General features: G+C 40.4%; 4 protein-coding genes and 1 non-coding gene across 7 annotated transcripts; 2 read left to right on the top strand and 3 right to left on the bottom strand.

The window, feature by feature from the left end:
- Positions 1 to 8,900: 8,900 nt before the first annotated feature.
- On the bottom strand, positions 8,901 to 18,437 carry KICS2 (KICSTOR subunit 2). Of its 2 annotated transcripts, XM_063155142.1 has the most exons (4): positions 18,166 to 18,437; positions 16,092 to 16,165; positions 15,877 to 16,013; positions 8,901 to 11,604 (listed from the first exon to the last, which is right to left on the bottom strand). In XM_063155142.1, exons 1-4 carry the CDS (start codon positions 18,398 to 18,400, stop codon positions 10,788 to 10,790), a joined length of 1,263 nt encoding a protein of 420 aa, XP_063011212.1. In that variant the 5' UTR covers positions 18,401 to 18,437; the 3' UTR covers positions 8,901 to 10,787. The 2 variants fall into 2 exon arrangements, with proteins under 2 accessions (XP_063011212.1, XP_063011211.1); XM_063155141.1 differs by having other exon boundaries at positions 15,877 to 16,165.
- Positions 18,438 to 19,855: 1,418 nt separating this feature from the next.
- Positions 19,856 to 23,402, bottom strand: RPL18A (ribosomal protein L18a). The gene is made up of 5 exons (XM_063155140.1): positions 23,314 to 23,402; positions 22,766 to 22,945; positions 22,021 to 22,150; positions 20,423 to 20,532; positions 19,856 to 20,005 (listed from the first exon to the last, which is right to left on the bottom strand). Exons 1-5 carry the CDS (start codon positions 23,329 to 23,331, stop codon positions 19,913 to 19,915), a joined length of 531 nt encoding a protein of 176 aa, XP_063011210.1. The 5' UTR covers positions 23,332 to 23,402; the 3' UTR covers positions 19,856 to 19,912.
- Positions 21,298 to 21,429, bottom strand: LOC134418133 (small nucleolar RNA SNORA68). The gene has a single exon (XR_010027720.1). It is a non-coding gene; the product is annotated as a small nucleolar RNA SNORA68 (small nucleolar RNA).
- A 1,566-nt stretch (positions 23,403 to 24,968) lies between the features above and the next one.
- On the top strand, positions 24,969 to 51,248 carry XPOT (exportin for tRNA). Its single transcript, XM_063155136.1, has 25 exons — positions 24,969 to 25,096; positions 28,554 to 28,687; positions 30,493 to 30,575; positions 31,649 to 31,705; positions 33,161 to 33,230; positions 34,394 to 34,612; positions 35,191 to 35,375; positions 35,723 to 35,891; positions 37,147 to 37,383; positions 37,679 to 37,717; positions 40,242 to 40,304; positions 41,273 to 41,397; positions 42,273 to 42,417; positions 42,563 to 42,682; positions 42,864 to 42,958; positions 43,718 to 43,787; positions 44,072 to 44,310; positions 44,792 to 45,077; positions 46,296 to 46,485; positions 47,669 to 47,785; positions 47,871 to 47,986; positions 48,489 to 48,536; positions 49,447 to 49,518; positions 50,087 to 50,143; positions 50,615 to 51,248. Exons 2-25 carry the CDS (start codon positions 28,628 to 28,630, stop codon positions 50,639 to 50,641), a joined length of 2,889 nt encoding a protein of 962 aa, XP_063011206.1. The 5' UTR covers positions 24,969 to 25,096; positions 28,554 to 28,627; the 3' UTR covers positions 50,642 to 51,248.
- Positions 51,249 to 54,869: 3,621 nt separating this feature from the next.
- Positions 54,870 to 82,917, top strand: TBK1 (TANK binding kinase 1). Of its 2 annotated transcripts, none has more exons than XM_063155137.1 (21): positions 54,870 to 54,926; positions 58,817 to 58,937; positions 60,638 to 60,778; positions 61,611 to 61,740; positions 62,294 to 62,475; positions 63,283 to 63,443; positions 65,318 to 65,428; positions 67,184 to 67,363; positions 68,682 to 68,878; positions 70,067 to 70,125; positions 71,258 to 71,349; positions 71,787 to 71,888; positions 73,851 to 73,929; positions 74,781 to 74,902; positions 75,028 to 75,104; positions 75,447 to 75,486; positions 77,807 to 77,908; positions 77,998 to 78,094; positions 79,101 to 79,207; positions 79,517 to 79,588; positions 80,425 to 82,917. In XM_063155137.1, exons 2-21 carry the CDS (start codon positions 58,851 to 58,853, stop codon positions 80,474 to 80,476), a joined length of 2,190 nt encoding a protein of 729 aa, XP_063011207.1. In that variant the 5' UTR covers positions 54,870 to 54,926; positions 58,817 to 58,850; the 3' UTR covers positions 80,477 to 82,917. The 2 variants fall into 2 exon arrangements, with proteins under 2 accessions (XP_063011207.1, XP_063011208.1); XM_063155138.1 differs by lacking the exon at positions 54,870 to 54,926 and adding an exon at positions 57,715 to 57,902.
- The last annotated feature ends 43,405 nt before the right edge of the window (positions 82,918 to 126,322 follow it).

Genomic DNA, 126,322 nt, shown 5'->3' with positions numbered 1-126,322 from the left:
TACCTGCAAAAAAGCACAGGACAAAATGAAATTGGAGACATTTAGGAAATATTTGTGCTATTAGGCTGAACATCCCAAATTGAGGTTTTCCCATTCCCGGACTTCCTGGTGCCTATAAATCAGCATTTATAAGAGCAATATGTAAGCCCTGATGTGAAACACCACTACTGCCATTTATGAGGCTTCATTTTGAAGTGTATGGTATAGCACAGAAACTAACATGTGAAGGGTTTAGGGATTTTTAAAAGTAGCTGATGAACAGAATATTATGCTCTTTTAAAACAGCCATCACCCTGCATCAAGTTGAATGGATTTCTGTCCTCACAGAACCGGATTGCTGGATGTGCTCTGCAGTTAAGGAGGTTGTTTTCTTGCACAGCTGCAGAGAAATAGCTGATAAGAATGCTCTTGGTCCCTACAGGGGTAAATAGGCATTACACCCCATCTCCTAAAGAAAGAACCATTGAAAGCAATATCATTTACATACAGGGCCCTGGTCCTGTGGATGACCTATACGAAAAAGGCCCTGACAAGGAGGAATTAATGCCTAGCTCATGAGTAAGGAAAGACAGTGTATTGTTCTTAAAGCCCAAGGAATAAGAGAAAGCAAAGGCAATTTAAACAAAACTGAAAAAAAAAGATGCATTTTCAAAGCAGAACATACATTTTTTTTTCTGTATTAAATGGGAGCATTTGAAGCAAAACAGCTTAAAATTACTTTTTGCAAATGGGCACCTAATGTCCCATTGAGTTGTGTCATTGGCAGATACAGAGGTGAAGAGCACACACAAAGTGTTTGGGAACAGCCCCAGTGCCAAAACAATGGGTTTTTAACACACCTTATATAATAATAGTGCACATAATTAGGTTTGGCTTAGCAATTTATGGCTGATCAGTGTTCTTAACTTTATAAATATGAAAGAAAAATTTAGGATGAGGACATGGAATACCAGGTAATGACACTGGAAGGGCATGTTCACTGACTGCAGCAGGTGCAAGTGTTTCTGTGCATACGAGGCAAATGGTTCAGAGCCTCCCAGCACGGCATCCATCACCCTCCTGAAGGAACGTGATGAAAATTCTGCTCCATCACCATGACAACTCGTGCCACACCATTGCTATAGTAACTGCCTGAACATTATTAGTTTTTAACCACACACTCAATGGCCAGCGTGCAAATGAGGAGGAGTCACTCAGCTCTGCCCTGCTGCTGCTCCCACCCCAGCCTGTGTTTTTGCAGTGTAATCTAAGCTCCTTCCATGTTCCCCCAGCCCCACACTGTCAGCCAAGCTCCCCACCACTGCCAGCTCTCCAAACCCAAGTCTGTCTCATCATGGGAGCACTAATTGCACCTATATTACTGTTACATTTGTCGTTCCCTCCCTCTCCTCAAGTGATTTATCAGGCTAAGATTAAGTGCAAGTAGAAAATTTCATCTTCCCAATGATTCATTGAAAATCTGTTCTATTAATCCAGTGCACCACAGGGTGGCTTTGCATGCTGCATTAGCATCCTACGCACGCAGTCACACTGTCAGTTCAAAGGCACCGTCCTGTCCCCTGAAGAGCCAGGATTTCAACATTGTCATGGTGCAGGAATGCATTTACTGCACCACCAAACCCCATGTGATCATCATTTTAATACTCCAGCTCAGCCTGCAATGCTGCCCCCAGCAGCATAGCTGTTGTGTGCAGTGATGTAAAACAGCAGCAGGGAAACACACACTAATGCTTCTCAGATCACATCAAAGCCCAAAAGGCTGTGGCTAGATAGTGCCTTACATCCAGCTACCAAAGAAGGGAAAATAAATACAATTATTACTGGGGTTTGACCCAGGCTGGGGGCAGAGGGTGAAGCACAAGCTTGGCGGTCATCACAAAAGGTTGCAAGAGGTTGGGAGGAGTTTGTCACTCTCTGGGGACACCATCCCCACCTGACTCCCGGCGCAGCAAGCCCACACCCCAAGGTCAGGCGGGTTCATCAACCATGCTGAAAGGGCCATGAAATTGGCTTGCTCTCCTCTTGGAGGACAGATGGGAGAAGAGAAGGTCCTGCTGGCTTCTCCTTTGACCCTTGTGTTCTTTCCACTTTCCCTCCTCCTGTGCCTCCTGCAGATTCTCTCTGGGGCTGGTGCAGGCTGCAGCATTGGCAAAGCTCCCCCACCTCCATGCCAAGTGCAGCAGTGGGGTGGCACAGGCTCTTGCCCGCAGCCCTCGTGCCCAAACACAAACTCAGCAGCATCTTGTGGGGCTTGTGAGAGGTGTCTCTGCCCATGGAAGAGGGTTGGAACCAGATGATCTTTCATGTCCCTCCCAACCCAAAATCCCAAACCATTCTGTGATTCTACCACAACCCAAAGCAGCACAAGGACATCAGCCCCAGGGCCTGAGCCACCAGCCCCTGCAGTGCCCTGTTCCTGTCCCTGCCCCTCAGCCCCCAGTGCCCAATGGTCTGGCTGTACTTTGGCTGGTACAGTACAACCATTTATCAGGGTTACATGGTGAGACCATGGTGACATACATGGTGTGCATCATGTGCATTTGAGTGACCACACTCCATACACACACACACACATACACACACTGTTATGCTAGATATATTTATACTTATACACCACAGTAACTCTTCCCACTATCAAAAGACTATCAAAAGATTATCCCACTATGAAGACTATAAAAATCTTGTTATTACTTTGCATTAGGCTTAAACCCTAGCCTGATGTTCCCTATGAGATCTTTAACAGGTCATACTGCATAGCCTTGGTAAACAATATTGTTTTCATTTTCTCACTGTTTAATAAGAAAAAAAAAAAAGGAAAGAAAAACCCACTCCATCTTTTCTAAACTGGAATGCAAATTTAAGTGAATGGGTAGTTTTCAAGAGAAAAAAAGTCATAGAAGTTCTTTTACAGATTTTTTTTTGGCAATCAATAAAAAAGTTTCCTGCAGAGAAGATGAAACAACATCATTTTAGTATTCCTAAATACATTAAGATATGAAACTAGATACCTGCTATTGCTGTTTACAGCTAAAACAGAACTACAAATCATCCTATGGGGAAAAAAGCCAGCAAGACTCAAACAAATCTGACTAGAGCAGTAAAATCTATCTCATGTTTATAAATGTGTAGGAGAGTATTATTTTATTCTGGAAAGAGATTCCTAATTACTTTTTTCTTTTTGTTATAATACCACCCTCTAGTGGCACTTCTTCTGCCTTACTGAAGCAAAAATGTGGTTTAACATATCAATCACATACATTAAGAAATGGTACAAAAATTGAAAATAGGAATCTGTTGACCTGCACTGAATTTAAGCCAACATTCTGCAGTCTCTGTATCTCTGCAGCTTTAGAAAAAGCTGTATCTGGCTCAATTCAAACATAACAAACTAACTCAAGAAAGTGCTACCATGAAAAGCATAAATAAAGTCCCTTTAATGCACATTTGCAGAATAACATTCCAGATAGATGAATTCCTCAGTGTTTGGTGAGTAAATCACGCTCTGAAGTATGAGCCTTATAGTTTCAATTATTATCTTAGTCTCTTGAAGATATTTTCCTTGACAGCTTTAAAGCTAGATGTAGCAAGAGCTTGTGACTGCTCCTTCTCTCGTTTTGCATTTCCTTTTTGAACATACTAAAAATTCATCAATAAGGTGGTAGTGGGATTTTTTAACTGTTCTCTGACAATTTCAGATAGAAACAACTAGAATGGGCCATTCCTAACTTACAAGCCGTATTTTAACAAAACAGTCCTAAGCAGAGGTGAGCCTGAGGCACCCACAGCATATTTAGATATTGAGAGCCTTACATTTTCTGGGGTAAGGATTTGGGATATCATTTCAGTCTACAGGGACAGCAGGAAAAATCAGATAGTGCCACAGATCCTACTAGGTTGGAGCAAGATTTATACCCATTTATTTTTATGCTTGATAGAGAGTGAGTAACACACAACTTCAGAAATTTGCCTCCTGCTTTTCTCTCTGTAAGGTACAGTCAGGTCAACCAGCTTGAGGCAACTCCTGTGCTGGGAAAATTCAGTGTACAAAATTTTGAAGTCCTCCAAGCAAAGCCAGCCTGAGCACACACAGTAAGTTCATAGTAGCTGATGGGCTACATCCAATTCTATTGAATTTGCAGGCAAAACTGTAGATAAATTGTGTAGGAGGGTGAGGTGGAGACTTGATTCATTGCACTCATTCCCCATTTCTGTAACAATAAATGAGTAACAGTTTTTTCCCAAAAAGCTATTATCTATTATTATCTAATGACACTTGAAAGTAACTTGCTCTTGCTCTTTCTAGAGAGGGATGCATGATGAGAAAGAAAAGGCAGCTTTTATTTGGCTTACACATCTTGCTTTCAGCAGAGCTCCAGGCACTTTACTCAGAGATGAGCTCTACATCTAGAATGGGACTTAATCTGTCAACTTTTCAAAATAGTTTGGACAGATTTGCATCATGGGATTAAAAGCAGAAAGCTAAACCTGTTAGTACTCCCAATCTCTCACCCCATCCCCCTGAAGTGCTGGCATCCCTCAGACTGAGGACAGGAGCCAGCTGTACTGCTGGAGGCAAAAGCACCTTTCCCACTGCAAATCTTACACAGAGCCCTCACATGAATGGTATTATAGCCCAAGTTTTCACTGTTTACGTGTTGCCTTCCTAGAGTTTTACCTCTAGGTGATATGGAGGTCTCAGGCAGTCACAGACAGTCCTTGGTGGAGCCTCACTCCCAGTCCCTGAAGAGCACTGGGAGAACCTTTGGCATCAGGCTGCAGCAGCCACCACAGATCCTGCTGAAAGCAGGGTGGCCCTTTGGCCACTGCTCACAGTGATGACTGTGAACCAGTTCTGGGCTGCATCCACCCAGAAAGCAGATGAGCTTCTCCTCTTCAGACAATTGAACCTCTCCTCCCTCATCTGCCAAGAGAATTAGCCAGGGCCAGGGAGAGGAAGCTTATTCCTTACCTGTGAAAGCAGAGGAAATACCTGGAGGCTCTGCTGAACATCCGCGTAACCACACAGAAGAGGGAGAGGTTGACTTGGATTCCCCTGGTCAAAGCCAATGTTGATATTGGGCATGACATTTTACTAAACAAATGTTTAAGAGACCATCAGGCTATTCCTACTGTGGGAAGCAATTCCCTCTACCTGGGTTCCCTGAGAGAACTAACTCCAAGACAAAATCAAAGCTTGGGAATTCACTTGAATAGGGACACCCCCAGCCTGACCTCAGCATCTCTCACTGGTCCTCATTTTGCCAAGGATCACATCATCCTTCCCACAGGAACCTGACAATTCTTGGTTCAAGGTTGTGCATCCCAGTACAGGACCATGGTGACATTGGCTCCTCATGGCTCTGGTCTGAGGAATTCAACTTGCACACACTAAAGAGCCTCTCAATACCTTTACAGCAAATGATGCATATATCAGAGCCAAAAACTTAGTGCCACTAAATATTTTATCAGCAGTGAGCTGCACAAATGAAGCACAGCATTTCACTGCTCTGAAGCTTCAGATGTTAGCTTGTAGCATTGTAGCAGCATATTCCAGCAAATAACAGGATACCACAAAGTTTGTCTTAATCATCTGCCCAAAACCAGCTGCTTTGCCAAGGCTGATGATACCTAAAGATGGAACATCACCCTCATGGAAAGAGTATAGTTATTTTAAAGTAGTCACATAAAACAAGCAGCTGCAACTACAGGTAGGGTCTAGCCCAGCTTTTTCAGCACATAAAATTTATATAGATTCCTGTGAAATTAGGCCAGCAATGCAGAGAGGCCAACAAAATCTTCTGCTCACAGTCCATCTGCAATGCAGCCCTTCTGCATCTCTTTTCTCCCTGCCTGTCTTCCCCAGAGCTTCCATCTGCCCAAGCCCATCTTGTAGTGACTTGTCTCCCCTTCTTCTGCATTTTGCTCTTGCCACTGCCCTGTGCAGCTGGGGCAGAGCCAGGTCCCCGTTGCAAGGTGGAGAACTCTGTTACCCTACCACAAACCCAGTGGCTGCAACACCAGGTTGGAAGTTAAGAGAGAACTGTACTGAAACAGGCAAACTCCCCCAGAAAAGCTCCATAGCAGTGATCAGAATAAGTCAGGCTGTGTGTTGAGTGCATGCAAGCACCAGAGAGGGAAAGAAGCAGTTCCTGGAAAAAATGATTGAGCACTTAAAGCAATTTTGGTACAAAAACCTTTTACCTCTATCCTCCAAAGGAGACTTCCTGTTTAAATCAGTCCTTTGCTAACATGAAATCAGAGTCCAGTTCCATCTTGCATTTGACCTGTATATTGCTTTTGTCAGATTTGCAAAGCTGTGCTTTGTCAGCATTCTCATTTCCAGAGCCTCTTCTGCTTTTCCCAATAAACAGCTCCCACCTTTGCACAGTTGCAGCCCAAAGGCCATCCCTGCTGGGCCATTCAATGGCTGTTCTCAGGGGCACAACACTGACCTACTGCTCCTGAGGCTCAGGCAGAGCCCAAGCAAATGAGCAGTGCTTGGCCTCCGCTGCATCCACCCAGGCATGGCTGGCTGACACCCCTGAGAGTCTGAAAACAGGACTTCTGGAGCAAACAGGGCAGAAACACCAAACTTTTCAGCCAACTAAGTCAGCTTAGTGCCAGCACTTCTGAAAGTAAGCACAGAGCTCAGCAGAAGCCCAGGACCAGCCACGGTGTGTGATGTCCGGCTTTCTGCAAGATGAGCGGTTGTAGGCAGTGGGCCAAAACACGGGACTTGAGGAATGAAGTATGGCACACTGCTGATTTTCTCAAGAAAAGCTTGGTTATGAGAAGGCTGGGACACAGTACAGTCAAAGGCAGCAGCAGGCTGAAGCACATACACAAAGAAGCCTCAGAAAAATGATGTCAAAGAACCACCACTAGAATGATCACAAATGTCTCAAAAGGCTCATATATGAAGATGAGTGGACCAGAGCATTGATTAACTGTGTGAGTGCCATAAAATTACTTTCTGCTACAGTGCAAATATTTTTTTTAAAGTGGATTAGATGAACACTAGGTGTTAGCATTCAAACAGATACCAAGAGTTACTTTTAGATCATTAAAGCCTCAATATTGTATGCATTATGCAGATGTTGCAGTCCTTCGCAGCATAATACAAAATATATTAGTTTCCATTCCCTGCACTGTCTTTATGCAAAGGGAGGAGAAATAAAAAAAAATGTCTTATTCAAGAAAAAACCTGAATGCCACATGCAAAAGAAAGCAGCTTACAAGACATAAATATAAAATATGTCAGACTTAGAATACATTTGCTGTCAAAATCACACTGCAGGCAAAGGATACTAAATTAAATATTCCCCCAGTATCCTCATGGACTCAAGCAAGTGATGAGGTACATGAAATTTGCTACAAGATAAGCTCCAACACAGCTATTCTAAGCAATCTGAATGGCACTGGGAATATCAAATCTCAGTACCTGTTTTAAAAATGTTTAAATATGTCTGGAAGCAATGGCTTTCAGTATGCTATCATAAATATATTTACATCTTGTATTTAAAGCACTCATTTACACATTACTTTCAAAGATATAATCTTAGCTAAATTGGTGTAGAGGAAAAGCTGGCAGATGGGCTCTCACCCAGTTCAGCAAAAGTCTATTTGTTTTCCAGTTCTTATAGTAAAGACACTGATCAACCTTTCCAGTGTTGGAGTTAGTAATGAATCCATTTTTTTCCAGTTACTGAGTTTCTGGTCACCTTTACTTACTCCACAGATATGTTCCCCCCCCTTGCTTAATTATGCAGGTTTTCATTTCTGGCCTAGCCAGTTTTACATCACAGATACAGAATCACAGAATGGTTGGGGCTCACAGGGATCTTAAAAGACCATCTGCATTCAAGCCCCTGCCATGGCTGGAGACACATTCCACTAGACCAGGTTGCTCCAAGCCCCATCCAACCTGGCCAGGGATGGGGCAACCACAGCTTCTCTGGACAGCCTGTTCCAATGTCTCACCATGCTCATAACAAAGAATTTCTTCCACATATCTAATCTTCCAGTTTGAACCTAATGCAGTCTCCCCATCACCTCATTAGTAATTTAAAACATAAACTCCATAAAGCATCAAATAAGAAACTGTGCCATGAGTGTTCATGGATCTGACAAATCAATAAATATTCATTGATTCCACACACTCACACCCCCCACACTTTGTTTTTGGTCACAGCACACCTCAACTCTGCAACACTGTTTCATATTGATTGTATGTCACCTCTCTCTTCAGCTTCACCTGTCTTCATCCAATGGCCTTCCTATGGCCTGAGTTTTCTGCTCCCAATGTTACATTAATTTAAGGCTGAGATCTTGCAAGGAGAGCACCAGGGACAGGACCCAGAGACAGCCCCACAAGTCTCTCCAGAACCCAATTCTTTCTGCCCTTTGTCTGCAAATCTCTCCCACTCCCTCCTTTCACACACCACAGAGTAATGGTTATGGTTCCCTTTGGTTCTTCATCAACTGAAATATTCATAAATTCTTACCCACAAGTCACAAGGCTCCTGTGATTGCTTCACCAAGATCCTCTGAAGAAAAAAACTGCAGCAAACCACCCTCTTCTGCACAAAAACATCACCCAGCATACTTTCTCTTCTGAGACACCGTTTGCCAAGAACAATGACAGGAGTGTGATGTGACCTACCAAGTCTGCTGAACAGTCACCCCCTTTTCTTCTCCCCATAAAAAACACTGGGAACAGCCTCTAGACATTTCAGCAACTGGCAAAAGCTGCTGGTCTGCTTCAAAGGGCAGAAGATTTCTCTTCCCCCTTTTCTAACTCAGAAATGAACATGTCTGTACCACACAGAGTTTCTTCCTCCAGTTTTCTCTCCCCTTTCCCACAGACACTATGACAGGGAAGTACTGTACAGGCAGACAGATTTTGTACAATATTTTATTTGCACTGCTGAAGACTGGGAATCAGTTCCGGTGACAGTTTCTTTTGTGTTACTCAGGCTGAGGAAGTCAAAACTACACGTTATTACAAGGTCACTGTCCCACAGAGGGAAGCACACAAACTCTCTGAGTATTGTCATTTGCAACTTTGTCCTGTTAAAATGTAATTCAAGATGCAAAGGGTAACACTCTTACAAAAAACAGGCACCCCCCAACTGCTGGTAAATCTGCAACTCCTGTTATTTTCTAGTGGCAATGAGTAGAGCTTTTTCAAGTGGTGCTGCAGTCAGACCAAGACTTCGGGTAAAAGGCAGTACCACAGATACTCAAAACAGGCTACACACAGTTACAGCAAAGCAAGGAAGGTTCCATTGGGCACAGAGTGGAAAGTCAGAGTTGTATTTCAAGAATAGAACGTGCTCATGTGATTGTAAAATGTCAGCATTTGCAGAGAGGCAAGACAAGTTACCACAACCTTCTGTGGGAGAGAAAGGGAATCATTAAAAGACACATTTGAAAAAGTATCTTTTAGAGTTCAATCTTAACAGAAACCAACATTTTGACTTAAACTCCCTTTTAAAACCAACCTGATGATGCTATTATACATTACACAGTATATGACCTTACTTTACTGCACTTATATATACATCAGTTCTCCTGAACCCCTGTCAAAGTGCGTGCACAACTGCATAGCTAACAGTCAGAAGAATCCTGCAATGTAAGGCTAGAGGCACAGCCAAATTGACCCCTTTATTGTATTTGGAAACCCTCATTTCCAAATTAAAGCACTTTCAGGGTAACTAGAAAACATACTTATTCCAACCCTGCAGCCTAGAAGTGGTGAAAGAATGAGGTAAACATACTGCATAGGCTATATATTTAAATCCAAATCCCCAAAGTGTTTTGGCTTAATTGTGTAATTATTTAAAACTGAATAGAGAGAAAAAATAGTTATAAAAATCTGAAAACAAATCTAGGTCAATATTAACAGCGTATTAGACAATAAATCATTCAGAAAGGGCATTTTCTACTACCTTTTTTAAGTTAGCCAGACAAAAAGCACAAATTGAAAAGAGCCTTGGTGCTTTTCCCATGGAGCTGCTGCTTCTAGAACACCTGCTCAAATTCACCTTGTCTGCTTCAGTTAGCCTGAGCCAAGACTGGCCCCACACTGTCACACACCAGCCTTCCAGGCCATGCTGCAGCTTTTCTTGGCCCAGCCCAAGTCCTGGAGCAGTGACCAAGCTTTATGACACAGGGCCTTTAGAACAGATTACCAGTGCTTAACAGAGTGTCAGAGACCTCAATTATCATTTTAAACAATTTGGAAACTAAATTATAATTAACAGTAGTGACTTTTCTGATTCTCATCTTCTTATTTAAAATGTGTCTTTGCAGGTTCACTTTTTTAAAATATTCCCTTGCATCAGTGTTTAGTTCCCAGAAATCATTTCTGTCACGCAATGCAGTTTTCTGAAAAGATACTATCTTCCATCCTCACCACATTTTCAATAAACTTTGTAGAAGACAGTCAATGATCAGACTATGATAAAGTGCATATATTCCTTTCTGATAGGCAACAAAACTGTGGACTAAAAAAATAAATCATACTGGAAATTGAAAACCACACCAAAAAACCCCATGGTGGCCCTTTACCACCCCACAATGAAGTTGCCCCACAACGTACTGCCCAAAAATACTTTTCTTCAAGTGTCTGTTAGCTTAAAAAAAAAAAAAACAAACTTATAACATTTTAAAAAAATGGTTCCTTTTCAATTAGACTCTGAGAATCACTAATTTATGTAACTTTGAAAGCTACAGCTCCCTCAAGGCTAGCATAGCGCCTTGACAACTTTTAAGTAGTTTGTACTTCACCCTTTGGATCCAGGTTTCAAACTTGCAAAAGCTTTGGAGTTCTTAAGGGAATGTGAAATTTCATTGAGAAAAGAAATAAAATGATAGTCCCTTTCTGACTTCTTGGACTCAAAAATAACTACAATGGTAAAGTGAGGTTCGGGGCGAGTCAGAAAGTAGGTGCTTTGGACTTTGTCATCGTAGAAGTGAACAACCTTCTCCAAACTGTTGAGGTCAGAGGTTCTATCAGTCATAATCATGATGACATTGGGCCAGTGCATAACAGGCCTGTCACTGGGCAGAGACACCACTGCAGGATACTGATCCACGCCCTTGGGGGCTTCCCTGTATGAATGGGGATGATGATAACCGTGTCCCTGAAAACTCTCTGATCCACGATTGTCAAAAATTAAGGAAACGTTGACAGCATCGTACTTCCGGATGAAGCTGGAAATTTTCCCAAAGTAATCAGGATTTGTTTTAGCAGTCAAAGTTTTCATTTCAGATGCTGTTGTCTGTCGACTAAGAGCCTCATGAAAGTAAAAGCTAAACTTGGCAAGGAGAATGTTTTTGAGCTTCATGAGCCAGAGGAAGAGGTGTGGAGGCTGCACAGCCTTCTGAGACTGCCCTCCAAACAGGTGCTTCTTGGTCTCCCGCTGTTTCTCAAAAATTTGGCCCCAGGTTTGTAGCTTTGTGTGAGCACTGTGCAAGTTGACCAGGGATGGAAGGAACTTCCACTCTGAGATCTGAGCCTGAGCCTTTAAGAGGTGTGCAAGCACATCTACCTCCAGCTGGAAACTGCTTTCAAGAGGACTGAGGATTGGATGATGAAATCTAGAAAACATAACATTAGTCAAGACATGAGAACTGCTGTACACAATGGTGAAATAATCAGAAAATATTTGCCAGTTAACAGACAAAAGATCAAACATCAAAGCAAAGCAAAGCAAAGTGTAAATCAAAAAATAATACTCTCAATTTAAAGAACAGTTCTTTTTACATAATTAGGGTAAATAATTCTACAAACAAACAGTGTTTCACATCTGACAAAACCACCTGTCAGATATTTCTCTACCAAAGTAAGGGAGTTATATTTCATCGGTTCAACAATCACAGTTTATCTTAATCTGTGAACTACTATAACACCATTTCTTTTTAAATTCAGATGATCTTGTTCCAATTTAAAATCTCTTCTGGCAGTCATATATGTCTTGATGGTTCTGGAGCAGCAGTAAGACATTAAGTTAAATCAAAGGAATTATGTTATAGATCTATTGTTCACATAGGGGAGCTATGAGGAAGTCAGGCTGAGTTTGGTTTTGCTGTCTGGAACCATAATTAACTCCTTCTCTTCTCACTTTTCCCCCGACATTTAGAAAAAATACAGATGCAGTGTTTTCTACCTCTCTTTCCATGATACTCAAATTATTTGCAATTTATAACATCAGTAATAACTTGATTGAAACAGTGAAAAACTAATGTAAAATATATAACTTTAGAAAGAAGTGGTCTTTTTAGTAAGTTCTCCCATTGGCATTAAGGATTCAAAGAGGTCTCTAATAAAGAACAATGAACAGTTCAAAGACAAGACTTGATGAGGTTTCCATTTAAGTAAAGACAAATTTATCATCTCACTTCAGAAAAATATCTTGGGTCTTGTTATTGGTTTAAAACATTAAATACAGAATTTTTCCAGCTTTTAAAACTAAAGCAATGTCATTATTCCTGTCAGCTTCTAGGACACAACAAATACAACCTGTTTTGGAAATAGCTGGTTCAAGATCAAAACACTTCATTTTGTTGTAGACCAGAAGAGAGAATAAAAATGTTAGGCTTTTCATCCCCTCTCCACTACTTTTCCTTTGGCTCGTGAGAAATGTCTGACTATTTGATCACTGATCTGTAAGCATCTCTTTTTTTTGGAAGCCAAAATTTGCAAGTATCTGTTATTAAGATTCAAGTCCAAACTTATTTGAAGAAAATGAAATTAAGAGTATCATAAATCAGCTGATGCACCACATTGGGCAAAGCAGGCTGGCTGGTGACCAGGCACCTTCTGCACCCAGCACATATCAGCAACCCCCAGTGTTTGCTGGCCACTCTGGTGGGCTGAGAAGTCCACAGCATATTTATATTTCTCTGAACAAACAAGAGCTTAAACAAGAGTCAATAAAAAATAATTTCTAACAGTCAACATTAAATCTTTCCAATGGTTTTGGTATTCACCAGAAAAACAGTTTTGTTGCTCTGTATTTTAGGAGGGTACAAAAAACATTATGCAACATTATTTGCTGCAGTCCCATCAAATGACACACAGCACAGTGATTTAAATACATTTGCAGTCAGATCAAGAAAGTTTTCTTCCATTTTAAAATCAATTTAAAAATCCTTATCAAGGCAGCACTGCCAAAGTCTCCTGGATTAACATTCTGATGTACAGCTTTCCACTTCTACTTTACTTCATGGCTTTCCTAATGTTGCACTGTCTAGCAGGATTTGCTAAACTGTTTTAATCAAAAAATACACACCTCAGCTACAGCTGAGAAGCCTGATATGGTTACAGAGAAAATGATGAGTTATGCACTAAGTCTAACTGCTGTAATTGGGTTTTATAATGCAGAAGCATCCAACTGAGCTCAGTATCACGTAAAACAGACGAGTTTTTGCAATATTTCATAAGCCAGAGTGTCAAAAACTTAAGAACACATTGAAAATTTGATTTTTTTTCCTCCTAATCATTCCTGAAAGCAGAGGGATGCTAGTTTTGTTTTGCAGATTGTGAAGAAGCCACATTTTCTTTTTATTTCCTTCCAGAGATCACACATACATGTACATATAACACAATGCTGACTAGATAAAATAAATTAAACATTTTAAAATTATTACATTAAAATAGGTGTTATAGTAACTTATTCATTTTATACTAAGCTTTTAAAGGATCTTGCTTCTGATGCTGCTTTGATTATTTAAGATCCCACCCAAACCAACAGCTAAAAACTTCAGGAGAAGTTACTCCTCCAGATGTATTCTATAGAAAAATGGAAAGGAAAATGTAGAGTACTGGCAATGAACAAGTCAGCAATAAGTAGTAATAACACAGTAACAAAATAGCTTTAAACTGTTTGAGAATTAATGATATTTCAGATACAAACAATATGTCTTGTTAACTGACAATTCTGCTGTTCCTTTCCCAGCTATTTCCTCTATGTTATCTGCCCAGCTACTTTCACACATAAAGGAAAGAAACCAAGGCCAGAAGCTATCTAAAAACAAATGCCCTGTCTGGCCTTAGCACAGCTGGCTGAAATAATGGCACACATCCTCAGCTACAAGTGAGGACAGAGGGAAGAAGCTGGGTAAGGATGAGTTTATTTGATCTTTCACCTGTAAAGCAGAAATGTCTAGCAGCCAGTACATATCCACATAACACACCCCAGAAACTGATTTGAGATACAAAGAAACTAAAAGGAAGGACTAAAGGAATATATTCTTATTCCCACTTTTTCCAGAAATGTTCTGCATGTCACTGGGGAGGAGCACACTGCAGCTACTGAATTAGATCTGACAGCACCTTAGATTGTCTCCATCTTAAAGACTGCTTGTTAACCCAAAGCAAGATCATCAGTATTTTTTCCAGAGAGACATTGGTTTTTTTTTTAAAGATGTTATGATATATATAGTTATATAATACATATTATATAAACATATTATGCAACAGATAATGCCTTAGAAGTACAAATGTACCAATGAAATTTATTTAAAAAGCTTAGTAAAACGTGTCATATGCAGGTATAGTCTCCAATCTCTTCAGCAAAGTAAGAATTTCGGTTCTCAGATTTTTAACAGTGCTGTTGATTCAGCACATCCTCAGAACAGATGGCAGTTGTTAGTGTGCAAGAGAAATCAACTTTAAAAAAAAACCAAACAAAACATGCCAACAACAAACCCATCCAAAACCCTAAACTTACTTCCCTTTACTCATTAAAGTTTATCACACCGAGGAAAAAATATCTAAATTTCAGGTTTTTACTAGACTAACAGCCCTGATATTTTAAGTGATCACAAGCCAAAAATTGAAAAACATCACTACTAAGATCATACAGACTAGTTTTGATTTTCAAATTGCAAAATTACATAGCAATTTGCCAAAGGTATCCCTAAAAAATAAGGGAATCGGCTGCAGTGCTTCTATTTGGAATATCAGAAAGCAGCACTGAATTATCTTCATTTTTCCTAGGTGAACACTATAAAAATCATAACTGAAAAAATTAAGACCTATGAATATTCTCCCCAAAAGTCTTAGACATTATTTCACTAACAATAATTTTAAAAAATTCAACCACATCTGACAGTTAACTTCCTTCAATGGCTACCTTTTTTGGTTTAAAATGAAGAGGCTGACATTGAGCGTGTTGAGAAGCATTCAAAAATTCTCTTTTAAACTGCTATCACTTTCAAGGCACATAACTTAGATGTGAAATACCCAACCTACCCTCATTTAGAAACATCCCAGGATATTTGCAACAGGATCTATTAAATCTTAACTTCAAGAAACCACAGTGGCAAGGATCAAAGTCTCAGAGGTGCTCCTCCTACTGGCTCCAAGACCTCTGGAGAAAAGTAGTAACAGAGCACCATAAAGCCCTCCCAGCTAGGAGAGTTGTGGTGTAGCTTCTAGATCTAAGCAGACATATATGTTTAAAAAGTAAGACTGTCACAAAAGTATTTGCTTTATTTATGCCACCTTTACTGAAGTCCATACAAAATTAAGGCTTGTTTCCTCTCCCCTACCAAAGAAAAAAGTTCAATAAGCCTTGCATCTTATAAAAGGAAAATCACTCCTGTTCTCTCCTGGAAATGAACATGCATAGGGAGGAAGGCTCCTAGTACACCATGAGCAGACTCCCTTTGTTATTTTTCTTCTTTGGAAGAAACTTCATGCATCTGATGCTGCAGGCCAACACAGACTTCACACATGAATTTGGGAAGGGACTGTGCTGCTCAGCAGTCAAAGGACAGCAAAGTCTTTGGGTTTGCTTTGAACTTCAACATCAGGTATGACAGATCACGAGCCTGAGTATGTATTGCCAGCAAAGAAACACTGACCTTGAACTGTATTTCTTTAAGATGGATTCCAAAATGTTTACCAGTTCCTCAGAGTTAATGAACTTTTGGGTGCTGAGCGTGTACATTTTTTCATAGAAGTCAGCAATTTCCATCCGAGCCTGAACAAAAAAACAGAGCTGTTCAGACAGGTGAGAAAGCAGCTCTTCCAAGTGAGGAGCTGTTCCTCCTAGTGCATTGTGACCCGTCGCCACCACCTTCTTCAGCTCATTGTGCAGAGATGTGTAGATGGTTCGGATGGAGTCCTTGCGGCTGAAGAATGACTGACCACCTGTTCAGATAAATATGGAGGTATTACCAAAATCCAGGGACAGCAAAGATAGACAGCAAAACTGGAAAATGCTTGTAATTATAGATCTAGTTGTTTGTAATCATTGTTTAATTACAGTACTTCTTTTAACAAAGAAACAAAAGTCAGTATTTTATTCTGCACGTAACTGAATTACAGAGCATATGCTCAGAAGCACTTTATGTAATTTCATGCAAGCTACACTTGTCCCACTTCATGTCTCAGCAGTCAATGGCTGCTGCAAAACAGTAACTCCTTCACAGCTGCCTCAGCTATGACGTGACTTTTACGAAACCCAGGGTTCAGTTAAATTTGCTACTATGATACATAACCTGGAAATACTGTTATCTGTGGAAGTCAGAAGAATTAAGTCATCATGACTTGACTGATCAAATTTTAATAGCCTCTGCTCCTATTTATAACTCTAGATGTTTTCCAGAGAATTCACTTAACAATCCCTCTTCCATCATGAAGCACTCAAATTCACAAAGCAACATTTAAATGGGAGCCATGTGACATCTGTGTGTACAAATCAAATGTTACCAGTCCCTATACAATCTAAATATAAACCAGAACTCAAAGGGAAAATAATCACACTTTATCCCAGTGAGAACACAGTGCAGGTTAATCCATAACTAAAACTGGGAGGGCAGGAGGGAGGACAAGAAGTCCTCTGCGCTCCTTTCTACCTCCTCAACACTATGAGGAATTTAAAATAGAAGAGATGAGTAAAGGGTAAAGATATTTAACTTAGACATTACAAAAAGACTGTACAAATGTACTAGCCTTATTTCATAGCTTCTATTTACAGAAGACCTAATGTGCCATTCTGGCAGTCAACAGCTGCAGCAGAGCAAAGACCACAGAGATTGAATCTGAGTCTTTTAAAGATTCCAAATTTAGGCGCCTCTTTGAAACCGCTTATAAATTTTGTAATGCTGGATAGCTCTTTCCACATTCCTTTTACACATATAATGTTCAAAGGTGACCACTGACATTTGAGGTAGAAAGGTAGAGAATTGGCTATCATAGTGAAACAGCTCCCATTGTAACACAGGAGTAGCCCCCCAGCCATGGGCAGGAGGAAGAATCATCTATTTCAGTTGTTCATGAAGTAAATAAATAAACAAAACTTTGCCCCTTCTGTTGTCACCTTTCTGCAAGCACAAAATTCACTCTTTAAAGTCAGCCTTACAGTCAGAGTTTTGGCTGTAAAGATCTTATAATAGTTCCAAGTCATCACTTAAATAAAAAAGCTGAATTTTCTTGATGGCTTAATGTGCTATACATCAGACTCATATCCTTTGATCCATTTTCCATACCCATCTGCACTTCAAAAAGAAAATAAGCAGCTTTGTCCAGAGTGTAGCATCATGAAAGCTCATCCTGTGCCAGTTTCGAATTTTCTATTCATGTACTGATAAAACACGAAGCAGCTGCTATCATGGCCAAAGCTTCCTGAGATCCTGCAGTATCTGCATGGGTAACAACTCCTAGGATGCTATCTATCTCCAGCCCCGAGTACTTGCACACATACACCTCTGATGCAAGGTGGAAAAGCTTTAACGCTTTGGTCACCCCAGGAAGGTCACGTTTGCCTATATCTCAGCCAGAGCATCTCAGCACAGAAACACCTCTGGCTAATTCTTGGGAAGGGCGGGCAGGTGCCCTGCTGGCCAGGGAGATGCAGCGATGCAGCGACTGGCACAGCAGCCAGCGTGCCACCTGCACAGCACCTCTGTCCCCTCGTCCGTTCCTTAGTGGCAGCGGGCTCACGGACTCTCACTAAGCCAGCACAGGCACGGACCCGCCGAGGCAGGGCCCCCGGGACCGCGGGTCCCAGCGCCTGCAATCGCCGGCTGCCCGGTGAGCTCCCGGCCGCCCGCTCCGCACCCGCGGAGCCCAGCGCGGGGCAGGCCCCCCGGCTGAGGCGGGCGCGGCTCGGGCCGGGAGAGCCGGTCCCTCCCTCCCCGGAGCGGTACCTAGCTTCTGTCCCAGGAAGGTCATGCTGTGATAGGCCTTCTCGGCCGCCGCCAGGTGCGCCAGCCCGGCCAGCAGCGCCAGCCAGCTGGAGCCCGCGCTCTTGTTGGCCTCCCGCTCCTTCTCCACATTGTCCTTGGCCTTGTCGTAGGAGAAGATGCCCAGGTGGGAGAAGAAGGTCTCCAGCACGGCCTGCTCCACGGGCACCGGCGCTCCCAGCGGGATCGACTCCCCCATCCCGCCCGGCGCCTCCGCAGCGGCCGCCACTTCCGGGTCCGGCGCCCGCCCGCCCGCGCGGGGGAACACGTGACCGGCGGAGAGGGGAGCGGCCGGCTCGGGGTCACGTGACGGGCGGGGGCTCGCGCGGCCGGCGGGCGGGGCAGCGGCAGCGCGCGGGAGCGCCGGGCCCCGGTTTGCGCGTGCCCGTGCGGGGCCCCTGCTGGCCGCGCGCTCCCGCCCGCCGCCCTGCGCTTCACGGGGTACGCGGAACGGAAACGCTCTCCTGCTAAATTTTATGTTCAGCTAAAATTTACCTTCTACAGCTGCAGGTCCTTCTGAGGCCCTTCCTCCCGCCTCTTTCACTCCCACAGGGCCCTCCAGCTACTTTGGCTTCAGTTTCCCCCTCCCTTGCGGCTGGGGATACTGTGGATTGCCCACGTTTATCCCACTTCCTTCAGTTCATGTTTCACACAGACCAGCTGCCTGAACGCATTCTCCGTGCGGGCGATGAGGAGCACAAGGCTGAGCCGCGGAATGGGAGCTCTCTGGCCACGCTGACTGGACCCAGTTCGGCAGAACTTATCCACCCTTGCACTGACAGCACCGCTCCAGACTGAGTGGCAGCTCTCCAGTCAACCCAGAAAGGACACATTCCCAGCTTCCTCTCTGCACAGTATTTCCCTGCACTCTGACAGCACCTGCAGCTGTTTTTAAGCTGAAATCTGGACAAGACACAGCATCAGTTCTTTTACACTGGCATGACCCACGTACTTATTTAAGCGGCTGACTGCCTCAGGAAACACCACCACTGAAAATGGGCATCAGATGCAAGCACCACCTTTAGGTATGAAGCAGCCTTTTAAATAAACCTCAACTACAGTGTCTGCAAGCTTCTTACTGTGAACAAAGCAGCCTAAGGATTCAGATTTGGATCTAGAAATTGCCATCATTTTCATTCATTGGTCTAATAGAAAAGGATAAATCTGCCAAGCGATTCATCACTTTTCTTTTCTAGGCACAGGCACCTCCGTACACATCTCTTATTCAGAGTGGTGTGAAACGTCCCTGAAAAGGTTCTGGTTAGAACTAGAATTTTGGCTTCAAGTGCTTAAAATTTGAAGTAGCTTAACTGAAGTTATGAGGCCTCTTTTTCTTACAGCTAAGTCTGAGTTCTGTATGCACCAGAAGCCGCCTTCTTCCTGAACTCAACTGTTCACTTAGTGTGCCAAAGGGACAAAATGGAAGCAGGATTTTACAGCAGCTCAACAGCAGACGTCTCTGACCTGGAAAGTTGGTTATTAAAACTTGATTTATTGATGGAATAGTTCAGTAATTTAAGTCAGCACCTGAAACACTGACCTGTTCAAGGGAATCACAGCTGTGAATAGTAGGCTGCCAATAGTTTACAGAAAAGAGAACAGGAATGGGGACTCCTAGATAACCAGGACAGAGTCTCCAATAGACAACTGGGAGTGAAAGCTTCCAATAAGACCTTTATTGCAACACAGAGTTGACAACATGTTTTTGTATTTAATAGAAAGTATTTGGTCTCTTGGTGGTGAAGCGTGGTTTGTGCTGGCGACGCAGAACTCTGTGCGGCAGCGGGAACTTGATTTTAGAATCCTGCAAGAAAAACGTTTCTATGTTAATTGAGGTATCAGATGAACAACAGAAAATAGTTTGGAATAAATGGCCAAGCTGTATTCAGTGACTACCTTATGCTTAGAAAAGTAATCCATTCACAACTTAAGATATACTTCACAGGACTTAATTAATTTTGCATTCTTTTTTTTCAAAGTAATGCCAGTCAGAGGCATGTCTTCTGTACCATAACATGTATTTACTTTATTGTGACTTTCTTCCAAATACTTGTAGCAGCAGAAGTCTTGATCATAATATACCATAATCATGAACATATGCACCCAGGTTTGGTTCCTGCACTATTTCTGGTTGCAAAGCAAACCTGTACCACACAAGAGAGATCCCCTCTTCCAATCCAATGCAGGCCCAGGACCCACCAGCCAGTGCTGGCTCACTTACATGGAACTGCTTGACTGCAGGTCTGCGGCACTTGCTGGCAGCAATTTCCTCAACCTTCATGATCTGGATAGAGTGAGCACGGGCACGATGACGGGCTCCCATATCACGGTCTAGAACAACAGAACTCATTAAAAAGGAATTTTATTACGTGTTCAGTTCAACCCCTTGGTTCAAGAAATGTTCATCGTGTCATCTACAACTTTTAAAATTTCTGATCAGCTGTAATTAAAAGCTGTTTCTATTATTTAAAGTGATACCACAAACATCACGAAATCAACAAGCAGCAGCAAACTCCTCCTGTAAGTTCTAAGAAAGCTCCACAACAGGAAGAGCCATTTGAATCTTCTTGTCAAATTTCAAGGTACACATGGACACAGGTAATATACCTAGGACTGCTTACTCTCTTGCAAGACAAAAAAATCCTGTGGTTCAGATTCAACACTGAAATATTACTGGAAAGACACATGAACATCAAAACACTTTCCCTTCCAAAAGGAAGGTGCAAATAACAGTAGGACCTGAGGATACCTTTACTTTTATTGAAATTGACCAGCAATAGAAGCATGAATTGATGTTCATCCCACATAATCAGGCTTTTTGAATAGGAAGAAGTATCTGAACTTAGGCTATCTGAAAATTCCTCTATTCAGCAGTGCAAATCACTGGCTTCAAATCATATCCATAGCTAGCTCCACAAGGTATGACTGTTGAAATACTACTGTGTTTCCCATGATGATCTAACACACCTATTAAAAACTTACCTGTCACAACTAGTCTTGAACATAGAAGTACCAGTCATTGTATCATGAAAAATAAGGTTTTTGGGTCTCTTAAGCAATCCTTCAGTATGTTCATTAAAAGGGATTATTGAACATTAATGTAGAACCTTAAATTTCACTTTCAACAGCACTTCAGCTTTTGAAAGGCGACAAGATACATTTAATATCTGCACACATGACAAGAATATCATTATTGAGAACAATATTCTTTGGGTTTTTATGTGCAATCTGTAGTGCTTATAACATTCTGGAGTCTCAACAGCTACAGCTATACAAATGGTCTATCCCTCAAGTACTTCACAAAACAGTCTGAATTTAGGACAACTATTACTTCTCAATGAGATGAGGTGATGAGATGTTGGAGTTACAGTATTGGCTTTTTCCCTGCGTTTTTTTTTTCCTACTTGCTCAATAAAGGACAAATTCCCCATGATCTCTGAAATATCCTTTTCACAAGACCTGAGAAGATATATGCAATTATCTTAAAACAGCACAGGAAATACACAGAGCACCTGGAAAGTCATTAAATTATCAGTTTGTATAGCAACACTCATTACTAGAATTGTAGAAAGACACACCAAAAAGAAGAGTATCTTCCAGTCAGAGAAAACTGTATAAAGAGAGGTAACAAGTCACCTACCACATGTATAATAGATAAAAATCTATGGAATAGCTGGCAACCCCCTCCTGTAATTTTCCAGTGTTTCAGTTATTTTATCAAGGGTTAAGATAGCATGCTTTATGCCTAATTTGAGACTTAATCTTCTGCTTGTATACTGCTTCTATTATTTTGCACCTCAAACAGCTACATATACTTACAGCACTGAGTGACAGCACCCGCAGTGGTCAAATCTCTGTACTCCCTGTACATGTTGTGGGTCCCACTACGAGAATCATAGCGCAACCAAATACCAAAGTTTTTTACCCGCAGAGGGGACTTCTCATACACCTGGAATTACACAAGAACATGGAAGTGGTTAGAGATTATGTACTCTCACCATTTTACAATTTTAAGAATAAATATTTCAGAGCTCTAACAAAACCCCTGGTTTAAGTCTTACTGTCAAAAAACAACTCGTTGCTCTCTTTCCCCTTACCAAGATGGCTGGATATGTCTTGTTAATTCAGAGTAGAGAGCTTTAGTAATTCAAAGAAAAACACAAGATTTCAGCTCTAAAGAGTGTTCATGAAGTATCAAGGAAGAGGAATGTAAGCATACAAACGTCTACTTTCCCAGGGCTACAAATGTGCAAATGCCTCTTAAAAGGTATATTGTACAATGAACCTAAGTCTAAGATGCAACACATGACTCATCATTTTGAAGCAGTAAGTAAATTTGTATTTCGTTTACAAGACATATACCACTACTTTCAAAAAGCAAACTTGTCACTCCTTTTCACAGCAACTGAAAGACAATGGATTTCAACTTCACACCCCATAACTGCAATTCCTGTAAAATCCCTCCACAAGGAGGATTTGGAACTGGAACTGCAAATCCTGTAAAATCCCTCCACATACACCTGCTGGAACTCCATAAGAAGCCTTTAGGTTTACAATTCTTCACCTGTCCGCAGTACACAATCTCTCCAGAAGACTTCTTCATCTTCTTCAGCTGAGAGACGAAGTACCAGAATCGGGACTTGGCGACGACATGGTTCGGAGCGAAGATGCGCATGCGGTACAGAGGAGGGGTCGTGCATTTCGGCGTGGGCAAGCAGCGCCCGACCACCTTGTACTCCCGCAGCTGGAGGGACGCGAAAACAGGCGGACCTCAGTGAGTGAGCCGCGGAGCCACCGCCACGCCCGCCCCGAGCCCTTTGAGGCGGCTCCTCAAAGGAACAACGCGACGAAAGGAGCTCAATCCTCCAGGGGAGGGAGCCCCTTGCGCCGGGCGGGTCGATCCGCGGCAGCCCACGCCGATCTGGGTCCGCGCCTGGCGGGAGCGGCGCCGCCGCCATGTTGGCCGCTGGCCGCCCCACGGGCCAGGCGGCGCCGTTCGGGCACGCACGGGCCACTCTCGAGCTACAACCCGCCACCGCCGCCCTCCCGAAGGCCAGCCCTGCCGCACTGCCCGGCCCCGGCTGCGCCCGCCGGGCCCCGGTCCGTACTCACAGTGCCCGACGCCTTCATGGCGCTCCGCCGCCGTCGCTCTCAGGGAAGGAAAGGGATGGGCAACGTGCGCCGCCGCCTGACGTCATCACCCCGCCCCGCCCCCGGAGGCCCGCGCGGCGATTGGTTGCGAGAAGAGCGCGATTGGAGCACGCAGCTGTCAGTCTCCGCGCGCGGCCCTGGCTTCCGGGCTGGCGGCACCGCGTGGCCCGGCCTGGCTCGCAGGCAGCGCGGCCCCGGCCCAGCCCCCTGCTGCCGGCACCGGGGCCGCGGGCCCGCATGGGCCTGATAGAAGGTAGACCTGTCTGTGCGTGACTCCGTCTCCAGCCCGCCCTGCTGGCGTTAGCGTGAAGGATGTGGCAGGGAGGCTCCAGGCGGAGACACCGAAATTCCCTCGGGGCGGTAGCCGGCAGCGTAGGGGTATCGGGGGAACCTTTCTCACTCGTCGTCCTCCGGGATAGCGAGGTCACTGGCTACCGTGAGGCTGCCCCCGAAGATCGCCCCAATGCACTCAGTTCCAGGGGATGCGTCTTGCGGCTGTGGTCCCGCCGGGCGCTCGTTCCCCCGTGCCCTGGGAGCGGACAGTGGCTCTGCGGGCAGAACAAACAAGTTTCTCTCGAGCTTTGGGCCCCTCACGCCTTTTGAGAGCCGCGCTGCCGTGGCCATGGGACAAGCGTGGGTTTTGCCTCGGAGATACTGTAACAGCCCCGGGGCTGGCTCGGGTTTGTAACGCAGTTGCTCGCGTTTGGGTCGGTTTTCCGTCCGGCCGAGCGGCCCCGCAGGCGTGTGGCGAGGCAAAGCCCCGAACACTGCGCTGCGCTGCAGAGCTCTTTGCGCAGGAGCCCAGTGCCACATGTGCAGACACAGCTGTGTGAGAAACGACGCTCACTTTTAAAGTTTCAAAGGTTTATTAAACCTTAACAGAATACAAGAAGAGACTGAATAAGGAAAAATGCAGCGCCCAGAGTACGCCCCCATACGCCCATGTGCTCGGCTACAAAATGGATACTCTGTTTTTTACATCCTCGGCCCCCTCCAAAGTCTTGACAGTTTACTCCTTCTCTGTCGTCCATTGGTGGAGATCACTTTCCTACACCTCGATTGGAGGCCAGGTGTTGCCATGCCGCGCCTCCTACTAACAAGCCTACCTTTCCTAAATGCCCTGGCTAGTGACAGCAATACCCGGGAAAGGGAAGAGGACTGTGGGGAGAGCATACCAAAATAACATAACTATACATCTATAAAACGTCTCTTAACGTACACATAATGCCCATCTCTTAATTCTGAGAGCCAACCATCGCATTAGCTATCTACAGCAGCTGGATTCCTCCTCACGGACAAGAGCACGCCAGCCCGGGCCCTGCCCTGTGCACGTCCGCAAGACGGTCGCTCCGGCCGCTACTGCAGAACTCGCACCGGCGGCCGAGCCCCGCCCCGCCGCCGCTGACACGGCACTATTTCCAGACACTGCAGGCAGTTCGGTGGCGGCACGGGACAACCCTGGTTTATTTCACCGCTTCGGCCGGTTTTACAGCGGTGCTGGCCGTACTGAGGGGGGGGTGGGACTACGACTCCCAGGCTGCCTCGCGGCCGGCGTACATCCCGGCGTGCCTCGCGGCCGGCCGGCTTGGCGGAGAGGGGTGGTCCTGCTTGGTCTTCTCCTCCTCCTCCTCCCGCCGCCAGCCGAGGCGGCGCAGCCTGGCCCGGCCTGCTCCCTGTGCTCGTGGCGGTTGCGGAGCTGTGGGGGTGGGCAGGAGCCGGCGGCGATGGAGCACTGACCGGGAAGGTACCGGCGGGGGGACGCGGGCAGGACGCGACACGCGGAGCGGGTGACTCAGCCCGGGGGGGAAGGGGCAGTGTGGGCTGAGCTGGCGGCGCCTGCGGGCTCCTGCGAGTCCCCCGGCCGGTTTCCTCAGCCCGGGGCCGCCTCCCCACCAGCCGAGAGGCTCCGGGAAAGGGGGGGAGGCACCGTCGCGTCCGCCTGGCCCAGCTGCTGGGGAACAGCGGGGGCTGCAGCCGACCGGGCCCCGCCGGTCCCGCCCTGCGGGTGCCACGAAAAATATCTGTGCTTTTTTTCTGCTAATGCACGCTGTAGTCTGTGGTGCGGTTCTGTTCGCGGGAGCTGCCGCCTCGGTGGCTGTCCATCCGCTATGGTTCTGGTGGGGGAAGGAAGAAATCGTAGGACGGCAGCGTGAGGGGACGGAGGGAGGGACCTCGCCGCACTTCCATATTCCGCTGGTCGCGGCGTGGTCGGAGCGGCCGTTCCCCGGTGCGGGTGCTGGGTCCCTGCCTGCGGCCCGGGACGGCGCCGGGCCGGTTTAAGGCCAGGCCGGTTTAAGGCCAGGCCGGTTTAAGGCCAGGCCGGTGGCTGTGCCGCGGAGCTGAACGCGGTGAATGCCCGAGCGCCCGGGCCGGCTGCGCTGCCGAGCGCTGCTGGCTCTCCCCGGCCACCGGAGACCGGGCTCTGACCGCGCCTGGGGAGGGGGCAAGGAGACCTCGATCCTTACCGGAGTTCCTGCCGGTAAAATTGTGCCTGAAACTAAGACCTAATGTCACTTCCAGAGAGAAAAACTTTTCTAGTCCAGTTGAAAAGTTGTCGAAGTAGCAGTAGTTACACAGTTGTTGGCTTTAACCGCCTGTTAGGTCAGTGTAAAGGGTCTTGAGCCCAAAGAGGCTGTAAATATGCCCAAGGTTTGCGGCAAGCAAAACCGCAAAAAAGACTATAAAGGATGAATTTTAAAGTCTTTGTTTTATTAGAGAGAAAACTTGAGGAAATTCAAATGAGGCGCACCACTGGCTCCCCCTGTGTTACCGCATCTTGTAAATACTTAAAATGACTGGTGAACATGAAGCTTTTTATAATTGCTGATTGTTCCCGTGGTTAGCATCTGTAGTTAAAATGCTTTGAATGCTTCCATTATTGGGGTATATCTGGATTGAAGTTACACACTTTGGCCACGTCTGTGTTGCTCATTGGGGAGTCTTGCCCAATTGAAGTGGGTTGAATTTTTTTGTTTTTCTGCCTCCTTTACACTATGAAAACAGTCTTTACTGTCAAATGTGCTTTTAAGTATTTAGTAGGGGAAAAGGAGTAAATTATTTTGATGTGACATACCTGTATGACTTTGCTGGTAAGGAACTGCAGCCTTCTAATTACTGTAAGATGAGCTTGCCACCTGTCATGCTGTACTGCTCAACAAAAAATAATGTCTAAGTAAGTAAGACAATACTTTCTGCACAGCTGCATATTAACTATTAACATTATCTATTGTTTTTTATAAATAAAACTTGCTTTAATGACATATTTGATGTTATAGCCAAGTGAATTTTGTGAATTCTTAGTACTACTAAAATCACAGTTCAGTTTTGCTTTTGAAGTGTAACTGGCTGGTTAAGTAGACGCGTGGCAGAAGAGCTACCTGCTTAAGTAAAACCATGAGGCAAGAAAAGCTATTTTATTAGTTTTCTCAAGAGGCTCATTCGAATATTTTATCTCATTAATTGTCTTTTAGAGCTGGCTAGTCAAGATGAATCTGAGAAGTCTGTATGATAGAAGTTGAAATTTTAAATGCACTCATGAGGCATTTAGAAAATCAGGAGAACAGTTTGGTATTGCTGTTAGCAATAACGAAGGAAGGGAATACATGTTTGAGTCACGTTATTTTAATTAGTGAAATTTGTCACCGAGGTATAAATCATCTGCCCAAAAGATAAAAATGTACTGATACCAGCAGGTAAATATGCAAAAACAGTCTCTGTATATTAAATAGTTGTGTAACTCTGGACCAGACCCCAATCACAGGATGCAATACAAAAATTCATTTCCCCCTACAGTATTTTACCTTTTTTCAGTCTGTCTTTTCTAGGTGTTGATTGTGGGGAAAACAGATTGGGGGCTGGGGCTGCAGAGGGAGAAGTCTGAGCACAGCAGTTTAATCCCCAAAGGTTCTGCCCCTGAGGGGGATCACAGTGACTAAGGCAGTCTGTGAGGCCTCCTTTGCCAGGAGTCATCACTTTGTTCCAGACTTTCTGGTTTCTGTACTGCCAAAACCTGCAAATTTTTTTGTATGAACTCAGTTTTACTTATTAAATTGCTTTTCATTATGCATAGTGTATTCTGTCTTGACTTTTCTATAAAAGTCTGTTACCACGTTAAATTTTGGGCTCTCCTTTTCAGTTCTGCTTGCTGTTGCTTGTCACTGTGCCACCTTTCTTCCCGTGGGGGAGGGTGAACAGTAGAGCTTGCACGAGACACAATACTAAGAAATTAGAAGTTCTACCTATGGGTATGTAGGCAGCTTGGAACCACAGCTCCTTTGTATTTTATCTCTTCCTCTTGTCTCTTCCTTTCCCCTGCCTCCTACATGCTTACATAACCAGGCCTGATTTCAGGCCTAATTAACTATGTTACCATGGGTGGGGGACGTGGGGCAGAGAACTGAAGGACAGATGGATTTTTGTCCCCTCTTGTTATTTTACAGCACCCTGTGATTTGACAGAGAAGTTTTAATTTTTTAAATTCTCTGTGTTTTACTCGAGCAGTGCAGAACAGCCCATAGCAGCATGCCATCTTTAGAACGTTTTTCTAGCTCAATTGTTAATTTTACACTGAGTTTTCTGAATAAAAATCATTGCTAGTGAATAAGCACCCATTGGTAGGAACAGAAAACTTTTGTTAACAACTTAGTATGGTGTGTTTTGTGCTTAATTTCTAAGACACTTGCATGTGCTTGCTGTAGAAGAAAGACCTCCTAATGACTTTGCCCCCACCACTGGAAATACTTCATAAGTGGGTGTATGAAGCATCTTATCTATATTGGAGTTGAGTAGAGATTCTTTTTTGGGTTTTTTTGTAGTTAGGTTTGGGGTAGGGAAAAAAACAGTGGCCTTTCATTTAAGGAGTAGATTTGGGCTTATGTTGTGTCTTGCTGAAACTTCTGCATGCTTGAAATTTGTATTTAGGCCTTTCAGCTGAATACTATACATAATGCCATCTTCCTGTTAACCAAGTTCTCTTTTCAAGAGCACTGAAATATATGGAGACTTTAAAGTTCCCTTATTCAGTACTAAATACACTACTGTGAAAAGTTGATTAAAGGACTTAGAATTTGTACTGTAGCATTCATGTTTAGTTGGAGTACATTCTTTGAGGTTTGTGGGCCACCTTGTGTGATTGTTGCTGTCCAGGTTTTAATTTTACTTGTTCTGCTGAGCAAATAAAATTTCTCTTTCTGTATTTGCAGATGATGGTATTTTGCCCTCCAGAAGCAGTGGGCAAAGCAGTTAGGAGCAGGAAACAACGAATATAGCAATAGACATGGATGAACAAGCCCTTTTAGGGCTCAACCCAAATGCTGATGCAGACTTCAGACAAAGAGTATGTAATTAATTTCCTCTTCTCTCTGATAACTGGAGATGGTATTGCAGTGCAAAAAATCAAATGTTTTCATGGGCTGCTGGGGGTTTGTTGAGTTTGTTCTTTGAGCCAAATGCGTAGGATTTGTGGTGGCGAGTACAAAGCCAAGTCATGTTGCAAACATGTAAGCTGAGGGATATGTATTATCAATTCTCTTACATTTCAGTTTGATTTCATTTAACATGCATAGAATTTAATTTTCTGGACTCTGACTGTTTTAGTTTTTTTCAGTTCTTTGTACTTGTTGCTCAACTCCTTACATAGATTCTCATAGAATGAAAATCAGCCACAAAAAACAGTTTGCTTGAAATTAGCCTGTTGATTCTTAGATGTTTTTAACTATCATCTTAATAGGTTTAGTGTCATTTTAATGAAATATGTGGATTTAATTGTAGTGAAGCTTGTGTAATTGTAAAGTAGGTTAAGAAAGTAATCATGATATGTGGGTAACATTTACTGCATAAGAGATGATCCTATGAAAAGACATAATTATTTATATAGCTATTTATTGAGTAATTATCTCTGCTAAATGATTACCATGTTGATTTAACCGTCTACAAGATAACTTCTAGTAAAATCTTCCAGGAATGAGGATGTTAATACCATGGTTTTGTGTTGGTAAAACAGATCCTGGAATGTTTAGAACAGTTACAGGTTTGCTAAGTAGCCTGTTAAATATGTTGGTTCTGGGGATTTGTCCTTTTTAAAGGATGGATATAGCTAATCTTTAGTGATCTGTCAATAAAATATCACTAAAATTGGAAGCTTTTAAATTTGACCTTTTGACTATGCAGTCTGCTGAGTTTTTAAATATTTCATAGCAGAAGGGGACCTGCCTTTTCCACAGTCATGTCAAATGTGACATAAGGGTAGTATCAAACCATTTCTAGTAAAATCATGCATTAAGAATAAGGAAATCACTAGTACTAACTACAGGAAGTGAATTCTTATTTTAGGACTTAGTTCTGAATAAATACTTTGGAAGATGACTATGGTTAATGGAAATCTTTATGAACTAATGCAAAAAGCAGCCCCTAAAAATATACAACAGCCAAACCCCCTTTTAAATACATGCATTCATAGAATTGAAATAATGTTGTTAATCTAATTTCTGCTTCAAAACTTGCTTTACTGTTCTGTATTACAGGCCACACTGAGCCTTAAAGCAAGTAAGTGAAATTAACTGTTGTCAAAAGCTGCTTAGGAGTCCTGATAAGTAACATGATTATTTAACATTTGGTAGAGGTTTTCTCAATTTCTGTAGAACATTCATATACTGACAGTTGTCCAGGTGGTTAGTTTTTGAATGTTTTTTGAGCTTGGAGCCTTGAATACAAGCAAAGTGGTGCAACAAAACAGGGAAATGTTTTCAGTGAAAAATCTAAACTACCACTTCTTTAGAATGTGTGGAAGGAATTGTAACTTGGATGTGAACTTCCCCCTAAATGGAAAGGCCCTGAGCAAGCTGCCCTGCTCTAAATGTGTCTCTGGAGTTCCATCTAACCTCAACACTTCTGATTCTATGACTTCCATATTCAAGTTACAAAAGTCTTTGTGTTGAATGTGAAGTGGAAATGGGTACCTATGATACTAGCATTTGGAAAAAAGCCTGCTCAGTGTTAAGGTGATTAGGGAGCTACTGGAGTGTATCCAAATAGTGTTGGTGTTTTGAAGAACAGTTGTTTAAATACAAGGGAAAGTGTGAATGAGATGTATTGCTATGTGCTTTGTTCTTTTTAAAGTGTAACTTACTTTGATTTTTGCAGGCACTAGCCTACTTTGAGCAGCTCAAGATATCTCAGGATGCTTGGCAAGTCTGTGCAGAAGCCTTAGCTCAGAGCATATACAGGTAATGTAACTAATAATTTCTTATTGTCGTTAGTAATATGTGTGGGTCTGATTTAGCTGAGCAGCATAATAGGCAAACTAAATTGTTGAATGTTAATATGTCTTTGTACTAGTTTTAGTATCATAGTGATCTGTGGCCTCTGTATAATGCCTTTCAACCAGGAGCAATGTATAAATCAAACTCCATAGTAATTTAGGAGCCCAAAGACTGCTAGGTTTTGAAATTCTGAGGAAAAGTGCTGAGAATTGCCCCCTGTGAGACTATAGACTTTATATGCTGTAATATCATAAGTAGTTCCTTGCCCCAGTTCTATGGACTAGGCCATCCCATTTTTCAACATGCATAGAGTGTGTAATCACCACTATTTTTGCACATAGTTGTGTATTTACATCAAAAATACTAGGTTGTCACTGCTTTATGGAATAATTCAATTTGGAAAGAAATTGAGGGGTGCATATCTCCTGAATAATAGCAGTAGTTTATAGGAATGCTTTTTTGTAAATGATTTATCAAAACTACTGACTCCATCAGAATGTGCAGTAATTAAAACCACATAAGATTAGAAATTATAATCTTTAAAATATTCATTATGGTTGTTGCAAGTTTTAGATAATAAGATGAAAAAGCAGTGTGGATAACAGAGTGTGTGGAATGTCTATGCTTAATCTACACCCCAGTTTGTCTTTACCTTTGATTTTTAAGATGCAGAGTACAATTTGCACTTAGCGTAGTAGTGGGCCTCAAACATACTATTGAAGCCTGACAGATTTTTGTAAGGGCAGGATACTGTAGGCATTGTAGTTTTGTTTATTCAATACTGAAATCAAACCATAACAAACCGGTGGCTGTAGAAAAAAAGACTAGTATCAAACATAAATATTAGCTTAACAGTTGCTTGTTTCTACTAGATTGACTGCTCCACTATTTGTCATTTTTACTTTGAAGTAACAATAGCAGCAGGTTTGGTTTTTGTCTGGTGGCAAAGGGGCAATCTGATTGTAATATTTGAGGAACTTTTTTCTTCACAGAAATGTGAACTTTATTGCTTCCAGTAACAGAATTTTCTTTTCTAGTGATGATCACATAAAGTTCTTCTGCTTTCAAGTTCTAGAACATCAAGTTAAGTTCAAGTGAGTAATTTTACTTGACACCATCCATATACATCTGTTTAATTGTCCCTTTTTATTCTGCTTGCTAATGAAACAGTATTTGTTCCCTAGTTGTGATTGATGAGGTGTCTGTAGTCTGGTGCAGAGAGCTGTCTTGTATTTCTTTCCCTTTTCCTTGGAGAGGTTTTGAGCAGCATGCTGTGCTCTCAGCTAGTCTAACACATCTGTGGCCCAATGCAGACCCAGTGAGCAAGGACTGCTTGAAACTTAGCTATCCCTGTCTGGAGATTTGGGCCTTACTCTGTACTCTCACTGATTTTTGCAGCTGTGCTCTGTACTGAGTCCTGGACTTCAGACAGAGCCCTATTCATTCAATGGCCATGGCAGAGATGTTGAGAAAGTAGTCTTTTCACTGAGTGGTGGTTTCATAGAACCATGACTCTAGGGAAAAATACTTTTAATAATATGAATGTCATTGCACAGAACTGTATTTTTTCTCACTTTGGGCTCCCTTGATCTGGAATTGAGCATCATGGAATCTTTGAATATCATTGCTTGTGATACACTGAACTGGTCAGGAACTTAGATAGGATATAGATGTATTTTGTGACTGATTTTTACAGTTTGATATGAGTGCAAATGTTAAACACTTTATTTACCCAATTTTACCTCACTGTCTAGTTTTCTCTGCTTGTTTCATTCCTGTGACCTGCTTCCTGCACTATGCTTGCTCTTGTTTCCTGGTGCTTATTTTCTTTCAACATTTTCAGTGGGGTGTTTTTTTTCTTCTCTTTAATGAATAGTTGGCTGTGACTGGAACACTGGAGTCCCATTCAGCAGTCATTCCTATTAAAGACTCTACAAGCCAATAGCTAACTCTGTTTGCAGTAGAGTATTCTCAGCCTCACTAGTCCTAGCAGGGATATGACTGGTTTTTGAGGTGGGCTGGATATAATGTGACAGTTTGCCAGGACTCTATGTACGACATAAGGCAGAATTACTTCCTTGGGTTTTTTGACATAAGGCTGATAGTAAATGTAGTGTAGGTCAGATCAGTGAAGGACCTCTTGTACTCAATAGTGATAGTCTTCAATGTGTAGTGAACAAGTTCAGGCATATACAGATGTCTCTTCCTTCTCCCTTTGGCCTGTGCTGAAATGTTTATTTTTATCAGGGTCATATGTCCTGCCCCTAATAGAGCAGCCTTCCTGCAAAATTTCAAGCTTCTACTCCAATATAGGACGCAGTAATGCCTCAAAATGTGATGCATTACTATGGGTAAAATGTTTTTTATTATCTTTGCCTTTGAGTCAGAATTTTAACATGCAAATAGCTTTGTAAATTGCTGTCCTAGAAACTTTTCATTTACATTCATGTGGAGCATTACATACCATATAAAAGAGTTTTTGCTTTGCTGAGTGTTGGTGCTTGCCATGAAGCACAGTTGTATTTTGACCTCAGTATTTTTTGTTTCAGATACTCTGAACTTACTGAAGTCCAGCAGCAGCTAATTAGGGAAACACTCATAACATGGCTGCAAGCACAGGTATGTGTGTTCTTCACTGCAGTCTTACATGTTAGGCTTTTAGACTAACATAGGGCATCGAGTGTGGACTAAATGTTTAATCTGTTGTTTGAGTATAAAGATGGCTTCCTGAAGATAATTGGTATCTGATTGTTAAAGGTTTGTGAGAAACTTTTAAATCGAGTGTTGTAAAGAAGTCCATACCTGAATTTAGTATTGAATAGATAATTCTTGCATCAGATAATGATTGTGGTTTAATTTATTATGTGTGAAATAAGGTGTATTAAAAGTTCCCCTTTAGAGAGGCTTAATACAGATTCCTGATGTTCTTGAGTGTCTGGAGGAAAACCAGGCCTGCAAATTATTTTTCTAAGACCCTGCTGAGTGAACTCCTGTCTGCTTGGAGTGCTGGCAGATGTTTATCACTCCTCTGTGATAAACCATGTTAGTACTGTGGCAGAGTATGAACTATTCTTTCTTGTGGATTAGTTACTGTAGCCAAACTTGTAGTATCGGCCCCACCCAGGAGTTTGCAGTCAGCAGAAGTATCCACTGGTTTGCCCACAGCTGCCATTATATAGCGTCCATTGCACTTCTGCACCAAAGATTAACATAGTTGCCGTGAAGAAAACTTAACAGTAGGAAATTGAGTGTAATACAACTTTAAAAACAACAGATGATTTTCAAGTGGATTAAATTGCTCTTCTCTTTGTGGCAAACTGTTCTGTTTAGGAGTTTCTGAAAGGAAAAGGAGAGGAGATTGGTAGTGGCGGATTTTTTTTTCCCCCTTAGAGTTAGGAACTTCCCTTTCTGTTTGTAGGAACACTAACTTTCTATTGCACTAACATCTAACACAGGCACAAGCTAGCTACAGGAGCACTGTAGCTTTCACCAAAGTGGCAAATGATCATTTAGTCTTTGAGTAGTTGTGGTGGTTTTGCATGGGAGGCATTTATGGAAGACACTTTGTCTTGGTACTGAATGAAAGTCTTAGGAGTGTATTCCCTATTGCAGGACACTTTGCCCAATTTTCCTTCAAATTCCTTGGAAATGTAAGGGTTTATTTATTGGTCTAGGCCAGGAAGAGAGGTAGTATATTAACTACTACAGAGAGATCAACAAACCTGTAGGATTCTTCTCTAATTTATTGAGAATTTACAAATGAAATGTCTTGTTTCTACCAGATGCTGAATCCCCAGCCTGAGAAGACTTTTATTCGCAACAAAGCAGCACAAGTCTTTGCATTGCTTTTTGTTACTGAATATCTCACAAAATGGCCCAAGTTTTTTTTTGACATTCTGTCAGTAGTTGACCTTAATCCACGAGGTGTGGATATGTACCTCAGAATCCTGATGGCTGTTGATGCTGAGCTGGTGGACCGGGATGTTGTTCATACATCAGAGGCAAGTTATTATTTTGCATGAACACTTGTTTTAAAATTTAAAGTTCTCTTACTTTAGTTAGAGCAGAAGGTTTTTAGATATGCTTTTTTCCTGTGGCAGCTCTGCCTTAGACATATTAGGTGGTTTAAATTCAAAATATTATGTTTAGCTTTGTTGTTTAATGCTTTTGATGATTTCATACTTTTCAGCTAATTTTTTTTTGCTTGGAAGCTTGCAAACAAAAATTGATCAACCAGGTTTGCCAGTGTAATGCTAGACTGACTCATTTTTAAATGTTAATGTTTTCTAGTGCATGTTTTTAGGGGTCCTAACCCCTTAGAAAAGTCCATTTAATGATTTAGAAGACCGCTCTTCTTTTTCTGACTTTTCTTTCAATTTTCAGGCACTGTGGATAATAAAAGGGAAAACTTAGGCTATTTTGGTTTTATTTGTTGGAAAGGAAAGAAACATTCTCTTTGGGTTTCTGATTTATCTTTCTATGACACAAGATGTCTGGCATCTGGATACAAAAATGCTACTCATTTGACAAGATGCTGATCTGTGACAGGACTGATTTTATCCTTTTTCTGTATTGATAGGAGGCTCGTAGGAACACCTTATTAAAAGATACCATGAGGGAACAGTGCATTCCAAGTTTGGTGGAGTCGTGGTACCAAATCTTACAAAATTATCAATATAATAACTCAGAGTTGACATGCCAGTGCCTTGAAGTAGTTGGAGCTTATGTATCCTGGATAGATTTGAGCCTGATAGCCAATGAAAGGTAAGAAGGTTTTTATGGAAAGGGTTTGCAAAAATCACTTTGGCAGTGTGCTGACTGTACAGAATGAAATATATAAAAGTCCTTCAAAGATGACTTTTAAGTCATCTTTGGAGTTTTGGGAGTTTTAGGAGAGTGATTGTTTTTGCAAGCCAAGCTGATATAATGGCCAAACTAAACACTACCCTGTTTGCTGTGTTCTCTTTAAAATGCATAAAATATTGGGTTTTGCCAGTACAATAGAAAAAGAATTGTAAAAAGAGATCATTGTAAATATGCACACCAATAATATAAAGCTTCTATACAATGTTACTTTGTATATATAAAGCTGAACTATTTTTTCTCTGAAGGTTTATAAATATGCTGCTAGGTCACATGTCTGTGGAAGTTCTTCGGGAAGAAGCCTGTGATTGTTTGTTTGAAATTGTAAATAAGGGAATGGACCCAATTGATAAAACAAAGCTGGTTGAGTCTTTATGTCAAGTATTGCAGTCTGCTGGCCTCTTCAGTATTGATCAGGTTTGTGTACTGATTTTTAACAATAGGAATGAGTCATAGGTTTCTGACAGTTTTTAAGTAAGTTGATGCACAGAAAATTATAGAACAGTCCATAAATTAGAGGGAAGTACTTGTGCTTCTGCATCAAAACTGACCACTTCTTACAGTTTTCTCATGCTTAAATTGAAGAGCTTGTTATTAATGTTCATTATTAATTTGAACACACAGGGTTTGGTTCTAGAAGCAGGGTATTATGTGACTCCCCTGTTCTGTTCCTCTCCTAAAGCTTGTTGTGCTTACTGTTAATTTGGCTTCTGTGTTTCCTTGTCTTGAATCTTCCCTCCTGAATGATTCTGTAATAGGTATTGTAGGCAATATAGCTGATCTAATGTCTCACCCTAAAAAAATCTGTGCATAATTAAGTAGGGCAAAAAGCTTTCTTAAGGACACGTATGCTGTTTTGCACGTGTGCACCATCAGACGTGAAGCTTGAAATGCTTATCTGTAAGCTGGAAAAGTGTACCTACTAACTAAACACACATTTTCTGGCAGTTGCCATGTTTAAGGAACAACTGTTCGCTCCCTGCTGTGGAGAAAGAGCAGCCAGTCCTTATGAAGCTGTAGTTCTTAGATTGCAAGGCTTTTAACTCTTTTGAAACCTTTGTCAAATTTGTCTTCCTATTAATATAAATTTTGCCTCGGTCTTTCTTAGATAAACTTGTTATTCTTTCACTTTTGTCTAGTTATGGCAGAGACCAAAATGTCCTCTTGAGGTGGCTGCTTTAGGGGTATTTCTCGATTCTGATCAATGTATTTCTGCAAAGCAAGCCAGGAATACTTAATATTAATTCACTCTAACAGGCAGTACTGAAAGGTACTTGTTATCAGTATTTCTGAAGTGAACTGCAGCTGGTAACTCTTTGAAGTTTTTCCATAGAAAGATTTTCCTCTTATACAGCCTAGAATTTATGGTAGGCATGTGCTGCTGCTTTTATTTTGAACCTTATTGCTGTAAAGAGAGAAACAAACAAATCTGAAGAGATGAAGCAAGCTACTGTTGTGTAATGGAGGGCACACAAATCTGGCATTACTTTAACTTTTTTCTCTCTCCATTCCCAGGGGGAAAACAACCAATTGTCTCCTAGCTGGAAACTACCAATTGCCTACAAGTGTTGGTTTAATTCTATATAGTAGACATGGGTGGTACAGTCTGTAATCTTGTATTACTTAAACATAAGCTCTGTTAGTATTTTTAATCAGGTGTCTTTTCTTGCAGGAAGATGATGTGGATTTTCTGGCCAGATTTTCTAAGCTGGTCAATGGGATGGGGCAAGCATTGATAGCTAGTTGGACTAAACTGATAAAAAATGGTGATATGAAGAGTGCTCAAGACACTCTACAAGCTATTGAAGCAAAAGTGGCCCTGATGTTGCAACTTCTAATTCATGAAGATGATGACATCTCTTCTAACATCATTGGCTTTTGTTACGACTACCTTCACATCCTGAAACAAGTAAATACATCTGGCTTCAATTTAACACCAATTCTGACATAATTTCATTTTATTTTTGTGGGAATGTCTCATATTGACTTGCAAAATGGTTTTTTAACTAATTAGCATTCTGTTTCTTCACTGCCTGTGGTTATGCTATTTCTGTGGTGTTGTTTAGAGATCTGAAGGAGTTGAGTTAAATCTTGTGTTAAGGGGGAAGGCAGATCATATGGCTGTTAAAAAAGCAAGTCTTTCTCTTAGACAGTAATGAAGGAGTAAGAATGCAAAAAAATAATGCTTGAATTTTATTTTCCAGCTTTCTGCACTTTCAGACCAACAAAAAGCTAATGTAGAGGTAGGTATTTTTTGCTACAGATTCTATACTTCAAGGACACATTAGATCAGAATGTTTCATTTTGCTGAAACAAATAATATTTAATTTTCATGCCTCGGTGTGTATGTGACAGTAATTAAAAGTAAGGACAGTGTGTTCCATCTTTTGCTAAGTCACTGCAGTTGTTTCTTTAAATAGTAAGCCTATATTGAATTGTGTATGAGGATGAAAGCTATTCTAGAGCTGGTCTTCCCAAACAATCCTTAAGCATATGCTTGGCAAGCTCCTCTGCAGGCTATACTGTTCAAAGAATATTCTTAAATCAAACTTGTTTCTTCAAGTTTTTATTTTTATTAAAACTTGCCCTTATTCCAAAGGATTGGAAGAAGTCTAGGAAGGATTGTCATAAATATAACTCTTAATAATATAAGTTAAACTTAAGAAAGAAGCAACAATTGAGAGATAACAATTGTAATTATCAGCAGCCATATGTTAAACATTACATCAAATATACATTAGCTCAAGTCAATAATCTCAAATTTATATATAAAACATGAAGTTCTTGTCCAGTTTTGGAGGTAGTAAGCTTATATGGATTTTTCAGTCCTGTCTGCACCAGTGTAGATGTACTGATTTGGATGTTGAACTGGTTAGATTGGTGTAGTTATTTCGTAAGTTCATACAGCTAACAGGTTTGATTCCTTTACAAAGAAAATGAAATTCTGTACCTGTTCTAACATGACAAGTTGAATCTGGATAACTGCAGTGTAGAGTATCTTGATTTCCTTTTGTCTAATGTCTGTTTAATTTGGCTTAGGTAACACAAAAAGCAAATTTTGATAATCTTTTTATTTTTGTGACTGTCTTTTGTTGTTACAGCTAGATCAAATAATGTTACTACTGCAGTATACTTAAGACACTGAAAGCTGGAATATATTCCTACCCTGAAATATGTTGGTTTAAGTTTCTTTCATACTGGAGATTTTCTTGTTGCAAATATTTCTCAATTTTACTGAGCACTTCTTGAGGATTTGTGTTAAACGGGGAAACAATTGTAACAAATATTTTTCTTTGATCCACCTCATAATAAGAAAGTAATAGGAAATAGTCTAAATCTTATTGTTATTTGCCTTAAGCTTTAAATGTTGTGCTTAGCAGCATTCCTTTAAAGTTTTGCATTTTAAAGTATACACTTTCAACTTGTTCATTATTTGAACAGGAAAAAAAGGAGGCTTGTTTCTTGTGCCTCTGAAGTTCCAAAGTTTTTTCTCATCAGCAGGATCACATTTTTAGTTCTTAGAATGACAGATCTTTCTAAACATTTTTGGCTACAAGTGTATTGCATTAAGGTTTTGCAGTTATTTTAATTCTTAAATATCACTTCTTACAGAGAAGCAGACACTTCTCACAGGTCATGGTGACACTTAGTGTCAAGGTGTCTATTTCTGCAAGACGACCAAGAATTTCACCCCAGTAACTTATGTTTAATCCATTGGTCTGTTTTGGTGTTGATGAATTTCAGGTTTTGCAGTTAAACTGAAAGATAGTAATCATGGTTTATTTGTCAGAAGGTTTTTTGTTTCATTTTGTATCATTCAGACTTAAATAGAGCTAAGGTCAAGCCTTTATAGCTGCTTTAAGATGTACCAGCAGTCCCTACTAAGGTTATATTGCACTTTATTGCTCTAATTGTCCGACAGCTTGCTGCTGCAAGTTATGGACAAAGTGTAGAGAGACCTTCCCATTGAGTGACAAGGTGCAGAAGGGGGCCCCTTGCTTTCTAAACTCCTCTAGAGAGAAGTCTAGGTGCAGCTGGATCCAGTCTATCTCCCAGACTTGACAATGGTTTATGTATAAAGGATTGCGTAGGTGAAGTTTTTTGCAACTTGGTTCTGCAGGATTAAGGATGGCAAACCAAATCTATAAATGATTGATTTTATTGATGTTGATGATAATGATTAGACTAAAAGACTCAAATCAGAAGTATTTACCACATGCAATGGATAGTAGTTACAGGTGCTACAATATAGTGACTGTTTCTTGAAGCAATGTTGAAACAGCTGTGTTAAAGATGACAAAACAATCATTGAATAGAGATGGATTTTACACACACCAATTACTATGAACTATTAGAGAAGTTGATGTTATACCTAAGCTGACTTATCCCTTTAAAATAGTATTTTGAAACTGAAACCTTTTCAGTTTCCTCTGCCTAGTTCAGTCATCTTGATTGTTTTCCATGTGAACTGAGCAGCACAAATTACAAGCAGGAAGTAAAGCTTGATAATACTGTCAGAGACTGAGAGCTCCAAAAGGTCTTTGCTGTCTGTCTGGAATAGCATCTGTGTATTGTTTGGATAGAATACATCTATTTTGATTTGGACTGTTAACTTTTGTTAAACCTCTGAAAAGAATAGTTTAAAAGAATTAAAAATATTTGTAAATGTATAACACTAGCTACAATGTTTTCTTTACTGTAGTATTTTTCACTATTGTTTCTTATAACTTGTCTACTTCTATGCTTAATGTTCTGTTTTTATCCTAGGCAATCATGTTGGCTGTTATGAAGAAGTTGACATATGATGAAGAATATAATTTTGAAAATGAGGTATTGTGTTGTGGTAATAAACAGACATATGCAACTTAATTATATGTAGTAAAACTTGCTCACACTTACAATACGTATTTTTCATAGACTAAAGATTTAAAGGCAGGAAGTAAGGTTCCATAGGCTGAGGCTTTTTCCTATATGGAAAGCTTCTAGACATGTCTGCATAGGACAAAACAATATAGTAAAAGTATATCCAAGCCAACTGAGTTTACAATATTTGTGGCTGTGTTTGCACAGAGCTATTCCAAGCCAAGTACAGCTGTGCTGATAACTAAACATAGCTGTTGAGGTTCAGTGCAAATTTGCATGTTTCTGCATGTCACTTCTGTCTTGCAAAAATACTTGAGAAATACTGTGCAATGAAACTCAAAAGAAGTGCCACTTGTGCTACTGGAGACTGTCAAACCTCTGCAAAAATGAGCTAAGGGTGGCGTAAGGTCTTTGATTTCCTTTTCCTTCCATGCTTAACATCTCTATCAGCCAACAGTAAGGATTGAGTATGTGGGACAGACTTCGTCCCAGGCTGTTGAGAGAGCAATAGTCTTAAAAGGGTTAACTTAAGCTGTATCCAGTCCATCATAAATGTTGTCAGTCCAATTCAAAAACTAAGCTAGATGCTAAGAAAGAATGTCTTTGAGGACTGAGTCAATTTTTAAGAATTGCATTAATAAGGCTTTGCCAAAGGCATTTTCTTTCTTGTACTTTTGGCTGGTTTTCATTTTGGAAAGTCTTTTTAGTATGTTTCTAGACAGAATGCAGTGATTCTCAACATACTATATCCAGCCATAAAAGAAGCCTGCTGTTATGCTGCAAGAGCCCTGGATGAGCATTATTGCATTCTCTAAGTGTGCTATACTGGTTTTGTATGTACGTGTTTTTGCTTTAGGTGTATTTGTCTAAAATAGTTGTGGGTGAATTTAAACATGAAAATAAAGACTTTACTGATGTGAATTTTTTTTTGGTAGGGTGAAGATGAAGCAATGTTTGTGGAGTACAGAAAACAGTTGAAACTGCTGCTGGACAGACTTGCTCAGGTTTCGCCAGAATTACTGTTGGCATCTGTCCGCAGAGTTTTTAACACTACACTTCAGTAAGTTGGGGTTTATAACTTGATTTGTATGAAGCCTTTTGGGCTTAGGTTTAATTTTCCTTTTGTAAACCATCAGTATGTAGTGAAATGTGTGATGCAGCAAGGTGAAGTCAGTTGACAGAATGAGCTCATTACAACTTAAAGATAAATACGGCTTTGTATCATCTGTTACTCAGCCCTCAGAAAGAGAAAACTTCCTTTTTGTAACCTTAAATGGCAGCTTTTCTTTCCTAGAGATGTTTCTGGATCTTTGTCACTTACCTACACAGCACCAGCTGTTTGCAGAGGTGTTCACTTTGCCACATCTCATAACAGTGTCCTTGAGGTGTAAATATTATGTGTTACTTTTATCAGAAAAACAAAGTTGGATGAGGGGGAAAAAATCTAATGAAGTATTTTTGTAAAAAAAAAAAAAGCTATATCTAATCCTGGAAACTGCACCCAAGTAAAGAAACATTACTAGTTCCCTGGCTAGGAGGAGAGTTTTGTGTATACAAACAGAAATCCAGTATTGTTGGTGGCTACCTTGTACCTTAACTGAGTCTCTTCTTATGTGAAGCTGAATGGATTGCCCTTGTGTCATAGTAGGTGTGTTTTGTATCTAAATAAGCACAACAGAAATCTGTAGCTTTCAAGTGGAAACTGGCAAAAGAAAGCTGGTGGTGATCTGATGAGAAGGTGGTATTTTCGAGGATAAAGTCTCTCAGAAGCATCTTGAATAACTGTCTGAGCCTTCCAGTGTTTTACTTAGTTTAAATCTGTTCTTTTTATGCTGTGCATCTGAAGAAGGTTTAAAAGAAAATATTACCATGGTATAATCGTGATTATTTCATAAAGTACTAAAGACTAACACGATCTTCATATTCTTGCCCTAGGAACTGGCAGACTACACGATTTATGGAAGTAGAAGTGGCAATAAGGCTGCTGTATATGTTGGCTGAGGCTCTTCCTGTATCTCATGGTGCTCATTTCTCTGGTGATGTTACTAAAGCTACAGCTTTACAAGACATGATGAGAACGGTAAGCATGTCTTGAGAGCTTTTAAAAAGCACCACTAAAGCCTAGAATGTTTCAGTTCTCATGGCTCATTGTAATGACCAGCATATGCTGCAGTTAGGTTTTCTAAACAGCTAAGATACTAACTTGCTAATGCTTTTATTTGTAGCTGGTGACTTCTGGTGTTAGTGCCTATCAACACACATCAGTGACCCTGGAATTTTTTGAAACAGTGGTTAGATATGAAAAATTCTTTGCTGTTGAACCTCAGCACATTCCAACTGTACTAGTAAGTTTCGTCTCATTTACATTTTTAACTAGGTGAAAACTAGTAAGTTCTTTAGACTTAAGAAATTTTCCTGTTCTCTGAAGGTTCCTAAGGAAGCTGGGTTTCTTAACTTGTTGAATGATTACATTTTTCCCCTGCTTTGTTTAGACACTGTAAGACTGAGATGCTTTATTGATTACAGATGGCATTTTTAGATCACCGTGGTCTTCGTCATACAAGTCCCAAAGTACGGAGTCGAACAGCTTACCTCTTTTCCAGATTTGTCAAGTCTCTGAAGTGAGTAAATAAATGTATCCCAATGGCACTGAAATGACTACATACAACACTTCTGTGTGTCCCAGTTGTCATTGGAACAGCCTAGGTTTCAGATGGACTGTAATGAAGTAAAATACCAAAGCAGTGCTCTAGCAGCATTGTTCCACGGTGTAGCAGTGGAAATATTTGTCTCAGAACAAAGAAGTGGAATACATATGCCTGGTTTATTTTGATCAGACGTTAAAGCTGATCAACAACATAAATGCCTTTTCTACTTTTTCTCAGTAAGCAGAGCTGAGTGTGAGACGATCTAGAGACTTTCAAGAGTAACTATTCCCTGTCCCTAACTAAATTTTGAATTCTTTTGGAATTTATACTGATGAAGTTTACTCAGTGTATGAATCTGTTGAACAGTCCTGTCCTTTTGGTCTTATTTCACAGGCATGTATTTCATTTAGAGGCAGAAGAAGCTCAGAGATGGCTCAGATTTCAGTATGCTTTTATTTTTTCAACTGTTCAAAGTACTTCACTTAAATGAGGCATATTTTTAAAAAATTAAAGAAATGGTTATTTCCTACTATGCCATGTATTTATTTGGCCTACCACTGGCATCATACCTATAAGCCAGATTTTTCTGCAGCAATGCTTTGATATTTATAGGGGATTTGTATATGGAGAAGGCAGTTTAGCACCTAACTTCACATCTTACATAAAGTATCTTGAAACCTGTGAAAATGAATGTGCTTCTAAGTAGTGTTATGTACTTGTGTTTTACTTCAGTAAGCAAATGAATCCCTTCATTGAAGATGTTCTGAACAGAATACAAGACCTGATGGAACTTTCTCCTCCTGTGAGTATTTGCAGTAGGATTTTTTAAGGAGTGAAGCTTGCACTTACCAGTGTGCATGAGTACTTGCTGAATTGTAAGCTTAGCATGCAGACATTTAAGCACAAATAATTATCCTGCTTTTTTTGTATGAGATCACTTGCACACCTTACTTTTGTACCTAATTGTAATCATCTTGCTTATGTGGGTTTCTGGGAGTATAGGGTCAAGATGGGTGTATATATAGAAGGCAATAAAGCCTTGATAGAGGACACTTAGTCAATTATGCCTGTTATCTTCCATTGTAGGAAAATGGCTACCAGGCGCTGTTAAGCAGTGATGATCAACTTTTCATTTATGAAACAGCTGGAGTGTTAATAGTTAACAGTGAATACTCTGCAGAAAGAAAACAGGTTCTGATGAGGAATTTGTTGACTCCGCTGATGGAGAAGTTCAAAGTATTGTTAGAAAAACTGATGATGGCACAAGATGAGGACAGACAGATGGCACTGGCTGACTGCCTCAATCATGCTGTTGGGTTTGCTAGGTAGGTACAGCACAGTAGCACTGTATGTTTCTGGTTTGAGTAAAAAGGAAATACAAAGGCTTTACAGGGAGGAGGGACTGAGATTTCTATTTATTTACCTAGAAAGTCATCCGTGGTTGTGGAATTTCTTGTGATAGCTGAGAAAATAAGTAAAGTCCCCTTCAAAGAGTCTGCTTTAGATGTATATACAGAGAATATTAAACAAGTTCATAATGAATCAGCATGTATTTCTTTGCTCAAAGAATTGTATGGAGCTAATTGAATCATATGTTGTTGGTAAATTGTTAGAATTTAATTCTCAGAAACTGCCAAAGTGATACTCTTTCACATGAAAATATTCTGTTCATTATTTCCACTGGTTCATAAAATGGAGTATTGTAGTTTATCAAGTGCCTGGGTTGGAAAGCACTTGTTCTGTGTTACTGCTTCTTCACTGTACTGGAATGGGAGCTTATGTAAAACTTGATGTGTGCTTTTGCAGCCGGACCAGCAAGGCTTTCAGCAATAAGCAAACTGTAAAGCAGTGTGGATGCTCAGAGGTTTATCTGGACTGCTTACAGACGTTTCTGCCAGCTCTTAGTTGTCCATTACAAAAGGAAGTTCTGAGAAGTGGTGTCCGCACTTTCCTTCACCGCATGATTATTTGCCTAGAGGAGGAAGTTCTTCCCTTCATTCCTTCTGCCTCTGAACACATGCTTAAAGATTGTGAAGCAAAAGATCTTCAAGAATTCATTCCTCTTATAAACCAAATAACAGCTAAGTTTAAGGTATGATAGTGCATAAGCTTTTCAGGTCAAAGTGTTGCTGAGAGATCTTTGCTTCTAGTTCCAGAAAAACAGTTATGTGTCAGAACCCTCCCTAAAAATACTACAAAAAATAGTATTTTGAAGGCTGCTATTGGGAAACATTGTTTTTGATTACAGTCATATGTTGCTGGACTCAGTGTGATTAAATGACTGATTTTTTTCTTTGATTTGTCTTAAATGTTTATATTGTGTAAAGTTTTTCGGATTTGATATTTTAAAATACTACTTGCATCACAAATTTTTCTTATTGACACAATTAACTTCATGTTCTCCGCTGAAGTTTTAAGCTAATATTGCAAATTAGCTTACAAATATACAAGCTTTGAAGTGAATTCTCATCTTTTATAATGAGATTTCCAGAAGATAGAGATACAGAAGTATCAAATATGTGTGTAAGGAGGAATACAGACTTATATCTGGGATAACAGATAATTAAAAATAGTCTCTGAAAGATGAGAAAGGTAAAATAAAAAAGTCACAGGAGCAAGGTGGAACAAATACCATGTTCAGGTGTAATGTTTTAAGTTTGTATGATACAGTACTATTCTTATTGTAACATGGTAAAATAAGCTTCTACAGTATCACCTTAAATACTTTAAAGGCATAGTAAAGAGAGGATAAAAGATAAAATCTTGCTTAAGCATTAACAAATTAACATATGAGTTGCTTCTTTGTAGAATTCTGATGTGACTGAATAGCACATGCCTTCAGTTTTTCAATTCATAATTAATTTAGTGCCCTTAGCTGTATTTTGCACTAAAAGTGTTGTGACAAGTTTATTCTGTAATGTCAGTAGGAAATATTTAGTAATCCTTAAAGAAAATTTCTATAAAACCTGACCTGTTGCCAGTTTTAATGTCTTAGAGATGGTATTTCAGGATATTTGAAATTTTCTGTCTGAACAGAAGAATGAAAAATCCTGAAAAACCTTTTCCTACACAAAATGATGCTAGGCAGGACTAGTTATTTTTGTGCAAAAGGCTTAAAATAGATGGTGTGTAATCAAGGTGCTGTAATGTTCATGGTGACCTTGATGCAACTTGCTGTGTTGTAAGTAATTATATGACATTACTAACATTAAAAGTGTATCCAAGCTGAGAATTCTAACAAGACTTTAGTTTTAACTTCTTAATGTTCAGTTTCTCTTTTTGAGCTGACACCCTCTTCTGATCTTCACAGACACAGGTTTCACCTTTTCTGCAACAGATGTTTATGCCACTACTTCATGCTATTTTTGAGGTGTTGCTCCTTCCAGCAGAAGAAAATGACCAGTCTGCTGCTTTAGAAAAACAAATGTTACGGAGGAGTTACTTTGCTTTTCTGCAGACAGTAACTGGAAGTGGAATGAGTGAAGTCATAGCTAATCAAGGTAAGGAATCCAGTTTCTCAAAGGATAGTACTATGGTTATTCTCACCCACCTTTTATTTAAGAAAATTATTAGCCCAGTTCCTGGCAAGTACTATTAACTATCTTACAATAGAATGGATTCATGGAAGTAGTGTTCAGCTTGCCTGATTCAAATTATCTGTTGTACAGGAATTTGAGGTTGTGAAATCAAGCTATAATAGGCATAGTCTTCCTTTTGTACTTTTCAGCTTAATGTGATCATTGTGCCTGTTAAGACAAGAACAATGTATCCTGTCTTCGTGTATCATTGTACTTGTCTGGTGAATTGGAGATCCTACACTACATACCAATGTATAGCAGTGTTCAGACTGCTGGGCAACACCACTCACAGCTGCCACTATTTATTCTATTTTTGGAAAGACACATCAGTAAATCCTGTAAACTTTTATTACTGTTGCCTTATCTTGTTATCTATGGTAGAAGGCATCATGTGACTTAGTATATGTAGTTACCAGGTTTTCCCCACCTTTACTGGCCACATGCAAATAAGTTATTTTTCACAGTGGGAATTTGAAGTCAGACATCTAGTTGCTTGATACTGTAAGTGATTCTTTCTATTTAAATTCCATCAAAATGGATAGGGACTTCAGAAAGTTTAAAGTGACTCATGCGGTAAGTGAAGCTCAGAATTCCTTTTCCCTGTCCTAAAATGGTAGTAATACTGCTGGGACAGAAAAAAGTAGTGAGAGCTTTCTTGAAAGAGGCACTTGGTAGTTGTGATGGGCCAAGAAATTTTTAAAGAGATCAAACAAATAAGCATAGATGCAGCACAGAAATTTTAAATGTTTGAAAAATATCTTGTCATAGGCTGCAAGATAAGCTAACTTACTTCAGTGCTGCTGAGTTTTAATTAACACTTCCAAGTTAGGTAGAGAGGACAAAATTTTTTGCCCTCACCTTTGTGTGGGTTAAAGGCCAGAAGAGCAGTTTAAATCTCCAAGCTTAAAAAAAAAAACTAACCTAAATAAGAGTTGTCTTGCATCGTAGGGGAAACTTCCCAAAAATATTTGAGATTTGTGCAAAAAAGAGCTATTTTGAAGTTGAAGCATATCTTCCAGGTCAGTATTAATATAAAATAGTGTATGAGTACCAAAACATTTTATGCTACAGTTTGAAGTAACAAGTTCATTTTAATGTGTTTAAGGTGCAGAGAATGTGGAACGTGTGTTGTTCACTGTCATTCAAGGAGCAGTGGATTACCCAGATCCTATTGCACAGAAGACTTGTTTTATTATTCTTTCTAAGCTGGTGGAGCTCTGGGGTAAGAATGTCTTTCCAGAATTCCTTTCCATCTGCGACTACCCATGAAGAAGTAATAGAACTGGAAATATTTTTTTTCTTTTTAGGAGGTAAAGATGGACCAGTAGGTTTTGCAGACTTTGTCTACAAGCACATTGTTCCTGCGTGTTTCTTAGCACCTTTGAAGCAAACGTTTGACTTAGCAGATGCTCAGACAGTACTGGTGTGTATTATGATTTCTTTGCATTCATTCCTCTGAGGCAGACTGAAGCTAACAAACCTACAATAGCCATGGAGATTAAAGATTGTCATCTCAGAAATAAAGTCCTTGAGGTTTTGCTGGACTTTTTTACACTTAAGTATTTGTATGATTAATTATTGAATATTGTGGTGGTGCATCCTGTAGTTTATCTAGGCTCAAAATCAATTGGAGATCAAAGTATTTAGCATTGACCTGCATTACCTATTAACTAATGTTCAGGGAAAGCAAATACACAGAGTGGTGTGTTCTCTAGTTCATTTTGGATTCAGCTGTGCAGAAGCTTTTCTGATTTTCTGATGAGTGGAACAAAACCTGGAAGGTCAAGACTTGGCATTGTGTGAGGGGAAAATGAAGGGATAATAGCATGAACTAGCCCTTGTTTGGGGTCTCATTAGGTTCTTCAGCTTTGAATGGTGAACCAGTAGACCAATGCAACAGTTTAATGCTCTGTATTACATTTCAGGCTTTATCAGAATGTGCAGTGACATTAAAAACAATTCATCTCAAAAGGGTAAGCTTCATCGTACTTCATAGGGAATAACTGTCACATGTTTCTTTCTAGTGGTTTTATCAATTTCCAAAAGTTAGATACTTACAAGGATGAATTCCTACTGTATTTTTATATAAAATAACAGAATGATCATAATGCTGTGCATGGATACAGGATCCAGTAGTTGTACCTCTTGATAAATGAATGCAAAATACCAACTCTTCATTAAGGAGAAAAATCTGCTCACTTTGTTGCTGTTCTAGTTCCAGGGTAACTTATGTGAATTTGGAAAGTTGATTCACTTTCCCTTGGTAGATCTGTTGGATTATGTTTGTATTCTGCCAGCTTGTGCAGTAATCCTTCCTGTGCTGAAAGTTATCTGATAAATATAGGTAAAGAAAACAAAAGCTGAACTGTTAATCAGAATGTTTGTTTCACTCGAAGGTTTGGACATTCCATTTTATTATTGCTTGGTTCACTGCAGTCAATGTTACAAAAGTAGTACTGTGCTCATCTTCTCTTGGCTACTGAATTTTGCAATGGGAGTAGTATGGTGAAGCAGTAGGCAGATGCTAATACCCAGATATTTTATTTCTTCCAAATGTCAGTGAAATTAGAGTTGCCTCCGTAATTAACTATCTCTTACAGTTGACATGTAACAAACTGCTTGGCTCCATTGTAATTCTTACTTCAGTGCAATTTTTAGTGCATTTTTCTTCTGTGTAACAAAAGGTACCAAATTGCAGTAGAATCTTTAATGCCAAGATTGAGAAATCTTTTTTATGTGCTAACAGCTAAGAATAAGTTAAACATTTGAAAAGCATTAATTTTCTGTGAAATGGTGATGTAGACCACCATACAGTATAGGGCTATGATTTTTCCATCTGTTAAAAAAAATGCATGAAGAAAATATGTACTGCTTTTTTTTTAGGGTCCTGAGTGCATTCAGTATCTTCAGCAAGAGTATTTGCCTTCTTTGCAAGTAGCTCCTGAGATAATCCAGGTAGGAGTTCCTAAAAGAATACTTGGAAAACTCTTTAACACTTTGATTGATTGTTAAATGCAGAGAAATGGATATTTACAAAGTTAACCTCCTTTCATCTCATAGTAAAATTTACTCAGTTATTGTGTATGAGAATAGGATGAATTTATCACAAGGAGTAAAGATACTGTAAAGGTACCTTGCAAAAACAAAATTCCAGTGCATGTAACTGTCTAAGCAATCTTCCTACTTAAATTAAAATTTGCAAATTTTAACTTGAAGATATCCTTATAGATAGTCCCATTTCTGTCCCCTCAGCTAAAAGTGAATGAGATATCCTGTGTTTGGAAAAAAAAAACCAAAAAAACAAAACAACCCACCAAACAGTTTTTCACCCTAGAGTGCATTTGGACTATCATAGCCTTTTACAAATTTTTATCTATAACATGCTTTTCTTCAGTTGTACATGAGGGAAAATACAAATGAATACCAATGGCTTTACATATGAATGTATCTCAGGTTGCTTTGTTGCTTCCCTGAGTTACTTCTTAGTTATTGCTTTTAGTTATTTCTTTGTTTTTTCCTACAGGAATTCTGTCAAGCACTTCAGCAGCCTGATGCTAAAGTTTTTAAAAATTACTTAAAGGTATAAAGATTTTTTTTTTCTTTCAATAGCTTTTAGTTCCATACCATTCAGTCATAGTAGTGACTTGGAGTAAAACCAAAATACTGAATTATTTAGTAGTTTTCTGTAGATTCCTATTGGGAATCTCAAAGGAGCAAAGCAGTTAATTGGAAAGACAGAACAAACAAAAACCTGCATCTATAAAGTTGTCACTCATTCTTAGCACCTTGCTGTCTCAGTAGTTTGATATTCTTGTGGCTTTTGTTTAATAGCTGAAAAAGCAATAATGTGATCCTATAATTGTGGAGAGTGTTAGATAATTTTTGAGGGTGTGAGCATAAACAAGTAGCACAAGTCAAACCCTTAAACTTAATGTGTTAACCAGTATGTTAAACACAAAAAATAGCTCTGTCAAACAAATTCTCTTATACCTCAAGCATTCCATGTCTTACATTTCCTTTATTTTAATTTTTTTAAAATAATTTTTTGCAGGTTTTTTTCCAGCGAGCCAAGCCCTAAGGAAAGTACTGGAATCTCATGTACCTGTTTCCATAATGCAGAACTCTGGTCCTTAATTTATAAAAATGCTAACTCTTGTGCCATTCAAACTGGTCTTGTTTTAAGAAATGTTGCTTTGTGCTCACATCAGTATGTACTTTAACCTTCTGCAAAAAAGAAATGCAAATTCCCCACCTGTGTCTCAGACATGAAGGTATGTGACAACATGAAAAATTATCTGTATACACAAACTTTTATTATGTATAGGATGAGTTAAGCTTACACTGTAACACATACAGCAAGGAAATTACACTTATTTTTTAAATTAAATGAATGAAATGTAAAAATACCTTCAGACCATAGCAATGGTTATTAAAATGTGTACATTTTTGATACGGAGTAAAATGTTTTAATAAGACATAAAATTCATTTGTTCATGTATGGTGACATGAAAATAAAACAATCAAAGTCCTTCTTGTAGATAGTCATTTTATTGAAGTTGTCTTAATGATAAAATATATATATACCTCCTATAAAACAGATTGGTGTAATAAATGATTTCACTTAAAAGTAGCATCTGGTTCTATCTTTTTTTTTTATAAAAACAATAAAATTTGATGCAGTGAAATGTCTAAGTCTCTCTGAATCATTTCAGCTGAATCTTTAGAAGCTACAGCATTCTTGAAACTTCTGACTGTTACATCTGAGTGGAACCTGGCAATTTTTCTGGTTCTTAGGTAATAAATTATATTGCTCCCTTGCATGTGGAAGATGCTGGCACAAAGAAATAGTTGCATTCACTGCAATATTTCAGTAGCATTAATGGTGTAACAGTGATTTTTAGTAGAATGCTGCTACTTTTATTTTTTTAATTCTGTAACATAACAGGTTTTTATAACTATCTCATAGGGGCAAGGGGAAAGTTTGAGTCTTGCCATGCATGGGATTTATAATACTTTCCTCATGAACTAATGTCCTTAGTAAAAAGCTGACTTAGTTCTAGTGTAATCAGATGAGCATTTTTCCTAGACCCTGTGGTGCGTGTTCTTTAATTGAAAAGTAAATGGGAAGATGGGCCAGAAGCAGCATCCAGGATCAGACTGTTGTGATGTTTTGAGCATTTTAATTTTTCACTGAGGGAAGAAAGTGCTGTTACTACCTTCAATAGGACAATATTACTTTAAGATTTTGTTCCTGATTTTTATGTGTTTAATCAAAAGTTTCTTGTTATTTATTTGTCGTATGACAGAGTGAGTGCTTATTGTGCTTTTCATATTTCCTAGTTTCACAGTACTGTTTCCCTCCCTTTGCTGCCATACCCATGCTCCATTTCATTTTCTCCCATAGCACTAGAAGACTTCCCTCTCTGGCTTGGTGCTTTCCAGGTGTTGCAGTTCTCCTGCACCTCCCCAGCACGAAGGCTGCACCTCTGACACTGCAGCTATGGCTGAGGATTTGCTGTCAGTCTTCTGTGTCTGTCTTGGCCTCCTTCCCCACAGTTATGGAAGCTTCACCACACCGAGGAGAGAGCTTTCAGTAGGCAAATTATGAAGTGAACAACAAAGCTTTTTGGGTTTTTATATGTGAACTAGGGTTTTGCCTTCTCAAGTAAGGGCAGTGCTGCTAAGAGGATGATTTAGCTGTTATCAAATTAGACCCTCATGAGCAAAGTCTTTAAACTGGCCTCTGCCAAAAGAGACTCTCTTCATTCCTCAACCCCACCATCTTTACCACTCCTGTAGGTCCCTTTGTGCCAGATCTGGAGCTCATCTGTGCCCATAATCAGCTATCCAGGAAGCTGAAGCAGCAGAAACACTTCCCCCTCACAGTGTTGCCTGCTCTGGTGGTGGCAGGTGAGAACAGATAGAAAGCAGGGTGTGCCAAGTGTAGGCTAGAGCTGTGTGTGGCACCATTATGTGGGTGTGCCTCTATTATAAACTTGTACCCTGCCTTCCCATCCATCACTGAATGAGTATCCTGTAGGATGGGTAGTCTGGATCTTCAGAGACTCTTAATTGATTCAGCTTGAAGAATTAAAAAAGGATTGTTTACTTTTGTATGCTTAGACTGTTCAATCAGCATACTGTACTGTTGGGGCTTATGCAATGTGAGCTGTAAAGCAGCACCTTTGGGGTAGTTTCTGTATCTTTAGCCTAACATGTAGTTACTGATTCTGGCTACAAGCAGGTTTGTTTCAGTGGTGTAGATGGCAGGTCTGCAGCTGCTGTGTCACAGTTGGGTTTGTGGTGGGTATGCAGTGCCTAGTAACATTCTTTGCAAAGAATTAAGGTTTAGAAAGGCAGTTGCTGGGTTTCTACATCTTTACTTTGAATAAGTGGATTCCTGCTGTGCATGGTTTTTTTTTTAACATCTGGACCAAGAAATTCACTACTTGGTCCCAATAAGAAATCTTGTGATGCACCTCATAATCAAGAGTGTGAACTAGATTCTTCAGGCAGTGTTTACATACTTAGAATATAATGTGAAAACTACTCAAGCACATGGTGACTCTCAGGGATGGTCTTGTGCAGAGCCAGAAGTTGCAACTCAGGGATGCTTGGTAGATCCCTTCCAACTCAGCATATTGTATGACTGATATTTCTTGTGGGGTAGGAAGGGGAAGAAGATAAGAGATAAATGAGAGCACTCCATGGAGAGATTGGGTTGACAATCACAATTTATCCTTTTTCAGACAAACATTAGTGATCTCACTTAAAGGCTGCACCAAACAACCACCTGCACCTTGCCTGTATGATTTAACATTGCTGTGGTCAAAATGCCCCTATATCTAGACTGCAGGTGTTTAAAATCATCATGGTGGTAACTCCTCTAGTGTATAAGGCAAACTTCCTCTTGTAAAGAGTGTCTAAATGAGAAACAGAACTGCAAGTCATAACTAAAGATGAGGCACCTTTTCTAGAGAGATGGTACCTTTTATTTACAGGCTGCTGTAATGGCTAAAGACTGATAAGCTTTCAGGCCTGTGCAGCTACAGGCTGCTGAATTTGTGAACAGGAATGAGAATCCAAATACGACAGAGGGGAGGAATACCAAAAGTTTTACTTGTATGTTAAAAACAAATGGAAGCAAAGTAAAAAAATTCTAGCATGAAACCGCAATGGTAGTTTCCTTTTTTTGTGTCTGTTTTCTCCTATTCTTAAATTGGACAAAATGTTTTGAAAGATGCAAGGACAGAACCCAAATGTAGTAGGTGACTATCCCCTCTTCAATATAGCATTATAAAGCAAAGTTCAGATGCCAACAAATGGAGAACATAAATTAGGCATTTATATTAAGACCATAAATGCATCAATGTATCAAAAATCCCTTAGTGCCTTGTAGCCAATTTATCAGTTTCACTAGGGAGAGCTTCAGAAAAACTTGAGTGCTCTGTAAAAAGTGAAGCAGAGAAAGTCTGAACTTTTGATAAAACTTATGAAAGGTAAGATAGTAACAACAAAGAAAGCCTGGGAGCAAGAGGCTGCTGTCAGTTCCTCAAGAGAACAGGCTTCCAAGATTTGGGAAGATGGCAACTCCAAACAGGAAATACAGAGCATCCAAAAGAGGGATCATCTTGGAAGGTAAAAAAAATCTTTTCAGTATTTTCCCACTATAATTATGATCAGATTACATTATGCATAAATTATAAAGCTATCAATATTTCAGTATACAGATCATTTACTGGAACAGCAACATTACCAGACAGACAAGAAACACATAGCATGGGATAAATCAGCCGAGAACTTTGGTTTAAAACATATCAGTAACAACTAAGCGGGAGCGGGAATGTGGGAATTGCCACGATTTCCTGAGGTTTTAACGAGGTGAAAGAGAAATTACACGGGGTGTGAAGACATTTCTCTCGGGTATCCCTTGAGCCCGCCGTGGGGAGTCGGGGGTCCCACAGTCCCGGCTCAGCGCTGGGGCAGAGGCAGCTCTGCCTGGGGAGCCGAGAAATCGAAACCTCCGCCGGGCCGATTACGCAGCAAAATAATCCCCACGCAACCCTCCCCGGAAACGCTCCGAGCGCTGGTAACATCGCGCCAGCGAAAACACCCGGAGTGGCCACTTTTATCCAGCACCCCGCTCCCACTTTCCCATGTTCCCACATATTTTCCTGTCTGGCGATCCACCGCCTCAGGACTGGGCGGCGCATCCTCGGCCCCAACGCGCGGGTCCCCGCACAGGCCCCGCCGGGCGGGCAGGGCGCGGCGGCCCGGGCGGTGCCTGGCCCGCTCCGCCTCCCCGCGCCGCGGCAGGAAGCTGGAAGCGGCCGGGGCGCTGGGCAGGCCGGCGGGAGCGGCTGGTGCGTGGGGCTGCGGGGCTGGGCTGGCCAGGGCGGGCTCGGGGGTGGCCGCGGAGGGCCGGGCCGAACCGAGGTGGGCCGCGCCGGCTCGTGCCCTCGCCGCCATCGCGCTGGTGCCCCGGGGAGGCGGCAGCCGCCGGGCGCGGTGGTTTCAGTTTCCCGGGGCGGCGGCGGGGCCTTCGCGGGAGCTGCGGGTCGCGGGCGGCCCCCCCGAGGTAGCGGCGGGCCCGGCCGTGCAGTCCGGGGGGTATGAGGCGAGGCCGGCCCGTGGCCTCTGCGGCGTGCCCGGGGCCCGGCCCATACCCCGGTCTCGGTGACTTCCATCCCCGTGAATGTGACTCAGGAAGCGGCGTCGCCTTCGTGGCTGTAGGAGTTGTTAAAGTTTTACGTCGGGAATCTCGTCCTGCTGCGGGGATGAGCCCCGGGGCTGTGCCCATCCCCTCCCCGGCGAGGGAAGGACGTGGCCCTCCGCTGGTTTCCAGGAGCTGCAGTCCCACACAGGCCGAGTCCTCTGCCTGCAGTATGGGTTGGACATTCCTAGAGTAGGGGTGGTGAGCAGCACTGGAGCCAGGCTTGCCATTGTGTGTCTTTGTTAGGGTTCAAGCAGCTCCTTGTGTGGCCAAGGGCGGGATATTTCCGTGATTGAGATGCCAGCTGTTGGACTGGAAACCCCCTAAGGAGGTTGTAGCTGAAGAAAGCAGGGGTAGGAAGCAGGAGCTTTAGGAGGAGAACCTTATTTTCTAAGCCTTGAGAGACGGCATACAGGGAAGTATAAAACGTTAATAATTAAAAGACTGTGAATAACATTTATTTGGAATCTCAGCACCTTGTCTGTTGGCTTTGGTGGCATATAGGATCTTGCCTGTAAGCAGAAAGTGCCATCACTTAAACTTCATCTGTCCCTGCTTGCCTGGTGAAGTTGTAGATTGCAGCTGTCAACAGGGGAGCTATGTCTGCTTTGTGTGCTTATCCCGTATGCCAGAGGTAGCAGAAAATTCCTTCCTGTTAGTTAGGAGCAGGCAGTACTCCTGCTTCAAAGACTGCATTAGCAAAGCAGTCTTTTTTTTGTTACAATCCCCTCTGCTGATAGGTTAAAAGAGTAGTAGCATGACCAGAAGCAGAAAAATCTTCAATAAAAAACACCTAAAAAGCAGCCCCCAAGCCCCTGAAATGCTAATGAGTCATGGGGGATAATAAATCAAACTGCAAGCTGGAGAGATTTCTTTAGATGTATGTGAGGAGCTTTTGACTCATCTAATACCAGACTCAGTGACCATAAGTGAGATATGAAGACATAGCAAGTTCAGCTATGTGACAGGTCTAGTGACAGGATCAATCACAGAGTTAGAGCCTTTTAAAATTTTTTTCTTTATTATTATTTTAATAGGAAACCCTTAGTAACTTCATTTAGAAATATAGTGGAAGAAATGAAGAGAAAACTTGAGATGCTGAGTATTTAGCAAATATCAGTTATGACTTTGTCAGAGAACACAAAGTATTAAAGGAGGCCTGACATGTTAATTGATCTAATTATTATAATTTGAAGGTTAAAGCTGAATGAGACTTTATTCCTTAGACATGAAGACTGCCAAAAAGAGTGTACTCTTCTAACAAAAAAGGATAATAGTGCAATACTGACTTTGTTTTGCCACATAATATGTACCTTGGGATTAATATTGCTATATTTATATCTATATTTTGTTTTAAGAGTGAAAAACTCGAGACTTGGAGAATCCATTAAATGACTTTCTGATCTGGGTTTATTCTTAATATCAGAAGATCATCTGTTGCAGTCATGTTCTTTTGTTTTTTCATCCATTGACCTTTGTGCATATTTAATTATAGATTAAGACTGTAAAGAAAAAGAGCTGATCTTGTACATAAGCTACATCATCTTTATTATTTTGGGAAATGTAATAATTCAGTCTGTTAATGGGCTGCTAATATTTGTTTTTATTTGAATAGATTTTGATGGAGAATTTCTGTGCACTGTCTGTCTGATTAGAAAGGATTCATTATGTTTCTGTGTCTTGCTATGAGTCCATGAATGTTGTTTTGAAGTAAATCACAAAATCCATGCTTACTGGTAATGTGCCAGCTGGCCTGTTAGAAGCAGGAGTTTAATTATGAGAGGAATGTTTTAACTTGAAGATTTTACAAACGGTTTGCAGAGCAGGCTGTGCATTATTTCTTTGCATCATCTCTTCTGTACCTTCTGTGTCTGCATTGTAGAGAGATCATTGGCATCTACAGTAATTGCCTGATGGGAGAAGTCATCTTTTCCTACTGTTGCAAATTGTTGTGTCAGAGTGAACCAGGAATTGTCACGGTTGGGAATGTGGTGTTAGGGTTTGCTTTTTTTTTTGTTGTCTAAATTTGACATAAAATCTTTTGTCCCTTCCAGAGGCATTAAGAACTTTTGCAGATGGCATTGCTGCGTGACTCTCAGTTAACTGTGGAGTAATGTCAGGTCTTTGCTTTGTGTCTTTGCATGCTGAACGCTGCATGTCATTGCTTGGATGCTCTGGGACAGCTTTGCAGGAAGCTGCACATCTCCCCTGCGCCAGCAGCAGGAGGACAGCGTGCGGTCTGCGGTCGCTGCAGGCGGAGGAGCGCCCGGAGCCGTGTGCGCTCGGACGGGAGCGGAGCGGGGCCGGGACGGGAGCGGGGCCGGGACGGGAGCGGGGCCGGGAGAGCGGCCCGAGCTGCCCAGCGGCTCCCCGCGCTCTCCTGGGCGCGCACCGTGCGGCTCCTGCGCGCCAGCGAGCTCCCAGAAAGTGCCGCTTCTGCGAGCGGATACAGGACATGCTGTCATGCCTCTTCTTCAGCGCTTACAGGCTTCTTTCTTTGAGTATCAGTCAGCAGTTTCCTGTCACATACCACGTGCAAGTAACATGCAGCGTCCCCTGCCAAGCTGAGCGGAGACCGGCACTGTAGGAACTTCCCTCGTCCAGTTGCCATTTTGCAATTCGTTAGGTTAGGCAAGCTCCATCTTTGATTTTAGAGCCTTTTCCTAGGTTTAATGGCAAAATCAGTGTGTTAATTAAACCAGAAAGTTAAGGGTATTCACCTGCAGCTCCTGCTGTTTTGGCAAACAGGAAAATGTGGCAGTTCTAATGTTCTATTTTATGTTAGTAATTTTAATTTAATCAAACTTTTTTCCTCTTTCATGTGAATCTGTGTAGACCGAGTATCTGACAGTTCATATTTCAGGAAGCGTGGGGAAATTCCTGTAGATGTGGCATACCCAATATGAACTTTTAGAAATGAGAGAAAATGTCTCTTGATTTCTTTCAGTAGTAATTGCTAGTTCCAGCTAGTGGATGTAAATGCTTCTGTCAATTGTAGCTTTTTTCAAGCTCATGTAAAAGTAATTTTTTATGTGTTGCTAGTCCATCTCCTTTACGGTTCTACTGAAATGCAACTTCCAGAGCCAAAGTGATGTAAAATATCTCTATACATATCTAACATCATCTCTAATGTTTGTTCTTTGGCATATGTACAGAATAATGGAATTCAGTTACAGGTCTTGCTTACCTTTAGAAGACCTTGTACATGTGTTTTTGCCTCTTTTCTATATATTTTGTTACTTGATCATTTCCATGCCATGTACAACAGTAAAGAGATTCTAAGATTTTCACCTTTCCAGTTGATCTTTCAAACAAAGTCTGGGGGATACAGACCTTAAATGCAGAGAGGTGTTGTGTCAATGGCATTAGTTTTGATTGTTTGGCTTATTTTTGTTTCCATATTTCACTTCTAGTTCCTCTACTTGGTTGTTCTTCATTCTACATGTCGTTGGGGTTTGGACATTTATATTTCCTTCTAATTTAAATAAGTCATGTGTTTTACTAAATTATAATTCAGTGTATTGAACCTTCTGTTTTAAGGTGAAAAAGAAAACTGTCTGATCAAAGAGCAAAGATGCAGAGCACTCCAAATTACCTCTGGCTGTTGTCTGACATTCTGGGACAGGGAGCGACTGCAAATGTTTTCCGGGGACGACAGAAGGTTTGTGAGGAATTTTCATGTGCAAGTAGCATCATGAAATCAACAAAAAAAGTTCAAAATTTAGGCGTAAAGCAAATGTATCTGTGTAATTATTCATGCTTAGTTTTTAATTTTAGTGTGTCCATTGAATTAGAGTTCTGTAGTTAAATTTCTAAGGATTTGTTCTTAATGTTGCATTATTTTTCCTTGTAAAATATGTTTCTTCATATTTCTTCATTCCTTTTTCTTCATTTTTACCAAAAAATAAACTTTATTCAAGAATTCTGAATAGAAACAAATGACTTACCAGTTTCTATTACATGATCCTATTATATATATCTTTGTTAAACTGTCTTTTCTTTGGTTTTTATCTGTTGTTTTGAAACCTGTTCTGGTGATTTGGTTTTTTTTTTTTTGCGTGAAATATTCTTATTGTAGTGGATGAAGCAGTTGTTAGTTATCAGTAAGTCAGTGCTTTTCATATGTCTTCTTGGTGACATGCCTTGGGTAATCAGTGCAAAATAGTAATTTTTTGCTGTGCAAATGATACACTGCAGTGTATGTTGCAACCTGAGTGAGGGGCTAAGAGGACCTTACTTGTGTAGGTCATTTGTTTCTATGAATTTCACAATATATCTCACAAAGCAGAGTATAGTTGTGAAAGTTGCCTTACAGTAATGATAGTCTGTGTGAAATCAGTACAAAGTGATTTGTAAGATACAGTGTTTCTGTGTTCCACAAACAAGTGTGAAACAGCATTAAGCAATAGTTTAGCAGTTAGTGTGCTTTTCTGGGTGGGTGAATTTCAGCACAGAATGATTCCCCTGTAAACCATGGTTGCACCTCTTATCACCCTCACTAGTCTGAGCCTGTGACCTGTGGCCCATTGTCAATGGGAGAAAGCTTTTACCTGGGCTCCAGTAGTGCACGTGAGTGTGCTGCAAAGCACACCTTGTCTGAGCACAGCAAGGCTGTGTCCTTAGAAATAATCTGTTGCACCAACTGCTAGTGCAAGCTTAATCCTAGCGTGGGCACAGGAAGATGCTTTGCCCTGAGAGGGACACAAGTTGCACTTCCAGCGGGTGCTGTTGTTGCCTGAGTATGTTGAGGCTTAGTCCCTCTGGAGAACTTAAATCTGATTAAGCTCCTGATTTACGCTCCTGACACTTATTATGTGGGTTTGAACTGCTTCAGGATTTTACATGAATGGCATGTAGTGCTCAAAACTGCCTCTGAAAAAACAAAATACTGGTTTATCAGTATAAACAGAACAGTAAAGAAAGAAGAGAGCAACATTCAGCTACCAGAAATTGTCTTTTAGCTTAAGTAAGCCAAGTATGTGCATGCCTCTCATTACATTGATTAGTGCAAGTAACTCTTGCCACGAAAAAATATTTTTCAGCTAAGGTGAGGAGTAATTTTTAAATGTGTAGCCTTTGTTATACTAACAGTCCTCTTTTTTAAGAACTCTTAGATTTTGTGACCTAATGAGTTTCCTTTCAGCTGGTCTTTTTGCTTCTAATCTATATTAAACTAATGCAATGTTATTTTTTTAGCAGAATCTTTATTTCCACCTTAGCACAAAGTAGTATTTTGAAATATTTTTAGACTGGTTATACTCGCATATATAATAGAAAATCAGAAAATGCTTGGATAATGTCTATGTGTACATTTACAATTTTTTGCTTCTGTTTGATGAGTAGTTTGTTTGTTTTCAACAGAAAACTGGGGATTTATATGCTGTCAAAGTATTTAACAGTATAAGTTTCCTTCGTCCTGTGGATGTTCAGATGCGAGAGTTTGAAGTATTGAAGAAACTAAATCATAAGAACATTGTCAAATTGTTTGCCATTGAGGAAGAGGTAATGAATTGTGTTTGTGATCTGAGATGCATGGAAGTAACTGCAGTAACTGGTTTTTTGTTTTATCTACAACCATAAAGTGTACGGTTGCATTTTTAAAGAATGGTAACATACATGGTGATACAAATACTCCCACCCAACCACCACCATATTTTAGTTTTCTTTCTTCTTTGTTGTTGTTGCTGTAAGAAAGAATATGCTTGCTTTCAGTAGGTGAAACATCTTCGGTGTGTAGGCTCAAGTAATGAATCTTATCTTGAGAAGCCACCTGTCCTAAGTTTTATCTTGAATTAGGATTTTTGAGGTATCTACATGTACTAATATTTAATATTTGAATAAGGGAACTGTTTATAGTTGAAGGTGTTTCGGTAATCCTGACTATTTTATGCTTTTCTTTTTCAACCAACTAAAATGATGACATAGGATACTATTGTACAGTAGTATAATAGTATAAATTGGAGCAGCTGAACTGAAACTGAGACTCTTGAGTTTAAATGATCCAGATGATGAGATGAGTAAAGAGTAAAGGACAGTTGATATTCTCAGCACTTATGGTGTGTAGTTTCTCACTTGTCCACCTGTCAATGCTGCTGTCAACCTGCTACTGCCTAGAACTTGAGGCTTTCTTATTTTCCCATCTCCAAGTTGGAATACGTGAAACAATATAAAAATCCACCTGCGCTTCTTTTGAAGATCACCAGAATGGAAATTATGATATAGTTATAGATTTTACTTTTCTTTTTTGAAAGTAAGGTCTTGTGGTTATAGGTAATTTCTGACATTGGTGTCACAATAGTCAGATTCTTAATCTCTTTTTGATTTTTTTTTTCAGACAACTACTAGACACAAAGTACTAGTTATGGAATTTTGTCCATGTGGGAGTTTGTACACAGTTTTAGAGGAGCCATCTAATGCCTTTGGTTTGCCAGAGTCTGAATTCTTAATTGTTTTGAGAGATGTGGGTATGTAGACTTAGCTCTTTGGTCTAATTTGTTGACTGAAACAATCTCATACTTGTTTTATTTACCTTGAAACAGCAAGAGACAAATTTACATGACTGTCAACTAATTGAGCAAATTAATATGGTCATATGGAATCACATATTTATATCTGTGTTGGTATAGGTATCTGCATTAAGAAGCCATTTATGTGCAAAGTATTGATGTAATTTTTTTCTTTATTTCAAGATTACTTTTCACATATTGAACAGACTTCTAGTGATAATTTCAGAAGAGTTAATTAGAAAAATAATATGGTTTACCTTTGTTTACCTGCTATAAAATTTACTTTATGGGAGAGATGTTACTGAGAGCGAGAAATGCTGTAATTTAGCTGTTTAGGAAGAAAAAAAAGTAATCTGTGGTCATGGTCTTTCTGTTAATGATGTGTCCCTTCTCATTCCCATTTCCCAATGAGAACATAAGTGTGTCTTCCTAGCATCAGTTACAATTCAGTGTTTGCACAGAGTGTGTCCCAATGTGTACATGAATTCTGTATTTGTTTTTTCAATTGAAGTGGCTGGGATGAATCATCTCCGTGAGAATGGAATAGTGCACCGTGACATCAAGCCAGGCAATATAATGCGTGTTATAGGTGAAGATGGGCAGTCTGTTTACAAACTTACAGATTTTGGTGCAGCGAGAGAACTTGAAGATGATGAACAATTTGTTTCTCTCTATGGCACAGAAGAGTATTTAGTAAGACCATATGATTTAATTTTCTGTTGAAGAAATTTTTGAAGCCTGAGGCCGTTCATGATTGTAGTTGAATAGATCAAGGTCAGGTTGTTGGGAATTAGTATTTAAACCTTTGTATTAAAATTGTTTTTATAACTTTCCACTGGACTGTTTCACCTTGGGTCATGCCATCTTCTGCTGGTGTAAATACATCAGCCTTGAAATAATTTCCAGGTCCAGCTTTAACTGTTGCCTTGTGTGAAAGGAGGAACAACTATATTTTAATTATGAATATATTTGCCTTTATCTCTGTTGATGTTTTAATTTGTATTTGAGCTACTTGGATGACATTAGGGGTGGTTAAGCTTCATGTGAAACCTTGACTAACCAAAGAGAGGCAGGCAGAGAAGTATTGAGACAAGCACGTTAGTATGGTTCTTTCCTGCTGTGTTTTCCCACATGTGAATCACAGCTGATACTCTCCTCTGCTGTGGATCTTTTTTCCATTTGGTTTCTGTTGTTTCAAAATCATCAGGAGGAATACTGAATTTCTTCTCTTTTTTAGTGGTCTTTTATACTAGTAGTCACTCTCCAACTGAATTTTAAAATATTTTTTGCAAAACTTTTTAATAAAAGCAACAGTCATACCTAGGAATATAGTGATGTTTGTCAGAATAGCATAAGCATCTTCTATGATACAAGCAAGCTTTTCTTTTTTAAAGAACTGAAAGTTTAGACTGACAAATTACCTTGCTGTGAAAGGATAAATTGGGTTTTTTTCTTCATAAAGCTTCATAAACCAATTGTAACTTTTTTTTTTCTCTTTAGCATCCTGATATGTATGAGCGAGCAGTTTTGAGGAAGGAGCATCAGAAGAAGTACGGAGCTACAGTGGATCTGTGGAGCATAGGAGTGACCTTTTACCATGCTGCAACGGGGAGCTTGCCTTTCCGACCTTTTGAAGGGCCTCGCAGGAACAAGGAAGTGATGTAGGTAATTTAGAAGGAGAGTTTCATCTGTTGATAAATTAAATCAGCCCTTGAAATGCTTTTTACTAAGGAATCCTACACACATCTAGACAAACTTTAAAACAGTGAAAATATGAAAGGAAAAACACTCTCTTGTTGTGGTATGGCCCCAGCAGGCAGCTGAACATTACAGAGCTCTTCACTCACTTCTCTGTAGTGGCATGGGGGAGAGAATTGTAAGGGTGAAAGTGCAAAAACTCATAGGCTGATCTAAAGCCAGTTTAATAAGTAAAAAAAACTCCACAAGAATCAGCAGCCCTTGCCTCTTAAACCCCAAGGGAAACAAAACCAAGGAACACAAGTAATGCAGAAAAATCCCCGGTTACTCACGAGCAGCCACCTGATGCACAGTCAGTCCCTGACCAAATGCCACCCTGGCAAATTCTTCCCCCCCTCCTCCTTAGCTTCTGTGTCTGAGCAGTATGGTGTGGAATATCCCTTGGGTCAGCTGTCCTCCTGTATCCCCTTTGAACTTCTTGCCTGGCCCCAGTCTACTTGCTGGTAGGGCAGTAGAAAAGTAGAAGAGGCCATGATGCTGTATAAGTGCTGCTCAGCAATGGTGAAACATGCCTATGTTATTGACACTGTTTTGGTCACAAATCCAAAACATGGTACCATACACTACTATGAAGGAACTTAACTCTAACCCAGCCAAAATCAGTAGAAACATTCTGCTTCAACAAGGATTTTACTGTGTGGCACCTTAAGATCTGAATTAAGCATTTAGACTGAGAAAGACCTGAATTGAGTTCCCCCAAAATCCTGGTGTTTTTCCACACATCTTTCCTTCAGCGTGGCACTAGCTGCTCTGTTGCAGTGCCATTTATGTAACTTGGATGCTCAGGTGAAATGATAGTATTCTGAGAAGGGGTTTTGGTGCTGCAAATTTGTGTTGTCCTTTAAATGATGGTCGTACCCAGCAGTCTTGAAATGAGTGCACTACCAATGACACTGATGTTTGAGTAGTATAGTTGTGGAACTGCAGCTGCAGATAACAGGGATGGCTCCTGCATGGAAAACAGAAGATATGCCTATGATGTGAGGATTTTATTCGATTCCTGTTTCATCTTAGCCTGGTTCTATTTTGTTTTTCTGTGTGTTGCACTTTAAGAATAAAGCAAGGTGGTACTTGGAACCTCTAACACATCAATACCATCTCTGTTGTGATGCTCCATGTAAAACCGACTCCAGTTTACTTAGTTGAAGAAATTTTCCATCTTGTGATTTTTTTCACATAAGAATTCTTGTAGCTGCTTGAGAGATGTTTTGTATACATCTTGTCCTCCAGAAGAAGAAAGCACAACTGAAATATTCTGTTGCAACAAGTTTATTGATCCTCATTTCGTTTCATGAAAAATTTGAGAAATACTTGCCTGTGCAATACAAAGTTAAACAATGCCAAATTGTGTCCAGATTTCTGGATGTTCCTTCTCTATGCCCGAGCCACTTTGTGGTGGCTGAATGTTGTCTATGGCTGTGGAACATGCTTGAAGTTAGCATGTTAATGTGTAAATTGAACTAAATTGACTTTGATTCATTAATCCTTGTGAAAACCTTTGGTTTCCTTCAGTATGTTGGAAATATCTCCAGAAGTTTTTCCCAAGGCTGAGGTAGACAAAGTTGCTTCTCCAGCATAGCTTTTTGTTCTTTACTCTTTTAGCACTGCTCTGTCAGCTTGTAAGTGAAGTTTGGGAATTTTTGCACCATCTACAAATTTAGGCCAGCCTGTCATTTAAATTTGCATTTTTTCTGCCCCTTTGAGGATTAATTACTTAACCTATATATGTATAAGAGGTAGTAGTTGAAGTTTCCATCATTTTTGTCATGTATTGCAGGTATAAAATAATCACTGGAAAGCCTTCTGGTGCTATTTCTGGAATACAGAAAGCAGAAAATGGACCTATTGAGTGGAGTTGGGAGATGCCTGTTTCTTGTAGCCTTTCAAAGTAAGTTTGAACTTACAAATGTTCACAAAGTGTTTCAATGCCACTTGATTGGGCTTTTCCAGTTATTTTCTAGGATTGGGTCTTTGGAGCAGAGGTCTGATGCGTTTTTTTCTTGGAACTCTTCAGTACATCAGTACAGTCTGATATTTGGTTATCAAGTGGTTTTTTTCTTCCCATCTGTCCAAATAGTTCTGATTGCTAATTTTCAAATGAGCACATCTGATGTGGTTTGAGAAGAAATACTATTACTGCACTTTTTCCACCCTCAGGAATGAAGAAACAATAACTTTGATGGCCCTCATTTCTTGCAAGAACGTGACTTCAGACATGACAAAGATTATGCAGTAGGAAGGAAATTATAAGCAAAGACAATGCAGAGGCTTACTTTTTGCTAGGAGAAAGGTCACAACAGTGCATTTTAACACATATTTGTATTTTTTCAATTTTATCATCATATTTTTGCTTCATATGTCCATAATATTCAGTAGGAAGAGCCATGGAAGATCTAGTTTTGGTTTGACTTTGAAAACACCTCCCATAGCCCACTTACCCATTTTTCATCCTGAGACTTCTTCCGTACTTTAAAATTACTAATCTTTCATGGTAAAGGAGGAAGTAAGTTGTTCTATGAAGAGACTGTAGAAATAAACCTTTTTGAAAGCCAAATATGTACATCCTTAAGGGGTGTAGAGTCAAAGTCTGGTTTATATGAATTCATTAGTTTAGAATGGGCAGAATTTGCAATTTGCATGTATTTTTCATGATACTGCTCATTTGTTCCTCTGCTTATTCTGGACAATTGAACTGCTTGAAATAATAAAGGAAGGAGATTTTTTCTCATTAAACATCTGCTCACAGTAATCCTTTTAAGTAGTATTCAAACAGTATTCAAGGTTTAGTACTAAAGTGAGTTTGAGCACAGCATTCACTGACCTCCAATACAGTCAGCAGTGTGCTTGCAAGCCACTGCAGCTTGCTCCAGAATGTTACCAGTTCTACTGCTGGATTCAGGCTTGATGAGTACATAATGTTAAAATTTCAGAGAAGTTGTTCATGGTAATGCACAAGTGGGATCCATAAAGTTCCTTACCATTCAGATGCTCAAGGCAGAAATGCAAGAAATTAAAGCTGACCTTTCTCCTGGAATAGTAGTAACTGTAAGGCAATGGGTAGCACAGATTTTTTTGCAGCATTGAAGCTGCATGTGCAGAGTACTTATTTAGGCCCATCTCAATCAGGATGAATTCTTAGTGTTGACAGTTTAAATAATGAGTCTTTGCTAATCCAGCTGATTTTGATTGAAAGCAACATGGTGTGCTCACACAAGCATCATTATGATTTAGGAGATCCTAAATGGCAGTAACTTCCTTCAAAGTGATACACTGTGGTGTGTGGGGTGAGCTGAGTATAATGCTACGGGGATGGCAGAAAGTGGCCTCAGCTCTACAACGTAGACTTAGTAAATTTTATGTAATTTTTGCAGTGTGACTGAAATTTCTTAAATACAAAAAAAAAAAAATACTTGATAGTTAGGCCTGAAAGGGAAAGATGTAAAGTACATGTATTAATGAAAAACAATGGACATTGCCCTTGAACATTTTGTTGCTCATTGTAGGAAAAAAGGCACTCACGTATTCTTTAAGGGATAATAGATGTGTGTGCATTAGACAAATCAAATGAATTACTGTCATTGGTTGCAAGATAAAGTGTTCCAAGTAGAACCAAGTTGTCTCATCTCTCCCTGGTGTCCTCTAGGGGTCTGCAAGTACTGCTCACACCTGTCCTTGCGAATATTCTTGAAGCAGACCAGGAGAAATGCTGGGGATTTGACCAGTTTTTTGCAGAGACGAGTGACATACTGCACCGAATAATAATCCACATCTTTTCATTACAGCAGATGACCTTGCACAAAGTTTATATTCACAACTATAACACGTAAGTGCTCTCTCTCTTTGTGTTACTTTACTCTTGTTCAGGCTAACAGCACTGTGACCTCAGATCACCAGTTACAAATTCAGTAACCCGTGACCTCATGTCACCAGTGCTACAAGTTCAGCCACCTCTCCTTGGCACTTTCTCCGAGGAAGTAAAAGGACGCAATTCTCCTGCATAGTCATAGTGCATATAGAAACATGTTGACCAAAAATAAAAATAAGGTCTTCAAGCATACAAAGTGTGCAGATTGTCTGTGGTGTAAAACTCTCACAGGGGCTCTGAAGTGGTAATTGGTACAGTTTAGGATCCTGATTTGGATGGGGTTCACTTTATGACCACGAAGTGCTGATGTTAAAATCTGTAAGATGTACAAACATAAATGCCTTTTCTCTGCTGTGTTACAGATAATACAGAGCACGCGTTAATTTCTAATACACAGATACATACTGTTATTTCATCAAATGTGTAAATACAGTCCTGCCCGCTTCAATTTTTCTTTTCTATTCCATCACTTTTATTTTGAGAGAGCCCAAATACTTTTTTTGCAGAGAAATCTTGCTTCTAATTTTTATTATTGTTTACATGTGTGATTATTTAACTAGTTGTAGTATTAAGAAGTAATAGTGTACTAGTGCTGCACAGGAGGCAAACTGGTCCTTCCCTTTAGTGTACTGATGTTTTTTCTTCTTTGTGGGAGGTTTTGCTAGTTTGGTTTTTGGTTGCTGTTGTGGTAGTAGGCTTTTGTGGTGGGGTTTTTTGGGGGGGAGAGGTATGGTGGTATTATGAGTTCTTGTCCTTGTAAATAAAATTGCTGTAAATAAAATTCCAAAGCGTCTTTGCTCTTCCTTATCACTGCTGTTTTAGGAAATAATCTGGCTATCTGTTAGCTTACTGGCTGAACTTAATTTTTTGACATGTAAAACACCAGACTTCTGCTTTTGGAGAGACCATCCATCTCCTTTCAAGAAAAGGATATGCCTTAGAAAACTTAAGTAGGCTTCCTTTCCCTCATTTAGTGTTGCCTGTTTTTACTGACCTTCAGACCAGAGCAATTTTGTTTAGACAGACATACTTTGGCAGATAATCAGAGGTAGAAAGGAAGTTTAATATTTTCCAGGAAATAGCTTTTATTTTTGTAACACAGCAACCTAGGGTCTTAGGCACCATGCTACTGGTTTTTTACTATAAGTCCAGTGCTTTATGTGTAAACCCAGTTCTTAATTAATCAGAAATAAAAGCATTTAAATAATACAAAATCTGAATTGCTAAACTATTGTAGTGAGTCTAACTGCAACCAATTATATTGTTTGTATTACAGAGCTGCTATATTTCATGAGTTGGTCTACAAGCAGACAAAAATACCATCTCAGAATCAAGAACTGATATATGAAGGTCGGCGCTTAGTACTAGAGCCTGGCAGATTGGCACAGCAGTTCCCCAGAACAACAGAGGAGAATCCTATCTTTGTAGTAAGCAGGGAGGCTGTGAACATTGTTGGATTAATCTATGAAGAAGGTATATGAAAGTAATTTCCCTTTTCTCACAGCTGTCTTTTGTAAATAGTTTGTGTTACTTAATATAATTGTTTTATGTCTGTTATGTCTTAAAAATAGTGTTGGAAATTTTCTTTTGTTGATATCTGAAGTTCTAAGTATGCAGTCCAATGTTTTTCAAAACTGCTGAGTATCCAGAACATTTTTACAGAAACAGTAGGTGCTTGTAATGTTCCAAGTCCTTTGAACCTGAACATCTATGTACTAAGATGTAACGGTGCTTATGGAGTTATGAACTGTTTTGAAGCATGACACTTTAAACAAGTAGAAAGAAACATTATAGAAAGTAACTCAAAGCTGGTTCTTTTGTTCCATTATTCGCTAAGTGGAAAGTCAAGTTTTACTGTTTTTTTAAATTTGTTGTGAATGTGGTTAGCCTTTCAGTTAACAGAGGAGGTCTTTGCAATGTACATTTGCTCAGAAGATGAGGTAATACCCTAACAGGGAAAAAGAGAAATTAAGGTTTTGAATTTCCATTTATCCTTGTGAGGCTTTTAGAGGGGCCTATGCCAGAGCCCTTTTGTAGTAAATGATGAGCAGGAGGACATGGCTGCAGTTGAGAGGTCAGTGTTGCTCTTTTCAGTATGTCCTAAATACTGACTGCTCTGGCCAGCTGACACTCACACAGAGGTGCTGAAGAGTGTGGGTAGGTTAGCTGTTTGTGGAAGGATCAACAGGGCCTTTGTATTGTGTCACAGAGCTTTCTGAAGGAGCCAGTGAGCATGAGAACAAAGGGGATTCAGGTGGTGGGGACTGCCTGAGGCTGGTGAAGTGCTACCCTTAAGAGCCTCAGTGAAAACAAGCAGCCATGTGATGAGAAGGGAATGGTCTCCTATGTGGGCAAACGTGGTACAGAAGAACAGAGAGAAACACTTGGCTCTCTCAGTGGAGAGAGGTTGCAAGTGGAGACCTGCATGAATTCTGTGCTGTGCAGAATGTTCAGAAGTGAGTCTGGAAAAGGAAGGACAATTTGCTGAAGATACCAAGTTATTTAAAACAGTTAAGACAAAGGCTTGTTTTAAAGGAGTGCATAAGAAGCACATGATATTAAAAGGCATAAAAGCAGTGTACAGAGTGGGGAGGGAAAACAATCTGAACTTTTGAAGTCTCTTCTCAAAAATAAAATACAGACACTTGTTTTATGTTTCAGTTTTACTTCCTAAAGTACATCAACGTTACGATTTGGATGGGGATGCCAGTATGGCTAAAGTGAGTAATTACCATTTTAAATAATATATATGGATAATGATACTGAAATGAAAGCTACCTAATTTTCAAATTAATAATGTTAATAAAACTATTTTAGAATGCTAATGAGGGTAGTGGCTGATAGAAATATATTTATTAACAAAGGATCTAAAACTATATTCAAGCTGTACTTTTGTATGCAAAATATGGTTTGGGGTTTTTTTTAAAACCGAACCCAAAGTCCAGTCTTCTAAATTCAAAATGCTCTGTTACTGTATAATTCAGTGTTGGTGGGGAAAGGAGCCTTACACTGTGTAGACCTGAAGTGAGTTGGAGGCTTCATAACTTCTAATGGTGCAAAATTTAACATTAGAAAAATAACTCTTGCTCAATAGAGAGATGTCTGTAGGACTCTGCAGAAGGGTGGAATTTCTGTTGTCTCTTAGAAACTTTCAGAATCTGTGGGAGACAAGTAAAGGATGTTGCATTGTTTTGGTTGTTTTTCTAAAACTACTGAATGTATGCACAGCCATACTTGACTTTGTGATTTTCACTTATACATGTGAAATACTGACTGCTGAGGAGCCTTTTATTCAGACATGGTAGTGTTGAAAATGTATGCCCCTTTAAATATCAGTAATCTTGAAAATTAATTAACAGAAAAGTATCAGTTGATACTAATTATTTAAAGTATTGTGAATTATAATATTTGAAACTTTGTTCTCAATTCTAAATAATACAGCAATCTTGTAAGTGGAATTGGCTAAATTTAGAGAGTCTCTGGCCTTAGAATTTTAAAAAGGGTCAGTTTTTGCAAGTTCATTTTAGTGTATGTGCTTGATTCCTAAAATATTGAAGAAATGTACTTGTAACTTTGACAGAAATAGTAAGTTGAGTCATTTTTGTTTGTGAGATTTGTTTTCATCCCTAACAGGTGCTTCAGCATAACTGGAAAACCCATGTTTAGCTCTGCCTTCGTAATGGCTGTTTGGTTGTTGCCTGACGAAAGCTTAGGCCAAGTTGCACATTTTAAACTACCTTCCTCATGTTGCTTTCTTTTATTAATCTGTGTTGCTTTGTTGTGATGTATTGTCTTGAAGCAATTGTTAAGAGAATGCCAGATCAGTACTTATGCTGGGTTTTTTTCCTCCAGGCAGTGACAGGCATTGTATGTTATGCCTGTAGAGTTGCCAGTTCTTTGCTACTTTACCAGGAGCTGATGAGAAAGGGAATTCGATGGCTGATGTAAGCGACTGACTGCATTTCATTGTGCTTTTTTCTTTTAATTGAGATATGCCTTGATTATCAATACATAATTCTGTCATCTCTTGATATCTTGGAGGTTTTGTTTATCCTTGAGTAAGGATAGGCTGAATTTCTCCCTTTTTCCTGTCATTAGGGAAACAATTTTTTTTTAAATAATTAAAGTTAAGGTGTTTGCAAATTTACTTTCTTCTGTGTATAATTTAAGTCTAACTTCTGGTAACATGCAGATGGCATTGAACAGCTTGCACAAGGTATTTTTATATGAGGATTATGTTAATGCATCTCTAACTGAAAACAATTCCTCCTGGCAATTATTGCTGCAGGTATATTACTGTATTACTGATTGCTGGTAGGATGGCAGTTGAATATTTTTATTCATTACTTTATACTTATAGACTAATGCTTCACTTTTTTAGTGAAATAATCAAGGATGATTACAATGAAATGGTTCATAAAAAGGCAGAGATTGTCATCAGGCTGGATTTCTGCAGCAGAAACATTGAGAAAGCTGAGAAAATGTGAGTAGAAGCAGTACATCGTACACATTGATTCTTCATTATCATTTTTAGTGACAACAGTATTATAAGTTATGATTATTTGCAGTGTTTTTGCATATAAAAATTAAATTTGAGTCAGCATGGATTTTCCGATGGCACTGACTTAAGCAGATTTAGTCATATATGTTACTTAAGTTAGAGTATTAATTTTGCTGCTTCACCTTATAAGAACAAGTAATTACTAATTAGTGGTAACTGTGTGTGTTCTTTTTCTCCTTCTCTGACTCAGCTCATTTGCCCTTACTGACTCTAGAAGCTATAGTAAAGCTTGGACAAAGAATCAAGTAGCTTTGCTTTCATTAGTGCTTTTGCTGCTACATTTGGTTGCATATGACTTCAAATACTGCCCCTTACACAGTTTTAAGACTGTAGCATTTTCTGTGTGGAAGGAATTTTCATGTCGAAATACAACACAGAGCAGCTGCAAAAAAACCCCCAAACAACCAAGCCCAGCCCCCCTTGGTCCCTTCCCAGGAAGGTGTTATTCTTAGGCAGTGTGATAGGAACTTTAAATAGCACCTCTTCTTAGCATTCTCCTATGGGTGGTAGTTTTCCTGTTCTACCTACCGCCAGTCTTTCCCAAATGGTCTCTTAGTCATGAGATTTTCTAAACTTCTCACCAGGCTGCTCTGAAAATGCAGATACCCACAAGGTGATTAACACACACATGTAGAACCACTGGGTTTGCAGAAGAGACTTAAGAATTAGACTTAAACCTGTTGGAGCTGCTATGCCTGTGCAAACTGAGCACCTTGTACGTAGTAATTGTGGATGCTCAAGGGTTTGACAGATTTGCTCTGTGTGTGCCAAACCTACCTTAAAACCCAGGTGTGTCTGTTTGTGCTGGCTTCAAAACCACCACAAAAGCACAACAGTGAAATAGTGAAGTTGGTAACTTGCGACATAAGACCTGTGCAGCCTGGATACAAATCATCAGGGCAAGAACCCAAACTGCCTTCAAGCCCATTTGTACTAGCTGGCAGGACTAGATCTTGCTCAGTCTGTGTTTGGTTCACATAGTTTCTTCCTGCATTCTGCCAGAAGAAAGCCACTCAGAAGAAACCACTGTCACTTCTGTTTTGTGACTCTGAGTACCTCAGCAGTAGTTTGAAAAAAAATGACATTCATTTGCTAACTGGAGTAGTTCTCATGTGAACAGAAATTTTCTATGTGTTTGCACGTGGTCTTTTGGCCTCTTACAAAGGGGCAGGATTTTCAGTTTATTTGACTTTGCTAACTCCATAAAAGTCTTCTCAAGGACATGTCCTCTTGTTTGTCCTTCCTTTTCAAGGCTGTGCTTCAAAGCATGACAATACAAAGTCTTTATTTGAAAAGGTAAATAAAGCATTGAACTTGAGTGAAGCATGTATTTTTTGAAAGCAGTTGAGCTGTTTGTGATAGTGTTTTTAAAACTAAATTGTACATGAGACTCAATAGAAAAAATATTGTCCTGAATAATTTATTTGGCACTTGAGCTATGGTCATATGAAAAGTATCGGTATGAACAGATGGTCATACTGATATCATACATATCCCAGCCTTTAAACATTTAACCCAGTAAGTTTTCTCAGAAAAGCATTTTGTTACATTGAAGTATTAGTGTGTTAATGACTACTTTAAGTACCTTTAGTTTGATAAGATTAAAAAAATTACTTGGTGAAGGGAAATAGTCTTCCACTGCCTGTCAAGTACAAGTAATAAAACTAGAATAAAGAATTCAGGAATGGAAATTTCAACTTTATTTTAACAGTTCCAGTATACGAAAAAAAATCAAGGAATATTTTTTAAATCTAAAATCTTTCCATTGTTAGTGGCCACATAAATTTGTCAGTTTCATGGTTGTTGCTTGACAGATTCAAGAAATACTTTGAGTGTATTCACTGCTTGTTTATTTTTTTTCAACTGGTTTTTTTTGCTGGACAGATATGAAAATTTGATGCAGATCAACTTGGAAGCATCAGAAGTGGAGGAAATTTCAGAGATACATACGAAACTCCTGCGGGTAAGTGTCTGACAAAGTTACACTGTCATTCTGAACACTGGTGTTCTACAGAAAATGCCAAATACACAGTAACTCAGGCTTCTGGGAATAGCAACTCAGAAATTTCAATGTAGCTTCTAGATTGCCAGTTGTTAAAATGTCCATACTAATGTGAATATCTTTCTGAAAACAGAGCAGATCCTTTTATATTAGCTCAGTGTAATGAAAATGGGTTCCTAAAAATACATTCCTGTTTTCTAATACTCAAGAATTATAACATTGAAATATATTTTGCTTTGCTGTATTTTCTTTTCATTTTTTCCTTTCCTTAAGGAATTATTGACTACTTTGTTGGCTTTCTAAAATGTTACAATTTGAACACACTTCAAAGTGATCTGCTTTGAAATGTGCATCATGTTTCCAGACATGAAAGGAAAAATTGAAAATAACTTAATACACTGGGAGCAGATAAAAAGTTCTCCATTCTAAAAGGAAAAGATGATTAGTGCATTTTTATTTTGAAGATTGTATGAACTGCAGAGAAAGGAAGGTATGAATCATGTGGATAGTTATTATATGAATTCTTAATAAACCAGAAGAATAAGGGTAGAAGTAAATAAGGGATTTATGAAAGGGTGAAAGTTATTGTTGAATGAAAGTAAATTTTAACTAACAGAAATGCCAGCATCAAATATGATTCTTTCTTTAATAATACCTTGCTTTATCTGCTTCTAGCTAAGCCTAGGCAGATAATTGGACATATTTCTTTAATGGAGATCAGTGAAACAAACAAGTTTGTAGTATTAATGTGCTCAAGTAATAATTTTTCACTTTACCTAGTGGTAAGATTGAACCTTCTTGCTCTTATGCAGCTTTCCAGTTCTCAGGGCACTGTAGAAACTAGTCTGCAAGATATCAAAACCAAACTTTCTCGTGATGGTTTACTGTCTGACACCTGGGCTAATCAGGAAGGCATGCATCCAAAAGACAGAAAGTGAGTAACTACTTACTGTTCTAATATGTGTTGAATTCTGCATTGAGTTGTAGTTCACAAAGCTCCTTTATAGGTACTTGAGTTTATGTATAAAACATCTCATTTTCTACCTTTTGTCACTCTAGTCCAGAAAGGCTTCAGGCACTGCTGTCTTCCATTACAGACATCTACTATCAGTTCAAAAAAGACAAAGCAGAACGAAGTAAGTAATTTATTTGGTTCACTTTTAACATAAAATGTAATGCAAGGGACAGGTCAGTCTTAGTTTGACTAGGGCATTGGTGGTAGGTATGGACAGTTAGGCACAGTGCATATGTCTGTAGGTCCTTAGTGTGATACCATGCTAGAGCCCTTATGAATGAAACACCACTATTAATAGGATAAATTTGAACTGGAAGACTAGAGAGGAGGAAAAACGTGTATGACCACTTTGACCTGTAAAAAGAAGGAAACTATGTAGGAAGTGGATAAACTTAGTAGAGTTTTGCATAAATACATCTAGCAGAGTTAGATTGGTAATGTTTGTCATCTGCTCTGATCCTAGGGCTTCCTTATAATGAAGAACAAATACACAAGTTTGACAAGTAAGTTTTGAAGTTACCTTTGGGAACTACCATGATTGCTTTCAGGTCCTCCAAATGGTCTTGCCAATAACCCATTCTATTAATTTTATTGTAAATTGTAACCTCTTTAGGATTGCTTTGTAAAAAATTTCTTTTAAAAATCTTAAATACATAGGGGTACTAGCCTATGATAATGAGATGCTTTCTGACTGTAGAGTTTTTTGACTGATAGGCCTTCTAAAAGGAAAATATCTGATTGTTATCTGGTCGTAACTGTTTTGTAGGAAGTTCACTTCTTCCCTGTTTTTTGTCAGGCAGGCAAAAGTCCCGAGTAAGATTGAAATGACTTTGTAGCTAAGTGGACAAAATTTTCTACAGATGAGTAAAGTGTGGACTAGCTGAATTAAATTCCAGAATGATTTAATCTTACAGGAAATATAAAATTAATTTCAGTCCCATTCTCCATGCTTGTTTAAGATTGTCACTCATGCAAGATGTTCACATTAAGCATCTGTGTGTAACTTGGGTCTCTAAACTCCCATAGTCTCCACTGATTCTATACTGCTGTACTTGTCTCAGCACTTATTCAGTTCCTCATATGCAGATGGCTAATGCCATTTAAATTGCTCTAAAATATCTGAGCCATGCTCTGAGACTGGGAGGTAGGACACAAGTCAAATGGGAACCCTGTCAAATGGACAGGTGGTCAGAAGCAGGGCAGGACACCTTTGCTGGAGAAGGGAAGGTTGCATGGAGTCCTCCCAGTGGCCATCCAGTAGTTGAAGGGGGGGCTACAGGGAAGCCTGAGAGCCACTCTTCATCAGGAGCTGCAGTTATAGGACAAGGAGTGATGGCTTCAGGCTGAAAGAGGGGAAATTTTGGTTGGATGCATTGAAGAAGTTCCTCTCTGTGAAGGTGATGGGACACTGGAACAGGTTACCCAGAGAAGTTGCAGCTGCCCCATCCCTGGTAGTGCTCTGTGACAGGGGGGTTGGAGCTAGATGATTTTTATGGTCCCTTCCAAACCAAACCATTATAAGATTCTATCTCAAATGATGCTAGATGCTTATGTTTAAGTAAATGAATCATTATTCTAGTGGCTGGTCACTTGCATGGTTCCCTAGACTTTGCTAAATGATGCATGAATTTAGACACCACTTACATAATTTTCTAAAAAAAATCTTTCTCTTCCTACCTTGAATGTGGCTTCACTGACAATTACAGATAGAAAGCTGTCATGCAGAGGGCACAACTTTGCCACTTGATTTTCCCACAGTGAAAGCTCAACTGAATAACTGCCAAGCAGAGGAGAGGGTTTTCTACTACTAAAACCATGTCCTTGTCTTAGTGTATGATAAACTTCAAATAAGCATGCTTCATTTTCATGAAATGAATACTGCTATATTGAATACTGGTTTGAATACTGGTATATTTTCTACCATAGATATATCCCTGGGACTGTACAGATTTGAGGTCCTAAGTCCATCTTTTTTATACTTGATTCACCCCACAGGAAAATGGCAGTGGCTTTTCTTAAAGATTGTGTGCTATTGTCAGCAGAGGCTGGCCTTTGTAATACTTATCTCTAGGCAGATAAGGGTAAGGGAGCAGCTCTCAATTTGAATTTCATTTTTTTGGTTGAATGATAGGTATGCATTCCTCATGACAGTCCAGCTACACTCTATCTACAATTTAATTAACAATATTTATTATGCAAGACTTAATGAAATGCCTGAACTAGGTGTTGGTCTGTAGTGTTGCAGTATCCTTCACACTTACTGGTGCAATGCATAGCATGGCTAGGCAACTACACTGGGACTATGTCTGCCACACTAACAAGAATTGGGGTTTGTTTTCCTTTCTTTTCCTTTTCTGCTTGTTTCTTTTTCCTCTTGTCATAAAATTAGGCTGACACAAAACTCCTGTTCTTTTTCTTGCATGTATGTTACTCAATGCAAAGGATTATTCATATATGCTAGAAGTTCCAAGTGTCTGCAGTAGGCAAATATGAAATAATTAGGACTTTTGTCCTTTCCATTTAGAATTCTGAAGTATACCAGCTGACTCAAGGAAGACATTTGACCATTTATTCATATACAAATATGAATACAAATACAAACAAAATGCTTCAAATAATTTTCTTCCTCTGTGCTAGAATATATTTTTGAAACTAATTTTTGTCATTTCCTGTAGAATGTTGAGTTCTCACACATTACAACAGCCTGAGTAAAGGTGGCTGCACAGATTTTAAGTCCACAAACCTTTCTCCAAATTTCAGAAAGTTAGAGGAATGGGGTTTTGAAAGCAGTATGACACTAGTTTGGTTGTTTCTCTGTTGCAGGCAGAAGCTGTATTTGCATGCTACAAAAGCCGTAGCTCTTTTCAAAGATGAATGTGTCAGCAAGTATGAAACATTTTTGGACAAAGCTGATGACTGGACAAGGCAAGCTGTTGATTTCTTTAATGTTTGGTAATGTTCATTGCACCACTTTTGTATAAGCAGCTCTTAAATGAAAACTCTTTTTCTTTTAGGAAAATGCTTCACACAAGGAAGCAATTACTGGCTCTCACCAACCAGTGTTTTGGTATTGAAGAAGAGGTGTCCAAATACCAGGATTATATAAATGAGGTAGAATGCTTCAAAATTATGGGAAGCATTTGCATAGTTAAAAGACTTCCACATATTTTCATGTCAGTAGTGTTGCTAATAGTGAGTCTTACATTAATGCAGTTGTATTAAAAGTGCTGTATGTGGTCTGCAGGAACTTCATTGCCATGTCATATTGAATGGTGGTTTTTTTTTGAATATATGAATAATGTGATTTTGTGAATTGTAACTTGATTTTGTGAATTTGGTGCAGCTAGTTTGGTTTGAGATGGTGGTTTTTTTTATTTGCGTGGGGTTTTTTGGTGGAGTTTGTGGGTTTGGATGATTTGGGGTTTTTTTTGATAATGTTAGCAATTCCCTCTCAAAAAAAATCAGTGCAAATGGATGTGGGTTCATTGAGAAATGTTCTGTGCAACTGTTACCATAATATTTTCAGAGCACCTAGAGGATTATCCTCATTCTCTTATGAAATATAAAAATGCTGCTTACATATTCAAGATGATGGGATACAAACTTAAGGATGTTAAACTGATGATTTGGATGGTGACTCTGCAGGGTGCAAACTTATCAGAATTACCTCAGGATTGAGAGAATAAGAGCATTTTCGTGTAGTAAAATTATTGTTTTTTAGAAAGGAAAAAAAGCTATTGCTAATTGTAAAATCAGTTTAGGAATGGTGGACAGCAGCATTTTACTTGTTCTTTGTACTTTATTTGCACTAATCCATTGATTGGAATCCTGCTGCCCTAGGATATCTACAGACATAACAAACAGATAATTCTTCCTTTCCAGAGTTTATTATGAAAGTATTAGATAAGAAGATGGAACAAACCAGGGAATTATTGGTCATGTCAATACAAAACTTGCTGTGATGATCTCATCTTGGAGCTTATCAGCCACCTTAGTACTGTAATGAATTTATGACATATCACAACAACAGAGAATTTTAAAAAGGATTTTAAGGTGGGCATCAAGATATACATGACAACTTCTATTGTAACTTAAATTTCCTTTTTATCTATTACAGTTACAAGATGCCCTGCCACAGAAAATGTTTGCAGCTTCCAGTGGAATGAAACATACGATGAATACAGTCTATCCAAGCTCAAACACATTAGTGGAAATGACTCTTGGGTGAGAATTTTTTAAGGGGATTGATGTAATACTGTATGCTTGCTATACGGGGAAATTGAAAAAAAAATAAATTGCTTAGTGATTGTTGTATTAAGATCAAGAATTTTAGATTGCTATAGGGTGGCACAGATTTGGAAGTGAGTGAGGGACAGCACTACTGTATCATCTGTCTCTTTGTAAATAAACAACTTACCTGTCCCTTATTTTGTATTTAATGGCAAGTTGCTGAAAACTGTTGTAGTAAGGGATCAGAGCAGCTATCTATACCAATAAAAACTTTAATATTTATTTTGCTTCTGGTTACTACAGGATGAAGAAACTGAAGGAGGAAATGGAAGGTGTTGTTAAAGAGCTGGCTGAAAACAATCACATTTTGGAAAGGCAAGCAATTGTTTTCCCTTTTGGGGCTGAAACTTGGGGGAGGCTTCATTTGGTACATTTAGATCCAGAATTTAAAGTAAGGGAACAATTCTTTAATGTCTTTAACTGTAAATATATTTTGATCTGTTCAAATGAGACATAACAAAAAAATAATTACTTAAAACCTTGGAACGGGGCTGTGTCAGAATGATGATCTTGCAGCAATTTTTGTTGCATTTTTGTTTCATGTTACTTTTGTTTGGCTATAAATATTAAAATATAATAAAATAGAAATATAATAATATAAAATATAAATATAATAAAAATTCCTGTTGCACAGATGGATCAACTCTGAATTTAAACACAATAATGTTGCAGCAATGCAATGGTGCCTTTTAATTCCTCCCATTTAGAAGTTATTTTTGACGACCATGGAATTACACCAATCTGAATTGATGATTTTGCAGTTTTCAGATTGCTTAAATAAAGTGAAGAGGTAAACATTTTTCTTAAAATACTGAGAGGTTATTGTCATTATCACATACAGACTGATTTTGATTTTTTTTTCCTATGAAGATGAGAAAATATATAAAAATAAATATCTCTTGAAAGTTCCAGGGTAAATTGCTGGTAGAGTGGAGTTTAGCTTCAATCTGAATTAGTTTTGTTTTGTTCCCCAGTCCCAGTCCCATACTTGCAGCAAAGCTTCCTTTCTTCCATCTTCTTTGCAGATATAAAAGTTAGTTACAAATGCTTCTCTTGGCATGTAACAAGTGAAAGGAAAGCCCCATAAAGAAATTAAAGATTGATTCTATAGTCTAATCAACCACCTAAAAATGTACTTTTTTATGGTTTAGATTTGGTGCCTTGACAATGGATGGTGGCCTGCGCAACGTGGACTGTATCTAGCTTCCAAAGGACCTGAAGTGGACTTGTAAATTTTTTCAAAGGGAAAAAATATTGTTGGGACAGTTGAAAGCAGAACCTCTATCCAGGATTTTTTTTTCCTTCAGCAACTGTATTATTAAAGAAAATGTAAATATGTATAATATGTAAATACAAAAGAAATATATATCTTTTCTTGGTCACTTTTAGGATAGAATAATTTCTGGCAGGGAATTGAGCCCCTTGGAGGATCTCTGAGGAGTCCTGAAGGGAAAAGTATTGTTGATGAAATTGATATTTGTCTGCTTTGAATATTGCCCTTTTTTCAGAATGCAATTTAGTCTTCATTGCAAGAGGACTTGCAGTACTCCAAAACACCGTTGTATAAAGGGTATTTTGGATTAACTCCAACAACCACTGTTATGTAGGAGTCTAGCTGAATGACTGTGATCATCACAGAACATGATGAATGTTTTAAATGAAATGTTTTTAAATGAATGTGAATAGGGACTAAGAGTGCAGATAGGACAGAACAGAAATGCATTTCTCTTTCCTTCACATTCAAATTGTTAGTTCTCTTCTACTTGAGAAAGCAAATTCACAATATTTTTTAAGTTCTCTAAATATTTGGTGCCATGTTGTCTGTAATCATTTGACTGCTTGGTATATGGAAGTTTTGCACTCCAGCTTGTCAGAATGAATGTAAAAGTCATTTTTTGGAGTCCAGCATTTTCAGACTTTCCCTGAAATCTTGTTGCTCACCACAACAATGGGTACTTAAAATGGCTTCTTCTTAATCTTATTTGCAGGTATAATTTTTTAAAAAGGTTAAAAATTTGGTATGAGAAGAGTTTGTGGACAGACAGTATACTGGACAGTATCACACCTCAGTAGTAACTGAATAGTGGAGAATAAGGTACCAGTCTAGATTTGAAAAGGGACCACTCCCACTGCTGCCTTACAACTTTGGTACCAAACATTGATGGAAAATTTAGTAAGACTGTATATTTATTTTCCATCATCAATAGTTACTACTTTCAGTGGTACATGATTGGGATGCAGAGATGCAAAGTGAAACATTCTGCTCCAAAATACATAGGAGATAAAGAACAGGAAATCAAAAAATTCTGGAAACATCCCTTTGTTTGGATACTGCAGATGTACATACTTGTTTCAGATGAGCATGCAAGTATTACAGAACTCATTCCTTCCTTGTGGAAACCTGGTCGTGGATGTTCAGTGGTGTCAATAACACTTCTCATTGCTGCATTACACCTGTAAGAGCTGGACCAACTATATTTATGATTTTCCATAATTACTGGTGGAACATTTAGATGTAAACTAAACAACATTGACCAGTGATAGCATCTGGTAATTTTGTGGTGCTTATTCCCTGCTTATCTGTCCAGGTCAGAAGACAAAGCATTTTAATTTCCTTTTTAGAAAATATTTGGAGAGAAACTTAGAAAATTTATAAATGAGTGTTTCACTTTAAAGAAAAAGGAAATTTGCTTGCCTTGATGTCCAAGACCTGCATTCCAGTGTTCTTGGTGAGAATCAAAAAAGGGAATTCAAACATTTTTACATTCATGTGAGCAGCTTCTGTCTCTGTCACCCAAAAAATCTAGCTATGCAAAAGGAGTGCAGCAGTTTGTCACATATCTTTCTTTGGCATTCTTAACAGTTTTAAAATACTGGAATTATATCTAACTGGAATGTTTTAATGCCTGCTTGTACATTTGTTCATTCACATCCACAGTCTCACTGAGTATCAGTAAAACACATGAATAAATGTTAAAAGAATTGGGCTCTCCAGATGTGCATAAACTGTATTTTGTTTCCAACATTATAACACTTTGTTGTTTCAAAGTTCTTAATCTTGAAAGAAATCAAATGCTAGGTGGAATATATAAGTTTCAACTTCCTTATACTGAAGCAGTCCGAAAAAGAAAGTTAATTGTAGTATAAGTATAGTCTGTATGTTGAAATATGTGCAGCATTCTTTTACATGTTTGAAATTTTTTTGTTATATTTTATGTTCATTTTAAACATTGCTGGCTTTAGTCTTGCTGAATACATCAGTAATCTTAATCATGTTAAAATTTCTTTTTCTAAAGCAATTTTAACAAAGCAGTAGCTAAGGAACTTGAAGTAATCAGTTCATAATCTTCTGATTACGTTATTATGAAGCAAATAATTTTTCAAGTCAAAGCATAGTGTTGTACCATCAACTTTTTGCTCAAACTAAGTGTCCTGATGCTATGAATCTTGCTATTCATTTGCCAAAAAAAGTAATAGAAAGTAATATATGGTTCTTCTTCCTGAAGCTGGTTTACTGGTTTGGGGGGTTTAGCTGAATATATTAATTATCTGTTACTTGAACAAACCTGTCTTCATATGAATTGTGAAAATGCATGAGTGAACAGCTTAATGGCATAAATACATCATCAACCACTTATTGTACAGTGTGTACTTCTGCCTTTTCATAATTTAATTTTCTGTTAATTTCAGGACATCCTTACGAGATTTATTTTCTTGTAAGCACAATAGAGAGCCTGAAACATGAAGTTGCCAATTGCAGCTCAGTTTGCATTATGCAGCTGTTCAGAAAATGTGCCCTGCACAACAGAATCACTAGCGTTGGCAATATGGTAGAGCCACTAATTCTTCTATTTTTTTTTTTTTAACTTCTTGGTTGATATATATTCTGAACTACAGTAATTCTTTTAATGGTGGTAAAAGTCCTAGTCTCTGCTCACTGGTAGAACTCAAATCAGTTCTAATGTAGTCAATCACTGTAGAAGTGGTAATTGTAGAACAGTTCTGGATAGGCCTGAGCAGAACTGGGAAAAAGGGGAGTTGTTGGCTGAAAGAAGGGAGTACTGGAAGAAGAGGGAAGTAAAAGTCTTTGGTAATCTTTGGCTGTTCCAGGAGATCAGCATTCAATGTGACTGTGGTGAAAGCATTATACATTATTAATATAAACTGTTATTGAAACAAAAAACCCAGCCTACAACGTTGGTGAAGAGAGGCAAGTGCCAGAACAGATTGCTCTGGGAACAGCAATACTGTTTGAAGAGGGTTTACAGGAACAGGTTAAGTGCTTGAGCTCTTGGGACTGATTCTGCCATTGTCAAGGCTTCATGACCTTCTATTTTTCTGTGCCCTAAGTAGCTTTACTTTTTATCAGTCACCAAAAAAAATGTGGTAGGGGTAGTATCCCTCTGTGGAATTTGATATTTTGTCCCTGGTACTAGCTCAGGCAGCAGTAGTTGTAAGTGCACATCTTTTGGAGAACTTTGCTGCCTGTGTGCAGTGAGGCCGGCAGCGGCAGGTGAGCTGCTGGCGTGCTGCGGGCGGGCACGGCGCAGTTCTCCAACGCTGTGCTCCCGGAGCTCACACAAGTGTTGGATGCAAGCTCTGACCACCCCGGCCGCCACAGCCTCCCCACGCAGGTGTGGGTTACAGCAGCTCTACCCAGCTCTGGGAAGTATTTCCAAGTAGCTGCTTTAGGGAAGGGAGGCAGATCATTTTAATGAACCTATTGAAGCGCATCCCCAGCTCTTGTCAGCTCTCCCTGTGCCCAGGGCTGCCGCCGCATCCCGGAGCGCGTTCACGCCGAATGACGCGGAGTGTGTGCCTGCCGGGCGCGGGGCGGCGGACGGGCGGCGGGACTCGGGAGGTCGCGGGGAGGACGCGGAGCGGTGCAGCGCCTCCTTCGCCCCCGCCGCCTCCCCGCTCCCCTCGCCCGCGGCTGCCGTGTGCGTGAGGCGGGCAGAGGCGGGCAGAGGCGGCGGGGCCGGCGCGCCCCGCTCCGCTCCGCATGGCGGCGGCCGCGCGGCACGGGCGGGAGAAGCCTCGGCGGGGCCGGGCGGGGCCCCCGCAGCCGCCGGACGCGCCCGCCGCCCGCCCGGGCCCCGCGCTCGGCGGCCGCCGCCGCCCGGCGCCGCCGCGGCCCCGCCACGTCCGCACCATCTTCGAGGCGCCGCCGCCGCCGCCGGAGCCCCCGCACCGCTTCGGGCCGGCGGCGGCGGGAGCGTGGTGCGACCTGTGCTGCCGCTTCGTGCTCTCGCAGGGCCTGCGCTGCGCCGGTGAGCGGCTCCGGCGGGAGCGGGCCGGGAGCGGCGGGGCCGGGGGGACGGGACACCCTCACAACACCCAGGGGCGCGGGGCCGGGTGAGGCGACTCCCGCTCCGCGCCCGGGAACGCGCTCCTCGCCCAGCCCCGACCGGAGCCGGCGTTTCGCCACGTGAAGCGTCGGAGCACGACGGCTGCCGAGAGGGAGCTGAATTGCCGGGACACCGGCCTGGCGTGGGGGTGGATGCGGGGTGATCCAGGTAAAAGTGCCCCGTCCCCACCCGACAGGAAGGTAACGCGGGCCATAGGTGTGCGGAGCGCTGCCCTGACGGCTCGGGTATGCTGCCAGCCTGCCGAGAGCCATGCGCTCCGCTCCCCGGCTGGCAGGGCCAAGCCCAAGGCAAAGCTGCGTCAGTGTTGCGCGTCCCACGTACACAGCATGTACATGAACGTCCTTTTGCTCTCTGGCCTCTGGTTCTTAGTAGGCAAAGGTGTGTTTTCCTTTTCCTGCATAGAAAGCAACTTTCCTCCTTTGCCCATCTTTCGTTACCAATGCCACACTCTAAAATACAGCTATTTCATTCACCTTCTAGCTACTGTGCTTTACAGTAGGACAACATACGTCACCTAGTGCTGGTGAAAATTCCTCTTTTACCATCCCTTGATTGATTGAAAAGGCTTTGGCCTTTTGTTGGGCTTCATGGTAACCTCGAGGGTGATTTCAGCATAGAACTCTTTGGGCACGTTCACTTGGCTGGCTGTTCCTCACCCTCAGCTGCAGTGCTGTTGCACTTTCTAGGACAATCTGGAGCTATCCCTAGTGGTGTGACATGTTCAGGTGTGTGGTTTGCTCTAGATTTACATCACTGAGCCTTTGTTTAACAGCTGGTATTTGAAACACAGGGTGGAAAAGACAGGTCAATCTTCTCTTTTTGTTTTTCCGTCTTAAGGAGATGTAATAACCTCATACTGTCCTTTGCTGATAAATATAATTTATGTTACGACACATTCTTCTCACGGTTACACTCACTTTCAGTAGCTCTATTTTTACAGTCATTCTTGGAATGGAAATATTTTGGCTGTGAAAATAAAGTACTTTTTATTTATCATTTGCACTAATGCACTGTTTGTTCTGACAGGATGTGTAGTGCACTGACGTGAAAATAGACCTTAGAAATAATATTTTTTTTTAATGATCAAATGCTCCATGACAAGGACTTCATGTGTCACATTGGATTATGTATCTTCCAGCAACATTTTCTCAGAGCAATTACAGCTTACAATGTTTTTCCTTCTCCTCTGTGACAAGCTCAATTTTTATGAGGCATAGTACTTCAAGCTGCTCTTTTAAATTGCTGTTTAAGTAGCAGAGGAAACATTTGACTTTCATGATCTAGCATGAATATAATATTTAGAAGCTGTAAAGTGCTATGCAGATGAAAGGAGACACCAGCTAAGAGCACAAGGGCTGCTGTGAGAACCTCTGTTCTAACCTCTGTTCTTGCCCACTTGGCAGCAACAACGGGTGAGCCAGGCTGGTGAGCCAGGCTGAGAAAGTGGCTGAGGGCAACAGAAACAGGGACTGGGTCAGGACAGCTCAGCAGACCTGAAGGAGTGTGAGACTGGCTGCCCTCCTGGCTGACAGTCACTAAACCCACTCTGGCCAGATGTCAGCCTGCACCCAGAGTCACAGGCTCCTCTGTGAGCAAGTGAATGTAGGAGAGGCAGAAGTCCCTGCTTTAGGCAGCAGGCACGGCCGTGCTCAGCAGCTGAGGTGTGTCTGGAGTGGCCTTGAAAGCTGAATTGGATGCGTGCAGGACTATAGCCAAATCTATAGTGGCCTCTGTGGTGACCTCTGTGAAAATGCCACGGTCTCCTTTGGGTATCCCTTGCAATGCAGAGATTACAACAGAGGTCAGAAGTACCTTTCAAAGAGTTTGGTCTGCCTGGCAAGGTGTGACAGTGCTGGACGTTTCCCAGATAAACCTATGCTTTCCAGAAGCCACTTAATGTCATCTAAAAAGCCAAATAGAACAGCATCTTCCAGATGGGCATCTGGTAATAAAGCAGGATCTACATACTATATTCTCATTATTCTGAATCACAAAGACACAAATACTATATTTATTTAACTTACCTTTCCTCAGTACTGGTTGAAGCCAGATCAGACTCCCCAGATCATTGCCATTAGACATGACCTAAGTCAGATGTGGTGAGTGTAGTGACCAGGATAAAATGGCATGAGAAATTTCCTCTGGGATGGGGAAGGAGTCAAAAGGCACATCAAAGGAGTAATTTTAAAGTATTTAGATACAGACTTTTTTTCCGAAAGAAAAGTCTTTGGTTCTCTATGGGAATGGGGATTTCTTTGACTGTCTGTGTCCTTCCTTCTTTCCTTCCTTCCCCACAGTGTTTATGAGGAATTCCCAAGCTGAGCTTCAGGAGAGGTTAGGCTTTACTTTTACCATTTTTCAGGGGATCTGTGCTTGTTTTAGAGTTTTTGTACACTCCTTGGTGTACCTCATAAAGAGAGGTGTAATCCCTGAACTACCAAGAAAAGATCTTTCTGCCTTTTGTGAGATTTTTGTTTGGAATTCACAAGTTTTCATGCTTCTGATAGAAAAATTCAAAATACTTTCATTTTATTTAGGGAAGGTAGATCTGAACAGAATAAAAAAGTGAAGATTAAGGATTGTCTATTTCAATGCAGTGCACAAGGTGCACATTATTCAAGCCATTTATTTTTTGAAAAGAAGTAAGGCAGTGCTGATATTCCTGGACCCCAGCCCAGAAAGAAAGCCAAGTGTAATGAAATCCCTCTGGGAAGGATACTTTGTAGTATCCAACTTCTTGCTGTCGTTTTGGATTCCTTTTCAAGAGAGGCTTAATTGGTTTTGCAGTTCAGGTTTGCTCTGCTATTCACCTTTTTCACCTTTGGGTGAAAAACCTGGTGCAGACGCAGAATTCCATTGCCTGGCCTGACTTCTCTGCACAAAGTTGTTTGAAACAGAAGCATCAGGATTATTCCAGTTTATATCATGGAATGGTGTACAGTAAAAAGTGGGTTTTGTTTTCTGGCATGCAGTTTTTCTCTCAATCTGAAGGTAGTCTGGAGTGAAAATGCTCCATTTCTTATATCTTATTCATGGTGTGTAGCATTCTGTAGTGTAAGAGGTTGTTGCATTGTATCAACATGTCATTTGGCATTTGAAAAATGAGGTATTTATCATAACTTTGGGTGAAAGTCTCTACTGCCAGGCTATGAAATACAATTTCTGAGCATTTTTACTTTCCTCATAGTCTGGAGAGCAGGCTGGTGGTGGGAGTGCGAAAGGAACTCCTTTGTGGACCACTTGCTCTGGACTTCCTAGTTAATTTCTGTAACTTTTCTTTTTCTTTGCATTTTATACTTTTCCACTGAACCAGATGAAACCAAATTAAACCTTTTCAGAAGTTTTACTCTTCATTTAAGAGAATATAAGAGAATATAGAGAATATAGAATATATAGAAATTCCAGGTCCTACATGACTTTCACTTCAAACTTTCTAAAGATATTTAAGCAGATGCTTTGGAGGCACCATGAAAACTAGGTGTCTCCTTTCCTGGATTTAGTGATGGGACACGTTCTCTTCTCTATATCTCTTTTTTAACCAAATTTTCAGTCTTTGTTTTTTGAGCAAGCATTCCCTGTGAAGGGTATAGCACAGTGTCAGGGCTTGTCAGGGCCTTCTCTTTGTTTTTTCTCTGCTCAAATGGGTATTTTGGTGGGAGCCTTGTTCAATTTCTAACATGTTTTTATATTAGCTCTGAATATTCAGTATCTGACTCTTGCTTTAGTGCAGTTGAAGAACAGAGGTGTTATATTTAATATGTAGTATAGCTCTCCTACTACAAGAACTTTTAAATATCCGTAAAACAAACAATAGCACAAAAACCTGAGGAAAAAATAGGATATGTTATCTAGATGCCTACTAATTGTCAGGAGTAGCAAAGAAATAGATGCCCCTGTAGAGAGTGAAATATGGAGGAAAGGAGCAAACACAGAGATTAGTGGGTTTTTTTCCTTCAGAAAGTGCTTTTTTGACCACCAAATTTGTGTACCATACATTTTATTGGTTTTAGGTAAGAGAATAGACATTGCCCATTATCTCTTCAGCAGGACTACATTCATGTTTAATTGAATATAATGAGGGGATTAAGTTGCTGAAACTACAAGACTTACTACTGGAATTACCAAAGCTGTTCAGAATTGAAGGAGCCTCTGAAAGCTTTATCTGTAGAGGGAGCACTGGGCATCAGATTGGAAATAACAGTGGTGGGAGTCTGCTTCCCTTTCCCATTCTTTCTGCAGAGAGTTTTTTAATGATGCACAGTTTTGCCAATGCTTTATATTTTCTTTTCAATCCAAAATGATCACATTTTCTCGGAATCCTAGAGGCTGGAGCAGCAGGAGGTGGCAGGGTTTGGGTTTGCTGGTGGAGCTGGGCTCAGAGAGAGCTCTGTTTTCCTCCCTGTTGGATTTAAGGAGTGTGGGTGGTCTGCTGCCCCCAGTGGGGTGTTTGCTGGAGCTTGCAGGGCTGGTAGAGCTGGGGAAAACATGAGTCCCTGTGCAGTGCAGGAGGCAGTGTGTTCTGCACTGGCAGTGGGCTGTGCCTGGCACAGCGTGAGAGGCAGAGCTGTGGGGATGGAAAGAGGAAGCAGCTTTGGTGGAGCTTGCTCCTCAAGAGTCATGCTTGCTGCCTTCCCCAGTGCCTCTCTGCCCCCTGGAGCATTTCTGTGTCTCTGTAGTCACAGCAAGGTTCTCACTGCTCAAAGCTGAGTTCTTTCCCCTGCTGTTTGCAGGGAGTGGTCACTCCTCACTGAGCTTATGGTGGATCCTGTTTTCTTAGGCTCTGACATTTGTATTCCTGTGTGAGTCCCATCTTCCACTCCTAAGCCATACACTGTCCCATGTAGAAACTCTCACCTGTTTCTGAGCATTTTCTTTGTTCTTGTTTTCACCATCTCATTAATGAATGGTCAGTTATTAGTTATGGTGTTCTTCAGAGTCTGAGTGTCTCAGATGCAGACTTAAGAGACTCCAGAGAATACAAGCAGATGTTTTGAGGCTGCATGGCAGTGTAGAGAAAAATTTTCTAAATCACCCTGTTACATTTATGTGCCATCACTGAAAAGAAAGGCTCTGAAAATGCTCTGTGGTTTTCCCACTTGTCTCCCTCACATGCTTTGGAGCTGCTCTTGGAGCTCCTGCAGAGGATTTTTCAGTGGTCAGGAGCCTCCTCTGCCCAGGGCATCTTGATGTGAGACACCCCGTGCTTTGTTTCACACACAGGGGGAAGGACCATAGATGCCACAGGGCTTGGTTTCAAACACACCAGTATTTGAGAGATGACACAGGAGCAGAAAGGGGTCTGCTGGTATGATAAAACAGGTATGATAAAACATGATAAAACAGGTGTTTCTGTAGGCAGTGCTCCTAACCTTGGGTGTATTCAAGATGTGTAATAAAACATCAAAGCAACGATGTGCTTACAAAAGCAAAGATCTTAATAATAAAATCAGTGGCATTTCTTGCCAGTGTGATAACTCCTGATTGTCTGCTTGGAGAAAGTCTTGGGGAACCAAGGAGGAACTTGATGTTGTCATGGGAAAGCTTTGAAGAGCTTCCTGTGACTTGATGCTGGTTTTATACAGTTATACCATGCTCAAAGTTCAGCAGATTAGCACTGCTTGGGCAGGAGTTTGGGTCATTGTGGGGTGTAATGATCCAGGTGCCTTTTAAATTATGTTGTGCCTGCATGCTATATACATATTGCTAGTATCTGTGATTTTAACACACTGGAGACAAAGGTAGAACCGAACGTTTTACTGGACAATATGTACTTTTGTTAAATGACTAAAACATGGTTTGGGGTTTTTTGCATTTAGGGCTAGCAGTAGGAGGCCAGTGAACATCCCTACTAGAGAGTATGCTTGGACAGGAAGAAGCAGTGCCCACTTTGAATTGCTGTGAGCCAAGCTGGCAGCACCAATATATTAAGTAACATTTTACCCATGAGGTCACTGCTCAAGCCAACATTAGAGATCAGCTCGTGTCCAGGGACTGTGGGCATCTCCTCCTTCTGCTGTCAGGTGGGGTTGGCCAGGAATCTCCAGCCTTCTTGGAAGGACCTCTTTATCCAGCCAGTGAAATGCAGGCCAGCAGTGTGCTGCCAGGGTGGCTTTAGCAGCTGCTAGACATGCCAGTTTTCTCCACACTGTACTGAGCATTGAGCAATGCCTTTTTTGTTTTGCTCAGCAAAGGAAGAGTGCATTGTGTCAGAAGCTGGGGTGCCATGACCTGACAGTGAGTGTAGGAGCTTGGAGGAAGGGGTGAAGAGCTACAGTGAAAGTCCTCTTGTATTGTATTTTTCTCTTATACTCCTGTTCTAAACATTCACTTATTATCTAGTAGCTGCCATGGCTAAAGGAAGAAACATTCTATTCTTCTAAGAGAGAAGAAATGTACAAGGTACACCCTTGTTGATCTCAAGTGCAAAAAGCAAGTAATCACTCCTACTGCAATGAGACATCTAAAGAAGGAGGCTCACAGCTTGCTTGCGCCCTAAAAATGATCAGGTTTTAAGCAGATCAGATTAGGGTTGAACAAATTTACTGTTTTAGCAAAGTTTAAGATGTTTTTGCTTTTCTGCCTCAGTCAGTTTTCTCTCAATGATAGTTCCCTGTGAGCTCTCACTGGGAAGTCTGCTAATTTTGGCACAAAGTCACCAAAGCCCAGGGGCAAGTTGGTCTGTCTCGCGCTGAGTCAAATCCTGTGTGTCAAACTGTGTCACAAGGCAACTCAGTGTCTTCTCTCCAGTTTTAGCCTTGAGTTTTATTTTTCCTCTGCTCTACAGTGTGGCTGTTTACATACAAAAGTGGTTTTCCTAAACACTGTTCAATAATTTCCCTGAATTTGCTGCTACTAATATAATATCTACTGCAAAGCTAAGATTAGCACAAATCTGTTCTTTTCACACTACACTATTGTTCTCTTCATCTGGCTTTATAATCTTTCATTCAGCCTTAGTTTTGAAGCACAAACCTGCAGAGATGCAGTAAAGCTGTAACCAGAGCACATTAAGAAGGAGCAAGTGCAGCACCAGGAAATGGTGCAATACCTTCCTGATGCTCAGCTGCAGCAGCACAGCAATCCCTCCCTCACACACTTCATCACAGTACTCTGCTGCTCCTGCCTGCCTCTGCACACCCCCAGCATCTGGAAAACAACATAACGCAAATTACAAATTACAAATTTTACAAAAAGCAAATTTTACTGATTGAAGTATTTGAAATAAAACAGGGAATGACTGTACAGTACAATCGACGATAGAGAAAAGAATCAAGAAAAAATATTGCTGAAATAAACAAAGAAACATTATTTTCCATGTAACAATGCAGGAAGGTATTTATTTACAGTGTAATATATTGTAGAGTTAAACAAGAACTAATCAGATGTGAACTAGCATGCTTTGAACAGTGATTTTCCTCCTCAAAATCCAGGATATGTTTCATTGGAGCTATTGCTAAGGAGAAACTCATTACATCTTAAGGGGAGAAATCAAATTATTCTCCAAAAAGAGTCATTAATAGATCATTAAATCTGATAGCGATGTATTTCACATCAGTTTGAATACTACAGTTCTTCAATTACTACCTTTCAAAAGGAGGCAAGGTTTTGGAAATTGCAGATTGCCAATCACTGTTTAATTTTTAGTCCTTTCTTTTTGTGTACATGCAGCTGCTGAGAATCAAAAGTTTTTTTAGAAAGCTCACAAATATAGCTGCTTATTTGGATTAGGGAGGGATGAGCAGCTGAGCTGGAAATTGGAAGCATTGTGCTAGTTTCACTGATTCAAAGTCAAATACAGCAGTTTTTAGTTTCTTTTCTTTCATTAGTTGTGTTCTTTATTAACTTCCTGGCAACTGCATTGCCTTGCCACACATCATGATGTTATAAATTATGTTTTGATATTAAATCAGTGATGCTGTGTCTTGACAGTGTCATGGTAATGCAGTGGTGCTGAATCCTAGGAACTATTTAGGCAGGTCCCTTTTTGTGATAGCTGGATAAAATTTACTCTGGCATACAGCTGAACAGAGTTTGAGGAAGGTTGCAACTTTTGTTTATAATTTCTAGGTAAATATGTTTCACACATTCCATTGTTTCAGTTTCCATGGGTACAGTGTTTCTCTGCATACCCCGGTTCAGGATTGCAAAAATCTTGTAGTCTGTTTCAGATCTCTGTCAAGAAAAAAACAAAACAAAACAAAACCCCCAAACAAACAAACAAAAAACCAAACAAAAACAAACCGTGAAGGGAAACAGTTTATGGAGTTCTGGAAGTCTCTTCTTTCTTCTCTGGAAACTCAAGGTCCATCAATATGGAAAATACCCTTGTGAATACTTCTCCATTCTGAACTGTGCCTCTGTGTGTGGCATATAGCATAGTGACACTCCTCCACATGGGGACAGGTTGGAAAGACACCACCTTATTTTCCAAATATATTATTGCCTGCAAAGAAAGCAAAACCTCATTTTGAGCCTAATTAATAGGGACATTTGCCAACGTAGACAAGCAGATGCTACTTAACACACTCAGCTTCTCCTACACACAGTTCTTACTGTGAGCAGGTGTGTGGGGATCTTTGTTCCTGAAACCAGACTAAATGGAGAAGTTGCAGTTGAAGTCAAAGCAAATGAAATCCTTTACTCATCCCAGCCATTTGCTGCCTAAGAGCTGGGGGACTGGAAATGGCAGTGAGTCCTCACTGAGGAGAAATGCTCTTCTGCTCCAGAGCAGAGAGTTCTGCATCTGCCCCACATCTGGCACCACTGTGTGTGCTCCTCCTGATTATCAGACTTCATTTTTATGGTATCTCAGCACTGCTGTGTTGCTCTAAAAAATGTATGTTGGCAAAGAATTTGCTTTTAAAATATATAAACTCAGCACACCCCAAGAGAATGTTTCCAGTCAAGCACGGCTGGTTGTTTACAGTTCATGTAGGAGCATTTTATTGTAGCAATGAAGGTTAGTTTGGGGTATTTTTGTTCTTTCAGCTCTGCCAGTGGGCGTGTCACTGCAGTAAGGCAGTGGGGTCACTGTGTATCCCCCTCTGCTCAGAGCTGATCAGGGTAGACAGGGACATGTCCAAACTGCTGGGTGTTTCATCAGCACCCTTTTGCTTCCCAGCTGTTTCTGCCATGCAGAAAGTGGGTTGGGGGGCAGATGTAGAGAGCAGTGTGGTGGAGCCAGCTCTGCTGACCAGGTGGTGACACCCTGGGCACCACACATGGGGGCTCTGTGGGCATTCCTGCCTGCACAGGGGCCCTCTGAGCTCTGACCCCTGCACTCTGGTGGGGAGGTGGGAGCTCAGAGGCTGCCTGCATAGCAGAGGGGACAGCTGCTCACCTCCCTTCCCAGGCAGGTGGGGCAGCAATGAAGGCAGCAGTCATCCCCTGCCCTCCTCCAGACTCTGCTCAGATGAGCAGAGTATGACCTGGGGATTGAAGCCTCTTGCAGGGAAAAGCCTTACATGGCTTTTTTTCTCTAGAGGGAGGCAGGGATCAAGAGTCTGAGTCTGCTCACATTTCAGGTCCCTTTGTCCTCCTTGCAAAGTATCTCTGTGCTGTCTCTCTGTCAGAGTAGATTGAAAGGTACATATGCAGCCCTGTGTGGTACCTTTCTAATACAGTGAACTCTTAACTTTAATAATACATCAGTGTAATGTGAGGAATCAGAGCTGTCTTAGGAGGAGCTCTGTGGACGTTCCTGAGTCCAGCTGAGAGCAGTGCATTCCTGTGCAGAGCACAGTGGCTCATATTCTAAAGCTAGCAGTTCAGGTTGAGGGGAACCCCTGTCATCATCACACACCCCTGATCCCTGAGCTGTGGGAGGCAGGCTGTTGTTCATTAGCTTTACATTTGGCCTAACCATGGCCTAAAAATGTAAAGTGATGGAGAAGTTGTGAAATTATTATATTCTAACCATTGCTGTTCAGTTTAGCTTGAATTCAGGTCCATATTCTCAGCTGTATTACCTGGTTTGTTGCAGAGTATAATTGTCAGATTCATCCCAGTGATGTTTTTTGTATGGAGTAAGTTCTGTTTGTTTAAATTAGTACACAGTGTTTTATGCTCTTGCCTATTTTTGTTTCACTAAACATTGTAAGGGATAAACATCCACAGGTTTGTTACTGTCATCAACAAAGTCAGTTTATCCCCTTATGTTGTTCCAACTGGATATGTTTTACTGAGTATTTTTTAAGCCTTATAAAATACCAGTACAAAGATACTGTATCAGCATTGTTCCTGTGCCCCTCATATCCTGCTGAAGGACATATATATATATATGGATTCTATGGATTCTTTGACAAATTGCAAAACTAGTCAATTTATTACATATTTACTTAGGGTTTGAAATTGTTCAGGTTTTTTTTATGCTACTTTGATTTTCATTTAATTTTATGTGTATAAATTTCAGAAAAAAACAAGTCATTGTTTGATCTTGTATTTGGCAGATGCCAACACACACTCAGATCCCTGCTATTTCCTGAGAGAAGCAAGTTGTCTGTTGGGCCTTTAACTCTGCTCCTTGCCTGTTCTGAATTGGGTGACAGACCTCCTACTTGTGCTAAAACCGTCACTTTGCTACTAAATTCCTTCTGGTATGACAGGGTGGAGCTCAAACAAGACAAAATCCAGTGGTCTGTGTCCTGCCTTCTGCTCTTTTCATTGGCACTGGCTAAGGAGTTGTGACAGATACAGTATAAATGGAAATGTTTATTTATGTTTTTAGAGACACACTGACAACAGGAAATGCAATCAGACACCAGTAGCTCAGTCCTGACAGGCAGCAGTATGTTTAAAAAGTCAGATGCATAAAATGGGGTTAAATACTTGACATATTTTAGTGTAGAAAAATACATTGTGAATTCTGGAAGATTTATTAACTGTGTGCTGTGAACATAGCTGGTGTAACAAAGCTGTTACTTTCCGTCGTTTAAAGGTTGATACAAAAGGACCTTTGTTTTGTAATGACATTAGTCTTCATTTTCCAGGAATTTCTGCCATTCAGGTCTAGCAGAAGCAAAAAAATCAAATCAAATGTGAGAAGCTGGACACGTAGTTGGGAAATGGTTACATACTTTTGCTGTTTAAGAGTGTATACTAGAAGTTTTGATAAATGTTGCAGGGGACATGGCAGTAAATGGCATCCCTGGATTAACAATTTAATAAGCACCATGATTGAAGCAGATGTAGGCTATGTACTGAGATGCTGTTAATTTTTTTGTATAGACATATCTTGATAGATGCTCAATTCTTAAGTAAATTGTGGCAGTGAATGATTTGACTCTTGCATTTGCCTTAAAATCCATTAAGAGGAAAGTTGCATTTTGAACCACGTGTGTATCCATAGAAATCTCTGTTAAATTTGCTGCTCAGAACCTTCAGAAAAAAGTCTTTGAGAGACACTGTCTCCAGAGAAAATTCTGTTGGTTTACATTAGGGGATTTTGAAAGAGGACTTGCCACTATCAGCTTTGTTGTTTATTTGTTTTCAGCGTGGAGAAGGTAGCTAGAGATGAACAAAGGAGCCCTTCAAAGCCTTTCCTGCAGAAAACATGCCTTAACATCATTGGAAACACAGTAACAGGTTAAGACTCCAGAGCATTGGTCTTTCTTTAGCTGAGCATCTATTAAAATAGCTGCTTCTTGTAATGCAGAGGGAGGTCTGGAGGGCTGAGAGCGCGGTGACGGGGAGGGAGGGGATTTAGGGCTGACAGGTGGTCCTGAGCCGCTGAGCTCAGAGCAGCGCGCTCGCTGCGGGTGTCCCTGGGCTCTGCTCTCTCCTCTGCACACATGTGCCTCTGGTTCCTGGGGTAGTGTGGAGCCCCTTCTGCCATGGCAGTGAGAAATGATCTGAACAAAACCATCAGGAGGATAGCACGGTTTTTTTACAGGTTTCCTAAATCATTGAGCAGTTCGAGGAGGAGGACGGTAAAACTTCTCTGGAAATCTCCTGGTAAGTCTGCTGCTATTTTTCCCCAGAGTTTTTTTCCTGCTAAACAAAACAAAACAAAACAAAACAAAACAAAACAAAAAAAAAAAAAAAGGGGAAAAAAGGGAAGAAATCTGTTTTCATTGAACTGGTTAACTTTTCCAGTCCAGAATTGTTTGCATTTTTTCATTCTTGGAGGCTCATTAGGAAAAACAGTCAAAATATCCTGGAAATGCAATAGAAGGTTCATCAGGCATGTTCTGACAAAGAGTTCCCTTACAGCTGCATAATTTATTCACATCACTGATATTTGGTATCTTGTTTTTGCTGTGTTTCTCCCTTAGGTATGTATATAAGAGCTCTAATATGACTCAAATAATTGCCTGAAAATTATTTGGAATTGCCTTGAGCTGGTAATTGATCTAGTAGGTCGTGCAAAGACTGAGCTGACTGAAGTCTTTAACTCATTGTATCAGTGTTCACACGAAGTGATGGGCAGCTTAGAGGGGCTTGTGTTCAGCAGTGATGCCCTTCCCTTCTCTTCCCTTTTATCAGCTGAAATGAAATGCAGCACAGCTCACCACTTAGTAAAAGGCAGTGTTCCTCACAGCAACTCAGTGCTCTGATCCTTGTCCAGGCCTGGCAGAAAACTGTTTGCATCTCTCAGATTAACATTCTCATTGACACCCTTAAGGCCCAAACATGATTTTGTCCCTTTAGCACGTCTGTGAAGGCTGAGGTGTGCTCTCAGGGGTTGGAAGAATGTGCGGTGTCATAGCGGAGGAAGCTGAGTTCCTGCTGTTCTTCTTAAGGGACTAGTGGTACAAGGTCAGTTTTCTTTTGGTTGGGACTCTTTGGAACAAGATGGTGAACTTTTCAACTCTGCAACATTAATAGCAAGTTTGTATTTGCATGAGGTAGAATTTGGGTCAGTTCCACAGCTTAGTGTTGTACTTCAGACAAGACATCTGTGACTCTTGAAAGGGGATGTGCCATCTGAAATCTGTCACAGAAAGGTTGTTAGGCCCCCTGTCTAAATGACACATGACTTCTTCCCAAAGGAGTCCACAGATTTCAAATATTCAGAAGGAAATGCCAGGACATTGAAGTCTGCATTAAACTTTCCTTGATGAATCTAGAGTTTTGAACCTTTGTTGGAATACTGGTAATCTCAGGTCCTCCTAATACATGAAATCATCCTGAGTCCTCATAACACATCAGATCATTCCTGCATCTCTTTTATTACTGTAAAAACTATCAATAAGTGTTATTGAGAGCTTTAATTGCTAGCTGGGTTACACACATGTGAAAATGTTTGCATGCATGAGTTATCTCTTCCTCCGGTATTGCAAAAAAATTATTGCATCCATGACTTGTAACAAGAAATGAGGTGAACTCTGAGTACTTTAAAAAGAATGCTTTTTGTGGGTTGCCTTCCTTCTCCCTCTACATCTAGTGGTTTGAATAAGATGTGCCTTTTTACTATTATTTTAGTGTATGTTTTAGCATCTCTTTTGAACTGAATTTGTAAATAGGGTCTGAAGTGCCCTAAAAGTCTTTGCAATGAGATATTTGTCACAAACCTGTGGGTTTGATGGAAATATGTCATTTCAGCAGAAGGTTAAGTCCAAGCAGAAAAAAAATCGCAGTGTGAAAATTCAACTCAAATTTCTTGTAAGTTTAGAGAAGGCAGTCTCATAAGCTGGAAGCTGAAGTCCTGATGCTCCTCTCACAGGGGAGGAGGCACAGCTCCTGAATGCTCTTTAGTCTGTACAAAGACAGCAAGTTACACCTGTGAGTTAAACCTCAGCTGCCCTGAAGTCCATGGACATTTCTGCCTCCTTCTTCAGTGTCCAGAATTTTCCTTTCATTTTTTGGTGAATTACAAAATTACCCACTTCCTCAACTTCCTCGACTCTGAAACACCACGTTTTGGTAATTCTTTGCCTCCTGTCCTTCTGGGAGAGTTATTCAACACAAAAGCTTACCCTGAGCAGCACTGACCATCTACCCTGACAGAACTGGCTACCATGCCTTGGTACACAGAGATTTGCCTTTGCTTCCAGCATACTAGAATCCAACTTTTTGCTTCTGGTGGGTTTTACTCCAGGACTGGCACTAACAGAATTTTTGATTCAGGATCACCCAGCAGAACAATTCTGTGTTGCTAGGCTTGCCCCACAGATGAATAACCCAGCTGGCAATTAAAGCTTTCAGTAATACTTACTGAAAATTTTTGACCACTTGTGCTTTAATAGATAAATTAACATCTTAACAACAACAAAAGAGAAAAATTCATTATTTGGACATGTTAGGAAGATCATAGATTTTGGGTGATCTCATTCATCATGTGAACCAAGAGATTGGCGCTGTGCCTCTGCATAGTACCCTCAGACTTGTTGCTCTTGTTCTGCTTCTGTCACTCCATGTCTCAGGATGCCTTGTTCTCTCTGCTTGACCCAGAAACAAGATCTGCCAAAGCACAAAATTAGTTTTTTAAGTATAACAACAAATTTAGTACTGTTGTAGGTCACTGTGTTCAGAAAGGTGCATTTGACACAATTTAAGAAAGAGCTGTCAAAGCATAATTAGGTTGCTGTCCTTAAAAATTCTTAGCTTTTCAGCCTGTCCTTGGATGGGTACTTTGGGATTGTTGACCACAGACTTTGGCCTACATCTAATGTGCTCCTTGCAAAGCTCTAAAAGAAGGAAGGAAATTTGTGGGTGCTCTTCGGCAGCTGATTTTTATTAAATTACTTACTGAAGTATTAAAAAAAATGTCTTAGACATGGTTTAGAATATACTAAATATAGCTGATAATCTTTTAACGGCATTTAGTTTGATCAAGCATACATAACATTTTATAAGAGGCTTAAACTGAAGGATGTAGATTTTAGGGTTCTGTAGCCTTCATTTCTTTGAAATATATTTGAATTTTTCCTACAGCATCTTAGGAGAATTTATGCTGGCACATCATGTGACTAGAAATTTTATCATGATGAAGTATGTATGTACAGGGAGAGATATTGGAAGACAAAGGAATTAGCAAAACTATCATGAAGGGCCATGATAAGACTATAGAATGATGCAAAAATTCAAAATAGACAAGTAACTCCTGTTTTCTCTGTCTCATAGCAGAGGAATAAGGTGAGGGGTGACAAATATAAAGCAGATAAAAGGATTTTTCAAAATTATTTTTAATTCAGCATGTAATTAAATTGTAGAACTCATTACCAGAGGATGCTGCTGAGGTCAGGAATGTAACAAGATTTAAAGAGGGTCTGGAAAAATAAGAATATTCCATATTATGATAATTGAACTACAATAAAAGCTTTGAAAGACACATAAATCTTCTTGCTTAAGGGTTTAAGATAATTTTTAATAATTAAGGATTAGTCTGAGATAATTTTGTGGCTCAGATCTCACAACTGTTACTGTTTCATGCAGTTTCTCCTTAAGCAACTAATGCACCCCCCTGGAAGAGATAATTTTATGATCTGCATTGATTTAAACCTTTATGATATTTTTTAGGCTTATGTAGAAAAAAACCCAGATTTTAAACATGCTCAGAGGAGAATCCCATATTATCCTGTGGAAAACATAAAAAGCACAATGCTTGCTGACTTTTAATTTTTTTTTAACTTTGCAAAACTGCCCCAGGGGCAAACCCTGCTTGTTCTGCAGCCATTACAATAAATAAATAGCTACAGAAATTAAGTCTGTCTGAGGTGGGTCATTTTGTGTCCTGTTTCTTGCCAAATTCTGCTAGGTCATGAAGACCTTTATTCTCAGCTCTCATCTGGTGAGAGTTCTCATCATTTTGAGCTACTGTCTCTACTAGGTACTTTGGAATGTTCTTTCAGAGGGCAGAAAGTGAGAATTTATTGACAGAATTTTAAACTGACTATATTTCAGGCAGCTGGAAATTGATTTTTACCATTTGCTGTTGGTTAACATATTTTGCAACTTTTCTGCTCTATTGAGTTACACCTTTAGTCCTTCTCTAATGTTTAAGTTAGAATATTTTTATTGGTTTCAAAGGACTTTTGGTCAGAATGACCAAGCAGGATGACCAAGCATCCAGTATAAAATTACATTTGTGTAAGAATAGATGTTATGGAAAATAAGTGGAAATCTTTACATGGGTATGTTGATATGCTTTAAACTTGCTACCTCCTCAAAGAAATAACATATAGAGTTTTAATTGATGCAGTACAAAATCTCAAACTTTCAGCTCTCTCTTCAAAATATATCCAGCTAACAAAATAGATCAATAACACATCTGGGATGGGAGGACAATGTTAGCTCATATGTCAACTTAGATTGTCTTAGGTTTAAACATTTGTAAATTAATTTGTTTGTTTTCATTTTTGGCCAACTAACATATTAGTTATGGGCTTATGCTGTGAGTGCCCATGTCCTTCTGTGACGCCTTTAATTGGATTATTCTGGCAATAGCTTGGGTATGTAGAGGCAGCATACCTTCATTTGGGAGACTATTTGGCTATCTGGGAAATTAATGAACAGACAATTAATGTCACTGTCCTTCAGTGTTCCTGTCAAAAGCCAGCTGGTGAAAGCCATTGCCTCCCTGTGTCCCTGAGGCCAGGGGTGGGTGACACCCGTGCAGTCCCTGTGGTCAGGCCTGTGTCTCCTGCATGGACTCTCCTGGTCACCCCCACAGTTCTCTGCAGCCCTTGCAGCCTCTGGGCCAGTGAGGCCCCAGCATGCAGAGCTTGCAGAGGGGAACTGAGAAGGAGAGTGGCCACCTGTGGGAATGATGGAGAGAGCTTTGTCCTAACAGAGATGATAGATAGAGCATAGAGGCATTTGGGAACTGTAGCTCTGAAGCTCTACATCTCTTGTTGATGCTACATCTCTTGTCTCTTTTGCCAATGTCAAGCAAAGGCAGTTGGAAGATGCTGTTCCTTTCTCTCCATGCACCTCTTTGCTGCCCTCAGCACTAGCAGGAGGATGAGCAGATGATGATGACCAACTGTTGTGCGTTTAACTAAGCACCTCTCCAGCACAGGTGCTTCAAGATTCACTACCAGGGCTGGCATGATGACTCATAACACCTGAAATAAAAGCTGGGAATTGGTCATTTATGAAGAGTAACATTAATGAATTAGTAGTTTGGAATTACCTGTTTTAAAGAGATAATGTAACATTAGAGCTTGAGATGTAAACATAGACCAAGCTTGGATGCAGCATGCAAAAGGAGGTTTAGAATTGAGCTGTACCCAGCACGAGGGGTGATCTGCACAAATGCAACTATTTTTGTATTAAACTCCATTTAATTTGATGGGTTTGAGTCAACTGTGTTCTGATCTCACATTTAAACAGAAGAGACTGCAGGTTTTGTTTGGCAGAAAGTTCAAGCTTTTAAATTTCATGTGATCTGTCAGTTAAAGGTCTGGCTTCTGTCCTGGTAGACATAAACTGCTGTTTCACTCCTCTGTTGGAGGGATCATTGATGCTGCAGCAGCTATTCAGAATTCACTCCCAGTCCCAGTGTTGTGGCCAGGTAAAGCAGGGAGCCCTTCTGAGCTCTCAGCACAGTTTTTCTATGATCCATCTCCTCTGTGAACTTGTAACTCTTGTTTGTTACCAATTCCAGCAAGAAGAGGGATTTTGTTAACTCAGGTCTGGTCAAGAACTCACGGTTCTGGGAGTGTACAGACGGAGAGACCTAAACTATACTTTTCTTTCCCGTTGTGTTTTCGTTGTGTTTCTCCTGAAAGGAAAACAAAAGGAAGTGCTGCTTTGCGAGTATCCATAACGCTGGCTATTTCAGGGATTCGGCAATAGAGGGCACTAGAGTAAATGCTGTATAAAACCAGCATTTTTATTGGATTTGCATACAAAAGTGAAAGATCACTTCTGGTTTTTTTATGTGGAAGGGGTATCGTACCAGTTTGTTTAGGTTTTTAATGTTGGAAAGAGGCTAACAGTCAAAGCAAGTGGAAGTCCCAAGATACCAGCATGACACATAGTGGAACTGCATAAATACTTTGGACTGATTTTGGACTTTTTAAACAGAAATTCTGCTATTTCTTTCCATTGCATTTGCAGTGCAGAAGTGTATGCAGCAATGTTTTCCTGAGCAAGGTGTTTATTGAATGTAATATCCGATGCCTTTGGTTCTGTCAAAGGTGGATTTCAAATGCATTTTACGAAGCCACCACAAAAGGAAAACCAGGTGTGAGAATGTGTGTAGACCCACACCCCCATTCTTGTTCAGGCTCTGTTCCCTCAGAAGTTGGGAATTCAGCATGTGCTCTGGGCTGCTGCATTTTGTGGTCTCTGTATGAAAACCTAATTTAATTTAGAGACAACCTGAGCTGCTTTTAGCCTACTGGTAGAATTTACTGGGTCTGGTGGATTAGGTTGGTAGCTGGTATTCAAATGCCTGTGGACAGGTTTGTCAGAGGAAAAGGGCCATAGCTGCATTTTACCTGCTAGGATTACCCACTCTGCTGCCACATTGCAGGTGTGGCTCAGTGCAATGCCGAGACACCCCTCTGGCTGCTTGGCCTTTTGGAGCAGGTGGTAAAAGGTGGAGCAGCCAGAACTCCTTAGGGAGCTGCTGGTATCTGTCCCTCCAGCCTGACTCTGGGGCCTGTGTGTGGCACAGCACAGGGCTGGATGCTGGCCAGGGGCTCAGTCCTCTGCTTTTCCCCTGTGCTGCATCATGATGGGTAGAGACACCTAAAAGCTACTGCAGGCTTGCACAAGTAAGCTTAAAATCAATAGTTCTGTAGGAAATCAAATGTAAATGAATTATTGTAAGCTGGATTGGTAAGGATTTTACCTGCGAGGCACTTCTGTGTGTGTCTGTGTGTCATAACTTCACTGTGGTTCAGAAATGAAGAATAAGATTTGTTTTCTGTTCCAGAAATACTATCTCTTTGCTCTTGAGCTGAAGAAGAAATCCTATGTGGTACCCTAGTTTTGCCACTGGTCCCTCCGGGGGGGGGGGGCTTACATGAAGGAAGCATTTCAGGCTTCCTGGGGAGGGAGAGCTCAGCTATGTACCTCTCAGTCTGCCTCCCAGAAACTGGCATACTAGGAGCTCCCAAAATCGTGATAGCTATGGTATAGCCTTAGGAGGGGATGTAGTCCAGCTCTCCAGCTAGCTATGATGCTGAAAGAGGAAAAGGAGATTGTGAGAAGTAAACATGACCTAAAGTTGATTTTTCTTGTCTTGGGCTTTAATTTTTGAAGTATTTCCACTATTGCAACTTTACGTTTTAACCCATACCTCTATTGAATGAAGTGAATATTCTCAGCCTTGTTTACAAACAGATTTTGTGATTATTTCAGGGTGGTCTGGCAATCACTGAGTGTTCTGTTTCTGTGGGTGTGGTGACTGTAAGCAGGACTGTAGGCAGAGCAGTATCTGGTCAAAAGAAGTGTAATAGATTTCAGGAGCAGAAGCCTGTTTATAGGCTAGTTATGTAGGATCCCACATTTGTGCAAGAGTCTCCTGTGACAAGTCTTCACCGGATAATGCTGGCAAGTGCTGGAAGGAGGGAGAAGACTTGAGTGCTGTCACATTGATAAAAATACAAACAAGCTTTATCAACCAATTACACTGATTTTAATTCTTTAATACTCCAGAGTAAATCAATGGGATTTACACTCCTATGTCACTTAGGGCCAGGTCACTCAGGGCTCAGAAACATTTAAGCATCTGAGAACCAGTGCAGATTTCAGCAGCTGAATCCTTGACCCTTCTCGTGGCACTGGTGCCAAGAGTGGGGAATCCTCCCTCAATCAGGGACCTTCTTTGGCAGCTGACAGCAACCTTTCCTGGCTAACAGAGGTGTCTTAGAGATGCTCTATCCATGCTAACACCTACATCCCAGTTTTTCTACGTGCAGCTAGATGGCAATGTCACCCTCCGCTTCCCGGAGAGGCTGCTCAGCTGCCCTGAGATGCCATTCCTGGCCAGCCTGCCTCATCTCCTCCCCCTGGCCAAGGATGGCCATGACACAGAACATGTGTGTCCTGGTGTTTACCAGTTATCTAGCAAACCATCTGGCACAAACCACGTTAACATTAGCTCATACCAAAAAAAGTATTTAAAGGCTGTAAGATAGATGACAGAATTTTGGAGGTTTATAGAGGTACCGGTAGCAGAAACTGAAAAAACATCCAGTTCAGGCTGTTTACTCTAAAATACCTGTGCTTCTTTCCTGTTTTGCAGATGGGAAGCTGAGTTTAGGTATTAACCAATTATTTGCTATCTGGTGCATGAAATCAGAAATATGGTCATTGGGTTCCCAGGCAGCAGGGACATCAAACAGTCCCAGGTTCATGCAGGCTGCTGATTTTTATACCTCCTTTTCTGCTTTGGGCCTCCCTTGGAGTTCTCAGTGATTCACTCAGGGAAGTGTTTTCTTCCTACCAAAAGGCTCATCACTCCCCGCTGCTTTGCAAATGTGATGTCCTTTGCATGTGGCAGAGTTGGGTTGTTGCCTGCCTAGATAATAGATAAACTGTTATCTAAAAACTCTGGATCTGAAACTGGTGAGTAATATGGAAAATTTTTCATGCAGTACCCAAACTCTATCTCAGTAAGACACTTGGAAAACAAAAACAGCCCAAGCATTTGTGTTGGAACCTGGACAGTTTGATTAAAGCACTTGTCTTCTGCTGAGGTCCAAATATATGCTCTTAATAGAGCATTAACAGTCTCTTAATAGAGACTGCTACAGGAGCTTATCCTGTTTCCAGGGCAGGGTTCCTGACCCTGAATTGGGCTGTGGCACTTACAGATAGGCTGCAGTTCAAGTGCTTCTTGGAGAATTTCCCTAGACAGCAAGTTAAGCCAGTTCCATGGTCTTTCTGTTCTTGGGAGGATGACAGAGGATCCTCTCAGTGGGAAGTGTGCATCCCAAAAAGGGCCTCAGCTCCTGTGAATGGCCATTGTCCCTACTGAGAGCAGAGTCTACAGAGACACAGCAGAAGAACTTAAGGGGTACTTGTAGGTATTCACAGCCTTACAGGAGTTTGGAAGGTGTGGGCTGTGCTGGACTCCAGTCTGATATAAGCCTTGTGTGGCTTCTCAGTGGGGAAGGGGCACAAAATACACACAAAAATCCCTCAGGGGAAAGGATGGCCATAAGGACCTCAGAAATACTATCTTACTTGTAATAAAAGTGATCCCTTAAAAATCACTAATCGGGAAATACGGTTAGAACTTTATTTTAATCTCAGACTGATGTTAAGTGTGACTAACAGATAAACAAACAAGCAGAAATAAAGAATATTTCATAGAGATAAAACAGATGTTACAGCAGATCTCCACTTCCTAGTAGCTGTGCTTAGAGCTTTCTGGAGGCTGTTTATTTCAAATAGGCTTCTCTATTTCAGAACTGAGTGGAACAGTTTAAAAAGACCTTTGTGGCAACTTTGGCATCAAACTAGAATGTAGACATTTGGGCGTCAGCAAAAAAAAGACCAACACAACATATATTAAGCATTCACTGAAACGTGACATGCTGATACCAATGTATTGTAGAAATAACACAGTTCATTCTGTCTTGGAGGAGAAATATAGCTGAACTTCATTCTCCTTCCTTTTGGAACCTGCTGGCTGAAAATGGATTAAAACTTAAAGCACTAAACACCTTACATAGTTTGAATAATTTTTCCAAGACGCTTTACAGGCATCCTTTCCATAGAGCAAGCAAAACTCTCTTCTGATTTCTGGGAACCAAGCCACAGGTTCTCATATAGAGATGATTTTACTTGCTAACTTCCCAACACAGTAGCAAGACCAAGTAGGGTGTCCTCCTTACACTTTCTAGTGAAGACTTTTTACTGTGGTTGATAAGTAATGCAAAGGTAATACAACTTTGACTTTGAACTTTCCATGTGCTTCAGTTGTTTAGGCACAACATACATTTTGCATATCCATTTGGAAGTTAAATTTGTCTGAGCCATCACAGAAATGAAATCACACATTTCCTAGGAAGGGGAGACCACAGAAGAGAGACTTCGCTATTGAGCCTCTCCCTGCCTCTGCCTGATTTAGTAATAGTTGGTTACTAGGGTCTGATGTTGGAGCATCTGTGGGGTTCCTGCCTGTTCCTTTGCTTGCTTTCTGCTGCACTGCCCTGGAGCAAATTGGTTGTGGGAACAGCTATTTAGAAGCTATCAGGCAAAGTCAGTTTTGGGTGAAGAAAACCCAAACATCACGTAGGGTCCATCCATGTAAAATGAACCTGCTGAAGCCTTACAATTCACCCCTACTAGGGCAGGATAGGAGTGGTGTTGATTTCTAGCAATAAAATAAGTTATTTTTTTCTATAACTCTAGTAAAGCCGTTGTTGCAATAGAATAATAAATCATAAGGTGCTTCATTATGTCTCAGTAGTTGACAATGAAACTTACAAAGCATAATATTTATATGCTTAATAAATAGATACTTTGCATTTCTTAATAATGCAGGACAATTTTCATAATTAGTATGTATTGATGCATCATTTTCATACATAAATTCAGTGTACATGACAGCCTGAGCATCAGTAAAGTAAAACTATTAGCTTTCCTAGTTGTCAGTGAATGCTTTTATCAAATGTGCTAAGTCCCCAGCGCTCAGATTTCAAAGAACAGGATTCATTTCAGATCACATCAGGAAAGAGCACCTGATTCTAATTGCTTTCCAAGCAGAAATGACATGGTAATCCATGATCTGATCACCATAGCAGTCTTTGCAGAATTTTAGCTACTTTCTGAACTCATGGAAATTTTGGGAGTGCTCCAGTAAAAATTTACCAGAAGAAGGCATTTTTCAAATTTGATGCTGTCTAAACCTTTGTGGAACATTGTATGCCACAATTGAAATGAAATAATGTATTTAAAGCTAAAACAGGTATGAAGAAAAGATCATACATAGATCCACTGTTTTAGGGAAAAAAACATCCTTTTTCTAATCTTGCTTATTAAACTTATAAACAGTATGTTAAAATCTGGCTTAAGATTGAAACAATTTTAGAGATGAAGCTTATTTAAAGATGAAGCTTTCACATTTTTTGTAATTATGCCTATAATAGCCAGGTGGAATTTATGGGCTTGTCTTGCAAATGACATTATGGACTCACAAATTAAAATGAATATAAATGGCAAACAAAATAGCATTGAGAGTTAATGTTTCCTAACTGAATAAGTAATCCCGTTTCAGAACTCTGTTTAGCTAACAGATTTTCTCCTAATATTATTTGTGAATTGGTGCATGCTCAGTACATACAATTGTGCAGTCACAGGGAGTTGGGGAATTAGTGAACCCTGGTGTCCTACAGATTTTAGGACATTGCCCATAACCTCCTCAGCACACAGGTGATGTGCAGTAGCTGCTTGTCCAGACGTGGTCAGACAATGGCATAATGGCTGAATTTTTCCAGCTTTGCCCTGAGTGTGTGGGTGTTAGTTTGGGTCTTCCTCCTTTAGCCTAGAGATAATTTTCATGAAACTTAACTAGCTTTTAGACCATTTGTAGTTGAAATGATCAGCTCTGTCAGAACTACAGGGGGAGAATTGAAAGGTGGGCATACAGTGCAATCTTATAACCATTTTTTCTAAAGAAGGTAACTGAACTTGCAAAGTAAAAAACACAGAAATTAAGGAAAAAAGAAGAAATTAAAACACTACTTTCATTTGACCTTCTTTTGCTTATGCAGTGTAATGTAATTTTTATTTAAGTGCTCCCATCCTGGTTTTCCTGTGGAGATGCCCTGTTCCTTTTCCTGATAAACAATGGCTCTGAATTTTATTTATTCCTCTTGGCTTTCCCACTGTGTCTTATGGGGTCCCTTCCCAAAAACAAAATCCTTCTCTTCTCAAGGCATCCATGAAAATGAGTGTTCTCTCTCCTTCAGAATTTCATTAGGTACATGAATCATCTGAAAAATAATCCCAGCTGCATAAGCATAAAGCATAGCCCTGGGAAAACCTCATTTGGGTCAAAAGCACAGTTCTCCCTGACTTCAGCTGCAGTTGGGAATACTCCATGTTTACTAAAAGTTGGATAAAGGAACTCAAATGCATAACCCAGGAGAAATTAGGCAGCAACTGAAGCAAGCCTCATGTGGCTTGCCAGCAGCACACAAGGATGTAGGGACAGCTGTCATTTCTCCTGGGCACCATACAGCTGCCTAACCATTCTTTTTATTTGTCTCTGTAGTCTTCTGTATTGCTTCACCTTTATGAAATTCTGTGGTAAATACAGTGACTGTTTTAGAGAGTTTGAGTCTTTTTCAGATTTATACTGCAGCAGGGTCCTTTGTAACCCATAATTAGCTGGAAGCTATTTGCTGACGTGTCAAGAGGAGTGTGACTTGAGATACAGTGATATTATTATGATATAGTTGTGATGAAATCAGTCTGTTTTAAGATCAGAAAGATCCCAGTTGTCTGCCTCAAGTGCTGATCCAGGATGGACTCATTATGCTGTGTTGAAAAAGTTTTGACAGGCTGACTTTGTGCCAAATAAATACAATTAATCTTGCCTTAATGCAAGTGTAACATAAATTCTGTATCAGGCACGGGAATGTGATTACAGGTTTACACTTCATCCACATTATAATTTTTACTTTTGAATGGTCTGATGGTACAGGGGTCTTAAAGATCCAGTCCCTAGCCATGAGGAACATCATTTCAGGGAACACTCTGCTGTCTTGCCCCATAACACCATGATGAGTATGGATATTGGAAATGCAAAGGTTCAAGAATTTATTTTTTGCAATGAGAAATTAATTAAACATAAGGGAAACTGAAATTTTTGAGAAGTTGATAAGGGAAAAAAGACCCCCTTCAGAATTCATCTTTTGCTATAAATCTTGAAAGTGTAAAGCTTTGTAACAGCAATGGGTAAAAAAAAGTAAGCATAGCTTAGTTAGAGAAAATTAAAGCATTTCCTCCAAAAGTCATTCTTGGAAATGGCAGAATTGTTTTAGCCGAAATGTTCTAAAACAAACAGCATGATGTTCCCCAGCACGGAAATTTGAAGTACAAGTGGTTGCTCTTTGGCAAAATTATAAGCAATTTAAAACCTAAAAATAGAAAGTGACATTCAGTCCTAGACAAAGATGGTATGGTGAACTCTGCCCAGCTTACACAGAAAATCAGCAAACACAACAGGGCTTCAAAGCAAATACAGGCTGGTTCTGCAAATACTCCTAAAGTGATTCTTTCTTTGAGATTAGAGGGAGTATGAATCATCTATTTCTTACTAGAGATAGAGCCATCTGCCTGTTATAATGAATTTACATTTCTAATAGCCATCTTAGTTGACTTTAATCACCAGCAAGTGAAATTTCTGAATTGTTACTGAAGGCAACTATTTGATTTATCAGCATAATTAAGCTTCAGATAAGCCCCTTACTCTGCTTTCAATATTCATGCACATATTCTTATAAGTACCTAGAGCTTAAAACATGAAAAGCCATGTAGCAGTAATTCTCTATTCTGAGAAATGCTCCTTTCATGCCTACATTGCAACAGCTAATACCCAGTTTGTGGCATGGACCTTTTGCAAGACCATCTCAGAGAGGCAGCCCTGGTGTGACTGGAGACCTGCTTGACTGCAGGCCTGTCAGTGTGACGCGGGGAGGGAGGTGTGCGGCACTGTCACCTTCGCTCCGGTGAATTTACATCTCCAGCACTGTGCAGCTATTATTATCCTTGATACGGGCGGGGAGGTTCACTTGAGAGCTGGGTATTTCTTGAGGTCACGTAGCAAATGAGGATGTGTCTCACTCCTATGTTCTGCCTGCAAAAACCTAATTTCTAAATACCATTTAAATTTCTTTCTTTTCTTTTCTTTTCTTTTTTTCTTTTTTTTTTTTCTTTTTTTTTTATTCCCTGGTGTCTGTGTGTGGGTGTTGAAGATTGCAGGTACACCTGCCACGCTCACTGCCGAGACCTGGTGCACCTGGGCTGCCGGCGGAATGGAAAATTAATGGACTGCCTTGCCCCACATGACACCTTAGATTCATCCTACAGCAGCAGTCAGGTAAGAGATGTCCTGCTCGTGTAATTACTGCTTTCTCTTGTCAGCTCTGTCCCGAAGTGTGGTCTGCCTGCCTCATCTGCCTGCTCGGGAAGAATGTCTCACTTAGGCATGGATTTCCCACCCAGTGCTGTGATTTTGCAGCACAGCTGGGTCGAGGTGCAAGTGGCTGCTGCCAGCTGGGTCACTCCTGCCCCAGTTAGCTTTCAACTAAAAGACTGAAAAGTAATCCCACAAAACAGTGGTTTTCCTGTTGGTTCTGGCCGCTGTGGGGCCATTTACACCTAATCAGTAGAAACCTCTGAGATGTCACCTGTGATAACAACAGACACTCTCCTGTTTTTATTTTTAGGGGAGAGGGAGGATGAAGAATTGTGGCAAGTTTTTGTGTAGAAGTTCCTTTTTTCAAGCCTTTTATTTGAGCACCAAAAAAACCCTTCATTAACACAGGGTCTAAACTTAGAGTGTTACTGTTTAGACTGAAAAGCATTATTTAGAACATAATTAGTGAAAACAAACTGGTATATGCACATCCACAATGGTCAATTTAACCCTTTTACTATCTTTAGAACTCATATTGAAGAAATGTCCTTACTGGGGGCGAGGGTTAAAACCCAAACAATCCCAGACACAGCAATCATTGGTAATGCTCATTTTATTCACTGAAAGAATTTATGTTGTTCACTGTAAGAATCAAGAGAGATTGATAGAACAGCCTACCCTGACTTTCATTATCCACAGAACAGCCAAGCACAGCTGCACCATGCTAAAAGCGACCAGCTGTAAAATTTGTGCCCACCTAAAACACTTCTGTCTCCAAGAAGTCTCCTCTTCCCATCCTTCTGCCCCACCATAAGATGCATAAATTCATAAAACTAATGTTCTGATGCACACCAGTTGTACACCCTGTGTCACTTTTCCTACTCAAGGGATATTATTTTAGCAGATTTGTGGGATGGGTTGTTTGGGTCTGTGTTGGGGTTTTTTTTTCCAATAATGTTGTACAGAATAAACATTTTTAATTTAAGTTAAGCATATTTTGGTATCTTACTAAGGTCTTAAAAGACAATTTTGTATGGCAAGAAACTATAATTCTTGTGTAATTTTTTCTTGTGGCGTTGTCCATAATACATAGCGGAGGCAGTATAACTGCCCTCACAAGCTGCCCAATTATGTACATGAGAGATTGCTCCATAAATATATTAACACACTACAGCAGATATCCCTTGTAGACAGCACCTTGTGCTTTGATTTTTTCTTTTCTGAAATCAGTCTGGTCTGAAGAATCAAACAGATGCCACTTGTCTTCGAAGTCAAGACTATCTTCCTACTTTAATTTACCAATTGTGGGATATGCAGTCACAGGTGATTGTAGCCATAGCCCTATTTGAAGGCAGATACTAAATAACACTAAGGAGGGCAAGGGAATCCTCCTTGAGGATTGCAAAAATTTATCCTGAGTCAGCTCTGAAGCCCAGCAACCCAATCACTAACTAAAGATGATGCACTGCCATTTCAGTGAAATAGTCTGAAGACACAGAAAGAAAAGCAAGCTTAACTTGGTGGGAAAAGCAGCAAGAAATATTAATGCACAGTTGAGATACAACCCAGTGCTTATATTCCTCTGTGATGATCACTTACTCACTGGTGAATCAACCAAAGAAGTATTTTTTCAGAGGATTCCAAATTAAAAAATAGTGCAATGCTTTTCCTTTCCAGCTTCCTGTTAAGCAAAATTCTTATAGCATATACAGAAGACCTAAAATCCAGCTGGGAAACATTTGTGATGGACAAAGTTAGACTTTATCCTCAGCCCTTGCCATAGACATGTCAGACAGATTCCAGCAAGCATTTTTATAGTTTTATTTTTTTAGCAGGAGAAAAAGTGGAACTTGCTACAGACTTATGTCAAAACCAATTTTTATTAAATGATAATTCTACCAAAAAAGTAAGAAAATCCAGCTAAGTAAAAACAATATTTGGTAACACAAAGATGTGTAAAGGCTTCTAGTGACTGGAGTGATTGTTCAGGATAGTCCTGGAACAGGCTGCCCAGGAAAGTGGTGAAGTCACCATCCGTGGAAATGTTCAAAAAATGAGTAGACGTGGCACTTCACAGTATGGTTTAGTGGCTTTAGTAGTATTTGGTTGAAGGTTGGACTTGATAATCTTGGAGGACTTTTCCAACCTTAATGATTCTATGATTCTAAAACTTTTGAGCACCCTTGTTGAGCTTGGTGTGTGCCCTCCAGGTCATCACTGAATTTTCCCTGCAAGTGCAGCATTTTATTTTGTAGAAGCTCCACCCAACTGTCCAGGCCCCCAAACTGTGACTGAGGATGTGGTGTCTCTCTGTGAGCTCCATGTGTCTTGCTGTTGGGAAGACTGAATGGGAATAACTCAGATGCTGAAAGGCAGAGCAGCAGTGATGGAGAGGAGGAAGCACAGGGCAGCACAGGATTTGGAAGTGTGGATGACTGTCAGCAAGAAAATACGACAGAAGCAGAGAGAGAAGGGCATTAAAAATAATTATTACTCAAAAAAACGCATACAGCTTGCCTGTGAGAGATCCTAAAAAGAGCAAGTGCTGTCCTGGGTATGAATACTGAGCAAGGAAACTGTTTCTTGCTCTTTGAGCCTTACAGGACTTAGGGGAGCCAAATTTCATGTGCATTTGTTTGTGTGCAACAAGACTGCATCAAAGAAGTACTGTTTTTTCCTACTATTTCCTTCCTCTTGGAAGAAGCCACACTTTGGCTGCTTGCAGTGGGTGACAGTTGTTGCAAATCTCTCTCCTCACTAGCTTGGGTCAGTGTATGCCTGACAATTGATACACAAAAGATGAGGATTCAAATGCTATTTTCAGCATCCATCATCCACTGGTTTTGAGGCAGCAACCATTTACATGCAGAAAACCTGGAATGTTTCCTGTTGGGTCGTTTTCTTTATGCACAGCTGTCCCACATGCACAGAGCAGACGGAGCTACCACAGGAATCTGCAAGGTTTGAATTTGCTTCTTCCTCTGCTACTGACCTGCTCAGACCACTTTGTCTTTCTGGGACTTGTCTGCTTCTCTTGTAGGTAAAAAAGGAATTAGAATTTTAAAAAATAATTTTAATATCTCTGCATGGGAACATTGTTGCAAAAGCTGGCATTAGGCATTAGGTTACTATTTAATTAAACACAACTCTCAGCTCAACTGCCTTCTCAAAATTACTATTTTCTTCCATGCTAAAATTTCCTGGACTTTATCAGACTTAAAGGTGATTTTTAACTTTCTGTTTAATGTTTGAACCCGCATCTCATGTATAAAACTGGACAGGTTTTTAGTATAGGGTCATGAAGGGGTCAGGGGATGGGAAAAAGATGATGGTAAAAAGACTGAATCTATCTTCTTTACAAAATTATTCTCGCATTCTTACTCTGTGGATGGTATCTAGTCTGAAGGTTTTATTTAGATGCAGGACTGTGCTTTTGAATCTTATCTTTAAATTGTCTTTACTTTCCTTGTTTTGCTTGATATCAACGAGTAGTCATAAGACAAGAATCAATTCCACTTCAGGTGAAAGCTGAGCTGCTTCCTGAAGCCTGTGAGGAGAGGCACTTCAGGAACCAGCCCAACACACAGTCCACCAGATCAAAGCAGAGATTTTCTTAAGTAAACATTATGAAGGGTTTATATTGAGGACTTTGGATTCTCAGCGCCACTTGCTGTCTTTTACAGAGCTGTGTGTTGCACTACGTTATTTGCTAAAATAGGCATTAGATTCTTGGCACAGAACTTCTCCCAGTGATGCCTGCTTTTGCTTTATCTATATCATGACTTTGAAAATCACATGACATGCAAAACCAGTTAATTTTGCATGAGCTATGCTAGTCAAATGCAGAGTTGCAAAGATCACACATGTATTTGGGAATGCGTCACCCATACAGTGAACATCAATTTAAATTGTGAAGGGATTTTGCAGGAACATTCAAATTTTTTAGTTGCTGACAGACTATATATAGTCCTGGGATTCATGCATTTTCTTCCTGGGACAACTGCTTTGTTTTGAAGTGCATTCTTTTAAAACACTAAAGCACTAGTTTGAAGTCTTGGCACTCTTGTGCTGGTACAGGTTAAAGAATCATGGCACCTCTGTATTTGCATATGCTCCTTCAAACACGGAGAATATTACTTTGTGATTATAGTAAGCAATGCTTTGAACTCTAACTCTCTAACACCATTTCAGATTGGGCAGGCAGTGGGAATTTATCTTCTGCTTGGCACAGGTGATACAAACTGCCCTTCACTCTGCTGCAGCTTGGTGCCCAGCTGTAGCTCCTGGTCCTGAATGCTTGTTCATGCCTCTATACTCTTCTGCGTTCCCCTTGCTCTTCCACTCCCAGTGGCACCAGGACTGCTGGTTTTGGACAATGCTCTTTCAAAATGGGTCAGGAAAACGTTGTAGCTTCTAACCTTTGTCCTTGCAAAGCCCAGTCAGCTCTTTAGTTCTCAACACAGCCTGTGAACAGTGCTGTCAGCACACCAGGGGCTGGGTGTTATGATGTGGCTGGAACACCTTAAACTCCAAATAACCTTGAACAAATGTCCTGTTGAGACACAGTTTGAGAATCTAGACTTAAGATTTCCCTTATGGGAAAGAGGAATTTCTTACAGGCTTATAACTGCTGATTTTGCAAAGAGAGTCTACATATTTCCAGTGGATTTCCCTCCTGTGCAATTCTGCCAGCAACTGGAGCACTTGGGTGCACACATGAGTGGTCAAACAGTCTCAGAATCTGGAATGTGGTCACACAGCTTGACTTTGTTAGCAAGTCGTTGGAGCTCAAAAGACCTAATTTTTGAGCTTCTTTTTCTCAGCGTGTATATATACACACATAAATATTTCATTATAAAAAGGTCAAGGAAATTCCATGATGAAGCTGTTCTTACACATCGCTAAGGTAGCGGGGTTAAATACTTGAAAACGAAACTCACAAAGTCAAACATATTGCAAGTACCCAATGGCACAAATAGATGACTCAGGTGAAAATTGTGTGGCCCTAGATGTTTCCCTCCTGAACAGACTTGCTATAGAGATTAAAGAGGAAACAATGTATATAGGTTCTCTGTGGTCTTGTACAGAGCACTCAGAAAAAGCTGGGGAGTTGCCAATTTCTTCCACAAACAAGCAGACTGGGATGAATAAAGCTCCTTTCCAGCAATCCTCCTTGTGCTACCACATTGCCAGTTACAGGCACCCCAGCTCTGACTGACATGCCAAGGCCTTCTCAAAAGTCTAAGAAGTATCAAAGCCATTATGTGGATTTTCATTTTTTCCTGTTTTTCTGTCATCCTAGATGAACCAAAAAGTGACAATTTTTTATGCATAATCACAGATAGAATTTCTTTTCTTCAAGCTGACAAGCCTTCCCAAAGAGGTCTCACTACACTCAAATTTTCTCAAAGACAGAGGGCATTCAGAATTGAAGTTTGTACAAGACCTGAGGCACTTGATAAAGTATAGAAAGAGATACAGGGTGTTGCAAATGACTTGGATAACGATACCCCCAGATTGCTTCAAACTGCATGAATGCTACAGAGAAGAATGAGAGGATCTCACAGTGCTAATACAGAAACTTCTGGACATGGAAGGGCGCTGAAGTTGTCACCTAAATGTACCTCAAACTGAAAGTGGTTTCAGTTCCTTCCCTTAAAAAATATGGTAGTTGCACATTTCTTCAAAAATAACCCATGGAGAAAAAAACTGACAAGACAGAGCAGATGTAGGTGTGTGCAGTTCTTGATTAATAATAAAAGCTACCTTTGAGCTATTGATTGCTTTCCTCTACTAACTCTTGGTAATGGTGTGTACTCTGTACAACGGGCATGGGGCTTATGGCTCACATATTTCAAATCTATGTTAAACCTGGTTATGCTTGGTAGTAGTTGAAAGGACAAGAAGAAAAGTGAATTATGTTTGTTTTGGCAGGAAAAACGAGGCAAATTTTAAATTTTGACAGTAACTGTGAAAGCTTTGAAACCAAAACTGAAGCTGGTTTCAGTTCTAATTGTGTATATTGTTCAGGTTACTATTAGGGAAATATATTTGGCAAGAATAAAAGGCTTGATCAATTATATAAACTAGAAATTAGTTCCAAGCTTTCAAAAAATAATTTGAGAGTTTCCACAGCAGTTCCTGGGACACTACCCTTTGCAACCCTCCCTCAAAGGAATATTATTAAAATGAGCTTTGCACAGTGCTGACTTAAGGCCTTTAAACCATAAATTAATTGTAACATTTTATAGAGTTGAATTTACTCTATCAGATATTTGGGCTTCTTCAGTATTCTCTGGTACAAGCATCATGGAATAGTCTGTTGGGTTTTCTTGAGCACACTGAACAAACACTTGGGTCGATAGGGACTGAGGCAGTAGTTGAATATTGCAAGCAGGAGAAATAAAAAGACACGTTGAAATAAGGAGAGGATTTTAGAACTCTGAGTAGACCTCAAAGCCCAGTAAGCACAGACTGGATGTGGAATGTGGTGAGAGGACTTTAATCATACCACCAAACAGAGTTAATACTAGAATTGATATTTTTAACAGAATAAATTTCAGCTTTCTGGTGGAAATTTTCAGCCCACAGAAGCAATCCGAATTGTGTTTGTACACCTTCATGCTTTTTAACCTTTTTTTTAAAACACACATTTTTATCAGTAAATCTGTCTTTAACCTTTTTTAACTTAAGTTGGGCTTGTTGGGGGTTTCTTTCCATTTTAAGTACTTGCTTCATATTCAGGCCCAACCTTTGAAACAGAAAGGTAACAAGCTCACTGCTTTAAGCACACATTACTGAAACCTAGAGAAGGTCAATTATCAGTTGTTTAGCAACCAGATCAATTGCAAACAGCTCTGATTTTCTAATTCCATTGAAGAAGCAGACAAGGCTTCAAATTAGAGGAAAATGCTCCTATTTGACAAGGGGAACATTTAAAATGCGCATTTGATTTTTTGTACAATTAGATATTTTCATATTCAAGAGGTTTGTATTGTCTTCCTAGAAAATACATTTCCCTAGAATGTAGCCAGCCTCAACCTGCCATTTTGTCAGCTGTCATTGTAAGATCAGTGTTCTTTTTCCACTATTTATTTCTAATATACATATTTTTTAACAATCCTTTCCACTGCTGTCAGAGTTGCGCCAGGTGTAGGATGTAAAATATGTAATGTATTTTTTATTGTGCCAGTTTTCTTCCTAATTTAGTTATTAATATCTTCCCAGTATCTCAGCAGGCTCACCAGAGCAGAGATGATAACATTGCTAATTTAATACAGGTAATGCAGTCTTGCAGGTCCTGTATGTTCCAGGTCGTTCTCCAGTACTCAAATAGCACTGCTTAATCATATTGCAGAAGAAGTTCAAAGAGAACTGATCCTCTAAAATGTTAAGTTCTGTGTGGAGCCTGATGGCTGGGCTTGTGACTGTTTGCAGCAGAGGGATCAGAGATCATTTCTGTCTTACCTTCAAGGTAGATTTTTCAACATGCAGAGCAGGACAGCAGCTACGAGGACAGTAGGTTTTGATGTGGCATGTGAAGGCAAATGGATGTGGCATCTAAACTTGTGTACTTGAAGATGTGTCTTTTGCTGGTTTATGTTGTAGGTTAGATGGTATGTGGAAGCTGCACAGTTGCTGGGTGATAGGTCACTGACCATGATGATAGTGTCCTGAGTGCCTTACTGAACTCTCAACACATGTGAAGAAAATGAGCACTGGTGGGGAAATTGTTAAATGGGGTGTAAATGCTGGGCCCTGCAAATCTGTGTCTCAGTCAAGTCCTAACACTGATTTTTCTCAGAAGTCCATATGCTGTAGGTGACAGATGGAGTACTGAACTTTGCCTTTCAGTTAGAGACAGGCTGGCAAACAGAGTGACAGTGGCTTTCATTCCACCCTTCATGGCCTGATTATGTTTTTCATATCCATTAAACACCTCACTCTAAATAGAATTACCAGCAGCCATGTCAGGTTTGTCCTAACCTATTAATCCACAGGGGTAAAGGAGTGACTGCTTGTCAAGTATAACAAGGGCCTGAAGAGATATTTAATATCAGACACTTTCTAGTGCACTTACTCAAGAGGCTGATTTTATTTTGCATTTGAATATTCAGGAAGGTAGCTGGGCTTCTGATATGATGCAGACTGCTTAATTCATCCCACATAGACCTGCCCTGAGCAAATAATGAGATGGCAGTGAGAACTGATTAGAAAAGAAAGTCAGAACTGTTGGGAAACTCATATCCCATGCTCTCAAATACTCTTCCAGCTTCACATTACCTGCTTTTTTTTTTTTTTTTTTTTTTTTTTTAATAGAGTTTCAGCCTTTTTGTTTGACATATGGCATTAGCAGCTGTTGGAAATATACACAGAAGAGATTGCTGCTGCCTTCTGACTCCGTGCAGGAAGGGCATGATGCAAAACCTTCCCTGGTGGGGAAGGAAGGTGGGGAGTGGTTTCTGATTATTTTTAATGATAACATTGCTGGGTGAAGATAGGAAAATATTTGTTCCCAGTCTTTGATCCAAGTAGCATGCCAACCAACAGTAACAAAGACAGCTGTTAGGAAATCAGGTAGACAACAGAGCCCTATGTTGTTCTGTTTGTTTTTCTTACAGAAATGAAAAGTCTTGTTTCACAGAGTGCAGGAATCAAATGACAGCAGGTAGCATTTTTTCATACTGAGTCATGGCTTCCTCTAACTAGTGGCACTGCCTAAAAGCTGCCCTCCAGACCCTTCCTCAGTGCAGAAGAGCCCACTTGTTCTCAGGAGCTCAGTTTCTCCCCAGCTATGTGCGTGTGCTGCACTCTGTGTTCCCCTGCTCCAAGGGATCTCATTCTACAGTGAAACTCCATTCTTGTATATGTTGCCTTATATCAGTGTGCTCCACAGGAATTGGGGATAGGAGCTTAAGCCTTTCCATTTACTCTGCAAATAGTGTGCCTAGGTGTGTAAAAATTCAGTGCTGTAGTGCTAAAGCTTCAATATCCTTACTGGGAAAGGGGAAGCTGTCACCAGTTGCATGCCATTTAAATGCACGACAATGAAGTCCTGCTAGTTAAACTTCTGGAGAGTTCCTGCCCAAAGCATGAAGTAGCTGGTTGCCTCTGATCAAAACAGGCTGGCTTCTCTTAGCACTTGCAGGAGATCTCAAGCAATAGCTAGTTTGTCATGTTCCCTCCCTTTTTATTTCAGCTATGGTAAGCCTGCATTCCTGCAGCATAGGTCCACTGGGGATTCAGCACCCCTGCTCCTAAGACCTTATCATACTTTACTGCCAAGTGGAAAATGCTGCCTGGATAGAAAAGGATGTTGTACAGTTTCTTGGGAATACAGAGGCACAGATACAAAAGATATACTCCTACAAGCTTTTCAGATCTGGTTTCTTCTACAAATAATACGCTGATAATCAGTTGTCATTGGTTTTTTGTTGGGTTGCTTTGTTGGTTTGTTTTTTGTTTGTTTGGTTGGTTTTTTTCTGAATGTTTATTTCACAAATGATGTAACTGATGCAGAAAGAAAGACTCCAGTCTTCAGGTAGATCAAAAGGCTAACTTTAATGAAAGTAGTGAGTCTTTTATAATGTGACTTGCTAAGGTGATACTTGATTGGTCTCAAAGTAGAAACATCTCACACTATTGGTGACTATGAATAGCACACTGTGAAGAACCATAACTATAAACAATGGTTACAGAAAGAGAGATAATGATTGTTTTCATTCTTTCCTCTAAGATTCCCAGGCTCAGCCTGGGAGAAACTATCTCTGTTTTTTCTTCGACTGAACTGAGAATCTCCACATATAACAAACCTTTCAAAAAATTAGATAAAGTTCCTTTACCACTTCTTTCAAGATACACACCTTACATTATGGTTTTGATGTCCCAAATGGGATTTTTGATCCAACAGTAGTTTTGCATCCTGATCACCTTTCATCTGTGACCTTCATGTTACTTATGACTTATGCCTTGATTCCTAATCAAGAGGCCCCTCCTATGGATGAATTTTGGATCACTCCTGGCTCAGATGATGCTGGAGCCTTGATGCTTGGACACTGGACAGTTCCTGAGAAAATAAACCTGGCTGGTCTCTGCATGCCTGCCCTATTTGGATAACCCCTAGAGAAAATGGAAAAATTACCTCCCCTTTACATTTGAGAAGAAAACTTTCATCATGGGATCCCAAGAGATCTTCAGACACATGTATTTCAGTTAGACTTGTGAACCCATGGAAAGCTGCACATGCCTGTTTCAGATATTTTGCCTGCTGATATGTTGCAGTAAGATGGATAACTGGATATGATTACTTGATTTGCCTAAATCATACCTTATACTTCTCCATCTTTTTCTCTGCTGATGCTTGCAAGTGTGTACTGTAGCCATGGTAAATCCCTTTTAAGGCTTTGTCTTTTCTGACAGACAGGAAGATACATACTATCATTGATTATTTTGCTCTACAGTCCTAGGTGAGAACAAAGCAGTGGTGATGCTTTCCATGGGGCAGCAGGATGAAGTCAATACCATGCATCCTGCCTGGGGCTGACCTCACTTGGTTGACTCAGGATAAAAATTACTTTGTCTTAATTTCACTAGGCTTTTCTACCACAATTTCTTATCAGAAAATTCTGCAGCATTATTCCCTGGGGAAGGAAGACCAGTGTATCACAAGGCTGAACATTACTTTTATATTTCCCAGTGCTCCTGAACTTTGGTTTAAAGGAACATTGCTTTCCAGTATTTTTCTGTTTTCCATTTGCATTGTTCTCTTCCTTTGACCTTCCTTTTGCCATCCTGAGTAACATTTCCCTTTACAGTAACCTTGAAGAGAGATTTCCTTATCTGCATATATGACTAATCAGTAAGGTCTTATGATTATTATAAAGCAGTTTGTTGGAGGCGGGAATTAGAGCATGAAACAGGGACCAAGGAAGCCAGATTTGCAGTCCTTGCTCTACTAGTGACTGATTAGTTATGGCCTTCAGCAAGAAAGTTTGGACTTAGTTTTCAGATGTGCTGATTTAATTTTTAGTCTTTTGCATCTGCTTTTCTTTTTTTCATTGCTCTGGGAGGAGGGAGTTGCCCATGTCATGCAAACCTGCTATTTTTTTTTTACCTCAAAATATGTCTCAGTCTGGGCAGTCAGAAGTAGAAGCTGATTTTAGAAATGGTTGTGAGTAGTGTTCCTTACCTATTACTACAATGAGGGTGAACTCTTTCTTGCAAAATGTTATGGGTGAATGAATGCACTAGGTGGCACAGAGTTATGAGTTCTGAGAACTTGATTGTTTCTTCTTTACGCTTTACCTGCAACTTCTGTGAATATCCCTGAATTTGTTAAAGAATCCATCATTTGGAGAAAGAAAGCAAGGTTGATTTCTTAAAGCTGAGGATTACAGATGAAGGTAAATTTAGAGTTAACTCAGTATGAGGGAGTGGAAGGAATAAAATCTCTGGCACTTGCATTTATGAACTATGATTTTGATGAGTTCTTCATATTATTTTCCCCACAATCAGCAGATATAAATAAAGACAGGAACAATATATTGGAGTGAATGAAGAAGAAAAAAGTGTTTTGAAAATACCTAGGATCCACACTTTCAGTTGTCGTTTGGTGGCTGCTGTCTGTCTGAGAAGTGTCCTTAGCATGACCCTTTGTGGGTAGGTCAGGAGCCCTCTCCTTTGGCTGAACCATCTTTCTGAGATCCCATGCTCCATCTCCCAGCAGGAACTTGCCAGGCTGTGCTGGGCTGCACAGCTCCCACAGCTTGCCCTGCCTCAACCACATCCCAGGCTGCTGCCAGGTCCTTCCACCCAGGCAGGAGCAGCCTGTCAGATGTGTACATGCCCCACGTGGGGCCAGAGAGAGGACTCCTGCCAGGGAAAGAGAGACAGAAAAGGGACAAGAGGGGCTGACATGAGCCATCTGGATTTTGTATTCTTGTATCCTTCTGTATCCCATCAAGCTGTCTAGGCCTCCCGGAGCAGCCTCACTCTTGGGGATTCTTGAGAATCATGGGATTAGGTTAGACAGTGTAAAAGGAGATGTAGCATCTAGCAGAGTCAGTAAGAGTAAAGTAGAAGTCAGTAAAAGCAGAATTTTGCTGCAACAGATCCAGTTTCACTAACATTTTGTAAATATCCATTTTCTTTTTTTCTTTAAAGTATCCTTAACTTGCACTTTTGAGCCTTCTTTGGACTGAGGTTGCCTGATGGGGAGTCAGTACATGTCCCCGAGCCATGGGGCCTCTGATTTGAGGGAAGTATGTGTGCCTCCATCCCACCCACCCTCAGGCTATCTGAATTATAAGATGAGTTGGCCACAGTCCAACGGTGGCAGCATTTCATAGACAAGTCCTCTAGACTGTGCTAAAGCGCTGCGTGTAAGAGTAGTCTTATTTTACACTCTTCTCCACAGTTTTGTTTCTTATAAGTCACCTGTGTGTTTTGGCATCAGTTAAGAAGGAAAAAAATCTGGCAGTTCTGCTGTAGTCAGATTTGGCAGTCTCACTGGTTACTTCCAGTAATTATCTCCATGTCACAGATATGCTCTTGGTGCCAGTTTTAGGAAAACCTTCCACCTTTTTGATGTTAAGGAAATGGATTCTTTAGGAAATTGTTTTTGTCCGAGATCAACCCCTTCTTTACAAATGCTCTCACTGTGATCTTTCACAAAAGGCTGCATTCAAAATTTGAAATATGCTGATGTGCAAATAATTTCAATAGCTGACCTGCAGAATCTGTTGGCAGGGCTGCTAGAGGCAGTTTGCTCTGATTCCAGCTGCCTGCTTAATTTTGGCAGCTGCACACTTTCTGGCCCAGACGCTTGCAGTCTCTTGTCCAAGTTAGGAGCTAGACAAACTCTATTCACTGTCCTGTAAGTGCACCTCAGCTTATCATCTACATGAAGAATTAGACCTAAAGCTTGAGCTGCCTTTTGCCTCCCAAAGTTATTTTCAATGGCCCCAGGGAAGCTGGATCAGGGATGTGCAGTGGCGGCTGTGGCTGCCGGAGCCCCACCTTGGAGGGGGCGATTGCAGCCTTGCCTTGTAAGGGTATCTGCGGCTGCAGAGCGCTGCCAGCCCCCCTGAGCAACAGCAGGAGCCTGTGAAAGCAGCCAAGCACACAGGGGCAGCTCCTCTGACAGAGCAGATGCTGAAGCAGATGTTAAGGCCACACCGAGGACCACTGTGCAGCGTGGTGGGGTTGTGGCAGGAGATTGCTTCCAGGAGACAGATGTGAAATTCTTAGGTATGGCTTGCAGTGTTGGTGTGCCTCTGTGTTTCAAATCCTCACACCTCTGCCACAAAAATATTTTTAAAGGTTTTGCAGAATTTTTGTAAGTTAATTTAAAAACAGGTCTTTGAAACAAAGGGTTTTTATAAAGACTTTCAGACCCAAAGAAAATGAAGGTAGATACCCTAATGCATACAGCACAGAGCATGAGCTCTTTAACATTGTTCTGCTGCTATCATAAGTGATCTTTCTGACACGTTTTGAGGTCTGCATGTAAGACTGTAGGTTCACTTAGCACTGACTGTCTTTGAGGTCCAACCCATCTTTCCATTATCCTGTGACTCTGCTAATGTGCTCACATGTCAGAGGAGGGGAGGAGCACCCACAGTGTTAAGTTACCTGCACATATGGACATAGATCTGTACATCTGTTGAGCTACAGGAACATAACTTCTCTTTGGCCATGTGTTGCTGCAGTTTGCTCTCCAGGTCTGGCACTCCCAACACTGAGTGCAGGTGTGGAGATGTGGTGCTGCCCATGATGATGGGGGGTCTGGCACTGCTCCTGTGGGACAAGAGGTAGAGCCTGAATGATGGAGACAGTGTATGGCTGCTGAGAATAAGCAGTGACCAGCAGAACTCAAGGACAAGGTGTGAGGAACAAAGAAAGTCCTTTTTAAAACAAAAGCCATGCACTGTTCATGCCAGATGCAGTTTTTTTCACAGTTGGCATTGGTGGCAATGCCTTTGTAATGGCAGCTAGCCAGACAGATCTGGGATCCAGTTGGTAAATAGCATCAAAGGAAGTGCTTGTGGCTTATGCAGTCTGGTGCTTTGTCCCCAGTGTACTTTGTGCTCCTCTCCTACATGGAGCTTTCTGAGCTCTGACCAGTGACATCTTACCTCAGTATTGCTGTGGTAGTCCCCTGCTGCCCCAGTACCCAGCTTGTTTTCCTCTTGGAAAGCTCAGTTTTGCCTGGAGGGGTGGCTCAGCTGATGAGGCAGCTGTTCTGTTGTGGGAGATTTCAGCCTGGTGCTATTAAGGAAAAAAAAAAAAAAGGAAAAAAAATTGGTTCCAATTTATCCTAACCATCTAAGCCCTAAACTGAGGTGGTTCAGCAGCTGCCTCAGGAACAGCTGAGCTGCCTGTGCAGAAGGAGCATAAACTTCCCTGAGAGGGGCAGCTCAGACTGATAGTTAAGGGTAGGAGTAACTACTCGTGTCAATCTCTAGGTGCACAGGTTGTGTGGCACATCTCAATACAGCGAAGGAAATTGGAGTTGTGGGAGATGTCTTTGTGAGCCTGGAACAGAGCATTTCTATGTCAGTGACAGAAAAGAGAACGTGATGAAACATGTTGTTCAAATGTTGTAGGAAAAAAGCTATATTTAGCTGCTCTAAAAATTGCTAAGCATCAGACATGAGGGAGATGGCTGTGGCAACCTATGCTCTTCCAGTTTCACCTGTTGCAGTGTTTCTAAAGTCTAGAAATATCTATAAAATAAGTTACATAGCAGTTAAAACTTTCCCAGAAGAGGTGTAAACAAACTAAATTCACTTGCTGAAACAGTATTACTGAACTATGAAGTGACCTTGTGCTGTGTGGATTCGCTGTAATGCAAACCATCTGCACGCTGGAACAATTAAAGCCTTCACATCTCCTAGGAGTTTCCTTCCTCCGATTATAACTTATGTGCTGTGGTAGAAGCACAGAGGTAAACAGCTAGTTAGAGTGGCCCTCTGTGTCTGTGTGTCTGTGTAATTTTATGGTGCAGCACATACAAAACCATTTTCATTTGAAGTGGCAGCCAGCTTTCAAGTAGAAAATATAGCATATGCTTGGTACCAAATGCTGGAGCCATAGCTTGCAAAACAGCCTGAGTTAGACACATCTGCTCTGCTCCTCTGCTTCCCTTCCCCCAGCCTCCTCTTTGGATGTACCAAGAGCACAGGTCATGCTGGAGAGGCAGCACTTGAATCCAGCCTGCTCCTGTGTAAGAACCCTCTGCATGTGCTAAACTGAAACCCCTGCCTTCTGTAAGAGCAGCACCTGAGTGCACTGAGCCTGGGCTGTGTCTGAACTCAAAGCCTTGGATAGCAATTACACATGACTTTATAAAAATTGTATTTAATTTACAACTACTTTAGTTTCCAGAAGTTCAGAGTTTACACTCTTTAAAGCCATAAAAAATCAATCTACAGCCATGGCATTAGAATTTGGATGTTGCTGTGGTGGGAAAATACCAGAGATGGTACTTCTGTAGGATTGCTGTACAATTTGCTGTGTCCCACAACTGGCAAAGTTTCATATTCAAATCTCTGCACTATAAAACCTCTTTTTAACACATTCCTCCACCATTTATGTCCATACAGATGACAACAGCACTAAAACCTCAGATCCTCCCTCTTCAGATCACAGAAAAGAGTAACCATGCAAACTCAGTAAAATAAGAAAATT

This window comes from Melospiza melodia, chromosome 4, assembly GCF_035770615.1.
Source record: "Melospiza melodia melodia isolate bMelMel2 chromosome 4, bMelMel2.pri, whole genome shotgun sequence".
NCBI classification, from domain to species: Eukaryota; Metazoa; Chordata; class Aves; order Passeriformes; family Passerellidae; genus Melospiza; species Melospiza melodia.
The sequence above is the reverse complement of the archived record's forward strand: the minus strand, read 5'-3'. Positions and strand labels throughout refer to the sequence as shown.

What these genes read in the sequence shown, in the direction of transcription:
- KICS2 (XM_063155141.1), bottom strand. Translation starts at nt 18,400, where the DNA reads ATGGGGGAGTCGATCCCGCTGGGAGCGCCGGTGCCCGTGGAGCAGGCC. An exon ending in CTTCCTGGGACAGAAGCTAG is followed by an intron (nt 16,166 to 18,165) that starts GTACCGCTCCGG and finishes TTATCTGAACAG; the next exon opens with GTGGTCAGTCATTCTTCAGC. An exon ending in TTAAAGAAATACAGTTCAAG is followed by an intron (nt 11,605 to 15,876) that starts GTCAGTGTTTCT and finishes TATGTTTTCTAG; the next exon opens with ATTTCATCATCCAATCCTCA.
- RPL18A (XM_063155140.1), bottom strand. An exon ending in GGGTGCTGTCACTCAGTGCT is followed by an intron (nt 20,533 to 22,020) that starts GTAAGTATATGT and finishes CTGTTGTTCTAG; the next exon opens with ACCGTGATATGGGAGCCCGT. An exon ending in CTGCAGTCAAGCAGTTCCAT is followed by an intron (nt 20,006 to 20,422) that starts GTAAGTGAGCCA and finishes TTTTTCTTGCAG; the next exon opens with GATTCTAAAATCAAGTTCCC.
- XPOT (XM_063155136.1), top strand. Translation starts at nt 28,628, where the DNA reads ATGGATGAACAAGCCCTTTTAGGGCTCAACCCAAATGCTGATGCAGAC. An exon ending in GAACATCAAGTTAAGTTCAA is followed by an intron (nt 31,706 to 33,160) that starts GTGAGTAATTTT and finishes TTTTTGTTTCAG; the next exon opens with ATACTCTGAACTTACTGAAG. An exon ending in AATATAATTTTGAAAATGAG is followed by an intron (nt 40,305 to 41,272) that starts GTATTGTGTTGT and finishes TTTTTTTGGTAG; the next exon opens with GGTGAAGATGAAGCAATGTT.
- TBK1 (XM_063155137.1), top strand. Translation starts at nt 58,851, where the DNA reads ATGCAGAGCACTCCAAATTACCTCTGGCTGTTGTCTGACATTCTGGGA. An exon ending in AAGGGAATTCGATGGCTGAT is followed by an intron (nt 71,350 to 71,786) that starts GTAAGCGACTGA and finishes TCACTTTTTTAG; the next exon opens with TGAAATAATCAAGGATGATT. An exon ending in TTAGTGGAAATGACTCTTGG is followed by an intron (nt 79,208 to 79,516) that starts GTGAGAATTTTT and finishes TGGTTACTACAG; the next exon opens with GATGAAGAAACTGAAGGAGG.